Here is a 143651-nt window from a genome sequence, read left to right on the forward strand (position 1 = left end):
CAATAATAGAGGCAAAGCAGGAAGAGCTTAAGTAAGTTGCACTTAATTTGTTACACTACTCAGTCAAGTGAAAGAGTGCAGCCAAGGCAACCAAGTTGAGACCTTGAGACTTATAAACATTATTTCAAAATCATTTTAAAGTCTGATAGGGTTGTGCCCAGGCAAAAATTTTGATTCAAAATTGTCCTCATTTGCCAAAAAAAGAAATCTGGGACAACTCTTGTGCTGAAAGTCATCTTAGACTGGCCGTCAGATTTTGAAACATACCTGCAGTGGGGGAGGGTAGAACTCAGACAAGCCCAGAAATAGAGTGATCATTTGGGAAAATTAACATATTTACCCGTAATTACCCATGGCCACCTACCCCTGCTATGAACGATTTAAGAATTATTGGAACACATAGTTAAAAGAGACATGTTACTGAAAATACACTTATCTAATTTCTGGATAAAAATAGTTTTGTGTCTGGAGTGGCTGGCTATCCATCAAGTGTCATTCAATTACAAAGGTGAATCAGTAGTTATTTGCTTCTGAAAGTAACAATTTTCAAGCAACAATTTTCAAGGGTGTATGCACTGTTTGAAATAACTCCTGCCCAGACGCCCGGGGCATGCAACTTTTATGTCGTACAATTTACAAAACGTCTCCGCCCGGGTGGCCAACAACTTTTTCAAGAAAAAAAAAAACTATTTTTTTTTTTCAAACCAAACCTCTGCTTTATTCTGATTTCGAAATCTTCGTTTGGTTTGGAAATTTCGGAATTTTGGTTCGTTTGACAATTTGAATCCTCGGCAGCCAATCAGAAGCCTGCATCCGTGCTTCCGGACTTTCCCGAGCGTCATTGCCCCAGAAGAAAGATTCAAAACAAGCTAACAAAATTTATGAAGCCACAAAACGTAAACGTACATTAAAAGCATCGTGGAAAGAGGAGTTCACATGGCTTGTAGCAGACGACGCAACCCAAACATTGCATTGTGCAACATGCCGAACGGTGTATGGACAAACGACAGCTGGAGCAAAATCATCAGCACGGAATATTTACTGTAAATTAAGCAAGGGAGCATTTGTGGTAGGTACATCAATTACTTAATTTTAAAGTGTTGTTCTGTTATATATTCAGATTATCAATCCTTAATACTTTGCAACAATGTTTTTTTTTTGCGATTAGTCGTCTTATTGTGTTTCAAGTTGTGAAAAGCGGGGCAGGCAACTTTATGGCTGGGCAGGCAACTTTTCTGAGTTGTCTGCCCTGGTGTCCGGTAACTTTTTGTCATGAGTTTCAGACACTGCTGTATGTGTGTTATGTGTGCTCTGAAAATTAGAAGATAGCGCCAGTTTGATTTGTTTTAACCTGCTAATCCCAAAAAAACTAAATTTGTCAATAGGCTGCTTATGCAGTTGTTATTTTGAAAAACTGTGATATGACAGCTTTCTACCAAAGGTGATATATTTTTTAGGTTTTGTGTACCCGTGAATAGATCCATACTTCCACTGAACAGCAGCTGAATGCCATCTGTGCTTCCAAACAAACAGCAATCCTTACTCATCTGATTGTATTTCAGCGTTTTTCATTTGAGAAGCTCACAAATCAGAAAGTGAAAGGAAACATTTTGGTTTCTGAAGTGTTATGATCATCATACTCATACAGATCATGCCATACAATGTTTTGTCTTGTACTTAAACAACAAAGAGTATATGGGGAAAGGTGTTATGCTTGCACAACTGTCCATGTTTTTATGTTACTGTTATATTTATTATTTTGCTTTATGTTGACTATTATGTAAATCGGTTTGTTACAGCTGCAGAAATTGTGAACATGCGATATAAATTAGGATGTATTGTATTGTATTGTCGTTTTTCTCCAGTTAGCTGTGAATTGGCTGAACTGGAAAAGCTTTATTAATCGTGGTACTTAAATGCACTCTATTTTTTATCAATAAAATGTGCTGTGAACAAGCTCAAACAAAATTGATACTTGAGATGGAAAAATCCTCAAATTCTTCAACCCCAACTTCATCCAAGCTTACATTTTTAGACTTTACATTCAGCATCAGTCACAGTCAAGATATAACATCCCCCATATGTTGAATGCCTACACTTCTCAAAAATATCTCGAAAGGATGAAGTCTAAAATCAGAGGAAACTTAGGAGTCTCAATACTTTGTTTACAAAGTGCATCCTTGTTTCAGCACCAGTGAAAGGAATGTTAGCTCAACTCATAAATGCATTGTGAACCAATGAAAAAATCGCTGCACACCTCATAGAAAAGTCAAATTACATTTGTTTAAAAAGCTTAGGTGGGCCTTGATTTATTTTGTCATCATCTACTAAAATACTTCAAGTCCTCAATCTTCCCTGTTGGACTATCTCATGGTTCACTACAATTCTCATGATGAAAATATCTCTCTTCTCGAAGAGACTTGGCAAGAGAAAGATCTGTTTGGCCTTATTTGGGATTTATTTACAAACGTCCATGCAAAGTTTATTTTGACTCATGTACTTTGTCCCATTTGGAATCTCCTCCACAAAGATTCCGGGAGGGTTATTTTATGCTTTTAATACTCATCGAACTTTCAAACCAGGATGCTTCTCTACCTTAAAAATAAACTACAAATCAATAATATCTGATCCACTGGAGCACAGTTGGAGAATATGGGTGGTCCGTTGCCAGTTATTGATCTTCCACTGTAAGAACCCACTTCATATCTATGATTGCTGGAGGCCCAGGCATTGACATTTATCACAGGAGCCTAAAAATGAAGCTGCAACTACCTTTGGGAAGGTAAGGAGGACTTTCAGCTGAATGTCATCTCAATCACAGCAGTCTTCCTTGCTTAGCCCACAATATCAAACAATTGGTGCTTTTGGGTAATAATATTTGTAACACCTAACAAAAAAACAAAATGAAAAATAATTCCTGCTTATTAATTAACCAAAAAACTGCAAGTTTTCATTTATTTGAGTGATGCTTCGCCTACATAATGCACTTTAAAGGACAAACGATGTCTCCGGACAAGTTGTGTCCATAATTTGTAAAATGGCTTCAAATGACTTCTACTGAGCATATTTTACAAAGATTCCACCGTATATAGCTATGTTTTACGTTTTAAGACTCGTGCTGAATATTCCGGAAGTATTGTTTTTGAGTTGGTGACGAGTCCGTACGTGACGTCACTGAAGGAACGCCCCTGACCGAAAAAAAAGGACACATTGTAGCAGTCCTTCCATCACGTCAATGCTTGTTTGGTCTGAAAACCTCGTGTTGCGCCAGAAGAGGGCATCCAAGCTCCAAGTGAGGAATTTATCAGCCTGTGGAAATGGGCTGATTCATTCCTCACAACAGCTCGGTGGCCATCTTGTGTATTTTCTGGGACGCTACATTGCAGTCCTGACGGCTCGAATTGATACGCAAGTACTTCTTTAATCGATTGAAAACATGTACGCTTTCCTTTTCAGAACTATTTGAATCATATTTATACCTGGATGTGTAACAAGAAAGCATATTCTCCGAATCTGAAGCGGGACTTTCTGAAAATGCCCAATTCGCAGCTCAATTTTTTTGCAGATTTTGGACACTTTAAGTCATTTTTATTGGTGTTTTGCATTTCAATGAAAATATTATACTGCGTGTTTTGGGTATTTTAGATGCTATAAAACGTTTTTCTGATGTCAGTTAGGAAACAAAAAAGGGAGGTCGGTTGTCCTTTAAATGATAAACTTTTTAGAAAACCTCATCTGAATAAATCCATGCTATTTTAACTATGGGAAATGATCTTAGGGATACTAAATAATTTCAATAGATGTTTGTTGACGCATATATTCATTTTCTCACATCTCCAACGGCCAAAGTGCCACACTTGGAGCGCCATCATATCTCCTCGTTTATCTGGATAGTGCTGACCTGCAGCACTAAATGAAGATCACTGTATTCTCCTCTTCTAATTGTGACTCTTCCTCATCACAAATACCACAAATTATATATATATATATATATATATATATATATATATATATATATATATATATATATATATATATATATATATATATATATATATATATATATACAGTAAAGTCTCGTTATATCGATATTCAAGGGAGTCCGAAAAAATATCGATATAACCGGGACTATCGATATATCCGACCCTGTTTGCATGTAATTTTCTCCGCGCGTGCATAGAAATAGTATCGATATAACCGGGACTATCGATATATCCGATATCGATATAACGAGACTTTACTATATATATATATATATATATATATATATATATATATATATATATTTGTTTGTGGAATGGGTGAGGAAAGCAACGTATCTGGATAAAACCCATGCCAGAGAGAAATTGCAAACTCCAAACTGAAGGCCAGAGATCGAGACTGTCTATAATCTCATTTGCGTGTTAGTTTTAATTACTAGTATTTTTAAGGGGTGAGCAAAAATAATTGTCAGCTTCATGATATTCAGATTGAGTTCAGTTAAACGACACAGGATGTTCCAGCTCCTTGGAATTTGTTGGAAAGTTGTTGAGGGGCCAATGACCTCCCACTTGAACAAACATCAACCAAACCACAGCTGTTTATTTTTTTGTTGTTTTTTTTTTTTTTTGGTGAGGGGGGGGGGGGGGGGGGGGGGTAGGCCAACAAATAATTTTCTTTGTGAAAGTAAAATGAAACGTAGTTTATAATGAACACTTTGCCCTTACTGTTATCAAATAGTTTGGATGCAGCAACTGGAACGCTGTTATCAGCAAGCTGACTTGAATGATCCAAAATATACTCATGGAAAATGTTCAAGCATTGCACAATGTGTTTTGGCAGGTCGAGGCAAAAAGATTAAAAGCACAATGACGATCGACGAGGCTGTGTACATTTGAATATAAAGAAGGAACTCATCAATGAAACAGGTTGATTTTAACAGACTGCACAAGTGAAAAGCTTCACTTTTTTTGCCACGACAACATAGACAATCTCCTGGTATCTCCTTGCCCAAACAAATGTCATAAATGTCCTTGTGTAGTTGTGATCCAGTGAAAGACATACTACATCAAAACACAAGAATAAAAAGAACAGACATTTTCTGAAGAAAACAGAACTATTATACTAAAAACAGAACATTTACGCCACCAGTTTGTAATAAGTATTCAGATGGAACAATTCGAGTATTTTTGTTAATTAGCATTTTTTATGATTATGTTAATATTAATGTGTATTAATGTGTATTAATGTTTTAGCATTACATAACTAATACTGTAGAGTTTTCCTGCAACTTCAATGTCTCTGGCTGAATGAGATTATATTTCAAAGCAGTTACGGTCCTGACATACTTCTGTCTGCTTTATTAGTGGATGTTCAAGATGTTATATCACAAATATTACTTTTAAAGTGTGATGTTTGTGAAATTCTTTTTTTTGCAGGAGAGACGTTTTGACATCATTTTGCATGAATAAAAAATTGAATCTTGGATTGCATCCCTTGTATGCGTCAAACAGCCAGTACACACTGTTACTTGCTTTATATGATGCCTTTTACTATATTTGTGAATCCTTTATTTTCTTTATATGATAGTTATCCATTTTAAACGCTTTGTTCCAGCTTCCGCTGTTGTTAAAGACCTATAGAAATCATAATGTATTGTATTGTGTATTGTACTGTACTTTATTGTATTGTATTGTACTGTACTCTACTCTACTCTACTGTACTGTATTGTACTGTACTGTACTTCTTGGTCTGTATTTACAGTCATTCAATATGTCTGCCTCAACATTTTGAAAGAATAGTTTACATAAATGTACATATGTCACGACACTCGAGGCTCGAAGGCAGGACTCGAGTGACGAAGGAAGGTGGGAAGGTTGGATCCGAAATACACGGCGAGACAGATACTCAGGAGCAAAAGTCTTTACTGAGACACGCATGCAAAATAACAAACAGGGGGAGGCAAGTCAAGGCAACTAATAATGGCAGACCTGATGGCAAGGTAGTCGCGAGGGTAGCTTCCAGAATACTCCGACGGAGATGGTAATGTGCGATCGGCATTTATAGTCAGAAGGCACAATCAGTGAATGACAATCAGCTGTGGGAGCCCAGGTGAGAGATGACGGGAGGGGCCGTCTCCAGGGAGCAGCGGAGGAGGTGACGGGAGGGGCGGGGCGCGCCCAGGACAGCGACGAGATGTGACAACATAGGCCTTTTCAAAAAAAAAAAAAAAACGTGCGGGAAAATAAATTGAACATCTGCAAAAATCTAGTATTTAAAAAGTTGACCGAGGGCCATGCTTTACAAAATGAATGCAGATTAATCTTATTCATTAAAAAAAACTACCTCGAGTAATACAACTCCCAAATTTGAAAGCGGAAGCCGAAAACTTATAAAAACATGAGTCACTACTAAAACTATCATGGCGACACTGTTTTTTTCCACTGAGGTTTTCAAACTTGCTACACTCCAGTGAGGGAGCCAAAGTCCTCTCAGCCCTGACTCGCCCACTTGGGCTCCCATGCACTGTTTCCAGAGTTTGATATAAAAAATAATCATATCCAGTTCTAAAAATACAGGCTTGTGCTTCAATTTGCACATGATGATGATGAGACTGTACATTTCATTCAAGGTTTCTCCTTTAAATCTTCTTGAAGGTCAAGGACAAAGTCATGGAGCAGACTTTGTGTACTTTCACTCCAACTGCGCATAGCTGCCTATTGGCAGTTTTTTTTATGTCCCATCAAATGAACAAAATAACTACTTGAGGAACAAGGAAGCAAAAATGCTATAATTTATCTCAAGCGGTGTGACCTTTTATGTGCACATTTTCAGAAAATGTCAGTTGTTATCATCTGCCTTTTAGGGGTACGTTTGCCTCGGCTCAAAACTATTTGGGCAACTGACTTGCCATCATGGATTTGGCTAGGTTCATTCACTTGTTCCATCCATTTAACTTGTTATTACTTCTTTATTTGGCTTACCTAAATAATAAAGTCCTGACCAGAATGTTTTTTTACCAAAGCCTCTTTTTACTGACTAATTCGAACACAGATTCACTCCTGCTTTTAACTGTGTAAGAAGAATGCAGACGAACACATTTTATGACACACAATGGAGTACCGAAAACACACACTCCCAACCTAGATGTTGAAGTCACAAGTGTACCTGTCCTCGCATAGCCTCTGAGACAATTAACTAATGTTCAGCTGAGGAGTCTACTCAGCAGCATTGTCTTGAGCCCATTCGCCTCAAGCCAGAGGCCGCCGGCAGGCACAAAATCCACCTTCGCTGGACCCCCTGAGCTCATCAACCAACTACACTCTCCCACAGCCTCTTTGTCAAAACAAGCTGCTCCAACATATTGATCGTGCAGGAGTGATTATCTGAGGTAAGGTCAGCAAAAAGCCACATAAGAGTTTGATCAAATGTAAGTGATGACTCACAACCATTATTGGCTCCAAAACCCTTTTTGGCCAACATAAATACTGGTAATGAAAGAGCTGGACTTGCAGTTCTGTCAGGGGAGAAGGCACTGTATTGCCACTGGACTGCTTCCATTCAAGTCAAGTAATGTAACTACTTGACATGTTACACTTATATTAAACCAGTTATTCCTAATCAGGGTGCTGTGGTACACTGGTGTACAATGAGAAGGAAAAAGGAGACATTTCACTTCCTTTGTCTGAAAAAATAATCATGATTAATCGAAGTACAGTACATCTTTGTTCCTTTGAAATGAAAATGACATTAAGTTCCATGCAAAGCAACTAAATATGCGTCCATTCGACGGCACAATGTACAGTAAACTTGCACATCCATCAAATCACCTGAATTTTGCAAAATATATCAAACTTGAAAATTATCATGTTGAAAATATGCTTTATCAAGACAAAAAAGTGTTTTGCTTTTCAGAAGTGTGTGTTTTTTTACCATGTGCCCAGACTTTATGGACACTTTCTTATATGTAGACTCCACCATAAACCCACTCATCCAGGTGGGCTGCAATCTATTTGTGTGCACGCAGGCGATGTTACCAGCTGGCATTCAGATGGATATTCTATGGAGGAAAAAAATACTGCATACAGTATAAATGTGATGCAATCACTTCCTCCTGTAAAAGTTAAACAGAGAAATATGAAAGCAAATGTGTTTTCTTTTGCAGCTATTCATCCTTTGAATTGTTTTCTTACCGGATTGAAAGAATGTCTTCTCTTACCAAAGAATGAAGCCAAAAAGGGTCAATGAAAGGGATCTGGAAAGGACCTTACTTTATAACATGGCGATAAGTGGCTCAAATAATATACTTTCACAAATTACAAGAAATAAAAACATTTAAAAAAATAAAATATTGCTTGATCAATGTGATTAATGTTCCATGGTTTAAGCCAGGGGTCGGCAACCTTTACGACTCAAAGGGCCATTTGGACCCATTTCCCACAGAAAAGAAAACACTGGGAGCCACAAAATCCTTTTGACTTTTAAAATGAAGACAACACTGCATCTTTTCATCATCGTTTTTTACCTTTATATATGCATAAACAAACTAAAGTGTGTTGCATTTATGAATCAATGAACTGTTACAGAGAAGCGAAATTACATTTCTGCACGCAACAAAAACTTTTTAAATTCCGAAAAAAAAGACGTTGGGTTGAACATTACTTTCAAATATAATACTCGATGTCTATTTGAAAAAAAAAAAGAATATTTGCAAAATGGCAAATACAATATTTATCACCTGGTCACTGTGATTTCTGCTCCTGCACATCAGCGCACAGCCTCTGCACATCAGGGCAGTCTTCAAACAGGACTGTAAGCTGTCGGCTGCCAGGCGTGGGCGATGTCTGTTTTTAAGGCGAACGAATCTGCCCACGTATCATTAAACGTTCTGTTTTCTTCAGACACTTTTCTTTTCTGAGATTTATCCATAGTTGGCCGACCCGGGGGGCGAAAAATTCAATAAATCGTGCGCAATTTGGCGGTTGTGACCGAATATACGTCCACGGTCGATGGTTGTGACGTATATTATGAGCGACCAAAAAATTGAATACGTTTTATTTTGTATTATTTATAATCACCATAATCTTCAAATTTAGAATTACATTTTAAAAACGAACGAACTAAAATAATATACATTGAATTAAATACTCATTATTTATTTTCTAAAGCCGCAGGGAGCCGCAGCAGGGGGGTGAAAGAGCCACATGCGGCTCCGGAGCCGACGCCTGGTTTAAGCAAAAATGACAAACTACTGCGTACTTCATTCAGTGACAACATTGATATTTAAATGTGCATATGTGTTTGTTCCACTGAGAAATTCATTGTATAATTGAGACTTGACTTCATCATCCATCCCTCCATTTTCTGATCCGCTTATCCTCACAAGAGAGCCCTGCCTAGGCAGTTTTGGACAGTAGGCATTGGACACCTGGAAACAGTGTTTCCAGCCAATTGCAGAGAACACATACATGCAAATCTCAGAAAATGTAAATATTATTAATAATATAAAAGTTCATTCATTGAAGTAATTCAATTTAAAAGGTGAAATTAATACAGTAAAGTCTCGTTATATCGATATTCTCGGGAGTCTGAAAAAATATCGATATAACCGGACTATCGATATATCCAATCCTGCGCCATGTAAATTTTCTCCTTGCGTTCATAGAAATAGTATCGTAATAAGCAGTACTATCGATATAACCGATATCGATATAACGAGACTTTACTGTATATTATTTATACTCGTAACATGCATTGCAATATATTTCAAGCTTTTATTTGTTAGAATTTTGATTGTGACTTGCAGCTAATGAAAACCACAAAATCTGAGTCTCCGAGAATTAGAATATTACATGAAATAAACAGAAAAATTAACCAAGATTTTGTACTTTTATAGCCGAGTGAGCAGTCATGTTCAAAGTCATGTTCAAAAATGAAATCAGCATCTCCAAAGAGCTGATATGCCGAAGGAAACATGAATTGCTCTAAAATTTCTTTATAGACGGCTGTGTTGCCTCTGGACTTTATAAAACACAGTGGACCAACAGCAGATGATGACGGGGAACCCCAAACCATAACAGACTGGAGAAACTTCACACTAGACTTCAAGCATTTTATAATTCAGGCAAATGGGGGGTCAAGCAAGTACTGAGTATACAAAATGATGATACTTTTCTGATGACTGACATTTCATTGATTTAAACTAATTGTTCTGTATATTTTATGTGATATTCTAATTTTTTGAGACTCTGATTTTGCCATTGTCATAAGCTATAAGCCATAATAATCAAAATTCTAACAAAAAATTGACATATTTTTGCAATGCATGTTATGAGTTTTAAAAATATATTCATTTCACCTTTACAGTTGAATTCATTATATGAGTGAACTTTATCACAATATTCAAAGTCCGAGTATTACCTGTGGATCAACAACAATCCCTGCAAAGCCGTACTGTGCTGGACAAATATCAAAGATGTCACTAGACTTGACTTGCCTAATATTAGCGTTGACGACAACTAAACATTCAAGTGTGTGGCTGATCATCACTTAATTGTCTCATATGCATTTACTTTGTGGGCTAGGTGTGCCCATGACAGATAATAATAGTGAAAAATCTTAACTGCTGTTATATAGACGGCAATTAAACTAAAGTATGTATATTTTTGTGACATTTGTGTGGTTGGTGTGCAATATAATGCCATTTAAAATAGAATATACAGACGCTCCCCACCTTACGAACGAGATACGTTCTGACAGGTCGTTCGTCTGGTGATTTCCTCCCGCCCATATGCTCTACGCAGCCAATCGTAAGCGAGCTCGTCGGATCAGGGCTGAAATCGGTGGCAACAATGCAGCATAGCCGGGCTCTGATTGGTCAGCCTTGGTGTCAGTCGCGCAAACATCCAGCCATTGAAATCTCCCATTTTGTATGTAAGTGCGAGTGCGTGTGTGCGAGAACAGTAATCAGCCAATTACAAGCCAGCTCAGCAGGAAAAAAAGGCGCGCAATACAAAATCTAACTGACAACCTCTCTGTCCATACATTTTCGACATACAGTAACGCAATAGTGTTCGTATGTACCGCAACGTCGTAAATCGAATGTTCGTAAATGGGGGAGCGTCTAGATGTGGCTTTGCTAAATACAGATTAATAAAGGTTCATAATCTTATATTTGTGCTAACTCGGGTCAGAAACTGTTTGGACATCAGTTACATTTTTGTGCTATTTAAATGAAGCCCCCTCCCACAATCGGGATGCACAAATGTGTGGGGCACTTGACCAGACATCCTTGAAAGTTTCTTCGAACTTATTGTGTTCGGCATAATGCCCTCCCCCCTCCTTCCCTCCAAACCCCCTGCTTGTCTACCGAGCAGTCGGACTGCAGCAGAAGAGGAACGACGCTTCACGCGAGCATTTCAACTATGCAAGTTGGTTGAGTTGCAGCGAGCCACGTCGGACATGTGAAGTCTGCTATGGAGGAGCCGTTCGGTCAAAATGAGCACGAGCACTGACAATGTCACACATTTGTGGGGAAACGAGAGCTCGGGGGGCAACCGCACGGGACCCGCCGAAGTGGACCTTCGCCGGGCGATCCCGCTCGCCTTGGTGCTGGGAGCTTTCATCGTGTTCGCCATCGCAGGCAACATCCTCGTCATCCTCTCGGTGGTGTGCAACAGGCACCTGCGCACTCCGACCAACTACTTCATCATCAACTTGGCCATCGCCGACTTGCTGCTGGGTACTACGGTGCTGCCGGTGTCGGCCACCCTGGAGATCCTCGACTTCTGGGTGTTCGGTCGAATCTTTTGTGACATCTGGGCGGCGGTGGACGTGCTGTGCTGCACCGCGTCCATCATGAGCCTGTGCGTCATCTCCATCGACCGCTACATCGGCGTGAGTCACCCGCTGCAGTACCCGGGCATCGTGACGGAAAAGCGGGCGCTGCTTGCCATGCTCGGGGTGTGGGTGCTCTCAGTGGTTATCTCCATCGGGCCCCTGCTCGGATGGAAGCAGCCGCCATCGCCGGACGACACCGTCTGCCCCATCACCGAGGAGCCCTTTTACGCGCTCTTCTCCTCCCTCGGCTCCTTTTACATCCCCCTGGTCGTCATTCTGGCCATGTACTGTCGGGTGTATATCGTGGCCAAACGGACCACCAAAAACCTGGAGGCCGGGGTCATGCGCGAGAGGATGAACTCCGGCGAACTGACCCTGAGGATCCACAAGGGCTCTCAAGGGCACGACGAGCCCTCAGCTTGCGACGGTAAGGGTCGCGGACATCAGGCCAGAAGCTCCCTCACCGTCAAACTGCTGAAATTCTCCAGGGAGAAGAAAGCGGCCAAGACTTTGGGAGTTGTGGTGGGCATGTTTACACTTTGTTGGCTGCCCTTCTTCCTCGCCCTCCCCATAGGTGAGTTTCTTTCTTTTTTCCTGTTCGTAGTTCCGTGGAATCCAGATACTTTTTTTCTTGGTCTACATTTTTCAGTTCTATGCTTACGTTGTGCCACACCGAAAAAAATAACATTTGCATATTTTGCGCGCGCGCATGTGTGTATACGCGTGCTTGTGCGAGCTTACGTGTGTGTGATCGCGTGCGTGCGTCCGCGCGTGTGTGTGTGTGTGTGTGTGTGTGTGTGTGGGGGGGGCGTTCATTCAAAATGTGTATTTGCAATTTATTTCAGTTTTCCGAAGTAACTCACACATCCAGTGAACAAGGCAAATGTGTTGATTTTTTTGTCGTATTATAATGATAGATCAGAATGTTCAATTCGCCACATGGCAAATTATTAGAAATTCCTGTCGGTATGGTGCAATACAGTTGGACATTGGACCAGATGTATAAAGAAGCTGGGGTTTGGGAAAGGTGAATGTCCAATATATACAGCTCGTGCTTGTATTAGGCCTCATTCGTGTATTTTGGGGGACTTTTTGACATGGAGAAGTTCACTTTTAGACCATCACATGTGCTTTAGAATCCCATCTTGCAACAATCATTCTTTAGAACCGTTTGAGAAACTGCAGTTTGCCAGGACCATATTTGCACCACAGAGTATTCTTTGAGTTACTGAGTAAATTATTACATGAAAAACAATGTTCATTCAGTAAAACTTTGTGGACTCTGACTGTTTTTTTGTGCACACAGCGAAAGCTCTCTGATCCAATGATGTGTAAAAAAACAGTGTAATTCTACAATATTTGACATCATCTTAAATCAGAATTTTTGACATGGCAATTGACATTATGGGGATTTCATGTAAAAATAGTCCTTATTTATCTAAATTATAACAATGTATCAGGGATGAATAGATTATTCAAATAATTTTCAGAAATCTCAACCATTGTTCAATATGTGCACCACCAGGAGCACACTTTCTTTTTTGCATGTTCAAATGGGCTTTCGAATTGGTGTATTTATAATGACGTTTGTCAAAAATGCATGTTTCAGACTCTTGTTGTACTGCATTTAATCATTTTGTAACACACAAAATGTCATTCTTTTGCTTGTGAATATCATTTTTCAACAAAAAGAAAATATGAAAAGAACATTAAACTTTAACATTATGAACTTATTTTTAGTACATCCATCCGTTTTCTGATCCATGGATCCTCACAAAGGTCACAGGGCATGCTGGAGCCTATCCCAGCCGTCTTTACCCAGTCAAAACACCCTGAAGTGGTTGCCAGCCAATCGTTTTCTTTTCTTTTCGGCTTTTCCCTTTGGTTGCCAGCCAATCACATTTTAATACTGGTACCTTTTCTTAAAATGTGAGATTGTTTGAGCAAATTGAATAGGAGCAACATTTAATACTATAAAACAAAAATAAAGATCTTTTACAAAAAAAATGTGTATTTACAGTAAACATAAGACCAACAAAGAACAAATTACGTTACTGTAACACAGATCCGGGATAAATTGTAAATAACAGAAAGGGATTACAAATGGCAAGAAATAAACAACATATATAGTATCTTTGTCAAGAAAAGACAAGAAAACCCAATAAAGAAACAAAAATATGACACAATGAATACAAAACTGAATACTACTTAATATTTATAAAAACAAACTATAGTTTTAAAAAGAGCTGAAACAACATTTCATGAGTGTCTAGAAAATTGTACTTGGGTTATGAGTCGTGAAAGAGGCGCATAAATGTGAAGAAGCACAAGAAGTCGACAAACATATAGAAACAGATCAAAACCATGACCCTTGTCAAGATAAAAAGTTTTAAATCATTCTTATAGTTGGCTGCCATTTTTACCATTTCCAGCTATGTTTGTTCACTTAACTAATTCAAATTCACTTCATTCATGCAAAGGTTTGCAAGAGGATAAATCATTTTGGCCTTAAATGTGCTGTGTATCAAGTTGCTATTTAAAATATGCACAAGCAAGTGCACATTCAACAAAATAAGGGTAGCAAGGATTCCAAGACTGACATGTCCAAGATTATATCAAACCGGGTCATTGACCTAACGTAGAACTGTGTTATGCTTACGTCTGTACAACGAAGTACAGATGACGGCTGAAGAAACATTTTCATCGATGTGTTATGCTTGTAAACATGCAACTTCCACATGTGCTGTAATTCTCTGTGGTCATATAAGGACAGTGTAGCTTCCGCAGTTTGCCATAGCTATGTCCCAGAGGAGTGATTACTTTGCCTCCATTCATTGTCAAAAGCTTAACGTAAGAAACAAATACTCAAGTTGTGATTTCAAGATGGAAGTGGCTTCATGGAGCACATAGTCAGAGGACAAGAAGGGAGTTTACGTAACGCAGACCACCAACTGCCAAAAAAAATGTCCGAGAGCATTTCTCAGTACTATCTCCGGTGGAGCATACTGATTAATTTGGAGAAGGCATCACACGTTTTGACACCCTGACCACTTTTAACTTGGATGAAATTAAGGCTGTACAAATAACCTTGCAGCTCATTGACATATTGTGCCGTTAAGTCTCGAGTTACACACAAATGTTCCGTTTAAGTATGTCTGCACTTTGCTTTACAAGCCGAGGGATTTATTGGACAAAATGTTTGAAAGTTTGCTATGAACCATTGAACAAATATTTTGTTGTTGAACCATTGTTTGTGAGAATTGTTTCACATCACATTTGTTTTGGTTCAACCTGTCTTTTGGTTCGATTGCACTTTGTTTTGCAAATCCTTTTTCATCGCAGAAGTGATTGTGTTACTGTGCTGCAGATAAATGTGTCTTTTTATTCAAACTTCAGATACCACAAACCAGTACCCCTGTCTGACCGTTGAACTTCATATGAAAATATTGAAGATGGGGCGGTCTTTAATGAGTCATTCACTGTAATTGACTTAGCTGTCAAAAAAGCTGAAATATTTATATACATTCTAAACAAGTGAGCGTTACTACAGGCAAGTCTTGTGAAAATTACTGTATTTTCCGGTGTATAAGGCACACCCAAAAGCCTTTATTTTCTTTAAAAGATGACCCTGCGCCTTATACGCAGGTGCACCGTATATGTGAAGTAATATTGAGCAACAACAGGTCTCACAATTACTGTCAGTAGCTATCGTCTCCATTTTTCCCCTGTAGAAGAAGTAGTGCGTAACCACAGCCTGTCATGTAGTGCCTTATAATGTTGTGTACCTTATTTTTGGAAAACATTTATATATTTACATGTTATATTTGGAAAACTTTTTTAATTCAATGAAGGTGCGCCTTATACTCCCAGTGCGCCTTATATATGAAACAAAGTTTGAAAATACAGTGGGACCTTGGCTTACGCACTTAATTGGTTCCCAGACACAGTGTGTAAGGCAAAAAGTGTGTATCCCAAAAATTAATTTCCCATAGGAAACCATTAAAATGAGAATAATCCATTCCCAGGTCTCCATAAAATATAAATTTCTACTAAATAAGCCTTAAAATTACAAACAATATACCTTATTCTATGTATAATTCATGTGCTATTGTATTGGAATGAACGAAATACCCTGCACTAAATGATAAAGTCGTTTTATTTACCTTTGTGATGGTCGTTGATGGCTTGATGGAATGGGGTTCAGACTTCTTTTCCTGTGTTATGAAAGTCCGGTGAGGCACCTTTTTCCAAAAAAGGCCGGTCTCATCTGCATTAAATACTTGCTGAGGGACGTAACGTAATGATCCCTTGTAGGCTTCGGCAGCTTTACTCTCAGAACTGGCTGTCTCACCATGACGAGTAACGCAGTGAATCCCTGTACGGCGTTTAAAGTTCTTGAACCATCCGTTGCTAGCTTTAAAATCATCAATGAACGATGAACTTCCAGGTTACCGCATGATGATATCAGAGTGAATTTGCGGTGCTTTCTCTGATACAATTGCTTTATTCACGCTGTCGCCGGCCAGCTGCTTTTCGTTAATCCAAATTAACAGAAGTTTTTCAATCTCTTCTATAGCCCGAGACCGTTGCTTTGACAGCACGGAAACACCTTTAGCAACACACACACGTTTAATAGCTTCTTTGTTGCAAAGGATGGTAGCAATGGTGGACTTAGCATATTGATACTGGGTCGTTAAGTCAGACAAACGCACATCTCGTTCGTATTTCTCAATGATCTCCTTCTTCTCCTCGACTGTAATTTTGTTTTCTGTCTTCTTCGGCTGAACACAAGCCTATGGTGGGGTCTTTTTCGGTCCCATAACAGCAAAAGTATCCGTGATAAATCCTTGAAGACGAATGACGTATGCACTCAGAGAAAGGGGATGTGGAAAGGTAGGCCGGCTGTGACGCTGTTCGGTACTCCGCCAGCAGTGGTTTGTATCCCGAAAAGTAGTTTGTATGCCAAGGTTTAATTTTCATGAATTTAACGTTCGTAAACCGAGAAGTTCGTAAGGCAAGGTGTTCGTAAACCGAGGTCCCACTGTACACCATTCATTGGGGGTGCGCCTTCTACTCCTGTGCGCCTTACACACCACAAAATACGGTAACCTCACCTCAACATTAATGGATATTCGCAGACACAACCTGATTTTACAGAAACCCCATTTTTCCATTCATAATCAATATTATCCATGGCATAGCCATAGTCAATTGATTGCAACTGAGAATCGTTCATGTGTACTCAGCGGGGTACACCCACAACGTGTTGTCAGCTATTCGTAGGGTACACATCGACAAACACCGATACACACTCATGACCACGAGGGAAGATATAGAGTGTTCAATCAACCATTTTTTTGGGGGCATTTGGGAGGAAACTGGAGTACCAGGGAGAAAACTCCACAGTCGGGCCAGTGCTCTGAATTAAACACCGGACCTCTACTGTATATTGTGAGGCAGATGTGCTCATAAGTCACCCACTCCGTTCATCATCATTATATGATGACAAAAGCAAAACTTTGTATAAAAAATACTTTGATTTTTGTCGTTTGATTCAACTCCAAGTGGAAAACAGCACCGCTACTAAAGCATTGTGAACATATCATACAGAGAGAGGATATTTCTGTTTTTAAATTCAATGAGCTGTATAATTCTCAATAGTGGGAGAGGAATCATTAGTCCTTAGGGGGTAGCCTACATGTGTTATTTCACAATACTCCATCTCCACAATTCTTTAACACCCCAAACAGGCACTAATGTCCTGTGAAAGTCTTGAATTTAATGTGGCAAGCACTGCGCCTCAGAATGTGACAGAAACAGTTCAACGCGTGAATCCATTTGATCTGTACAAATGCATTTTTGGAAGAAAAAGTCTTTGCAGCTGTGTTCGTTTCTGTGTGCTCCAAAGTTAATAGAAACATTCCAGAGAAGGAGGAAACCTAATGAGTGTGTCACGAAGCAATGATGAGTAAAATTGTCCGCGGGTCACACGGCTACACGGTTGATAGGACAGGGTACAGGGACGTTAAAACCAATTTTCCATAAATGTCATCATATTGTGGTTTATTGAAGAGCCAACACAGTTCTGTCCGTTCCAATTAAAGTAGATTATTAAATGGATTGTTTGAAACCAAAGCATGTTTATGAAACCTATCTGCTAAGTTCTTGAGTCTCAGTTCGACAGTTTTGTGTGGAGAGTGTATAAAAATAGTGATCCTCGGGAAAGCAGGTTTTTTTTTTTTTAGTTTTTTTACTGCTCATTGTTGTCTAGAATATTGAGGGGACTTTTTGTTATCTGTATTTTGGTGTACGGCTGCATTGTAATAAAATGTAGAAAAAGTGAAGTACCCTATTTTTCGGATTATAAATTGCAGCTTTTTTCAGTTTGGTCGGGGGTGCGATTTATAAATCGGAGCGACTTATATATGCTTTTTTTTATTACTGTATATCATTTCACATGTTATTTTCACATTAAACCGCAAGAGCGCAGAGATGAGGAAGTGGCGCCTTGTCTACCTGCCGAGTTGGGGGAGTTATTTAAAAGTGACACAGAGAATGAAGATTTCCTTGGATTTGGTGATTTGGACTAAAACCTGATATTTTGATAAACTTGTTAGCATGTTCTTTGTGCTAGAGTTATCTGAATAAATCTTGTAAAAGACTGTTCTGGGTTACCAAAAAGGAGGTGTGTCCATCGGAGTTGCGTAGAGCGAGAGCTGCGGTGTTATGTTGGGAAAAAAAGAAGTGAAACGGAGCCTGATGTTCTCTATTTTATTTTAATTCAATTTATTTTATATTGCTTTTCAAGATGACATGTATGTTGTTTGGTGTTGGATTTTATCAAATAAATGTTCCCCAAAAATGTGACTTATCCTCCAGTGCGACTTATATGTTTTTTTCTTCTTAATTATGCATTTTTTGGCTGGTGTGACCTATAATCCGGAGCGACGTTTAATCCAAAAAATACGGTATATTGTATAATGGCCATTCAAATGTTTATTTGGATCAAATAGTTCTGTGTGTCACAGCAGCGTTATTAATGAGAAAATAGTGTATTTATTTATTTATTTATAGTTTTTGTCAAAAGAGAAAAGGTTACACTAAAAGAAGAAGAATACCTGTACTAACAGTGTCTGCTTAAGTTTTCTCTTCTGGGTCTTCCGGTTTCCTCCTATATAAAAAGGGGGGAAAAAAACAAAAATTCCCAAAACATGCATGACAGGCTGATCGAACACTCTAAATTGTCCTGATATGTGTGCCCTGCTTTTGGCTGACTACCGGTTCAGGGTGTCCCCCACCAACTGCCCAAAGACAGCTGGCGTAGACTGCACCGTCCACGACCCTCATGAGAAATAAGCGATTCATAAGATGAATGAATAAATAGAAACAAGATGGGGAAAAAGTCTTTGTAAAATGGCTAAAATTATGATTTGTAAGATTACAACTCAGTTCTCTTTTCTTAGTCTCACGTGAAAACATTGCTGTGTCCTAATTTTCATTCAAGTTGAATGCCTCATTGCGCCTGTTTGGAAAGTTCATTTATCTGCACCATGCTGTGCTTTCTGGGGAGAGTGGATCCTTTGAGATGTGCATGCACATCTGATAATCTGTTGGCAGAAAGACATTGAAACTACGCCTGTTGGAACACCGTACATGTGGGCTGAGAAGCTTGCTCAGGGACTGTCTTCGGTTGCATGACCATGGAGACATCGGGAAGGAAGAAGGCAGAGTTCGCAAACGTTAGCAGATAGGTGGCCAGTGGAGGGTCTGGAGAATATAGATATTTTTTTCACGGACCCAGAGTTAAGACTTGAGAACCACAGCAAAAGTGGCAGTGGGCATCAGACGAATGATATCACAGCAATCTGATGGAGCATAAAAATTAAATTCAGTGCAACACTCATGAAGGTGTGTAATTTTGTAATACTATATCACAAAAGTCAAATAATCTTTGAACCAAAAGATTAACTCTGCGTGTCTAATTTTTGTGCTGAGCGCAACTCGAGCACAATGGCCAGTCTTAATTGTGCTCATGGAGTTTACTTTTATTTGGTGTTTTGCCACATCTTGCATAGGACGATTTTAGAATCAGAAAGCCTTTAATACAATGGGGAAATTTGCAATGTACAGCAGCAAAATTGAAAGGTGTGAGGCGTGACAACAAAGTATTCTATGCACAGAAAAAAATGTCAGGAGACTAAATGTACAACTGCACAAAAAATGTGGGTCATATTTGGGTGTTTGCCTCTTTTTGCAGCCATGTGGGATGAAAGTAATCTTTTTGATCCTAGTAGCATCCTTCATTTGAATAAATAATGGGTTCAGAGTTGCACTGTACCTGAGTATGCCATGTTTGGCATTGTGGGAAATAAATTAACTCGGAGTGTGTGTATGACACAATTTGGTAAACGTCAAGACCTTCCCTTGAGGATATGACATGGGCAATTGGAGACTGCCCTACACCCTTGATCTGTGTCACCCTGATGGATGGATGGATGGATGGATGGATGGATGGATGGATGGATGGATGGATGGATGGATGGATGGATGGATGGATTACCAGCACATGTTCGCAGAGATCTATACTGTATTTGTCCACTTGACCAAAAACAACAAAATCGTGTTAGACCACCTGCATTATGAGTTGGATCTGCTATTTGCAAGACTGAAATCTAGTTTACTTTAAACCATTGCAGATGTGCTAGGTGCAAACTAGAAACGCACAATGAGGTGTGATATATCTACCAATTTCACAAATTTACGTTGAACTTGACCATTAGGCCTGCAAAAAAAATAATGATGTGCCCGCACCAGATCAGAGGTGAACATGTCTGCATTAGATTAAAAAGCAGGGAGGTGCTCCAAAGTGTCTTACTTGAAAGAACAACTCCCACTCTGTACATCTGTTTCAATTAATTAGCCTTGGGTTTACATTAATCCAGGCATTTGGTAACTACTCTACTGAGGTAAAGCATCTATTTCCATTTGACAGAAAAAGTGTGCAAAATTACCCAGACGGTTATTGTATCACGTTTCTATCAGGTCAAATGAAAGAATCCATTACATCTTGGGCCAGAGCCAGAAATGTTCATTCATTACTCAGCAAATGCCACACAAACTTTAGCAGGTTTGCATTTCCTCAGAGTTCAGATTTATTGATTCACTGTACAGTACTACTGTAGCCAACCCGGGTTATTGGTATGTTCTGCCATCTAGTGGTGTAACATTTTTCCGCAGGCTCTTCTTGTGGCACTTGTGGCAGAATTAACTGATTCGCTTTCTATGTCGACGCTCTCATCCAGTGGCTATACAAAAGTGACGTCAATTTGGCTGTTACATGGACGTAAACCTAAAACAGAAACTAAAACAGTTAATTTGTCCACGTGGAATGAGATAATCTCTGTAAAGCAGTTCCAACAGACATAAATAGTGAAATGTGGCCCATTACATAAACAGCCCACCACATTGAAATTAAACATTGCGCAAGTTGAGTCCACTGAGTTGTGTACTGAATTGACTTTTCATTTTGTCAAGTGGCTGCAATCAATGAAATTTATTATTATTATTATTATTATTATTATTATTATTATTATTATTATTATTATTATTATTATTATATTAATAATAACAAAATTATCTGGATCTAGGAAATCCAGATTCAATCCAATTATATTGTTTTTTAATGAATTAGAGTTTGTGTTTTTTTAATAAGCTGGCATCATAGATTTCATGTAAAAAAAATCAAAATGTCATTAACAAGCAGACTCTTTTTTTAATTACAAAGGTTCCAGAGACACAGTGTAATTTCCAAAGAATTACAGCAATTTCATAGCATACCGACAAACAAATGGTCCCACAAAATAGGTTAGTTTTGTACACTGCCACTTAATGGAAGAGCATTTTAATTGTCAACATGGGCAGTCATAAACAGGCTTAACTTCTGACAGCACATCAATATTCCACAGCACATGGGCTGAGTATTACACATTTAGTGTCATTCGGTGACTAATATTTGGCCTGTCATGTGCTTTTTGTATGAAATAATATGTTTCATATTGTTTTATTTTGCAGGCTCTTTCAATGTGAACCTGCGCCCTCCTGACCTACTCTTTAAGGTCATCTTCTGGTTGGGCTACTTCAACAGCTGCCTGAATCCTATCATCTATCCTTGCTATAACCGTGAGTTTAAACTGGCCTTCATTCGCATCCTCCGGTGCCAGTGTCAGCAGCGCAAACGCCCTACGTGGAGTTCATATAATTACCGGTCCTCAACGTTCACCTCCTCTGGACATTCACGCAAAGGATCCCATGACCACACTCCTGGCTGCTTGAACGGCAGCCAGCATACTCTGCCCTCCTCAGCCAGCCCTAGCCCCAGCTACTTTAGCAAGGGTCTGCCATCGTGCCCGGAGGGCGAGGCATTGTACATCTGGACGACAAGTCCCTCACCCTCTCCCAACATACTGCCTGGCACACACACAGAATGTCAGCAGGTTTGCCTCATCACAGGTGTGAAGGGAGGGGAAGTGAAGGAAGAGATGACTTCTGGATTTTTTTCTTTCTCTTTTGGAAAGGAAAAAGATAAAGGAGCGGTTGGAAAAGACTGTACGGAACCCTCTTGCAATGTGCGGCTCTGAAAAATAATGGTTCCGTGGTCAACACATCTAGCTGCTGAGACTTGTCTTTGTTTGGTGACAAAAATGATCTTTGTGACAGACATGATTAAGGATGAGGGAACAAAAGGGGAAAACGGAAAAATCCCCCAAAAATCCATATATTATCTGTTATGCCTGAATGTGAAGAGACTGGTGTACAGTAAAATGCATTAATTTTAATTTTAGTTCTTTGTTTTGTTAATGTAATGTTGTGAAATTAAAGTATAACATGGTTTGTGCAATTGTGTATCAGTTTCCTCATTTGGAAAATTGATTCTTGTAGTGTTGCAACACTGAAAACAACAGCCATAACACTATTACTGTGACAGAATTAGAAAGCCTTTAATCGTCCCACAATGGGGAAATTTGCATATATATAACAACATATATATATATATATATATATATATATATATATATATATATGTACAGCATACATGTATAGCATACATGTTTGCAATCGATTAAAGAATGTATTCCGTGTCATTTTGAGGCCAACGGGCAGGGGGGAATGTCGCAAACAAAAATGACGACCAGCTCCGTGAGGAATGAATCAGCCCGTTTCCACAGGCTGATAGATTCCTTTCATGGAGCTTCAGATAAACAGCAAAATACATTGACGTGATGAAGGACTGCTACAATGTGTCTTTTTGTCGGTCGGGGGGGGGGGGTCTTTTCATGACGTAACGTGAGGACTCGTCACCAACTCAAAAACAAGACTTCCTGAATGTTCAGCGCAAGTCGTAACCAAAACGTAAAATATAGCTATGTGCGGTGGAATCTTTGTAAAATACACTCAGTAGAAGTCATTTGAAGCCATTTTACAAATTATGGACACAACTTGTCCGGAGACGTCGATTGTCCTTTAAATGACAACCGATCAGAAAAACGTTTTATAGCATCTAAAATACCCAAAACACGCAGTATGTTATTTTTAGTCAAATGCAAAACATCAATAAAAATGACTTAGTGTGAAAAACGTACTTCAATTTGAAACCGGAAGTGGGCAGTTTCAGAAGGTCCCGCCCCCATGTTCGTGGTGTCACGGTAAGACATCTTGCCTTGCCCTAGAATTAAAACAATGGCTTCAGATTCGGAGAATATGCTTTCTTGTTACTCATCCAGTTATGAATATAATTCAAATAGTTCTGAAGAGGAAAGCATCCATGTTTGCAATCGATTAAAGAAGTCCTTCCGTCTCATTTTGAGGGGAGAAATGTAGCACCGAATGTGTGTCATTGGGGGGGGGGGGGGGGGGATGTAGCACCGAATAGAGGCAGAAGAGGGCGACAAAGCTCCGTGGAAAGCTCAGTGGAAACGGGCTGATTAATACCTTACAATTTTTGTCAGTGAATATCAAACAGATGCTCGGTGACACACACAAGGATTCACCATCACGTTATTCATGTGTTTTCCTTCTATTAGCAATTCATTTTACATATAATTTTACCTTATCTTTGGTCGTACATTAATTTAAGCGCCAAAAAAACTGAAGAGCCGTTTTGAGAGCCGAAAGAGCCGGCTGGCCCTTTTTGGTGAGCCGGTCCAAAAGAACCGGCTCTCTAAAAAAGAGTTTCCATCACTGTATCTAATAATGAGAAGTCCTCTGATTGGTTGTCCGGTGATTCAATAAGTAAAAGAAACCCTGATAGTCTGACTTCTAGTTTATTTTTATTCAAAACAACTCAACTTTATTTGTATAATGTCAGTTATGACAATGTCCTTATCACGCAATCTAGCAATAGTACCATGGAGATCGACTGGTCGATCACGATCGACGTATTGCCTTCGACGCAAAGTCTTGAACCATATGGATTTTTGTTATAGCAACCACAGAAGCAAAATTTGATAACTTGCCATACACTTCCAATTGTTTCCATCTACCTGGTCTGCACATGTAGTACACTAGGAGGTACTTGCTGGTGAGTGGGCAGGGGCCGTGCCCAAACACAGGGCCAAGGACATGCATTTGACAGGACGGTTGATCCTGACACTCTGACAACACCTTCTGCATCTGAAAAAAAAGAAAACCCCAGCATATAACGTCACAAAACACAATTTCTAATAACACTGAATGTCCCTCAGTGGCACAACAATCACCTTGATGGCGAGTGTAGATGAACATTCTGCATCTTTGTTTAGATTTGTCTTCTGGCTGGGACACAAATAGTGTTGAGTAACGCGCCGTCCAAAGAAGGGTGAGAAGATGGCTACGGACGTTGTGGCAGGACATTCGATGGTGAGTGTTTCTCCTTCGCAAGCATGGGCTGTGTGGTTTTTCAGAATATTGTTTAGATATACTGTAGTCAAAGAGTATTTGTGCTCACTCCATTCAAAATTTTCTACAGGTTTTAGTAAGAATGTTTGTCAATGATGTCAAGTGACTATATTGCATGAATCATTTACTGCGTTATGTATGAATAAAAACACCTTGAAATCTCAATTTCAAAATGGGTGGCGGTGTTTTTGGGTGGAGCTCTGAGACTTATTGGACTCTGATCAAGTATGCGTGTATGGAGATATGCACAACAATACACAAGTGTGTGAGTGTTTGTGTGTTTATTTTGGGCAGTACCAGTTACTAGCTCACAATGGACTAATATTAGTCCTAGAACTCACACACACACACACACACACACACACACACACACACACACACACACACACACACACACACACGCACACACACACACACACACACACACACACACACACACAGACACACACACAATGCAACCTTTTCAACAAATAGGCATATCGGAACAATATTCACAATACAGTCATATATAAATGAAACGATCGAGCCAAATCATGTTACTTTGAGAGCACAATGCATTTATTTCAACTTTTTAAACTCACAATTTGTAATTATGTGCACCTATGTTAAATTCTGTTGAAATAAATGATGCTAACAAGATGGCCAAGGATTTTTTTCCTTTTTTTTCCAGAAAGCAAAAACAATTTATCAACATTCATTGCTGTATTTATTCATCTTATTTCAAGCCAGAGTAGTGCTGAATGATCGCAAAAACATGAAGTATGTAGCCCAGGCATGGGCAAACTACGGCCCGCGGGCCACATACGGCCCGTTAGGCTTTTTAATCCGGCCCGCCGAACCTGCCCAAATTATAGTAAAAACAGCGTCTGAAACTCATGACAAAAAAGTCAGCGGACAACAGGGCAGATAACTGAAAAGTTGCCTGCCCCATCTTTCACAACCTGAAGCACAATGAGACAACTAATCACATTAAAAAACATTGTCACAAAGTATAACGTTTTCTTTTAAATCAAGAATGTACCTACTACAAATGCGACCTTGCATAATTTACGGTAAATATGCATGGCTAGATTTTGCTGCAGTAGTCGATTGTCATTGTGGTGCACAATGCAACGTTTGGATTGCTTCCTACAAGCCACTTAGCCCCTTTCATGAGTCTCACGTAGACTTTACAGTCACGGTTTAATGTAAATTTACGTTTTGTAGCGTCACATATGTTGTTAGCTTCTTTTGAATCTTTCTTCTGGGCTGAGGATCTGTGCATCTATTTCGGAAAATTATATGCAATTGGACGACTTTATAACGCTTGCGAAAGTCCGGAAGAAAGAAGCAGGCTTCTGATTGGCTGCCGTGCCGAGTATGCAAATTTCACTGCAGGTTGCCTATGTCTGTGTGCTCGGCGACGGTACACGTGTATTGATTGCGCGTGAAGGCGAGGGCGTCTGAGAGGAGTTTGTTGAGCGCGCGGTCAGGACAAACCATCTATGATATGGCGGAATTTAACACAAGTAGGTATTATTGAGCTTGAATATTTCGTTGTGGAATAATATGTTTTGAATGTTGAAAGTGATTCCATTTTTCAATAAATGTTGATTTCTTTAACTTTGCCCCTCCAATGAAAACTTATTAAAAACAGACGCAATCTTGATGAATCACAGTGCATATGTTATTTTAATCTATTTCCATTTCCTCCTCCAAGTATCTGCGAAATAGTATGTAAACGCCATATTCCTTGAGACAAATTTATTAACTGATCAGTGATATTTTTCACATTTGAAAGACAGTTAAAAAATTGGGTTCTTACTGTGCTATGAGGTTTGTACACACTACATTTAAAGGACAACCGGCACCATTTTTTCGTGTTTCCCACTGACATTATAAAAACGTTTTATAGCGTCTATAATACCCAAAACAGGCAGGCTGATATTTTTAGTTAAATGAAAAACACCAATAAAAATGACTTCAAAATGAATCTGGAAATGGCCAGTTTCAGAAGGTCCCACCCCCTTTGTTCGTGACGTCACGCCATGACGTCTTGCCTTGCTCGAGAATCAAAAGAATGGCTTCAGATTCGGAGAAGATGTTTTCTTGTTACTCATCCAGTTATGAATATGATTCAAATAGTTCTGAAGAGGAAAGCATAAATGTTTGCAATTGATTCAAGGAGTCCTCCCATATCAATTCGAGCCGCCAATGACAGCAATGTAGCACCCAGAAAATGCAGAAGATTGCGCCCAAGCTCCGTTGGAAATGGGCTGATTTGTCAGCTGGGAATTTGTGTCAGCGAATATCAAATAGTTGTCTTGGTGCAACACACAATGATTCACCATGGCGTTATTTATGTGTTGTGTTTTCCTTCTAATTTCACCATCAACACGAAGTTTTCAGACCAAACAAAGTACCCAAAATGCATTGTGTGTCGCTTTCTCGGTCAGGGGCGGTCCAAACGTGACGTCACATGGGGATCGTCATCAACTCGAAAACAAGACTTAGTGAATATTCAGCGCAAGTCTTAGAACGTAAACTATAGCTATATGCTGTGGAATCTTTGTAAAATACGCTCAGTCAAAGTCATTTGAAGTGATTTTATAAATTATGGACATAACTTGTCGGAAGGCGTCGGTTGTCCTTTAATGCTTTAGGCTTAGTATTTCCAGCCCAAACACTCCCTCTAAATGCTCCTGGCCCGGCCCCTCTGTCAAATTTTAGAACCCAATGCGGCCCGCGAGTCAAAAAGTTTGCCCACCCCTGATGTAGCCGATTCTAGCAGAGGTGCATCCCGAAGAGATGTTTCAGGCAAAAGAAGTACAGTAAAGTCTCGTTATATCGATATTCAAGGGAGTCCGAAAAAATATCGATATAACCGGGACTATCGATATATCCGACCCCGTTTGCATGTAATTTTCTCCGTGCGTGCATAGAAATAGTATCGATATAACCGGGACTATCGATATATCCGATATCGATATAACGAGACTTTACTGTATATGGTGAAAATGGGCCTTATACTATTCGTGACAAAATGTGAAATATAGTCAATGAATGAGTGTATTTTTGAGAGGAAAGCATTTTGATTAATTGAACATTTCTGCCCCCCTATATGTGTGCTAAGTGGCTTATGGGTTTATGCATCAAATCAATTTTGCTTTGAGGTATATTTCTAAATGAAAATGAAATTTAAAAATACATATTGAAATGAAAAGTGGGTCAAAAATAAAGCCAGAAAAACATACCTGTATACTATACATTGAATACAAATTAGGAAATATTTTTAATGTAGTTTCATCCTAAATATTTTTTATTCAAATTTAAGATTTTTCAGGGTTAACTTTAACATGAGTCGTTTGCACCCACAATATAAGCGGAACGGTAACTTGACACTGCATATCTCTGTGTGGGTTCCGTCCATTTTCTACTTTTGACTTGAAAAACAATTGATGACCATAAGAGTACTTACAAGAGAAATCGGGAGCTGAATGTATAGTGTTGATCCCCAGAGCCAAAAAAGAGAGAAACCAGCCAAACCTCCTCAGCTCTGTCATCGTGCTCTCTTTTGTTATCACATCTCAAATTGCTGTTAATGGCTCTGCAGAGAGATCCTTGGATCAATGACGCCATTGTTTTTAACCGTAAGGCCACATTTAACAGAATATTTGGAACTCGGAATGACTCATTTCGATCGGAATCCTGATTGGCTGTGATTTTATATTATCCTCCAAAACAGATGAACAAAAGTGTTCAGATTTATTTTCCTGGTCATCTGATTTGTTTGCTCACTTGTTGCCAGGCAGAGTTCAGACCCATCAGTTACAATTGGCCCATAAAACAAACATATAAAACAAACTATGCTCACTAAGGTACACCAAAATGGAAAATCCATCCTTTTTGTATTTGAACCGATTTATCCTCATGTGAATCATGGGCATTCTGGACAGATACAGCCCAAATTGGTTGCCAAACAATCGCACCATGTTTTTATGGTTCAATCAACATGATTTTCGCACAGCATCTTGTATGTGGATCCAAAACCTGGTCGACGTTTGCAGTTATCCCGTTGCAGTAAATTGGTCATTAACCACTTACCAGTGAATGATTCCATTTGCATATGTACATTGTACAATACTTTATTGTACTTTTTACACGAATATATTTTATTTCTGCCGAAAATTGTTTTCTGTTTACAGTGCAGTTTTTGATGCCAAGCAAAGTCAGGCTAAACTTACCTAACATCAACAGCTCTGTGCCCAATGCAGTTACGCCTTTCAAAACACTCAAGGACACTTTACACTCACAGGATAAGAACAAACATTTTTGCCTATGACCATTTCGCTACCATTGTTAAGGATATGTTGGAAACTGGAGTTTGTTTGAGCTGAGTTTTGGTGAGAAATGTATAATCCTGCTTCTGCAAGAATGTGTGATTTTACACTAACATTTCACAGTTCTGGTTTTATTTGACAGACAATTTAGTTTTATCTTGGTTGCAGGACTTTTTTTTTTCGTGGGAAAAATTTGCTTTCTTTTTTTTTTAACAAAGAAGGACCTGTTTGCTGAGATAAGGCATTTTTTTCAGGATGATCTTCCACTTACTCTGTGTGCGCAGAAGAGATATGTGTGTGCCTCTTAATCAGAGAGTGGCTTCCTATCTTTTTGTCTATGGTGAGGGGGGCGGGGGGTAGAGAGAGAGAGAGAGAGAAACCGGGGGGGGGGGGGTAAGTGAAAGGTCAATGGCAAGCTCCCATATTTCCCGTTTCTCTGCTGTTTCCAGGAAGAGTGGAAATTCCAAATAGAGGAATATCCGTCCAGCAATGCCAAAGTCAGCACTTTCTTTTTCTATTTGAACATTTGCTTTCATGTACATCCTCTCAAGTCTGCTGTTGTCACAGTGAGCAAGCACATCTAAATGTAACCCCTCCCCCACACACACACATATATTTCCTTTGCGGAATGCTGAATGGAATCATTTGTCACACAATAGCGAACAAACACTACTTGGCAGTGGAGTTGACTAAATAACAATGGCTTATCATTTCATTCAATATTTGAGGACACTCCTTTATTAGGAAGGTAAATCCCATTCTTCTCCGTTGAGAAGGGTCAAACCTGACAAGTCCAGCCTTCCTGTAATATAGTATGAGCTGTACAGTAGGTAGCCGGAACTGGATCATTACTTTTTCTTTGGAATTTCAATGTGATATGTCCATATTTCTCAGGCTCCCGTAAAATGATAAACACTCCTCAAAATTACCAAGGCAGCTAAAGAGAATTTCTTGCCACTTTGTGTTATTTAGTCTGTTTATTTCTTCAAATTCGTGGAAGGAGAGGCAGCACTGGGGAAAGGAGTTTTGCAATAAATGTCCAACTTAGTGTTGGACATTAGTGAAAAAATAATTTGTATGGATTGGATATTGGATTTATTTCAATTGAACATGTTAAAATGTGGTAACCTGGTGTAAATCTCTCAAAAATAAAGAATTGCTATGTGCTAGTTTGACAAATTTTAATTGTGTACAACCAAAAACCATGTGCTTTTTCGTATCTGATGGACGGATGCGCATTTGTTGAACATTTATTTTTTGTTTCAGGAAGTCGGTTTTCATCATAATTGCCTCTTCTTTTCCTTTCGGTTTTTCCCTTCAGGGTTCACCACAGCAAATCAGTGTCCTCCATCTTCAGAGGTTTGATTTGCATGTGTGTTTTGGCCAAGCTTTTATATCGGATGCCCTCCCTGACACAACGCTCTGTATTTATCCGACACAATAAGTCACTGGCTTGTGTCCCCTTGTGGCTCTAGAACAAGCAACGCTATGAACTTAATATAGATGAAGATGCTCTATAAAACGCCCCCCCAACCCCCAAATACAAAATGGTCATCATAATCACCTCTTGGCATTTTTAGCATGTTGTGTGAGAAGTAAAACAGCAAGGTCAGAATGTAGCCAAACATTGTAATTTCTTAATGGGCTGTTTCATCTCTACAGTATTTTTATAGCAACACCTCTACCTCGTTTACAGACATAGATAATAAAGTGCCTACGTATAAACCCTTTTCTCTAATGATCAATCCAGCTGGGACCCAGCCATCACACAGATGGCAAGAATGTAATGTTTTTTTATTATAATTTATCAAAATAACAAATTTTGTAAAAGACTAATGTTGATCTGCTTGTCCATAGATATTAAAAAATATTTAAAAAGACATGTCGTTTTTGTTTGATTGATGACCAGTCTTATCAGCAACAGCCGCAACAACGTGACTGAATAAAAGGTTCGGTATGCAAGTGTATACGTGATGAACAACCCAATGTTTGCAGGTGAGAGTGTTGCACATTTTTCCAAGTGTTACATTGTATAATGATGCGAAATATGTTGAGTGTTTTGTATTCTGAATGACGTTTCTCTTGGGAAGCTTTGTCGTGAATGCCTCTATGAAGAGGGAAACGACCTAAAATCTTTCATTCTTATATTTTCCGAGGTAGTTGAGAGCATAAATTAAAGATGTCAACATTAAGAAAAAGAGTTAAAGGACAACCGAAACCATTTTTTTGTTTCTTAACTGACATCAGAAAAACGTTTTATAGCATCTAAAATACCCAAAACACGCAGGCTGATATTTTTTAGTCAAATGCAAAACACCAATAAAATGATTTAAAGTGTCCCAAAACTGCCACAAATGAGCTAGAAACTGGAGAGATACGGAAAGTCCCGCCCCCTTGTTCGTGACATCACTTTGGGTCACAAACTGCCTTTCTCCAGAATCAAAACAATGGCTTCAGAGAGTTCAGATTCGTAGAAGATGCTTTCTTGTTATTCATCCAGTTATGAATATGATCAAATAGTTGTGAAGAGGAAAGCATAAATGGTTGCTTCCGTATCAATTCAAGCCGTCTGGACTCCGATGTAGCGCCCAGAAAATGCACAAGATGGCGCACCAGCGGCGTTTCGTCCAGTATATGAAGCCGCTTATCAGAACCGTAAAGCTGCCAGTGATTGGTTAAAATCCGTGGTAGAAGACAGAGGGGTGGGTTTTACGCACACACACAAAGGAGACCGCCACAATTCGAACAACCTCACCAGCATCAGATTTTGAGACAAGAGAGAAAGCTCCGACAGCGCTACAGAGTAAAAAATGACACGGTGGAAAGTGGATATTTGTCCGATCGGTTTGCTCCACTAATATGGCCATTGCTCTTTTCACCAGGTGAGCTCACAGTTAGCACGCAGTGTGACTAAATGAGTAAACATGCATCAAACTTCCGCTATCCAAGCGCCGAATCGCAAACTCTGGTTAGCTTCCTCGTTCCGCTCCGCTGGTGCTCGACTGCTCTGCTCCGTTGGAAATGGGTTGATGTGTCCGCGGGGAATTTGTGTAAACTTAAACCTTCTTTATACGTGTTACCACAATTGGCTGCGACACAACGATTCACAATCGCGTTATTTATGTAGTTTTCCTTCATCAATCGATCGCGATCAACACGGTGTTTTCAGACAAAAAAAGTACCCAAAATGCATTGTGTGTTGCTTTCTCGGTCAGGGGCGTACCAAATGTGACGTCACTTCGGGCAGTGTCATCAACTCAAAAACAAGACTTCATGAATATTCAGCGCGAGTCTTAAAGCATAATATATAACTATATGCAGTGGAATCTTTGTAAAATGCGCTCAGTCAAAGTCATTTGAAGTCATTTTACAAATTATGGACACAACTTGTCGGGAGGTGTCGGTTGTCCTATAAGAAAATGTGCACTGTGAGACTGCCTTTTGTGCTTGACTTGCGCTGGGAACAAATATGGGGCATTGGTTCTTCTGACAGACATTTTAGGGGTTTTCGAAAGAAAATGGCATTCCTCCAGCTTAGGAGGTAATGAAATGTTTTTTAGGAGTCAAACTCCTCTGTTATTTTTTTTATAAAGACTTTTTAGAAAGCCATTTAATCTATTCAGTGATATGGGAAGGGAAAGAAAAAATTGACAATTAAAATATTTGTTTAAGAAAACTAATAGAGTATAAGATTTGAAGACTCCTCCACATGTCCAATATGTGATTTGTGTTAAATGGTGAAAATATTTCCAGCGAATCTCACCCCACCTCTCTATTTGTCTCATAGTACTGGAATGCGAGTTGACCACATTAAAATGTGTGTTTTGAGTCATGGCTTTATCAGCTCCTGCATATTGCAATTTGTGCACACAGTGTCTATTTTAAGCTCTCCTCACAGATTTTATAAGAACGTGTACCCCGCCCCTTCTCTGGGTCCTCCCCCTCCACTGACTTGTCAAATGTGTTGAGGGTGATAGCAAGCAACCAGCAGACCTGAGGTGTCCCTCACTCTCGTGACGTTCTTCATTTGTTTATCGCTCTTTTGACTTATTTTTGAGGCTGTTTCGACTTTGACGTGAATTAAAACCCTCTATTTTGGGGACGGCATGGCATTGCCTCATTCAGACAAGGAGCCAAGCATCGAGTTATTTGTTAAGGTCAGTATTTTCATTTTATTTTAAAAATTTTTCATTTTTTTCACAATTTCATTTTCATTTTAAAAAATAAGTACTTTTCAACTGATTTTTTTCCATTTGGAGAAAGACTGTTTGCCCTGACGAAGACACTATTACTTAAAAATGTGAAAGGTCAAAGCCAGAATGCATATAATCAAGAAAATAACATGTCATTTTTATTTACTTGCATCCACTCCTGGTATTTTAATGTTTGTACCCATCAGATGAGCAGTTGTTTTGTTTTTATCGGAGCACAGGCACAACCTTATCACGGCCCAAGTGAGCAGCGCGCATGCTCTGTGATGACAGGCCCCCAAAGCAGGCACACCCGCCCACCCATGTACATGAGGTCAAGAAAATGGATCCTTGTCTCCCAACAAAACATTCATTTTCTATACCGGGTCACAGGACAGCTGAGTTTGGGTGGGGCATTTTCCTGGAAGGTTATTCCCAAAATCTCCCGAGCTGTAAAATACATAAGCGTTGTGAAATGTGCTTTCTTGGCTCTGTGAGAGGGAAGGGAGGGACTGAAGTTGTCTGGCTTTATTCAGCATTAAAAGTCGGGTTATGGTGTGTTTGACTTTTGGGCAATGCAGCTAGTTAAAACATGATACAGGAACACCCAATTTCAGACACATACATGTACAGTATAAGGGGCTCCCGGGTCAAAAATTGTTCTGAATATTTTTTAACAAGCTGTAAATAATAGCTTACCATATTTTAATTTGTAGGTAGTTTATGAATTGTTATAAAACCTGTCGGTGTGAAAAGAGGATAACCATTGATATTGATTTTTTTAACCAACATTAAAACACTGACCGAGGTATGACCGAGGTATTAATGATGACATCAAATATATTCAAACCCCTTGAGTCGAATGAGGGACATTCAAATCTAGTGGTTCCACTGTCCTAACAAATAGGAACGAACATCAACGTTACAGAACACAATAAGAAACAGCGGCGACGCACCAGAGGTTTTTCAAATTCGTCTTGCAGGTCTGACTGGAGCCTCTCACAGGCTTGTTTGCTCCACAGTCTCTACTTGAAATAGTCCATGTGGTCACAATGTGAGCAGTTTTGTTTATTCTGCTGCAATGTCTGAATCACATCCTCCAGCAAAGACCCCACCCTCCATGTGCCTAGTTAACATGCAAGAAAGAAAGTGATGTAGTTTCTCTTTGTATGACAGGCTGGCCATGACGGCGAGAACGTGGGCAACTGTCCCTTCTGCCAGGGGCTCTTCATGGTGCTGTGGTTGAAAGGAGTCAAGTTTACCGTGACCACTGTTGACACGAGGAAGTAAGCATGCCTCCATTTCCTGTTAGTGTCTTGTCCTCAAAGAACTTCTATTAGGAAATGAAGTGGGATATTATCCCCCCCCCCCCCCCCAACAAAAAAAAAAAAAAAATTCACACCAATAGTGTGTAATAAGAGGTCTGAATCGCCTCCAAACAAACCCACCCCCCCTCTCCTGCGTATTGTACGAACTTTGTTATTAGTGGTGGAAAAACAGGATCAGGAAGCCTATAATGGACGCTGTAATTGAGGGTTTTAAAATACAAAACAGGCCCCAGTAGTAAGGGGTGGGTGGGTTTACCTATGTTGTTTTTTTTTTCTTTTTTTCTTCTTTTGCTTTATTATATGTAAACAGAACAGACCAGCAAGTTATTTCTCCATCCTAATGTCTTAAATTCAGGAAACCCGCAGAGCTGAAGGATCTGGCCCCCGGCACAAACCCGCCTTTCCTGCTCTACAATGGCACCCTCAAAACAGACTTCATTAAAATCGAGGAGTTCCTCGAGCAAACACTGGCCCCTCCCAGGTAGTCGACACATATGCCTTTTGTACCATCTGAAGAGCTCCACTAGAACCGTTTGATCAAACGTAGCATGGGAATCAAAACAAACTCTCCGTTCAGATAATTTCATCATGACCCACAAAATGTTGTCAGTGCCTACATTTTAAAGATTAATTGAAAACTTTTTTCCCTTTTTTGTGGTTGTATGTTTACATGACAATTGACACCAAACGCAACGTTCGGTGAATTTGAGTACATATATGTTAAGTACAGTAGTTGTGTGACTGTATAACACTCACGGTTGAGTGTTTACCACGGTTCTATGATCACCAGTGACGGATCAAAATGCAAAACATCTGACTTTTTATTCTTCATGAACAAACACACACTTAATGAATATTGTTTGCAAGCTGGAAATAATAATACAAAGTATGCTGTATGTGCAGCATGCATATATCTGTACATTAACTACCAAGCACAGTGGCTTGGTAATAAAGTGCTGTCTCATGAGCACAAATGCTGTCACTACTATAACTGCATTTTCTGCACTCACATTTTTAGACTTGGGTTTCAACAATTAACCAATCCTAATAGTTTGAAATCACACCAGACTTATTATGACACAGTGATCTGAAAATGCACATGCGTCCTTTAAGTATTTCACAGGAAAACACAATTATGGATCAACCGTTTGTCCATTGACAAGACTATGAAGTGCAGTATTCATGAGTAACAATCCTTTAGATACGACACTGTCATATTTGGACCTGAGGGGCTTGTAGGACCTCATTCGGACCCAGGAGAATGAGGAAATACGATGATGACAAAGTACAAGGATAGGTAGCAAGGTTCTTGAAAAGGTTTGTGTTGTGGAAATACGACTATGGTTTGCCAGGTAACCCTGCTGCCATGTCCATATCCTTTTTAAAGACAACACTGTTGGGATTTCACTCAAATTACATTTTATCTAATAAAGTGTCCCACGAGATGAATTAGAAGCATGTTGAAAACGAACATCTCCTCCCTTTGCAGGTATCCTCACCTCAGCCCTCTGAACAAAGAGTCCTTTGAGGTGGGTGCTGACATTTTTGCAAAGTTTTCCGCCTTCATCAAGAACACACCGAATAATGCCTGTGAGTGGGCTTTCTTTTGAGGAATGTTGACGTTTTATCAAATTAAACAATCAGGACAAAATTCTCCGTCTGATCTTTCAGTTCAAGAGAAAAACCTGCTACGGGAGTTTAAACGTTTGGACAATTACCTGAACTCTCCCCTTCCCGAAGAAATCGACCACAATTCAAGTGAGACAGTCGGCATTTCCAAAAGGAAGTTCCTGGATGGGGATCGCTTCACTTTAGCCGATTGCAACCTTCTCCCCAAACTGCATGTCATCAGGGTGAGACAATCACAGATTGCAAGTCTGAAATGAAAACACACCATCCATTTTGTCGATGAACGACGAATCGTTTATTAATACCAGACCAGCTGTTAGTACATTATGTAAACATGTGTAATGTAAACAAGATTCTGTTGGTTTCGAGCACGCAACAGTTTATTGAATATCAAGCTCGAGCAGTCATGGTCTCGCATCCGGTCAGGCGCTTTCAGTATAAAAGCATTGCAGCTATTCCAATATGTAATGTATAATTAAAGATCGACTGCATTGTAGTTGATGGCCCAGTAGTCGCGTGGGTAGCAAGCTGACTTCATAGTGCAGATGTCGTAGCTCCTCCGGTTTCCTCCCACATTCCAAAAACATGCACTAATTGAACACTAAATTGTCCCTCAGTTTCAGTGTGAAGGGTTCTTTGTTTCTGTTTGTTTCTGTTTGGATGCATCATAGTCCCTTGTTGTACATTCCCACATACACCAGATGAAAATCACATCTATCAGAAATATTATCTGTAGATAATACCAATATAAAATATGCACGTGAGGTGCTAGTATTATTTCTGTACCGTGTGGTCACCATCCTCATGTTCTAGATTGAATTATCTGTAATTGTGAATGCATGTGGCTTCAAAAGATGTGGACTTGCCTGTTGAGTGATGTCAGTCAGCAAATGAGAATGTGCAACTCGACGTTTCGGCAGCATGTTGAATAATTCAAGTTTTTGACATTGGTAGCACGTGAGAGAATGTGCTTATTAAGTGTTTGTTTTCCCTACTATTTGTTCACTATAGCACTGGCAGTATTAATAATCATACATTTTATTTTCAAACTGGCTAACAATATTTACAGCATAATGGAGTTATGCAAGCTTTGCACTAAACACATTATATTTTATATATATTTTTTTCATTAAACATAAGATACAGTATTCCCAACTTTGGGCATCTTCTTTCCTTATTCTTTCCTGCAAATCTTGCTACGGGAGTCTATAATAACAATCAGTGAGGAAAACTCACTATAAATCACAACAATATAGCAAGAAATGTGCTACATAAAATTTCAGATGTACGACTACAGACAGTGAAGGATATGGCAAGGAACAAGTGTACATTAAGGATGACCATGACCTCAGTCAAAAGTGCATGATGAAAAATGGACTGTTTATGATTGTTAAAATGTGTACACCTTGGCTCAGAATGAAGATTCAGCGTGTCATATTTTTTAATGCTTCCGTTTCAATTCAGGTTGCCTCCAAGAAGTACTGCGGCTTTGACATCCCGGCCCAATTGACGGGCGTGTGGCGATACCTGCACAATGCCTATGAGCGGGAGGAGTTCAAAGAAACATGTCCGGCTGAAATCGAAATTGAGAAGGCTTACTTAGGAGTGGTCAGTAAGAGGAAATAAAATGTTTATTCACTGTCTGTACATGGTGCTGTGTGGTGCCAAAATTGTAAGAGCCATCAATCATCTTAACACAGGGATGGATTAACCTTTTTTGAGGGAGTTTAAAATACTTCAAATGTTTAATTTGGTTTTACAACAAATTAAACCTTCACAGTATATGGCCCACCAGCTACTGGTTTCCCACTACTACCTTTTGAACTCAAATCACAGAACATAGCGTTTTAATGATTTTGACTGTTTTAGTCACCGACAAGACCAATTGTGCAATTGACTTTTTATTTAATTTACAAGACTTGTGTTTATAGTGTACATACATACAGTATATTGTCAATGATTGTTAGTGACTAACAATCAGAACCCTTCAAAACTGTTTTTTTATAATGCCGAAAAATATATTATTGTCTGTCATATACTAACACAACTGACATGTCAGGAAATGTGCCACTTTCATACTAATACAACTTTGAAATGTGTTTGTGATTTTAAATCATATATTTTGCGACTATTGTGAAGACCTTGTGTTGTTTTTCCAAGACAATGGTTTGCTTTACGTATAAATTAGGCCACAGTCTTAATGAAATAAATCAACATTTGGACTTGTTCTTATTCCATCAGACAGATCATTTATTCCTACTCATACGGTCTGTGATTACTTCTGACTTTACTCATTTGTTTTTGTCAAACTGTGTTGTCTCCTTTAAGAAAATTGATGAGTTGCGGCGCATCTCATTTGTATTATTGTCTAATCTTAGATCCTTGCTACTCTGGTTACATCCTGACACTTTCCACCAAAAATTAAATCGAGATTGAAGGAGATTGACAAAATGGCACGGCTTTAGGAGGTGGAAAAGGTTTTAGTGTTATGAGACAATTGCTCCATTATGTCGTCATTTCATGGAGTCGTTAAGACAAAGTTTCTCAATGTCTGATTCTTGCAATCGAATGTTCATTGAAGATAATTTAGATGTTCCTTATAGTTGTTTTCAATGTTTTGAAGAGTCACAAGCAAGGAATGCTGCCATTAACAGAGATAAGATGAGTCTTTAGTACAAATTTAAATACAAAAGTATGCTCAATGGTTCCATAGAAACTGGACAGTGGGCAGCTATCCTACGTTTCAACTGTAAGTTTGTAGAAATATCCCCAAAAAATACACATCACTTGTCTAATAGTTTATTCAGTCACAAAAAACATATTTACAATTTTAAAAAATATATTTTCTTCATTCAGTGTTGAAAGGAGTCTTGTGGTGTTGCCAATGGTGTCTAATTGGTCACACAGTATTTCCAGAAACATGCTGTTAAAGACACAGAATTAGTCAAGACAATTAGAACCACAAAATGTAACGTGTTTGAACAAACATAATCAAACAAAAGTACTTGCTGCTCTAAACATAATTGTAGAGTTTTCTGTACTTTGAAAACTTTGTTCGATGGAAGATTTTAGACTGTGATGATGTTGATAATATGAGATATACAGTCATAAAAGCACTCAATCAAACTCTTTAAATTAACACTTAATGTCGATAATGCTAAAATGACATACGTTAATTAACTGACCACAACATTAGGTAGCCCTATGCAATCTCATAAAATCTAATGTAACTGCTGCATCCAAAATTCTCCCTTTACAAAGATAATAACATTCAGTTAAGAATCACCCTGTAACAGAGGAATTTGTTTAACAGTAGGTTTATGTTGTAGTTGTAGTATATCGTGGCTTAAAATGGCGCTGATAACAAATTCAGTCATTTTAGTTATGCCATGTTTAAAAAAATACTGCAATTGGTCTTTTCCCTCTGGTCTCTTTGTGTGGAGCTTGCATGTTCTCCGTGGCCCTGCATGACATTCCTCTGAGTCCTCAGTTGAATGGGACTGTTTGGTAAAAATTACAGTATACTGTAATGCCTTGTTAAAGAATGAACTGTATCACTCACGGAGGATATATTTCATGACATTAATATCTACCAAAAGCAATGCTGAGCCAGCTCATTGTAATTTATTGCATCAGTCATGGCTATTAAATATTTGAAAAAGTATGTTTGCTTCCTGTTGAAGCTGAAGCCCCATTATTTAATATTTGACCACTGAAAAGTGGAAGAAAACGGATGGGTGGCTGAAGGAAAGTAAGAGTGGGAAAAATATACTTGTGGGAGCATTGTGAGTAAAACATTAAAGTCCAAGTAGAGGAGAGTACAGAGAAGAACATTTTGTATTAAAACGTTCACATTTTTTCAGGGCCACATTGAGTTTGCATAAACGACAAATTTTCTTAAAACACAGTCCTCAAATTTTTTTTGTGCGCTGATTCCGAAACGACCCATGTTTTTTTTTCTCTCACACATTAAAGGACAACCGACGCCTCCGGACAAGTTGTGTCCATAATTTGTAAAATCGCTTCAAATGACTTCTACTGAGCGTATTTTACAAAAATTCCACCGCATATAGCTATATTTTACCTTTTAAGACTCTCGCTGAATATTCCCGGAAGTCTTGTTTTTGAGTTGGTGACGAGTCCTGACGTCACATCACGGAAGGGATGACCCTGACCTGACCAAGACTACTATTTGATATTCAATGACAAAAATTCCAAGGACAAAAATCAGCCCATTTCCACGGAGCTTGGTCGCCATCTTGTGGGTGCTACATTTCTCTCCAGATGCCTCAAAATGACACGGAATAAATTATTTAATTGATTGCAAACATGTATGCTTTCCTCTTCAGAACTATTTGAATTATATTCATAACTGGATGAGTAACAAGAAAGCATCTTCTCCGAATCTGAAGCCATTGTTTTGATTCTCGAGCAAGGCAAGACGTCTTGGCGTGACACCACGAACAAAGGGGCGGGACCTTCTGAAACTGGCCACTTCCGGTTTCAATTTGAAGTACTTTTTAAACACTTTAAGTCATTTTTATTGGTGTTTTGCATATACAGTAAAGTCTCGTTATATCGATATCGGATATATCGATAGTCCCGGTTATATCGATACTATTTCTATGCACGCACGGAGAAAATTACATGCAAACAGGGTCGGATATATCGATAGTCCCGGTTATATCGATATTTTTTCGGACTCCCTTGAATATCGACATAACGAGACTTTACTGTAACTAAAAATATCATCCTGCGTGTTTTGGGTATTTTAGATGCTATAAAACATTTTTCTGATGTCACTCAATAAACAAAAAAGTGATGTCGGTTGTCCTTTAAGCGTTCACAATAATAATAATAATAATAATAATAATAATAATAATAATAATAATAATAATAATAATGTCTCTTTCATCTAGAACTGCTTCATGTCACAAAGAGGGTACAGCAAGTACTGAAAAATGAATGACTTTGCGTCTTTGTGTTGTTATATTATTTGTTATTTAGTTTATTTTTGTTTTTTTGACTTCAAGATAGTGCCGTGAGAGTGGCTGCCTTACCAGCAGCTCCTGTATGTTGTTTTTCTACTTATTTCTTTCCTTTCCTCTTCCTTTCATAACTTTGCTGCTGTGAAATGTATATTTCTCCACTGCGAGACGAATAAAGGTACATCCAATCCGTCCATCCATCCATCCATCCATTTTCCGAACCGCTTATTCCTCATTAGGGTCGCGGGGGGTGTTGAAGCCAATCCCAGCTGTCTTCGGGCACGAGGCGGGGGACACCCTGAATTGGTTGCCAGCCAATCGCAGGGCACACAATGACAAACTACAGTCACTCTCACACTCACACCTAGGGACAATTTGGGGTGGTCAATCTGCCTGCCATGCATGTTTTTGGAGTGTGGGAGGAAACCGGAAGAAAACCCACGCGGGTCCGGGGAGAACATGCAAACTCCACAGAGGGAGGCCGGACCGGGACGCGAACCGGCGACTTCTGCACTGTGAAGCTGGTGTGCGAACCACTTGACTACCGGACCGCCTACATCCAATCCAATAATAATAATAATAATACGTAATAATGTATTACGACAATAACATATACGTTCAGAATATGTTTAGGACTATTCATGAATTAAGAGATAGGTTAAGACTTAGGCTGATATGCTTACACTGTGCTGCCACATTTTGACTAAGGGTCCGAAGTATCGTTCCCTGTCAGACAAAATACTACAACTAAATAAAATGGAACCTTAATTAATGTAATAGATAATATGCATCCTACAAATTACTGCTTGTGTTAAAATGACAAATGCGTTGTGTAGTTTTGACTTACCTCTTTTATTGGATTTGGGCACGCCTTGCTCTGACCTGACAAAAGCTTGAGAGCGAAGCTTGTCAGCTGCAGCCAGTTTAAGAACCACTGCCTTAAGACCCTTAATCTTCAAACAGAAACACAAAAGCATGATAGAAACATGCACAGGATTTTTTTTGCATTTAGGTTGATTGGCTCAGATTTACCATGGTTGCATAGTTATTCTGCTGTGCTGAATCTTCAGAACCTTTGACCACAAACGGAATATTCCACATAAATGTATCAGTTGCTGTTGTCTCCAGTTGAAATAAACCAAATGAATATCGGTTCAACTACCTTTGTTCCATGATTGACTTAGTCTGTTGTGTTGCATCAGTAGAGGATACAGATTATTCACCACCTTCTGTTCACCCTCTGTAGTGTAAGAGGCATCTTCTGACACCAGCTTCTGAAGAAAATCTGTGTAGATTAATAATCGTATTACCGTACGTAATTCGCTGACATTATGCAGTAGCCTCGTACCTGGAAAACTGTTACTTTTCAGGGGCGGCTCCGGACTGCATCGGTATTTTGGTTTTAATGTTTTTTTTTATTATTATGAACGCATCCCTTAATTCAATATTCAATATATATTAATAAAGATGTAACATTCAACTCAAAACAAGAGAGCAATTATAAAATAACATCAAAAACGATTATTAAAATAACTTATCCATCTTAATATAACAAAAAAGGACACACCTGTTTAGCTAAATGAAATGAAAAAGAAATTAATGACATGTACAATTCAATTGAAAACAAACCATAAAGGAAGGCAGAAATAGAAATCAAAACTCTCCATGCAGGGTCAAAAAAAAACAGCACACTTTAAAAGAACGTAATGTGAAAAATAAAAGACCTACATTTTGTTCCCGATGTAAAAAATGTCATAATTGTTTTTTTTACATTAAAAATAACCTTACTAGTTCATTTTAACTGTTGAGTATTTTCTTATAATAGCATTGAAAGTAAAATAAAATAAAATAAAATAAAAGCCAAGCATTTTCGAGATTTTAGCATCACTACAATTGTTTTTTAAAATGCAAAATTGATTTTACCTGACTGTGTTTCCAGGTTGTAGTCGGGATAGAGAGGTAGTGCATGTGTCCATCTTGCAGCGAGGAGGTAAAGTACAGCTAGAGACAGCATGTTGACTTTGCAGTTGGCCTAGTTGCTACAAGCTTGCCAAAGAACTTCACTTATATAAACGCACGCAGGCCGTCCATCACAAGCGATCAATACATTATCATCAGAGCCAGCATCACTCCTTAATGGATCGGGCGTCATAGACGCCATTTAGGGGACACTTGTCAAGCCGGGTGCCGCCTATCTGTGCTTGGACAGGAGAGCCTTACAAATGTTTACCCTTCCTCACGAATAACGCATGGCTCTCGGTGAGGCTGCCATGCTTTAATGTGCCGCGAGTCCAGGTCTGGTGTCCTCAAAAGCGTCATTGCTCACTCACGTCTGGATGCTTTGTGCCACAACGAACGTCAATGAAAGATCTGACGCCATTGTCGGTAAAATAACACCCCCAACATTTTTCTCATTTAGCAAACAGGTCTTAAAAAAAACAAGACAATATGGCATGAAAAAATGGTGTGGTGAATTCACTGAACAAATATTTTGTTCAGTGTGTGCACCAAGAGAATTCAACCGTCCCACAACTTCACAATATTATTTTTGTGAGTGTGTGATTACATGTCCTTGCAAAATTCCGGTTTTGAAAGAGTTGTCAATGTATGTAAGCGTACCGTATTTTTCAGTGTCTAAGGTGCACCCCCAATGAATGGTGTATTTTCAAACTTTTTTCATATATAAAGCGCAAGGGACTATCAGGCACACCTTCAATGAATGAAAAACGTTTTCCAAATACAATATATAAATATATAAGCCAAACCACATTATAAGGTGCTACAAAAGAGACTGGGGTTACGCATGACTTCTTGTTCAGGTGCAAATGGAGTTGGTGGCTGCTGACAGTCATTGCGAGACCTGTTGTGGTTCGATATTACTTCACATACAAAGCGTACCTGCATACAAGGCGCATGGTCATCTTTTGAAGAATATCAAGGCTTTTGGGTGTGCCTTATACACCGGAAAATACGGTCCTTAGCATATTTTTTTTCTACAACTGAATTTTAGTCGAAAAAAGAATTAAACCACTTGAGACAAACGACAGAGCAAAATGAAATGAAAATTAAATTCATAAAATTTGGCTCACAGCTTTATCATAGGTTAGGGTTTGCCAAAACGGGTTTGTAGTACAAATTAAGACATGGCAGTGTTACGCACGTGTAAACGACTTTGATCATTCAAAAAAATATATCTCGGGAGATTTGAAACCTCTGAAGATGGAGGACACTGATTCGCTGTGGCGACCCCTTGAAGGGAAAAGCCGAAAGGAAAAGATTTGAGAACGTTTTCAGGGCTGCGAGGGCCTTTTGTCAAGGTGAAGGCTTCCTATAATGACCCCCAGATGGTGTCAGATGATGTATTAGCTTGTCTCAGCGTCTCTGATGTTGTCAGAGAAAATGACATTTCATACATCTTGCGGCTGAGCTGGGTTGAACAGAAAATAAGTTTGGCCTGTCGAACCTCGAAGGGGGCATATTATGGATTCATAGTTCATCATAGAAATTGTATTATAATAAAGTCAACAGAAACAAAATCTAAAACGTTAAAATCATTTGAACAGAAAAATACTAAGTATCAAAAGAAACACTGAAGAGTAAAAGTCTGCCAAGGTGAAACAAATACATGCACAGCATACAATGCATACAATTGCATACAAAGCATACAACAATGACCCGACATCGAATGGTCGTGCCGGGAGTCCTTTTGAGTGTCACTGATTGGGAACGACCAGCACATGGGAGGCAGCAGGCAGGGCTGACAGCGCTACCCATTGGTCACCAATCCGAACGTGGCAGTCCGCCGCTGATCTGGACGACCAGATCCTGTGCGGGTGCAGGTGGGGAGGACAGCGCCACCCGTTGGTCGCCAACCAGATCATGACAGTACGGAAGAGGATTAGGGCCACTGAAGAAAAAAAAACTGTACTTTAAAGTCAGTATTCTGAGAATAAAGCGAGAATCTTGTCAACCATTTTTTTTTTCTTCAGTGGCCCTAATCCTCTTCTATAGGTATGTCTAGGTACTGATGTGACCATATGATATGAGATATGATATGATATGATATGATATGATATGATATGATATGATATGATATGATATGATATGATATGATATGATATGATATGGTATGATATGATATGATATGATATGATATGATATGATATGATATGATATGATATGATGTGATGTGATGTGATTTGATGTGATGTGATATGATTGATATGACTGATATGGTAGGGTAGGGTATTTATTGTATCGTATCGTAGTGTACTATGTACCATGGGGCTAGCCAATCGTCCAATGGGGTGCCCGTTACGACTTTACAACACTTTAAATAAAGATGTGAACAATCAATCATGAATTGCAGATATCTGAAGCTAATCTCGCAATGGTAACACATCTTTGCATCAGTGGAACGAATTGCAGATATCTGAAGCTTATCACGCAATGAAAACACATCTCTGCTATATATCAGTAGAATTATACACAAAAATTTGGATATCATTGAAGGTCATATATTAACGTTATTCACATAATAATTTGTTCAGAGAGAAATGCCCACAAGTATGAAACACGACCGAATAACATTGATACCTAAGCCTGATAACGATCACGCTAATGGAAAACTGGAATCATAAAAACTAGAGAGCAGAATTTTTCTTTTGTTGTTGTTGGGAAGAAACCCTTCCGCTCCTGACAAATCTGTCATAAAAATAAATCTATTTCCTCCTCTCTGATGAATATAGCAAAGGCAACATTATTTGTGTAGAAGTGACAATGAATGTGTCAGCCTTTAAAGAAGAGCTTGATGCTTTAACAGTTAACTCACACAAAATTTTCTCTCCCTGGTGAAATCCAGATCCAAGCTTTGCGCATGTTCATTATTAAAAAAAATCAACTCAAGTGACAATTTCTGAAATGAGGCAACCAGGTAAGGTCTGGGTTAATATGAGATTTGCTCTCACTTTGACGTCATAACGTGTTATTTATTTATTTATTTATTTATTTATTTATTTATTTATTTATTTATTTATTTATTTATTTATTTATTCGTTTACTTATTTATTTATTTATTTATTTATTTATTTATTATTTACTTATGAATGCATACATAAAATCCACATCGAGGTGTAAACGTTATAGCAGATCAAAGAGTTCTACGGCGTAGAACTAGTAATCCACATTAAAAGCGTAGAAAAAAACCCCTTTTGCTTTAGAACGGCCTTGACACTGCTGCTTTTGGAGCGACAGTACATTTTAAGCGTGACTTGTGTTTCATTTTGTGTGGTCTCTATGACTCTATCAAATTAATGACTGTCACTTTCCACACATAAAGCTTCTTCTGATGTGGAAAAGTCGGGAAAAAATGGATGAGTGAAAAAGTGAGTTTGAGAAGGAGTGTCACAGTTCTTCCAATTAAAACCATGTTATTCCTACAATGATAATGCTACAAAAGTTTTACTAGAGGCCGAAATGTATTGTGATGAACCAGAAAGAATAAACAATTCATCGGGATGAGCCATCTTTTTTCGTCTACATTTGCCTCGAGCGCTGAAAGGATGGAAGTAAAACAATTCGATTGTAATCAGTCCGATTTCCCCATAGAAATAGAAAGAAATCTATTTCTATGGATTTCCCACCTTCGTGTAATGTAGGATAAGACAGTGAGTAGACGAATGTTTGTGTATAAAGTAGTTCTCAATAAAGTTATTTAAAAAAAACGCGCACGTGACCCGAGAGGCAACGTGGGTAAAATGTAAACGGTCCATATAAATCGACAAGTGATCAAAACATTCCTTTCTCTTTTCGCTAATCTCGACAAACTGAACACGCGAGCGCTGATAGACTGCCTGAACAGAACATCGACACGAAAAACTGCGTCGTCAACTTCGCTTCACTGGACGACTGGTTGTAAGTCAGCTAAATTGTTTCTGATGTCTGTGTAAGCTCTCAGTCGTACATGAGTGGCCCATCGACGAAAAGGTTTCTTCAGCTGTCATCTGTACTTCTTTGAAGGTGTCGGACGAAGCTTCTAGCATGATAAGCGAAACGTCCGACATCTTCAAAGAAGTACAGATGACGGCTGAAGAAACCTTTTTATCGATTTGCTGATAATATTCTGCTCGCTGTTAGCTTCCCGGCTACGGTTAGTTATGTATGTATTTTTTCTTCAACCGTAAACATCAACTTTGGATACGCCTATACTTGAATGAATCTTGTTTTACCGGTGGTTGTGTAGCAGCTCTTGTAGAACAGAAATGTTTGTGTTGTTGGTTTTTGTAATTCAACGCCGAATGAGTCGAAAATGTAGGCTAAAGGCTACATTTAATATGCAGAAACTGATTGTTAACGACTTTGCTGTCAAGTCACTCAACACTGTTCTGTCAGTTCAACATTTTAATGAATTTTTATGACTGTAATTAAGACTGTCGTTCGAGGGATTTGCTCGAAGGTTAATTTATATATATATATATATATATATATATATATATATATATATATATATATATATATGTGACGGGTGTCAAAACAGTGACTATCTTCATCTCCACGATGCTGCCGTATTAATGAAGACGAGACGCGTGGATGTGTCTTTTTATTTCTTTTATTTCTGCAACACTGCAACACAGTATGGCAGAAGGGATGGGTGAAGTCGCATATATTTCGTCTTGTGATTAACCTGAATCTCCTCGAGATTGTTCTCAAATGCAAAACATTGTAGATAACAAAACAGAATTAACAACGTGTGATCGTATAGTGGTTATTTACAGAAAAAGAGAATACAACACAAGTTCACTGTTATTTACAAGATGTCCCTGAACGCTTCATGGGCGGAGACTCGGCAGAACACGCGGTGCGCTTGTAATGGCTGGCGCACAGTTCAACCAGCCACGGACACTCACGGGCAAATGAAACACGACACAAGAAACTAAATATTGTTCAATAAAAACGAAATGAAACAATTATTACCTGCAACACAGTATGGCAGAAGGGATGGGTGAAGTCGCATGGGTTTCGTCTTGTGATTAACTGCGCAATAGAAAAGCACTATGAAGCTAAGTTCCACTCGACAAAACGTGAAGTAAATAATGACACAAAAAGTAATCTGGACTCGAATGAATAAGGGAACTAATTAGATAACACTAGACAGTAAAAAAGGGGAAACAAAATAAGATATTGTCATGAAAATGCGCGTTAATCAAGACCAACAGAAAATTGCGACTCACCCTGAATCTCCTCGAGATTGTTCTGGAAACTATGGGCGGGACATAGTGCCACACTGTGCGCCGTTGCGTCACTTCCTTCATAATTTAATAATCTAAGCGCACAACTCCGTTACATACACCCCCCTTAAATTATGCAGAAGTGAGGCAACATACACACGGAAGACAACAGTGAAGATGCTGCCCATTACAGGCACAAAAAAAGCACAATGGCCCCTTTGGTGTCCAGCGATGGCAGTCGAATGGCACCGAAATTCCTCCCATTCAAAAACAGTACTGGCATAATCATGCTGCCGAAAAGGCGCAACCGCTCAGCACAGTCTCCTCCTTGATGAATGTCGTGGTCAAAAATGCTGAAAAACAATCCGTATCCGTTCCACACGACGCACAACAACACAAAGTGACAAAAGAAAACACACAGAACAAGACAAAAACAACAAAAAAAGCAAGGCTCATCAGAGCACTTGCTGACGGCTGCCTACTCGGGCGCCATCTTGGACTCCTTTATATGTGTATATGTATGTGTGTATATGTGTATATATGTATATATATGTGTATATATGTGTGTCTATATATATATATATATATATATATATATATATATATATATATATATATATATATATACAGTAAAGTCTCGTTATATCGATATCGGATATATCGATAGTCCCGGTTATATCGATACTATTTCTATGCACGCACGGAGAAAATTACATGCAAACAGGGTCGGATATATCGATAGTCCCGGTTATATCGATATTTTTTCGGACTCCCTTGAATATCGATATAACGAGACTTTACTGTATATGTGTGTGTGTTGGTGGGACTTTCTGAAAGTGCCCAATTTGCAGCTCAATTTTTTGCAGATTTTGGACACTTTAGGTCATTTTTATATTTTTATTGGTGTTTTGCATTTGAATAAAAATATCATACTACGTGTTTTGGGTATTTTAGATGCTATAAAACGTTTTTCTGAAACGACTTTCAATAAGACCTCTGATTTTTCTTGTTCTTCATTCACAGTCCTTTCAAGATGTGGTCCGAAGCAGGCTCTTTCGTCAAGGGAGTGGCCCTGGGAGGAGTCTTCTACCTCCTGCTTTCGCTCATGGGGAGTTTTAGCCCAAATGCCGAATCTGGCTCGGAGGACCTTCACCAACACCACCATGTCCAGGCGCAGAGTAACGATAAGCTGAAGCAGCTCTCGGAATCGCAGATGCAGGATTTAAAAGATCAAGTTCGCGTCTATTGCGTCATCATGGTCCAGCCAAAGATTCTGGTTTACTGGGCCGCTGCCGTGGGCACCTGGAGCAAACACTGCGACAAGGCCGTGTTTTACACCTCGGAGTCATCCAAGGCCCTCGAGGCAGTTGACCTGCGGGAAAGAGATGATTGGGCCAGGTTTTGTAAAGCTTTAAGGCATGCTTACGAGAACGCCGGGGACCTGCGCTGGTTCTTCGTGGCGCAGCCCATGACCTTTGCCATCATCGAAAATCTCAAGTACCTGCTGCTCACCAAGGATCCCAGTGAGCCCTTCTACATGGGCAATGCCGTGAAGTCCGGGGAGCTGGAGTATGTGGCGTACGAGAGTGGCATCGTCCTCAGCTACGAGGCTCTGAAAAGGTTTGTGCACGTGCTGGACGACGGCAACAACTGTCCCATACGAGCGAACCACCTGTGGAAGCTTAGCGAAGACAAGCAGCTGGCCATGTGCCTCAAGTACACAGGTGTGTTCGCTGAGAACGGCGAGGACACACACGGCATGGGTCTGTTCAACGGTCAGAGCATCGATGCTCTAATCAAGCAAAGTATGAAAAACAACCCCAAAAATGTGGTGGAGGGGTGCTGCTCTGACTTTGCTGTAACATTCAATGGCATGACCCCCAACCAGATGCAAGTGATGATGTATGGTGTCTACCGGCTTCGTCCATATGGCCACGATTTCCACGACTTGCTCATGTTTGACCCGCCAGAAGGTTCAGACAATGACTAGGATCATAGGTTGTACCAAGACTTTATACGAGCTCCTTCATAGTGTGGGAATGTTTTCCATCGGGATCCTCACTGGGGGAATTCCAGTTTTTACAATTTTTATACCTTTTGCACTTTTCGCCATGTTCCTGTGGCACCGATTTTAAAAATGCAGATGGTCCCTAACTGTCCAAGGAATTCTGTTAATGTGAAATAAATTACCAGAAATGTCAGATAGCTTTTTTTAAATCAGATTCTACTGTCTTGAAGCTGAATAACATCTTCTTCTTTTCCTTTCGGCAACCCTCTATTTTTCCGGGCTTGGACATGAACACACTAAATGCAGACACCTTACAAATCCTATTTCATGTCTGCTCTAATTTTATAATTTAATAAGAAGGGCATGCTGAAAAACATATTTAGGAGCAGGACTGAGGAACCTGTGGCATTTGAATCAGTCGGTCATGCATTTTGAAAAAAATGTGATTTATTTAATCCCTGTTTGTTTGATTATGTATGTTTTACTAGAGGTGTTTGTGTAAAAAAATGTAATGGCCCAACAGGTGAAGGCTTGAACGTTCACTGCACCAATTCAAGACAGAATTTGGGTGAATGTGTGTTGAATGATCCATTAACAACTTACACTTGACAAAGGTGAAATGTGTTTCAAATAAAATGTAAATAGGTCCCATGTACTGTTAATGATTAAGGCTGTTCATTGTAAACACACTGGTGGCCATTTTATCAACCCAATTGAAGATATTTGATAATTGAATTGACCTCAATTGAAGATATACATATTACTCCCGAGCTGAAAAAAAGTCCAAATAATGTAAATTTTACATCAAAGGTGTCAACAACCCTGTCAATTCAAAAAAGAAAAACAATTAACTGAAGTGGTGAAAAACAAACTATAACTAATTAATAATTATGGAGTTCAAGTCTTAGCACATTGTCAGCATTTACCTTGAAAAGCCCAAGGTATTTAGGGACAAACAACTCAATTCACTTTTACAGGGTCTTTCGGAACATGTTGATGCAGTTGACAAATCATTGGGCTTGCTTGCAGGGTTGGATCAAGCCTTGGCCATTGTGTAAACATCCTGTTTGACATTAACCAGGTGCAGTGTGAACAAAAGAGACAAAGAGAGCATTCAAAGGGAGATGTTTCTTTTAATTGGTGCACAATTTCGGCAGGGAGGTTGGGTGCCTCTTTTGTTATTTATACGTCTTCATGTGCCACAATCCATCGTTCAGATAGTGAACATTCTCGATGCCAATGCCCTTGTTGACTTTTTCTCTGTACAGAAAGACGAATGATTGTTATCACTAGTGTCATTATTCAGTCGATACTACTGATGAATGCAATTTAAATCTTACATGCTCTCTGCAGACAGCTTCATGACGCCAACGCACAGCGCATGCTGTTTACCCTCTGCCATAATGGCCTACAACTTGTTAAGGACAACATATGCTGCGAAAATGTCACTTCATATGCTGCGAAAATGTCACTTCATATGTGATTTATGAAAAGTACACTTTTGACTGATCAGGGTTCTTTAAGGAGGGAGGCATATTTGTACTTCTTTATAATAAACAATGTGACAATTTATCGCAGTAAAATGGAAGTTGTCATCAAACTACAACAATATTAGATATTGGCAGTACCAGTAATTATGTGCAGTTTGGCGGAAGGACGAACAGTTCTACAAAAAGAAGATAAGAGTGCTTGCTTTAAGCTTTATCAGTCCTTTAAAATGTATTTTCTTGTGGAAAGAACAAATGCTGGCAAGTGCATTGGAATAGGCTGCAGCACATTTCATTCAGCCTCCGACCACACATAAATATAACAAAAACCCTGTGGGAGGACACCGAAAGCATCTCTGGGAATTGAATACACATTACACCACTGCCCCCATTTGAGATTTACTTTCAAAAAGTGACATCTGAAACAGTATAAAACTTACCATAAATACCACAGATGAGCATATTAATATATGCTTGTATATATTAATAATAATATAGGCATATATGCTTATGCTGGGACAGATGCCCATTTTGGAAATTGAGGATGATAAGTGTTTTTTTTTGTTGGTTTTTGTTTAAAATAATATACAAAGCAAGGACGGAAAGTTTGTTTGTCCGTCCCTTTGAACATTCCTAACTAAGGCACATATTTCCAAAAGTAAAGTTTTAATTATTTTATTTCATCATAGTAGCCATTTTTGTGTTGTAAAGTTCAATGTTGAGTTGCTTATCACCGAGGCATTAAAATATAAAGAAACTGTGACGTCATTTTTGTTTGATTGATGGCCAGTCTTATCTTCAACATCCAATCATAGTGTCACTGACACTTAAGAAAACAGTACAGTATGTTTAATGAATTAGCATTTGCGCCTACTGCAACATCACTGTCAAAATGTTTCCATTAAGGCACAATAAAAACAGCCTAAATAGGTACATACCTACACAGCAAAAAGTCAAAATAACATATAATCCCACCACTTCTGATGTTTTGGGCTTTTTCCTGCAGTTTCTGCAGTTAATACCATTGACGTCCTAACTTCTAGTATTGTGACAACAATATATGTACAAATAAACACCTCCTCCCTTAATAGACACTTGGTGCTGTTGAGTAAATACATTCTGCCGGCCACCATGTTAGCTCTCATAGCAAACTATTAATGCAACATGCAGGTTGTTGAAAGGTTTGGCAACATCAGATAAACCAACAACAGATAAGGATACAACTACTGTGTCCGAATCGGCTGGGTACAGTTTGGCACCTGGTGACGTCAGTCCAGGACACATTATGTTGGCACCACTTAGGACAAATTTGATGGCACCTTTGTCTACTTGCTGGTGAGGAAGAATGAACGGATCTGTGAGGAAATAAAAACACTTCATATTACCGGAAATTAATTTACTACATTCGAGTTCTCACTCTTTTCATTAAATTATTATAGAGTACATTTTCAGATACCACAGTAAAAGTCAACAACTAAGAATAAGATTAAGAAAACGTCCCACAATGGGGACATTTGGAATCTCCAGCAGTGAAATTTGAAAAGGGGTGGGAGGAACAAAGTATTGCATGCACAACAATAAATGCTTCAGAAAAGAACTGTACCAACTACAGGATGCAGTATAAAATATAAAATCTAGATAGAAGCACATATGCTGCATAAGGTGGCTCTGATATTTAGATTGTATTGACGGTGTAAATCCAGGGTTTCAGAAGTGTTTATTCAGAAGCCTGACAGCAGTTGTCAGGAATGAGCAGTGGTAAAGTCTTCCAATTTTGGGTGGCCTAGTAAATATTTGCACATTAACTTGCATGTTATCCAGGTTTAAAATGCTTGGAATATCATTCAGACCCATGCAGTACACATGTGACACATGCCAACGGCATGGCCAATTTCCATATCAAATTGGCAAACATAAAATCAACAGCTCTGAATTAATCTCATATTCACCAAAAAGAGACATTAAAATGATGGGCTGGTTTGCAATGTTGATAATGTCTTATGTTAAGTATTTAATCCTCACACAAAAATGACAGGAAAGTGTGCTTTAAAGCATCCATACGCACATTTTGAGGACAATGACATTTCACGATTTTTCTATCCCTCTGTGAGCACAAACAGCCTCCATGGGTTGCAGTTGTAGCATCATACATTTTTGTTATTTAGCTACTCCTTTCAAATCCAACCAATTTCTTTTCCTACATTTCTGCCTGTCAATGTGAAGTATATAACACAAGTGAGGCAATTTGACCTCTGCAAAATATTGCTAATTTGGAAACATACCTCAACCCCAAAGTATTGAATAGTGCTGCTTGTATAACCTGTAATGCAGTACTCTAACTTTTGATATGTTTGACTGTTTGCCTTCCTCATTTTTTTGGTAAAACTGATTCCATTCCTCCCTGTGTGGAGTTTGTATGTTCTCCCCGGACCCACATGGGTTTTCTCCGGGTCCTCCGGGTTCCTCCCACACTCCAAAAACATGCATGGCAGGCAGAGTAACCACTCCAAATTGTCCCTAGGTGTGATGTGAGAGTGACTGTTGTACGTCTGCGTGTGCCCTGCAATTGGCTGGCAACCAATTCAGTGTCCCCCCCGCCTCGTGCCCGAAGACAGCTGAGATAGGCTCCAGCAACCCCCGTGACCCTAATGATGAATAAGCGGTATGGAAAATGGATGGATGATTCCATCCATGTTATTAAATTTCTTAGCAGGAAATGAAGATGTGCCAGTAACCGGAAACACGTAATAGCATGGTTTTCAAAGGTCTGTGAGATAAAACTTTCCATCAGTGCTTAGGGTCCCCCCCTTCCGATTGTTTACAAACATTACGGTGTATAACATCTTACATTTATGCAACAGTCTGAGGGTGGGATAAAAGGGGCCTTCCCGCTGTCTGAAGAAGAGCAACTCTCCGTTCACTGTCAAGATTTCAATGTGTTCATGACTGAAAGGTGAATAACAGAGAGGAGTTGTCAGGTTCAGTACTCAAGAGTATAAATGGTAGTAAATTATAAAAGTAGTACCATCGCACTATTTTAACAGGGTCCTTTTTTGGCATGATGTGGTTGAGCCATGACTCAATGTCTGGGAACTGATCCAATAGCTGGCTCTTTATCCCTTTGATGACGGACGTCTTTAACTGTATACAGTTTGATACGTTCTCTTTCTCGTCAAATCTAAAATGAAGGATGACAGGAAGTTTCAGCAATAAATGAGCACAAGACACGAATACAGCAATCGTGGATAGCAACATCCCCTGTTGTTTAGGCTACACGGCTGTTGTAGCGTCATCAAAACATTTTATCTAAATGAAATAGGAAGGGAACGGCAATGTTTAAGACTAACATTCAACAACGGAAAATCTCAAAAATTAGCTCGGTCGTTAGCCTTAGCTGCGGTATAAAAATAGGTCCGTACTTTTTAAACATCTTGTTGGTTGTCGTCCCTTGCGTTTTCTCAGTACTTCAAGGCCTGACTTTGCATTCACTGTAGCAGATGTGGTATTTAAAATGCGAAGAGGCAATGATATAGTCTACAAACGTCAAGTTTAGGCATTTGCACGCTGGTTTTGCGACACCGGAAAGCAGTACGACGCTACAGATAGTTTTACGACAGTTTCCCCACACACAGAAGCCAACACGGAGGGAAACAAACCGGCTCACCGCCTTTCCGCTGTTATCAGGCGAATACCAAAGAGAGCGAATGAACATTGAAAATAAGTAGTTTGTTTTTAGTTGTCTCCTAAACATATGCTATCAACATAAAATATTCAAATACACCCATTCAAATAAATGTAGATGTACATATTTAATGGAAAATATTTACGTTACTCCCGGATTTCTTGTAACTGTATGCTTTTGTTCACATCCATCCGTTCATCCCTCTAGTCAGCCGTCCAGGCAACTGAATAGAGTACAGTACAGTATAACGTTGAGTTGTGAACTTTGGCTGGGCGATGTACTGTATCAAAAGAATACTGTCGTAAACAGAGTACCCTCTGTTTTTACTGGAATCGTTGTATGGCGCCATCCCGTGGGCAAAATAACCCACTCAAAAAATCACGTTGGTGCAAAAAGTACTTTCGGACAAAGTACTTCCGGTGGGGTCACTGAGTAGTTTTTATGATCCATTTTCTCGTGGTGACTAGGACCCTCTTTACTCCCACGTGATCCCACTCATATCGTAACTTTAGTCGTTTAGGAAGAGTTATTTTCAACGGGATCCCTTTGTCAAGTGTTGTTCGCCGGACGATTTGACAACCCGGTTGAAGAAAAGCGGGTCGGGAAGAGGAAGCGATAGGCCACCATCTTTCTTTTGGATGCCAGTAGCAATAACAAGAAAGAGAGAAGGCTAGCTGCAAGTGGAGCTTGAACTTGGACAATTTACACTCTCATATCTTTGTCCTCCGTGGGATAAAAGAAGCAAGCCAGGGGAGGCTTCTCGTGGAGCCTCAGAAGCGCCCGTCAACGTTGAGCTCGTCCTCCACAATAGCTTTGGAAAGTTTCCGATCAGAAGACTGGCTGCGAAGAATTAGTATTCCCCGTTCTTTCATGTTTCCAACAGGTTTATCTTCCCCTAACCCCCCACCACCGCCAACCCAGGAGGCAAGAGCAACGGCTACTGATGTCAAAAACGACAGCGGCAACATTATATCTACGAAGAAGAGGAAAATAAACGGCTCAGAGAGGGAAGAAACCAACGACACCATCTCCTCTTCGCCTCCCAAAACCCTCACTTCCGCCGCGTCCTCGTCGCTGGTGCACATCCAGAAGAAGTTGCGGTTTGAGGACTCCGTGGACTTCATCGGGCTGGATGTGAAAATGGCCGAGGAGGCTGCTGCTGCTTCGTGCTCGAACAACAAAAGCAAAGCCGTGCTGCTGGCCGCCGGCGTGGGGGGCCACCATGCCAACGGACTGACCAAGAGCGCGGCGGGCTCAGGGACATTCTCCAACACTAAGCCCGGCGCCGCTAAGAAACTAGTCATCAAGAATTTCAAAGGTACACCATAACAATACTGTCACAATGCACACCATTTCACCACTTCAGTCCATCAGTCCATGGGTTCAGTCCTGAGCCTCGTTGATCTGTATTAATTGTGGGTCAGTAATGGCTCATATATGGCATATATTTTGCTCCTGAATGTGACACTAAAGTCAAGAGAAAAACAACGTATGCAAAGGAAATCGGGAATCTATCTATCTGTCTATCTATCTATCTATCTATCTATCTATCTATCTATCTATCTATCTATCTATCTATCTATCTATCTATCTATCTATCTATTTATCTGTCTGTCTGTCTCTCTCTCTCTCTCTCTCTCTCTCTCTCTCTCTCTCTCTCTCTCTCTCTCTCTCTCTCTCTCTCTCTCTCTCTCTCTCTCTCTCTCTCTCTCTGTCCACCTGTCTGTCCACCTGTCTGTCACCTCTCTCCACCTGTCTCTCTACATGTATATCTCTATCCAATGATCCGCCACAGGATGGTGGCAACACGCGTGTTTGTGTGTAAAGACTATTTTTTTGCCACAAAATGTCCCTTAATTTTGTAATTTTTAATTTATTAACATTTTCTGTATGCTTGAGTACAATTTTTTTTGCAACTACGCCCACGTCTGGCAATATGGCATCATCCCATATTCAGATAATTCAACGACAGCACCTGAATCTTGTGTGCAATATAAAAAAATGGCATGCCTCATGGCAGAGCGGATGTAATGTGTCTATAACTATTCATTTCTAGTTGTGTATACTTATTTTTACTCTTGTGTCAAATTAATATGGTAGAATATGAATTTCAGTACCCAGACTGTTCCTCGAAGACAGCTGGGATACACTCTATCTTGACCGCAACCCTCATGATACTTAGCAGTTCAGATATTGGATGGATGGATGGTATATGACTCTCTGGAAAAATGATACCTCTAGGCAGCAATATACTGTATTTTAAGCTAATAACACAGAATTCAAAATTTGAAGCAGAAATGACTCAGGATGACTCAGACTTGGTCTTGGTTTTATTCGTTGGTGCTTTCTATAGTTTTTTTTCTGACTGATTTATTGCTTTACTGTTGTGTATATGATAGTTGTTCCATGTACAGCACTTTGAATGCAGCGTGGCTTTTTGAAAGTGCGCTATAAATACAGTTAAGTTGAGAAATAATCTCCACCACTATCAGCCATTATTGAGCATTATGACTTTAAAAGGTAGAACAAAAATTGTCATTATGTTAAAGAGGCAGATGTAATGACAGAACACTACTGCATTGTTCTGCACCTAGATAAGCCCAAGTTACCAGAGAACTACACACAAGAAACATGGCAGAAGCTCAAAGAGGCAGTGGAGGCCATTCAGAACAGCACATCCATTAATTACAACCTGGAGGAGCTCTACCAGGTAGTGCATCCCATTTTACCACTGATCGCTCTTTACGCTTGTTCATATGCCTAAACCTCATATAATCATTTATCCCTTCTGCAGGCCGTCGAAAACCTGTGCTCCCACAAGATCTCTGCCAAGCTTTACAAACAGCTGAGGGCGGTGTGTGAAGATCACATCAAGGCCCAGATCAATCAGTTCAGAGAATATCCTTTTTTTAATGTATGTAAATCTTTGGGAACTATCACGATTTCTGCACAAAATGGACATACAATGTGTTCTGTTCATCTAATTTACAACAATAGACAAACACTGTCTACTTGAACTAATATCACAGATAGTTGTAGGTTCTCGTCTTGTCGCCTTCACAGTGTGAGGTGTAAAAGGTTTGTGAACCCGTAGGCTAATGAGTCAATCAGTGTCTGAAGTCAACAACCTGGAGTCCAATCAATAAGACGAGATTGACAGTGTTGGGTAAAGCTGCCTTGCCCTGTAAAAACATACCAGTGTGGAGTTTGCCACTCTCATGAGGATATGATGAAGTATGATTTGAACCATTGCTCACAAAAAGAAAGTCTGCCATTAAGGATTGTTGACATGCATACAAATGGGACTGGTTACAAGTGTCTCTCAAAGCCTTGTTGTCCATCAGTCCACGGTGAGACAAATTGTCTGTAAATTCAAAAATTTAAGTACAGTTGCTCATCTTAACTAAAAGTGGCTGTCTTGTAAAGATGACTGCAAGAGCACAGTGCGCAATGTTCGTACAGATTAAGAAGAATCCTACAGTGTCACTAAAATACTTGCCAAAAACAGAGTTATTTGTTAAGAATTTAGAAAACTACGTGTGGAGAAAAAAAGGCACAGCACACCAGCATCATCATCATCATCATCGCAGCAGTGAAGTTTGGATGATGGAGTATAATAGTTTGGGACTTATTTGCTACCTCAGCATCTGGACACTTTACCATCTTTCTAAAGAAAAAAAATAATAATTCCCAAGTTTACCAACAAACCTAAGGCTATCTCTCCACCAAGTAAAGGTCAACAGATGTTGAGTGATGCAACCGGCCAATTACCCAAAGCACAGTCGTAAATCAAGAACAGTGTGGCTTCAACCGAAGAAAATACGCCATCTGGATTGTCCCAGTTAGAGTCCTGACCTCAACTCGATAAAGATCCTGTGGCGTGACCTCAAGAGATTGATTCATACCCTACATCACAAGAACATTGTTGACAGTTATTGCTGCCAAAAGAGGGTCCACCAATTATTAAATCCAAAGGTTTACTTACATTTTCCATCATGCACCATTAATGTTTGTGTTATGTTCAATAAAAATAGTGTACACAGTTTGTGTGGAGTTAGTTGAAACAGACTGTCTATTGTTATGAATTTGATGAAGATCAGAACACGTATGACTAATTTATGCATGAACCCAGGTAATTCCAAAAGGTTCACATACTTTTTCTTGCAACTGTAAATTCGAGTGTATCATTAATGTGGTACTCATATGACATTTGCCTTAATGACAATTTCACGGGTGCCCTGGACAGTGTGCTTTTCCTGAAGAAAATTGACAAGTGCTGGCAGGATCACTGCAGACAAATGGTAGGTTTGAATGCATTTGGGTATCACAAAATGTGCACATTCTCTTTTCACTTCACTAAAAGCTGTTTCATACAGTATGTTTTCATTGTCTGTCATAGCATTCTGTTTTACACTCTGTCAGTGGTAAATATTTCGCGTTTAAAAAAAATCATCAATATCAGAGTCCGGATGTGTCCTGATCAATGTTCATGGCCATATGACCGAACCATTACGATTTGCGTTTTATGAAGAAAGGACTATGTGTGAGCATCTTCCCGGGTCTCTCCCAATTCTCCAATGCATGGGGCTATGCTAATTCATGCATTAGTGCAGATGGAATTATGGACACTGTTAGGCGCTGTTGTGAAAGACAATACAGTATATACAGGCTTGAACTTTGAAGTGATCACAACATTGAAATCTGCAATACTTAATCACGTGTGAAAGTGAGTTGATGGCTTTTGGATCGTGCCATCTGGCAGATGCCTGTAATTGAATATACTCAACCTTTGCGGTGCATCTCTGTCATTGTTTCTTAACTCTTATTGACCTTTATCACTAATGTCCAGTTTTGATTGATGCTCGCAGATTAATTGAGCAATTAACCTTATTTTTTCATGGTTATTAGAGGCATAAAATACTGACAAGTCTCTCCAATATTTTGCCCGCACCTAACTAAATATGACTGAGATAAAGTAAAAATTAGGAACACATCTTGTTGTGAATTGCTGTTGGATTGGATTGGATTGGATATGCCTTTACTAGTCTCACAGTGGAGAAATTTACAGTTATATTGGAGTTATATTGGTTTAATCATGATGTTGAGGGACTTGGCACATATGTCTCACAGTCAAGGGCTCCCAGGTTGCAATCTCACATATCCGCCTCCTGTGTGGAGTTTGTATCGTTTAGAAATTATTCCTGCATTCCAAAAGCATGACTGTGAGGTGTATTGAAAATAAATTTGGTCCCTGTGATTCACCATTGTCCAGAGTGAACAAAGTCTGTTGCTTACAACCCAAATGAGGATTGGAGCGATGGAAAATGCCTGGATTTGTTTTAATACATAGATGCTTTGCTCCACAGATCATGATCAGGGGTATATTTTTATTTTTGGACCGCACCTATGTTTTACAAAATTCTATGCTGCCATCCATTTGGTGAGTGATGAGCGACCAATTCCCTTCTGCGAAACTCCAATAAAGCATCTGCTCAAAAACCTGTTCATCTTGGGTAGGGACATGGGTCTGGAGCTCTTCAGGTTCTACATCATCAGTGACCTGAAGGTCCAGAGTAAGACCATCGATGGTATTCTGCTGCTCATCGAGAGGGAGCGCAACGGCGAGGCTATAGACCGCAGTCTGCTGAGGAGCCTGCTGAGCATGCTTTCGGACCTTCAGGTAATCCAACCGTCCAGTATCATTACACTATGGCACACGTCACCTTTCGGCAGCTTCTTTCCACCACCGTCTTTTTGACAGATAACTTTAGTGAAAGTGCTCTGACTCTGATAGATTTATCAAGATTCCTTTGAGCAGCGCTTTTTGGAGGAGACAAATCGCCTGTATGCTGCAGAGGGCCAAAGGCTTATGCAAGAGCGAGAGGTAAACTCTGACTGTATTCTTGTCTGCATGAAGAACTGGACAAACGTGACGCTAATCTGTATTCTTTCAAGTAGTTGAAAGGGTGTTTATTTACCCCACTTCAAAGAGTGTCCACTCTCATGAGGATATGATGAAGTATGATTTGAACCATTGCTCACAAAAAGAAAGTCTGCCATTAAGGATTGTTGACATGCATACAAATGGGACTGGTTACAAGTGTCTCTCAAAGCCTTGTTGTCCATCAGTCCACGGTGAGACAAATTGTCTGTAAATTCAAAAATTTAAGTACAGTTGCTCATCTTAACTAAAAGTGGCTGTCTTGTAAAGATGACTGCAAGAGCACAGTGCGCAATGTTCGTACAGATTAAGAAGAATCCTACAGTGTCAGTAAAATACTTGCCAAAAACAGAGTTATTTGTTAAGAATTTAGAAAACTACGTGTGGAGGAAAAAAAGGCACAGCACACCAGCATCATCATCATCGCAGCAGTGAAGTTTGGATGATGGAGTATAATAGTTTGGGACTTATTTGCTACCTCAGCATCTGGACACTTTACCATCTTTCTAAAGAAAAAAAAATATAATTCCCAAGTTTACCAACAAACCTAAGGCTATCTCTCCACCAAGTAAAGGTCAACAGATGTTGAGTGATGCAACCGGCCAATTACCCAAAGCACAGTCGTAAATCAAGAACAGTGTGGCTTCAACCGAAGAAAATACGCCATCTGGATTGTCCCAGTTAGAGTCCTGACCTCAACTCGATAAAGATCCTGTGGCGTGACCTCAAGAGATTGATTCATACCCTACATCACAAGAACATTGTTGACAGTTATTGCTGCCAAAAGAGGGTCCACCAATTATTAAATCCAAAGGTTTACTTACATTTTCCATCATGCACCATTAATGTTTGTGTTATGTTCAATAAAAATAGTGTACACAGTTTGTGTGGAGTTAGTTGAAACAGACTGTCTATTGTTATGAATTTGATGAAGATCAGAACACGTATGACTAATTTATGCATGAACCCAGGTAATTCCAAAAGGTTCACATACTTTTTCTTGCAACTGTAAATTCGAGTGTATCATTAATGTGGTACTCATATGACATTTGCCTTAATGACAATTTCACGGGTGCCCTGGACAGTGTGCTTTTCCTGAAGAAAATTGACAAGTGCTGGCAGGATCACTGCAGACAAATGGTAGGTTTGAATGCATTTGGGTATCACAAATAAATGTGCACATTCTCTTTTCACTTCACTAAAAGCTGTTTCATACAGTATGTTTTCATTGTCTGTCATAGCATTCTGTTTTACACTCTGTCAGTGGTAAATATTTCGCGTTTAAAAAAAATCATCAATATCAGAGTCCGGATGTGTCCTGATCAATGTTCATGGCCATATGACCGAACCATTACGATTTGCGTTTTATGAAGAAAGGACTATGTGTGAGCATCTTCCCGGGTCTCTCCCAATTCTCCAATGCATGGGGCTATGCTAATTCATGCATTAGTGCAGATGGAATTATGGACACTGTTAGGCGCTGTTGTGAAAGACAATACAGTATATACAGGCTTGAACTTTGAAGTGATCACAACATTGAAATCTGCAATACTTAATCACGTGTGAAAGTGAGTTGATGGCTTTTGGATCGTGCCATCTGGCAGATGCCTGTAATTGAATATTTGTCTCTGTGTGTAATCTACTCAACCTTTGCGGTGCATCTCTGTCATTGTTTCTTAACTCTTATTGACCTTTATCACTAATGTCCAGTTTTGATTGATGCTCGCAGATTAATTGAGCAATTAACCTTATTTTTTCATGGTTATTAGAGGCATAAAATACTGACAAGTCTCTCCAATATTTTGCCCGCACCTAACTAAATATGACTGAGATAAAGTAAAAATTAGGAACACATCTTGTTGTGAATTGCTGTTGGATTGGATTGGATATGCCTTTATTAGTCTCACAGTGGAGAAATTTACAGTTATATTGGAGTTATATTGGTTTAATCATGATGTTGAGGGACTTGGCACATATGTCTCACAGTCAAGGGCTCCCAGGTTGCAATCTCACATATCCGCCTCCTGTGTGGAGTTTGTATCGTTTAGAAATTATTCCTGCATTCCAAAAGCATGACTGAGGTGTATTGAAAATAAATTTGGTCCCTGTGATTCACCATTGTCCAGAGTGAACAAAGTCTGTTGCTTACAACCCAAATGAGGATTGGAGCGATGGAAAATGCCTGGATTTGTTTTAATACATAGATGCTTTGCTCCACAGATCATGATCAGGGGTATATTTTTATTTTTGGACCGCACCTATGTTTTACAAAATTCTATGCTGCCATCCATTTGGTGAGTGATGAGCGACCAATTCCCTTCTGCGAAACTCCAATAAAGCATCTGCTCAAAAACCTGTTCATCTTGGGTAGGGACATGGGTCTGGAGCTCTTCAGGTTCTACATCATCAGTGACCTGAAGGTCCAGAGTAAGACCATCGATGGTATTCTGCTGCTCATCGAGAGGGAGCGCAACGGCGAGGCTATAGACCGCAGTCTGCTGAGGAGCCTGCTGAGCATGCTTTCGGACCTTCAGGTAATCCAACCGTCCAGTATCATTACACTATGGCACACGTCACCTTTCGGCAGCTTCTTTCCACCACCGTCTTTTTGACAGATAACTTTAGTGAAAGTGCTCTGACTCTGATAGATTTATCAAGATTCCTTTGAGCAGCGCTTTTTGGAGGAGACAAATCGCCTGTATGCTGCAGAGGGCCAAAGGCTTATGCAAGAGCGAGAGGTAAACTACTGTACTGACTGTATTCTTGTCTGCATGAAGAACTGGACAAACGTGACGCTAATCTGTATTCTTTCAAGTAGTTGAAAGGGTGTTTATTTACCCCACTTCAAAGAGTGTTGGTGGCATCTACTGGGGCAGAATAATTTTGGAAATATAATACACACTCTTGGCATATGACAACTTCATGCAACAAAATAGAAAGGCTTACTCAATGCTATATGTAACTTTAATAATAACAAAAATAAAAATGTTTCATTTATAAGAGCCTTTCAAAACTCTTAAGGACATTTTACAGTCAAAGGATAATTTTTTTCTTCCATTATTGTAATTTAAATATCGTAATTTAAAAAATAATCTTTGTCATCATCATCATTAGTCTGCTGCCGGGATAGATGGAGGACATTGATTGGCTGTGGCGACCCCTGAGGGGAAAAGCCGAAAGGAAAAGAAGAAGATCATTAGTCTGCTTTCCTGAGTTATTTGAAAGAAATCACAACCAGTTCCTTCACGACAGTGATGCTTCTTTTTAATATGTATTAAACCCTCAGAATATTCAGCAAATTACCTAAAATTGTGTTTTACCACAGAAAATTACTGCACTACATAAGATATGATATTATGCTGTGCACTGTAATTGTAAAAATTGTATCCCAAATATATTTCATTGTTTTAAATTTGACCTTGTGTTATCACCATCATCCTTAGTTTTCTTTCTGAATTGGTTGAAATAAATCAGACAGTCCTGGAGTTACTTTCGACTGGCATCCCCAAATTTAATTCGCTGCCAATCAAAAGCTATTGTGCAGTAAATCTCATTGCTCGGCCATCGTATGCTTTCAGGTACCCGAGTATTTGCACCACGTCAACAAACGTTTGGAGGAGGAAGCGGACAGAGTCATTACCTATCTGGACCAGAGCACACAGTCAGTCTTCCACGTGATTTTTGCCAGTTGATTTTGATCAAATAAAAACATGTCTAATCATTCTTTCTTTGTATTGTAGAAAACCTCTTATTGCCACAGTGGAAAAGCAGCTTTTGGGTGAACATCTCACAGCAACTCTACAAAAAGGTAGGCGGTTGCTAAAATATGAAAACTTTGACTTGCTCCAATACGGAGATGAACAAAAACAAATATAAAAAAAAACTACTTGTGCACTAAATCTTTGAAAAAAAGGTTATCGAAGCAAAGCATCACAGTGTAAGTATGTTTGGCACAGAGGAGGTCCCAAACACGTTTTTTTTTGTCTCACCATGAGCAAATGCAAAAGAACAAGAAGCATACCAAAAGCAGGCACAGCCAAATATGCCAAGACATGTAAACGGTGGCCTAATGCACAACACCAACCGAAGTGTTTGTGTAGAATTTCATGCTTTCCCAGATTCTGCTTCGTTTTAGTTTGACTTGGGAATTTCCTCGGTGTGATCTAATGAAATTTATTGTTACTTTCCCAATTTCCACTGAGGCAAAATGCCACGAGTAAAATAATGTATACCCAAACCATGTATATAGGTAGGCAAATAATATATTTTTATTTTTAGGTCATATATGTCAGTGGTCCCCAACTTTTTTTTGCGCCACGGACCGGTTTAATGTCAGACAATATTTTCACGGACCGGCGGATGAAGAAACTTTACAAAGACGTTTGTTTTTTTACTCATTTTGCTATCTTACGGTAGGCTAATTTTAGCGGTATGTATCACGTGACCTCGACAAGTGTTTTGACATGCGTCAAGAGTAAGTCATAGTCGGATGTAATCTGATAATTTTTCATTTTATGTAAATTATTTATTGTTTCTGCGCGGCCTGGTGCCAAATGACCCACGGACCGATACCGGTCCGCGGCCCGGGGTTTGGGGCCCTCTGATATATGTGACCTCTACGATTCCAAGTTTCTGTGATATGACCCATCAGAGCAATCAGACTTAATGAAGTCTTTATTTTGACTACGTGTGGATTTTTGTTCAAGGCTTGACGCACCTGCTGGATGAAAATAGGATTCGGGATCTGTCGCTCCTCTATCAGCTTTTCAGCCGAGTGCGAGGTGGTGTTCAGGTCCTCCTACAACACTGGATCGAGTACATAAAGGTACATGTGGGTTCACATTTTCTGAATGATGTTATGATGTTTTTTTTCTAAAAGTTTGATTCTCACAACATACTTGGAATTCATCCTGCAGGCTTTTGGAAGCACAATAGTGATCAACCCGGAAAAAGACAAAACAATGGTGCAGGAGTTGCTCGACTTCAAAGACAAGGTGGATCACATCATCGATGTATGCTTCATAAAGAACGAGAAATTTGTGAATGCAATGAAGGAGGCTTTCGAAACATTCATCAACAAGCGGCCAAATAAGCCCGCTGAGCTCATAGGTGAGATTTTCTGAAATGTTGAAGTCCCATATGTTCACTTCTTATTTTTAAACGCTGTTTGATTTGCAGCCAAACATGTGGATTCTAAACTGCGAGCTGGAAACAAAGAAGCAACAGATGAAGAATTGGAAAAGATGCTGGACAAGATCATGATAATATTTAGATTTATCTATGGTAATAATTAAACCGGCATTGTAGTTTCCCCCCTTGTGGTCATTCATAATTACATTGTTGTATTTGATTTGATTTGATTTTCCTCCAGGAAAAGACGTTTTTGAGGCTTTCTACAAGAAAGATCTTGCCAAGAGGTTACTGGTCGGAAAAAGTGCTTCTGTGGATGCAGAGAAGTCAATGTTGTCCAAACTAAAACATGGTAAGACAAAAAGAAAGGCAGAAATGATGCTAAATGAACAATTCAATGCAGGGAGTTTGGAATGACATTGACTGTATGTTTTCATCCAAGAATGTGGGGCAGCATTCACCAGCAAACTGGAGGGGATGTTCAAAGATATGGAGCTTTCTAAAGACATCATGGTGCAGTTCAAACAGGTAAGAATGCACATCCAGGTCCGTTGCTCACTGCAGGTAATTTGCTGCAATGGCCCATTATAGAGAACAAAAGCATGTTTTTGATTGCCATGTCATTTTTTTCCTTCAGTACATGCAGTGCCAAAACATTCCTGGTAACATCGAATTGACTGTGAACATCCTCACGATGGGGTATTGGCCCACTTATATTCCCATGGAAGTGCACCTACCCCCTGAGGTGAGCAAATATTTAAGTAATGGCCGTTTTATAACCTGATGTGTAACAAAAGTGTTGCGCTGAATGCCTCTGTCCAGATGGTGCGCCTGCAAGAGATCTTCAAAACCTTCTACCTGGGCAAACACAGTGGCAGGAAGCTGCAGTGGCAGTCGACGCTTGGCCACTGTGTCTTAAAAGCAGAATTCAAAGAGGTTGGTCCTTTATTCAGGAACACCCTAGAATTCAGACAATAAGCCATGACTTTTTCTTCCTCAGCTTACAACTGCAGATTCTACAAACATTTGTCGACACTAATTAATGTTTGAATTTCTTAAAGTAATGGCTAAGACTAGAGATTGTGAGGAGAAGGCATTTCTCAATGTAATTGATGCCAGCTATGTGTAAGCACACTTGCCTCATGCTCTTAATCCAGGAAATGGGCATGTACAGTGGAATTTGAATGAAACGCTGACCATTTAGTTTGTCGGCCAATCGTATAGAAGTGACATCACAGCCTTGCTTGGCCTGTGTTTTAGAGCCACCTCGGAGGAGCTTTTCAAAAGCGGTTTCATTGTACCTGCATGGCCCCGAAAAAGCAACCACTCAAGGTGGAGCAGGGCTGTTTAAAGGACAACCGATATCTCCAGACAAGTTGTGTCCATAATTTGTAAAATGGCTTCAAATGACTTCTACTGAGCGTATTTTACAAAGATTCCACCGCATATAGCTATATTTTACGTTTTAAGACTCGCGCTGAATATTAAGGAAGTCTTGTTTTTGAGTTGGTGACGAGTCCTCACGTTACGTCATGAAAGGACCCCCCCCCCCCTGACCGACAAAAAGACATTGTAGCAGTCCTTCATCACGTCAATGTATTTTGCTGTACTGTTTGTCTGAAAACCTTGATGTTGCACCCAAAAGCCGCCAGAAGAGTGCGTCCAAGCTCCATGGAAGGAATTTATCAGCCTGTGGAAACGGGCTGATTCATTCCATACGGGAGCTGGTCGCCATTTTGGGGTGTGACATTCCCCCCGCCCGTTTGCCTCAAAATTACACGGAAAAAATTCTTTAATCGATTGCAAACATGTATGCTTTGCTCATCAGGACTATTTGAATCATATTCATAACTGGATGTGTAACAAGAAAGCATATTCTCCGAATCTGAAAACATTGTTGTGATTTTTCAGCAATGCAAGACGTCTTGGCGTGACGTCACGAACTAGGGGCGGGACTTTCTGAAAATTCCCAATTCGAAGCTCAATTTTTTGCAGATTTTGGACACTTTAAGTCATTTTTATTCGTGTTTTGCATTTTAATAAAAATATCATACTGCATGTTTTGGGTATTTTAGATGCTATAAAACGTTTTTCTGATTGTCAGTTAAGAAACAAAGTGACATCGGTTGTCCTTTAAGTGTACATAGTCTTACATAGATGAGACTTACCACTACTCTGATGAACTTCTTATGTCAACTCTAATGCTGTTTGTCACACCAGGGCAAGAAGGAGCTTCAGGTGTCACTTTTCCAAACACTAGTGCTGTTGATGTTCAACGAAGGAGAGGAGTTTAACTTGGAAGAGATCAAACTTGCCACAGGAATAGGTATGTTCAGTTGTTTGTTCCCTTCGATTGAGAGTGACTGATCTCAAGAGTCACTGTGTTTGCAGAGGACAGTGAGCTGCGTCGCACTCTCCAGTCACTGGCATGTGGAAAAGCGCGTGTCCTGACCAAAATCCCCAAAAGCAAAGATGTGGAGGACGGTGATAAGTTCTCCTGCAATGACGAATTCAAACACAGGCTCTTCCGCATCAAAATTAATCAGATCCAAATGAAAGAGACGGTACAGACTCATGGTCTCATGCTCACAGGGTCGCCAGCGGCGATGTCGGTAGTGAAGTCTGAATTTTGGTGTCACGACAGGTGGAGGAACAGGCCAGCACCACAGAGAGAGTCTTTCAGGATCGACAGTATCAGATTGACGCCGCTATTGTCCGCATCATGAAGATGAGAAAGACTCTGAGCCATAACCTTCTCATGTCCGAGGTGTACAACCAGCTCAAGTTCCCCGTCAAGGTGATTGGGCCTTTGGTTCTGGGAAGAATGCTGCAATGCAAACAGCAATGCTTTTGTGGTTTAGTTCCACAAAATGCTTTCCAGATTGTTTAGCTATCAGTGGCTTTCTGTTGGTCAATCCTGGACATTCCAAGTTTTGTTATTTCTTATCACTCAGTTTTTATACTGTGCTTTAGGTTAGTTCAGGCTACTTCAGATTTACGGGACACTTCTTGAGATGCATCTACACAAACAATTGAGATCCAACAATTGAGAGATTCTGGTTTGAAATTCTATCATTCCAACGGCAGCAACGCAATTCAAATTTGTACTCAACATGGATATGCTCACTCTGCATAGAGCAGTAACCTACTCCAAAATAGTAAATTGGTACATTCTGAATTGAATTTTATGAAAAAAAAACATTTTCTTCCCTAAACATAAATGTGAACTCAAGTCAACTGTATTTATAGAGCGCTTTCAAACAACAATTCCTGCATTAAAAAGTGTTGTGGAGCAACTATCACGTATTAAATAAATAAACCAATATATCAGTAACAGAGTTGGTAGAAAACTCAAAACACTAAAACTAAGATCATGTCTGGGTCATGTTGAGTCAAAATGAAGAGTCGAATGTACTGCAGTACTACAGCTGTACAGCAATGGATTTACATGGGACAGGTGAAGTGAACCAAACTTATTTTTCGTCATTTGTTGCTACAGCTTCTTGCTGATTTTAAAACTTAGCTTGTAGCCGAAGTGAGCTCATTTTGAGCATAACTTCTCTGATGCACTGGTCAAAGGACACTTTGATTCTCTCCTCTTTCATCTCAAACTGCTTTAAACAACGGAAAAGTGGTTAGAATTGCACAACTGTTCTTGTTTCATGTTGTTTTGTTTTCATTACTTTCCTTTATTTTAACTGTTTTGTTGTGCGATTTTTTGCAGCTGTTTAGAAAGCGTTATATAAATCAGGATGTGTTGTATCGCATAGCAGTAATTGAGCATGACAACCTGTACCATGCGAAACATTTTTAGCATGGAAACTCAACACTCGTTATAGATGAGCTAATATATATTGCCAAACATAAAGACAATTTCACTCTAATGTCTGTTTCAGTTAGGCCTGGCGCATACAAGCAATGCCACAAAAGATGACAACTATCACAGTTTGCAAGTTCTGAAACTAATTTAATGAATTGCTGACAGTCACCCCAAAATGTTGCTACAAAACTACCAAATATAATCACAGGTGAAAGGCCTCGCAGCGTTACAGATTTTGCAGCCAATCAAAAATGCCATGTTAGATTTCATAAGCTTACACAACACCCCAAAAAAACTGTGTGTGCGTGCGTGCGTGTGTGTGTGTGTGTGTGTGTGTGTGTGTGTGTGTGTGTGTGTGTGTGTGGGCACACACACATGTAGAAAGGTAAATACAGTAAAGTCTCGTTATATCGATATCGGATATATCGATAGTCCCGGTTATATCGATAGTATTTCTATGCACGCGCGGAGAAAATTACATGCAAACAGGGTCGGATATATCGATAGTCCCGGTTATATCGATATTTTTTCGGACTCCCTTTAATATCGATATAACGAGACTTTACTGTATGTTGACCTGTATTGGTTTGGGGAATTCTTCAATGCCAAATAGATATTGTATTCAACATTATAAAATGTGCCAAAATTGTGTCCCATACATTTTAAATTTGTGGAACACAATATTTACACATACTTTAACCATGTGGTTCAAATGCTATTCCTCTTCTTTGCTTCTACACAGCCTGCTGACCTGAAAAAGAGGATAGAGTCTCTAATTGACAGAGATTATATGGAGCGCGACAAGGAGAATCCCAACCAGTACAACTATGTGGCTTAGAGAACAAACTAATAAAGTGTGAGGAGAGAATGAGGTACAGATGGCCATGAGTGATCCACTTCTATGAACCTTTTTGCCCCAGTGGATGTTAACATTGTCATCATCAACCCAGCCACAGACCAGCTGAATGGATGCCGTTCCACAGGATGTTTGTCAGGAGGGTCGAAAGATTGTGTGGACTGTACCTACATCAAAAGAAACTTCTTTCCATACATCTCAGTGCCTCCAAGGTCATTGGACAAAGGATGTACACATACACGTTTTCTTTTTTTTCCCCTCCGAGTGACAGGGAATATTTATTTTCTAACTCAAGAGTCTTTGTCCACACTTTGAAAAACGTGCTCTTTGTTATCGAGTTACTTTTTTCATTTTATTTGGATTTGCCTTTATTAGTCTCGCGGTGGAGAAATTTACATTTCACAGCAGCAAAATTATGAAAGAAATGAAAGTAGAAAAGCATAATACATGAGTTATCTTCCCTCTTCCCCCATTCCAGACCATAGTAAATGCCAACAAACCTTCAAAAAACCTCCAAACACATTCAAAAGTTATTGTATCATCAACCCGAGCCAAATATGAAACTATTGTACTGCAGTCCACTGTGTTGTGTCGAATTAAGGTTGTCAAAAGTGAATGGCAACACTTGACATAAAAACGGAGCACTTCATTCTTCAAGATGTTATGATATAATGCTGCCATTGGCATTTTTTGTTTTGTACAGTCCTTACCTGTCAGACTTGATAACTGTCCACAGTTGTCAACTAAATTAAAATGCCAAAAGCACAACATTTCATCCCCCCGTCGCCCACCCTGCCGCCACATCACAGAATACTCAAGTTCTCTGGGGTTTGTGGAAAGTAATGAGTGTGCATTAATGTACAGCACTAAAGAATAAACACATCTTTGTACAGACTGTTCCCATCCTTGCTTAAGATGAAAGTAACTTTTAATTAGGGGCTAATTTTCTTTTCATCAATTATCTGGTTAAAATCAATTGGGGGGAAAAGAAGTCGATTTTTCAATGGGGGAAAAAAGAAGTCGATTTTATGTGTTTTGAGAGATGACTTATAAAATTGTCCTTTTCGTATTTTTTTAAGAAATAAATTAGTTTGTGAGCTTTAAAAATGACCAAAGTGCAGTGGAAAGTTCATCCGAGAGGCGGGTTATATGAATCCATACCTCTTGCCCCGTGATCACTGGGCCCGTCATATGACTTGATGTGACCTGCCTTTCTTCATACACTGCACTCCGGGCTCTGGTAACGTGTCGCTCGAGTCCGAAGATCACCGACTGCTGGGCACTTATTTCCCTCACTTCTCTACCACAGACAAACATCTGGGCATTATGTTTTCAAATGCTGTGTTTGCCTTTCTTTTCGCATTTGGATATGGTGAGTTTCATTATTTTGATGTGCCTTTATGTGTTTCGCCAACTCCCGAAACGAGCGGCCCTTATTTTAGTGGTACAGTGTTGTGTTAAATAGAAGCGTTTTTTTAGCCAAACACAAATTTTCATCACGTACTTTTCCAAACCCATAAACGAAGCCACAATCATCTGTCGAATGCTTAATCAACGCAGCTGATCTAGTTCGTTGTAACGCTAATTACAGTCTACGTCAACAACGTCGCATTTCGATTATCACAGAGTTTGCGAGTATCAAATTACACGCCCTGGTCTATTAATGTGGTTGTTTTTTTACAGGCAGCAGTAGTCAATAGCCACGCGATAGTGTCAGCTATTGTGAAAAGTAAGCTTTGCTGGTGCCAGTTCTGTGGCGTCATATTAGCGCAACGGCTGGCCAACGCTAGTTTTGAAAGCTCAAGTTTGAGTTAATGATTAAACTATATATTGTCCAACTTCCCTCCGCTTCTTAGTTTGTATTTTTTTGCAGTAATGCCAACCGCACAACGGTTTCTCATGACGACGTAAAATGAAATGCAGTGCCTCGCCCGCTTGTTAGCCATTAGCACAATATGAGTGCTAACAGCGAGACGACCTCACGGTGGGCTAACTGTCCTGAAAGTTAAGTTCATTCCAACAATACGGACTCTGAAAATAATGTATGCAGTTTCGCCCCGAAAAAAGATTCTAAATGGATGCCCTCATTCTTGAAAAGGTATTTTATTGTCGTGAAGCGAATGCATACAAGATTGGTTATTCTTCGGCTTCATAGCTGACAACGATTTTCTCACAATTGAGCGTTATTAATATTTAATCCTCATAGTATTTAAATGGATAAATAGGTGTGTTGTGCGATCTTCTGTCGGTGTTCTACGTATTGATAGGTCGTTTCTCCAAATACTGCACGCACCAAAGAATACTGTGTTGTGAATCATTTCAAGACTCAACCAAAGACCCGATTTTTTTTCTTTCGCCTAAACATTTTGTTAGTCTTTTCCCTTTCTTTATTGATCCGTTTTAGAATATGGTTTACTTTCACACACAACTGGTTTCTGACCAAAATGAGATTTTTTTTAATAAACATTATAGAACAGTGACTTTTATAAAAATATATTTTGTGGTTGGGTAAACCAAGGGTGTCAAATTCAGTTTTTGCTGCGGACCACATTGTAGTTATGGTTTCCTCTCGGAGGCTGTTATGAATTTGGGGAAGCCATTAGTGTTTAATACCCTCCACATTTTACATATAGAGAGCGCACAACAAATTGATGAATAACTAGCTTTCAAATTTGAAGTCAACAATAATGACTGTTAATGTGGTTTACATGCAACAAATCAAATGTTTCGGTTTTACTCAATATGATAATATGTATATTAACTGGGTGACTGATAGCTCTGGTGGAAATGATACTGTGTAAAATCCATCCCTCTTTCGACTCCCCAAAGCCACACTTGCTCTGATATCTACTCCCCCGACCATGTGGCTAACGATGATGATGCTGAGGATTGTTAAATGTTCCTTGAACATGGACTTTAAGTGGAGTTTTTATAAATGTTTCGTAACAATGATCAACATGCCATGTGTTATGAAAAACACCAACAATTTCACAAGGTCATTTTTCCCCCCTTCTTGGGGTGCATTGTCGTCCCCTCAGCAATGCCCCCTGAAGGCAAACCCAATGCCAGAATCCACCACTGACAACAGTGTGTTGGATTGGATTTGCCTTTATTAGTCTCGCAGTGGAGAAATGTGGAGACATTTGCATTTCTCCACTGTGTTATGAAAGGAAGGAATGAAAGTAGAAAAACAAAATACCTGTACATGAACCGCTTGAAAGGCAGCCTCTCATGGTGCCAGGTCAAAAGAACAAAAAAAAAACCTAAATAACATTTGACAACACAAAGACACAGAGTCATTTATTCTTAAGCATTTTATGTACCCTTTTTGTTACATGAAGCAGTTTGAGATGAAAGAGGAGAGGATCAAGGCGTCCTTTTCACTTGTGGATCAGGGACGTCATGGTTGAATGTGCACGTCTACTACAAGCTAAATGTTTAAATCAAACACGGAGCTGTAGCATCCATTGATGAAAAGAGTTGTTTAAAACCGAGGTTAATCTAAGTCCTACTCCCGGTGGGCTTTGTTTATCCTGCTATAGTTACATAGATCTAAAAATACCAGATTTTTTTTTCAAGTTGTAATCAAGGTATCGGTATCAACTCAACTGAGGACCACTCAAGGTCAACCTGAATATTTTGTTCAAGGTCTTTTTTTATAGATACAGATTCTGTGCTGACTCTTGTAGAGCATAACCACAGTGAAAGTGACGTACATTTTGGTAACACATCTTTACAGTGACACATCCGTCACATGGGGCTGAGGTCAAGGTCAAAGACAAAGATGACAAGTTGTGTCTTTACGCCAACGTCATGGTCAACTTCACTGTGTTGTATATGACATCAGAGAACAAGGTAAGATTCTTTTCTTAAAACAACTTTTGCTTCTCATGTGTCACACACCTACTCTGAACATAATGAGGTACGCTGCTCCCAAGATTCTTGCTAGTCAGCGTTTCACTTGTGTTTTCCTGGTGCACATCCTGTCACATGCCATAGTGAATTGTTGGGATGCAGCTTAAATAACTGTAGAATTGGTTGCATACTTAAACCTCCAAACTGGAACATAATCACTTTGAGACACTGATTGACTTCATAGACGTTCACAAACATTTGTTATTGTAAATATTGCACAGATTTAACAATTACAATGGTAGGCCCTGACAGTTATTTAAGCACACATCTAAGCACACATGGGAGGAAAAACAGTTACTTTTAACACACCACATCTGTCAATAATCGTTCATAATTGTGTTTTTCCAGAGGAAAAAATGCTCAAATTCAAATGTTAAGTTTGTACCCAGCTTTATTCTTTTTGCTGCTTATTTCTTCAGACTCAGCTTGCTGAATTTGAACTTCCTTCTGAAGTCATGTCAAGTGGAAGCAAATGCGACAACACCAGCTCTACCCTGAAGCTCAACTTTGGAGCGGGACACTCCTGGAGCATCAACTTCACCCTTGATGGGAACATATACCAGGCAGATTACATCACATTTTCCTACAACCTCAATGACTCCACCATCTTCCCTCAATCTTTATTGAATGGTAATAACTCCATGTCTCCACACATTATCCCCAAATATGTGTATTAAGACACCTTTAGCAGTAGGATGTGAGCAAACTATCAACATGCCTTGCTCCGGTTATCACCGACCTGTTAATTACATGGGAGCTGTTGGTGAGTGCAAATGAGACAAAGAAGGTACAAGAATCTAACAAACAGGTGTTGTGTGAAAAGTGAACACGCCAATGTTAAAATTGGGTTTTCTGAAATAAAACCAATGTTAATTCAAAACCAAATTTCTCAAGTTAAAAAATGGACTCACTAATGACTCCAAATTGTCCTTAAATCCGAATTAATTTAAATCCACTAGTAGATTGGCTGACTGTCCTGCATTGGCTTGGTTATTACTGAAGGGTGTGCACTCGCTCTTGCTCAAAGTTTACTGGGCTGTAGCACACCCACATCCCTGGTGAGGATTAAGGTATAAGGAAGATGTATGGATGTCATCAACAGATTGGATGGATGAACCACACAAGATCCAACTATGATATTTTTATTTCCATGCAGACACTTGTAAGATAGTGAAGACCGTCACATATCGATCAAACAAGTTCAAAAGCAAGTGAAGTTTCAGATGAACGTTTTTTTTGTTTAACAATTGAATGAAATACTACAAGGCTTCAACTGGTCATCAACCTCAGGTAGTTCTTATTTTTAAAATACACCCGTCCACCCCCCTGCTGACAGACCTCGTTGGCCAGAGAAAATGGTTATTAGTAATTGGTGGCATCAAGTATATACTCTCCTACAAAATGTGGTTACTTTTCCGCTTCTAGGAATGGTATTCTGTTGAACACCGAGGTTCCCTGTATTTGTGTACGTTCATCTATAAAGCAAATTATTGCAATTCCTCCCTCCTCCTCTACAGACACTCTCTCTGTGAACATGAGGCCTCACATCACCGACATAAGCATAAATACCTGCTACTCCTGCAAGAGTGAAGAAACCATCCAGTCCGACTCGGTCAACCAGACTCTGTGGAACGTTCTCATCCAGGCATTCATCAACAACGGCACACAGAGCGAAAACCGTAAGGGTGATCTCAGCCTCATATTAAAACATTCTCCTACTAAGCGCTTCCCTCTCTTCTCAGTGACCACCTGTTCCGCCGACATAAACCCCACCCCTACTGTCCCTCCCACCACCGTGGCTCCAGTGACAAACACCACTGCCAGTACGCTCGCTCCGACAACCAGCCCCACCCCCACCCTCCCCACCCCCGCCACTGGAAAGTTCACAATCAAACCGGATGACAACAGCACTGCCTGTCTTTTGGCAAACTTTGCCCTGCGGATCGGTGTCAAGCAAGGCGAGGTACGTGTGATTCCCGCCACACACTTAACTCTACAGATAGAATGAGGCCACGCTGATTGTTGTTTTTTGCTGCTTTAGAAATATCAGGAGATCAACTTGGAACCCAACATGACCACCGTTTCTGGATCGTGTGGAGTCAACAGTAGTGACCTGGTGTTGGTGTCTAACGCCATGACCATCGTGCTTACCTTCATCAATGTGAGTCCTCATCGACTCTTGTGAGAGCTTGTCTGGTTCCTCAGGCAATAACATGAGGGGCACTTGCATTTTCTCTTCATGAGACTTTGCTGCTTAGATAATCCCACTTTTGTTTGATGCTAAATTCTTAGTTGGCGTGGAAGGCATAAACCTTTGTTTAATTTCGATTTAATATAAGTCAGTTTGATTTCACCTTATAAATGAAAGCTGATGGTTCATTGGAACAAGCATTTTCATACAGGCAGTGTCTGAAACTCGTCACAAAAAACCGGACACCAGGGCAGACAACTCTGAAAAGTTGCCTGCCCAGCCATAAAGTTGCCTGCCCGGCCATAAAGTTGCCTGCCCGGCCATAAAGTTTCCTGCCCCATTTTTCACAACTTGAAACACAATAAGATGACTAATCGAAAAAAAATTAAACGTTGTTGCGAAGTTTAAAGGATTTTTTTAAATTAAGGAAGTACAGGTACTTAGCACAAATGCTCCCATGCTTAATTTATGGTAAATATCCCTTGCTGAAGATTTTGCTCCAGTTGTCGTTTGTCGTCATGGTGCACAATGCAATGTTTGCGTTGCAGTTTCTGCTAAAAGCCACGTGGTTCCTCTTTTTAAGCGAAACTTTCAAGTACACTTTACAGTCACGGTATAGTCCGAAGACACAAAACAGACTTCTGATTGGCTGTCATGCCGAGTATGCAAATTGCCAAATGAACGTTCGTTTCAGAAGCCTGGTTCGTGCTTCGCACTATACCATGACTGTAAAGTGTACTTGAGAGTTTGGAAAGGCGCTAAGAAAGAGGAGTCTACGTGGCTTACAGCAATTTGCTTGTAGCTTTTGTACCTTTTGCTTTATTGAATAAAACAAACGTTTGATTTGGATTTTTTTTTCCTCTCTCCTTGAAGAAGTTGTTGGCCACCTGGGCCGAGACGTTTTGAAAGTTGTACGCCCCGGGCCTCCGGGCAGACGTTATTTCAAACACTGGTACAGGTCATAAAGAAATTGTGGTTTTCTTGCAACTACACTTTTCTAGCTCAATACTATCTCTTGCCTATCATATCTAATTATACGGCGATCTTTGTTGTAAACTTTGGATGAAATGGTCAAGTGGATGAAGTAATAGTAACACTTGGAGCAACACAAATTCCAACCATAATGCCTTGTGTATTGTTAATCAATGAATACATCTCTACATTACCATGTTCAGTTCCAATTGACAGATGTATTTTTTTCCTGTGCCTATTTAAGTGTTTATTCAAGGATAATCCCACATTTTTTGGATGACTAAACCAACTTTTCCAATTGATGCATCAGTTTGTCAGAATTGTAAGAGTAAAGCAGTTTTGTCAAGCTCAACCACTGATAGAGCGACTTGTGTTTATCAACAGGGGTGCATTTATATTGGTAAAATGTGATTCCAAGACGATTAATCCTGTTTACACATGTGGTTACTTGTCTCTGATGTGAATATTCATGTTTCATGACAGGACACCAAAAAATTCCGCCTACAGGCTGTGAATGTCACCGCAAACCTCAGTTCAGGTAATATGATATAATATTTTTTCCCCCCCAAACACATACTCCAAACAAGTGTGGGCTAACGATTGCCCTGTGTGTTTGTCTAAAGGTGTGGCCTTCTCTGAGGGAAACAGCAGCTTGAGTCTGTGGGAAGCGGCGGTGGGCAGCTCGTACATGTGCAACAAGGAGCAGAACTACACCATTACCGGCCAGCTTAACCTCTTCACGTTTAACCTTCAAGTGCAGCCATTTGCTGTGAAGAAAGGCGTCTTCAGTACAGGTATTCACCTAATAGTTGTTTCTCAGCATTTACAGACACATTGTTGTTGAAGTCTGGGGGAATACAGGCACTTGCATTTCACCCTATTTCAATGGGAAATAGAGGTGATATGACTGAAAAGTGTATTTTGATAAAAAAATATTTCCTCCGTCTATGATTAAATTTGTATTCATTCCATTAATTTTATATCAGAATCTAAGAGTTTAGCACCTCAATGTTTATTTAGGTGCTCTGTCGAATACCCCGCCACCCCCGCCCACCTTAAACTACCATTACACACATCCTAATTATGCGACTTGAGAGGAAAACCTGGAGTTGTTGCCTGATCCTTGCAGTGTAATTCCAGCTGTCAAGTGTTGCTCTGTTACCCAGCGGGAATTTGATTAGATTTCATTAACCCTACAAGCAGATGAATACCTTTTAAAAATAGTCTAGGAATATCAACTGGATACGTCTGTGTAAGCTCTGCCGTACAGGAGTGGTCCATCGATGAAAAGGTGTCTTCAGCCCACATCTGTACTTCTTTGAAGGTGTCGGATGTTTTCGCTTTTCATCCAAGAGGCCTCGTCAGATAACTAAAATGTTGCTGGTAGTTCTGGCCATATATCGCTGACGAAGCCTCTTGGATAAGAAGGGAAACGTCCAACACCTTCAAAGAAGAACAGATGACGGCTGAAGAAACCTTTTCATCGATACTTCTTGGATAAGTTGATAACAGTATAGTGAGTACACACCGGGCAGAAATCCGTGTTTGACTGACTCTCTTTTCATCTGCAGCCCATGAGTGTCCGTTGGATGACACCAGCATCTTAATCCCAATCATTGTCGGCGCTGCCCTGGCTGGCTTGATTCTCATTGTTGTGATCGCATACGTGATTGGTCGAAGAAAGACCTATGTTGGATATCAGACCCTCTGAGAAGCCACAAATCAGTCACAACATATTACAGGGGTCCCCCAAGCCTGGTCCTTGGATTTATGTGCAATGAACTCAATTGGCTCCTAACAATTCAAATTCTTTCCATTGATATCAGAAAGTTGTTTTGTGTGTTACACATGCACACGGAACGTTTCTGAGAGTTTGCAGGGACAATTAATGTGGTAGGTTTTCCTTCAAGGACCAAACTTGTCTGCTCCCCATGTTTGTGTTCCTTTTTTCATTTTTGTTTGGTTTTTGTGAATGAGCAAATGCAATATCCACGTGTTGACCCCAATCACATGTAAACATAATGTCAGACTGCAGACATATAGAAATATCTTAACAATTTGAATGTTGGGGAAAATAAAATCATTATTTTAGGAGTTAGTTTGAAAAGTGAAACTCCAATGTTTATCACACAAAATAATTTTGAGTGCCAATTTCTGTCTTCAATCATTTTTCCCCTTTATTGAATTTTGGGCTACTTTCTGGAAAAGGTTTTCCACAGTATTATTTTTTTGGGGGCACACCTGGGTAATATATCACACTGTTGGGTGCCTTTCTTCATCTATACACCTTGGTAATTTTGCATTTGCTCTGCCCACACTCCATGTTGTTTGCCTGATGATTTCATCCCTTGCACGTTATATACATTTACTTTGATTTGGTTTGATTTGTATTTTTCCATCATCTCAATAATCCAAGGGTGGGGAAACCAATGTCTGGGGGTCTGCCATGCAAGTCAACAAATGAACCCTCAGAGGAACTGTTTGAAAAAGGTCCAATACGTTTAACCAGCTAATTTTCAAAATGTAGTTACTTTCTAATACTTTGAAAGAAAATGCTCCCCACCCCTGCTATGATTGAATTTCTTGATGCAGAAAAAATTCTCAGGATTCAGATGCAAATTTTTCACCAAGGCACAGAAAATGAACATTGTTAAACCTAAACATTCACTACAGAGTGAAGGTGAGCACCACCCGGAATGCATATAGAAGCAGCTTTAGCCAGGCGTTTCCCCTGTAGAGCGGGAGGAATGCTCGATACCACAATTGTGAAAGATAGTTTTTTTTTTATCCCCACCCACAATACAGTTTTGGTCCCACATGGCGACACATAGCGTTTTCTGTTCAAAAGGGTCTTTAACACTTTGCACGAGTCAGAAACATTAATCCGAAGAGGGTTTCTTTCGTAATAGGTTGAGATAAAAGTTCTAAAAAGGGATGGTATTTTTTCATATGAGGATGTTTTCATGTCAGTGCACTAAAATGTCAAACTTTTTTTTTTTTTTTTTGGGGGGGGGGGGGGGGGGTATTTGGCAATTGTGTCACATAATTGTGTTGTTATTCAGGCTCTGAAGGCTGCAGGTGCTCCTCAAATCAAATTTGTAACATGGTTATGTTGGTGGTACCTGACAAATCCTAATTGAGGGTACAGACATGCAAGAAGTTATGTGGGCAGTGTTCTGATTGGGCATTTCCTCTTGGCTTGCTCACACTTGCTGTCACTGTGCCTCAGTTCTTGCATCACTTCCTGGGTAACTTCAAATTCGCAGGAGATGCTTTCAACTGGCTCTCCTTGCGCAGTTCCACCATTTTGCTGTGGAAAGTGCTCATTGCTACACCCTCGTTGATTTCCTGTTGGAAGTGAGTTTTCTTCAACATGCACTGCAGCCATGTCAGAGCCTAAGTATTAAGTGTGTGTGTGTGTGTGTGTGTGTGTGTGTGTGTGTGTGTGTGTGTGTGTGTGTGTGTGTGTGTGTGTGTGTGTGTGTGTGTGTGTGTGTGTGTGTGTGTGTGTGTGTGTGTGTGTGTGTGTGTGTGTGTGTGTGTTTCCACCCCCATTTCCTATCTTTTTGCAACAAGCCAGTGTGACACGTGTATACAAAAGGAGTATTTTGGCCATGCTGAAAAGAAAGATCAAAAACTAGAATACATTCAAAAAGCCGTAATTCTATCAGAATGAAGTAAAATGTTACAATGCAAAATTATATATATTTTATAATGTAATTCTGGCAAATTTACATCCTTTTTCACATGACAACCTTCATAAATTACTGTTCTCTGTTTTACAGTTTTATTGCAGTTACCCCGCAATGTTTTTACCATAAAAGTTTAGTCTCATAAAATGACAATTTCACAAAGTATTGGGATTTGATAGTCAAATTACCCTTTTTTGTTTTGTATGACTAATGTAAAATTTCTTTTTTTTTTTTCTTGCATGTGCTTATTTCTTACAAAATAATTATACTCATTTCATTAAGTTTCCCCTGGCATTACAAATTATCCCCGCCCCACCTCCAATAACTGTAAGACTATATTCTCATTGGATTGTCATCTTTTTGGTGTTCCCCGAATATTCCTTTGTATGTTTCAACTGGCGCTGTGTCAGATTATTTGTTATTGTTTTATTTTTTTGTTTTCTGTACCCGTATTAAAATGTGCTCCTTTATGCTGCTTCGCCCCACCCCCTGGACTTTGTGTGTGTGAGTGTTTGAATAATTGCAGTGTTGTTACTCTCCAGCTTTCTGCCACATCAACCGATAGAGAATAGTGCCTTGCTCTGTACAAGTATTAACTTCCATTGACAAAGCCTACGTAAGTTTATTATTTCTCCACCCAACAACAAAAGGGATTCTGTGTGTGTCTGTGCGCATGTGTGTAAAACCTTGCTTTATTTTGCTCTCACAAACTGGATTGTAAAGTGTGTTGGTTTTAGCGATGTGGAGGTTTATGGAAATAAAAGTGTGCTGCTGTCCTGGCTCTTCTGAGTTAATGTTTAATTTTTTTTAGACTGTAGAGCCTACCTTAGTACTAACCTGTTCTTGAACCCCCCCCTACACCTCACTTTATTCCATGAAGACGTTGACCTTTTGTCTGTTCACTTTCATCTAGCTGAGGAATGCCAGACGGACTCGGAGAGCTTCCTTGTTCCTGTAGCTGTCGGCGTTGCCCTGCTTGTTCTCATTCTTATCGTTCTGCTGGCCTACTTCATCGGGAGAAAAAGAAACATGGCCATTGGTTACGAGTCTTTCTAGAGTTGTCCTTTTTCGGGGGTGGCTGGTGTTTGTAATCAAGAGAATCACCTGTGCCTCTCTCTGTTCACCTCCATTAGCATCATTGTTTGATATTTGCTTTTATTCTTCACACATGCTTTTCTTTCTTGCTTCTTAATGGCCCATTTGAAATGTGGCCAATCATACCACTTGTGATAAACTAAAAACGAAGAAAGCATTTTTGCTTCGAATAGTCATTAACTCTTTTTGTGTAATTGAAGGATGAAGTACTTGTGGCCTCCTTGACTTGATTAAGGTCTCATTGGGTTTCCTCTAAAATTTCAAATCATTTTAAGTCCCAGTTTTGCTGAGAATTTGACTGACGACATATTCTCACAGTGTTGAAACAAAAACATTAAAATGATTTAGGTTAGTATGTTTGTATTATTGCTAATTCAAAGTATTAAGAGCCGCTTTATGTGTGCCACTTGGTTGCAATTTGTACTCTTGACACATTTGTGTGGTTTTCATTTTTTTACATGTAGCTTAGCCTAACAAAAGTATACTTTTTCTTAAATCGGGGATGCTAGCTTTTTTGTATGAATAATTTTTGCACTGATTCCGACACTACCCTCACTTTTTCTGAAACGTCATTTTTTCCTAATAGTAATATAATTGTATGATATACAGTACAATATAGTTATATTTGATAATGTCCATTAATTAGGGGATTATGTTCAGCAACCATTGGAATGTTGTCTCAGATTGTCATTAAATTGCACATGGTAAAATCTAAATGGAAATATTTCAAATTCCTGTTGTGAGAAAATGTGTGTTTTTGAAAATCTTAAATATGTAATTGAAATGCACTGTCATTAGTATACTAGCGATTCACTGTTGTGTGGCAAGACTGATATGTCTGATTTTACAATAAGCATCCATTCGCTTCATTGACATTCACAAGTGGCACTTAAAAACATATAAAACAAGTTCTCAAATGCACGTGTGAACAGTATTAAGTTTAATTCTCTTGATTGTGAATTATCACATTGTTGATTCCCTCTGTAAAAACCTGATCATCTTCCAGGCTTGGATCTGTGCTTCTTCAAACCATACTGAGGATTTTTAACATCCCTACTTCCCTCTTTTTCTTCCCAAGATCTTTTCCCACCACTAATCCACAGCGCTAACGTTACGATCTTGTTTGTGTTTGTTTCTTTGTGCGTTACTCAGCCCAGGAGTGCTTCCTGGACTCTGATTTGAGCTTTTTGGTGCCCATAGCGGTGGGCGTGGCCCTCAGCTTCCTTATCGTCCTTGTCCTTCTCTCTTACCTGATCGGCCGGAGGAAGAGTCGCACTGGCTACCAGTCTGTGTAAAGCTCTGCTTCTTCTCCCAAAGAAGACCCAAATGTTCTTTTTTTTCCAACCTTTGCCCTGAAAAAGTAACATGCAGCTAATGCCCCATATATCCCGGCAATCTCTTCCTCCTCCTCCTCCCCCTCCTCCTTCCATTTCAAATGAAAATTGCATTATTTGACTGCATGTCTACTTTCATTCCTGCTACATCCATGGTGGGCTTTTCCCTCTGCCGATTTCATTATACATATGAATGAATCATGTCTTGAATAGAATGAAATGTCTTTTGTTCTTGAATGTAAAAGAAAATTATAGCACGTTGACTTGAATGCCTGGAAATGTTTATTTTCTTTCTAAATACACACAATATTGAAATGAAAAGGGACACAAAGCACTGACCGGCATCGCAAGCACATTTTGGGGATGGTGGTGAAAAAAAAGATGTGATCATGGATGGATACTTTTTTTTCATCAAGAAAAAAAGTCATCGTAGAATTTACTTCATTTATTACCTAAGCCTTTTCATCAACTATAGACACTGCATTGCACAGCAGTCCACCAATAACCTGTCATCACAGTTTTGTGCCTTTCCGTTAGACACCGTTTGGTTGCTTTGCTGGAGAAGAAATTTAAGTGATGGTGACCTTGTCTTAACGTGTGTGGTGAGGGATAACTGGTCTGAATTAAATAAATTTTGATTCTTGTTTTGTAACGCTGTTTGTTTCTTTCTTGGCCTGAGATCTTGTGACTGACACCAAAGGTTGCCATACTGCCCATTTTGACAAGCTGGTTTACAACCGGATCCATGTTTATGAGCCATGTGACAGTGTTGTGCCCAAGTGGCCATACACATTAAAATGTAAGAAAAATATAGATTAGGTCTGCCCTTTGCACCTGCATGGTTTTCTACAAACAGACAAACAATAAGCCAAATACTGTTAGGATTGCACAGAAGAACAACTAGATGATTAGATAACAACTGATAATGACAGTGGGCAAAATCCATTTGGGATATTTTCAAGTGGAATGTAGAAATTACTCAGAAAGAAATATATAGTTTTATACTATCCATTATATTGCTTTTTTGGGTGGTAGTGTATCTCTGTGTGAGTGAATTGTACTGAACACCATTCACTGAAAATGTCCAGGTTTTTCAAATGTTTGGATTTGGCTCTCTATTGCATTACAACTTTAAAAGGAGTCATTTTCAAATCACTCCAGAATTTCAGAAACGCAGTTATCCGAGTCTAACCTGAAATTGATTATCAAAAGTAACTAACACAGAAGATTTTTTTATATATCAAAAAAGAAAAAATGTTTGCTTCTTTAGGATCAGATTCTTTTATCAGACTCCAGTAGTAATGTCTCACCAGTCACCAGAACCCAAACGAACCTCACTGCACGATTGGCTGGAGGTCCACAATTTACTAAAACCTATTCAAAATAACAATTGAAGTGGTTGGACAAGTATCCACACCATCATTCGGACAATGAGAATCCGTATCTATTTCTCTGTCTCTAGATCTGTGGATACAGGCTGTATATGTAGATACTGCACGTGTATTTATGTACTATGTATAACTGTTGCACAATTTGTACAACAATAATGGCTGCTGTACCTTAATTCTTACCTCATGGTGTAGTGTTTGCCCAGCAACTACAATGTTTGCTCTCCACACCCACACACCCTGCCTTAATGACTGACCTGAAGGCTTAATTAAAGACAGTGACACATACAGACAGGTGGGCATTAAAACAACACACACTTTCCAGCAATGTGAGCCTGTGTTTCTGACTGAACAATAGAGCAAAATTGAATAAAGTTATATGAGCCCGTAACCTTATTCTCACCATTATGCTTTTATTGAATCTGAAGGGACCACTGCAAGTGTGTTTCAATGCCTTCGGGCCACAAGATTGCCAGAAGAAATATGGATTTCCATCTACTTGCTATAAAAATCCCATTTATGTTCTTTCCCTTCTGTAATAAACGTCCCTCAAGGCATCACAGCTAATCTGAATTCATTTAACATTATATACAATATGCAATTTCAGTCATAGTCATAGTCACTATAAAGTTGAGTCAAGAAAGAACAAAATGCAGCAAAATCAATGCCAAAAAATTATACTACAGCAAACTATAGTGCTCTGAGATACAAATTTAATTATTTCCGTAAGCATGCTTCGCACTCAAATCTCTTGTATCTCTAATCATCATTCTTCATTTAAATAAAATTGTTTCAATATGTTGCAGGCACACACGGAAAAAAATAAAGGAAGAAAAATAGTAGTCTACTACACTTCATAAAAACATACAAAAATGACAGAATCTTGAAAACCCAAATGAACAGATTTTATCACATATTTATTACATTAGCTGATAAATGAAATGTATTATTATTATTATTATTATTATTATTATTATTATCCGAAGAGCAATTTTGATGCGCCTTCTCGTGTACCCACCTTGACCACCACCACAATATTGGATTGGATATGCCAATATTGGATATGCCTTTATTAGTCTCACAGTGGAGAAATTTACATTTCACAGCAGCAAAGTGATGAAAGGAATATAAGACACAAAGTGATCGTTTGGACTTCTTTTCCCCCCTTTGACTTGCAAGTAAAAACGTAAATGTGTGCACTGCCTTTATTATGCTGTCCCCTAATGGCAAATTCATACACACAACAAAAGGAGCAGCACAATATACATTCAACAGAATAAAAATAATCAAAAACTCTTTAGTTCCATTACATTTTATTTGTGGCAGTGCCATATATTATAATAAATCACAAAACCTCTCACAATCTATATATATTATATAGTTAACAATATAATAGTGTTAAAAAAGTATTTGAGATGTAGATTATAAGCATGGTCCCTGAACAAACTAACCTCCTATCTCACGAAACTGTTGTAATCAAATCATGTTTTCAAAGTGCTGATGTGCCCTTATATTTTTAAACTGCAATGTGGTGACACAGCAATAAGTGAGATGAAAACCCTTCAACGTGACACAAGCAAGGTGGGTGATTATCGGTCAACCTTTGTATGTGTGAGCATGAGGTGGGAGGGCGGGGCTGGGTGGCTGCACAAGTGCACAGAGAGGAAAGATAGGGAATTCTGACCAGGTTTACGAGGACCATGCTGCTTCATATATTCCTCTCTCTGGATTGCGGTCATGTCTCCTCTTATCGCCACCAACATGGATTTATTTTCCACTGAGACTACCTAACCCGTCATGTGTATTTCTGGAACAAGTTAGACTCCGTCAAGAATCAGAATGCCGGACTATCCACTCCATCCCATGATTCGGTGCCTTTTGCTGTCCTTGTGGTTGGTGAACAGTTGGCACCGAGTGGTTAGCTTTATGGCCGATGGCAGACAGATATGGCAGAAACCCACGCCGGTTCCTATCAGTCTAGAACAATCCCTTCTTCATGATACTTTCCCCCCAGGATTCCTCTGGGGTGCTGGGACGTCCGCCTTTCAGACTGAAGGATCCTGGGATCAGGATGGAAAGGGTGCATCCATCTGGGACCATTTCACCCAATCCAAGGTGGACAATGTGGCCAGCGACAGCTATGCTCACTGGGAAGATGATGTACAGGCGCTCGAGTATCTCGGGGTGAAATCCTACTCTTTCTCGCTTTCATGGCCCCGACTGTTCCCGGATGGGGATGCTCAAAATCTCCCCATTGAAGGAGCTGTGGAGCACTATAATCGCCTCATAAATAGGCTGGTGGAAAAGCACATTGAACCCATCGTTACCATCCATCATTGGGATCTGCCGCTGATCCTCCAAGAGACGTATGGAGGATGGAAAAACGATACACTTATCGGATTTTTTGGAGACTATGCTGCCTTTTGCTTCCGCACATTTGGGGACCGTGTTAAGTACTGGTTAACGATGCATAACCCCTATCTGGTAGCTGTGCAGGGCTATGGCATGGGGGTGCATGCTCCTGGGGAAACAGGGGGGCTTGCTGCCTCTCTTGGCGTGGCCCATAACTTGATCAAGGTAACTCGATCTATACTTGGATGTCAATGAACTATTTTAATCTTTTGTTCTCAGTAAAAATATAAAAGTGTTAATCTATATTCTGATTTATTTTATATTTTCTTTTCTCAATAATCAGGACATTTTATGAGGCATGGGCGGTCTAAAGTCCACCATGTTCATATATTGCGTGACAGGAAGTCACAGAGTCATCATTTGTGTTTTTGCTGTTTAGTGCGCTGCACAGCTGGTGTATGTTGACGCACATATGAGAAAAAGATCATTATCGTGTACCTGTTAGGTCGAATATCCGATTACCACATCTGTGACTCAGGTCCTCACCAATGGCAGTCCTAGCTTGAATTGCACTTTAGCGAAAACAACCCCCCCCCCCCCCCCGACCCCCTCTCCACACACCTTCTCTGACAATCACAAACAACCTGTACACCAGCATCCAAAAAAAGAAAAAATCTTAGATTTTCCAAAATATATACAAATATAATCATAAAAATAAAGTCGTCTGTCACCATATCATAGTTAGCATTTTGCAGAGTCAGTATCAGTTATTATTTGCAATTTTGAGGTCAGGTTTTTTTATATGAAAAGTGTAAAAGACACAGCGACTGTCCAGAATTTGTGATCATTTCACTATTTCCCTTCATGTACCTTGTCACGTGATAACATGATAACCTGTCCACTGCAGTAACTGCTGTACATGAAAGATTAACTCAAAAGTGCATTTTGCCTTTGCAAAGTACAACGAGTACAACTGGACTTCTGCGGCAAGAATCGTTTGCGAATTGAATATGATTGATTGACAACATGACTTTACACACAGAGGGGCTCATTCTATACCCGGTTACTGTACATACCGATTCGTTTGCTTCTACGGCACTAAAAAAACAGGCCTGTCGTAATTTGAATGTAGTCAATGGCTTAAATTTGGGTTCCAAGGCACCACTTTATTTGGATCTGATTACTTCCTATTGCTGAACATTGTAGATTACCAATATGTATTTCTGCGATTTCCAGGCACATGCCAACGCCTGGCACACCTACGATACGCACTACCGCTCAGTGCAGAAGGGTAAAGTGTCCATTGTTTTGGGCTCCCACTGGGTTGAGCCTCAAAAAGGCCAATCCACAGCCCCCAACATCCGTCTTTGTCAGGAGTCGATGGAAGCTGTCCTTGGCTGGTTTGCTAATCCCATTTTAGGTGATGGAGATTATCCATCTTCTTTGAAAATCAAGCACAGTGTCCTCCTACCTGCGTTCTCTCACGAGGAGAAGCTATGGGTGAAGAAGACCGCCGACTTTTTTTCTCTGTCCTTTGGGCCGAACAATCTCCGTTTGGGGCGCAACATTCCCCATTTTGGCCAGAATGTGTCTCCGGATCTGAGGCGCATCCTGGGTTGGATTAAGATGGAGTATGGGGACTTGCAAATTCTTGTGGCTGAGGGTGGATGGTTCTCTGAAGCGAGTGTGGGAACGGAAGACACAGTGGCCATTTACTTGTTGAAGAGATTTATCAACAATGTATTACAAGGTAAGTGGTGAAGCATCTATGATTCATTCATTCATCTTCTGAACCGCTTATTCCTCATTAGGGTTGCTGGTTGTTCTGGAGCCTATCTCAGCTGTCATCGGGCAATATGTGGGGGACACCTGGCTTGAACCAGTTAGATTTCTCTGTACTCCTACACAGCAGATTCAATTGATTGTGATTGTCTAAGCTGCTACAGATCTTAAAGATGAGCTGATCGTCTGAATTAGCCACCTCCTTGCAACTACACAACATCCATATTCTTACCACTACTCCCTTCTACAAACATTTCCCCACAATCAAAACAACTAGCAACTGAGTTTTTTCAAATGCCCCCGCAAATGCCCCCCTCGGCATAGTTGTGACACCTTACTCTACAATCAACCCACGTGTAGCTTCATCTTGTGAGTGCTGTGTTTTGTGTTCCAGCTGTTCGTTTGGATGGGATTCGGTTGCTAGGCTACACTGCATGGTCACTGGTAGACGGCTTCGAATGGAACTACAACTACTCAGTTCGCCGGGGCCTTTTCTATGTTGATTTTACGCATCCTAATCGAACCAGGACTCCTAAAACCAGTGCTCAGTATTACAGACAGGTTATTGCTGATAATGGCTTTCCCCAAGTGGAACCCTCCAGCAAGGTTAAAGGTCAATTCCCCTGTGATTTTCAATGGGGTATTGCTGACTCCACCCTGCAGGTAACTGCATACAGACTAAACGGACTTAACAAATTCAACCAATCTCATCTATTCCCCCCCCCCTCTCCTTCCCTTGTTAGGTCCGATTTTATCCCTTCTCCCCCCAATTCACAGATCCCAATGTGTATAGTTGGAACTGGACAGGCAATGGATCATTGCATGCAATCCCAGGAGTAAAGCTTCCCACAAAGCGTTCCCAGTGCACAGACTATCTGGCCATCCGGAGTCATCTTAACCTGTTTGCATCCACTGGGGCAACGCACTACCGCTTTGCTCTAAACTGGTCTGTGATTTTACCACATGGAGACCTTTCTAGTGTGAACGTGGAGGCACTAAGGTAAAAATGCAGAATACAGAATACAATACATGCCTTTCCAAATGTTAAAATAGGCAGACGAGGCAGTACTTCTAGTAAACAACACTTTTTCATATACAAAGCAACTGAATGTGCTTCCCACAAGCAAAGACCCAGCCCCCAAAAGCATTGACAAACACAACAGCTATCAACATTCAGAAGCAAACATAGCTGACCATCATGACTAAAAAAAACAAAAGCAATCATTTTTTGGCATTTGCACAATACTTTGTCAAACACTTAAAAATATGTTAAAGGAAAAAATAGGTTTCTAAAGCATATTGGGAGGAAAGGACTTACTATTCAGTCAGCCTGTACATTATAAAGACAGTATATGTTGTCATTAAAGCATTCCCGAAAATAATCTTAAAATGGCCTTCTTGCATTATACTATGCAGTTTGCAGAGCAAATGTTCGCAATATTTGACTTTGGGGTGAAATTTCAGGATGAACCTTAACCTCAGTATGACCTAAGGTGAAGTTTAATTTGACCACCTCGAATAGACTTTAAATGAACAATTCTCACAAGGAAACTGATGGCAATATTTCTAACAAAAATCTACATTTCCCGTTTCAATTCGAATTGGAATTTTAACACCTCATCTCATCTCATCTCATTTTCCGTACCGCTTCTTCCTCATTAGGGTCGCGGGGGTTGCTGGAGCCTATCTTAGCTGTCTTCGGGCACGAGGCGGGGGAGACCCTGAATTGGTTGCCAGCCAATCGCAGGGCACACAAAGACATACAACAGTCACTCTCACACTCACACCGAGGGACAATTTGGAGTGGTCAATCTGCCTGCCATGCATGTTTTTGGAGTGTGGGAGGAAACCGGAGGACCCGGAGAAAACCGACGCGGGTCCGGGGAGAACATGCAAACTCCACACAGGGAGGCCGGACCGGGACGGGAACCGGCGACCTCTGCACTGTGAAACCGGTGTGCTAACCACTTGGCTACCGGGCCGCCCAATTTTAACACCTGTTCATGCCCATTTTGACTGAATGAATGAAGTGGCCAATGAGATTAGAGTGTCAGCAGGTTACCATAAAGGACAATGTAATGGCTGTAAGAGTCGCTGTAAAGGCACAGAAGTGGACGTTGTTGGATTTTTATTTTATTTTTTACAGTGGACCTTTGGCTTACCCAGTTAGGAGTCACCGATTAGAGTTGATTGCCCGTCAAATAAAGTAAAATTTCCATTGACTAAAAAACACACAATAAGATACAATTCACTATTTTCTGTCTGTTGATTCTGGAGTCAGTTGTACTATAAAGATGGCGTTTTGCTGTACCTGTTGTGAATGTTATCAATGAGCTCCTTCTTAGTGAACAGCAATTTGTTAAAAAAGCACTAAACCATTACACAGTTGGTCATATGCCTTCTAGTCCTTGAGGTCAAATTAAGTCTGGGTGTAAAGCTTATAGTGCATGTTAAATGCATCCAGAAATTACACTGTAAAATTAAATATCACCCACTTTTTGCTAGTACAATTTTCTTTGTCTATAACTTTCATTTGTGAAAAATGAACACTTAACTACATTGTACCACTTATGTTTAAAAGGTACTACCGGTGTGTCCTCGCCGAGCTTAAGAAACGGAACCTTGAGGCTCTCGTTATCCTCTACTACCCGACACACAAAGCTCCACATCTGGGTTTGCCTTCTGTCCTGCACGCTTCTGGAGGTTGGCTCAATTACAGCACAGTGGAGGCCTTCCAGGGATATGCATCACTATGCTACAAAGAGCTGGGCTCCTTGGTCCGGTACTGGATCACGGTGAATGAGCCGAACAGACTGACCGATATTTATTCGGATGCGAATGAGCAGCACCGGGCTGCCCATAATCTCCTGTTGGCTCATGCAAAAGCCTGGCGACTCCATGAGCGGGTGTCCTCCCCTCATCAAGGAGCTATGGTGTCGCTGGCGCTCCACGCTGACTGGGCTGAACCTGCAAACCCCTTCCTTCTCGAGTCTCATGGAGCGGCGGTAAAGCGATTGCTTGTTTTTGAACTTGCTCGCTTCCTGGACCCGTTATTGACTACTGGATATGAGGAGAAGGACAACAAAGGGGACTGCCCCCAAGAAATGAAGGCTTACCTGAATGAGAAAGCCCGATGTATGGGCCAGCAGAGCACTCCTCTTCCTACTTTTAATAAAACCGAAAGAGAGGAGCTCAAAGGCGCATTGAGTTTCATTGCGTTGAATCATTTCACCACCCGCCTCGTCTCCCCAAATACTGGACAGCAAAACCATCCTGCCAATCATGACTGTCTTATCCTCTCCGACCCCACCTGGCCCTCCTCCAATATGGGCCAAGCTCTAGTACCCTGGGGGCTGCGAAAGATCCTGAGTTGGGTGAACGAACGATATGGAGGGGCTCGGCCTATCATTATCACAGCAAGTGGGGTTGATGACCAAGCTCCTGTAGAGGATACCGTGAGACAACACTATCTAAAAACATATCTGCAGGAGGCTCTTAAAGGTCAGCCTATTTTTAATATACTATACAGTGAAACCCTGTTTATCTTTGAGCCCCCCCCCCCCCAACTCCCATAAAGTTTTCCCATCTCACACGGTTTAAACACATTATTATTACAACACACATTTTGAAGGGTTACTCTGTAATTAGTAATACAATACAATACAATACAATACAATACATACTTATTCTTATAGCACTTTCACAACAGCTGAAGCTGTAACAAAGCGCTTAACAAAATTGTGCAATATGTAGTACAATATAACCAATTATCCTAGGCCTGCTAATGAAATGTGCAAATAAGAAGCAAAACGCGACAGGCAGTGGCTAATGGAAATGAGCATAGGTTTTACCATAATTATGGAGGTCACCCAAATTGTCTCAAATTAATCATAAAATATATATCCATACATACAATATGCATAATTATTTACAGGATATAGTCCATTTCAGTTGTGCTGATTTCTTTGCATGACTCACTCAAAAACAATCTTAAATCATCCATTGCCATTTCTGAATTTATTCGGGAATTGAAAAGCATGACGTGGAGTGCCATTCCTGTATTTGTTTGAGTTTTGTTTTTCCTTTTGGGGAGGTGCAAATCAAGCTGTGGTCAGACCACCGGCAATATTTTTCCCTCCCACGAGGGGCCAGCATTTGCCTTTTGTACAGCTGCCCCCATTCCCATTGCAGATAACTCTAGATCCAAATAAAATCGACAAACTCAGATTTCTCACGCTCTATTGAATGTTTGATGTAGTCCTAAAACTCAATATTCGTGGGTCCTGTAATTTGAGTGAAAATGACAAAAACCCTAGCACTTGATTGGCCACATTTTTGCACATTGTCTGGCCACATTTTTGCACGTTGTCTTTGCTTTGGACTATTCGGTCACAAACCAACCTTTGGTTTGTGAGCAAAATGTTTTGCTCCCGATTCTTGATCTACTGAAAATCATGTCAACAACCACAGTTTCTGATCTTGTTATTGAATTTAAGCATCCCAAATTCAAAATTGTCCAAAATGTACTCTGTCGAGTACTGAAAAAAAGGGGCAGGGGTACTTGGTTATGGTAAAAAGTTATAGAGGAACTGCTTTTTCAGATATGAAATGTGTTTTCCTCTGCCAGAATTAATGTTCATCTTCATGTAAATTGCTTCCAGCTTGGATTAGAATGATGTTGACACCAAGGCAAAGCTCAACGAGCAATATATATTTTATGGCTATATTGCCGCCTCCTATTATCTCCCAAGGCCCATAAAGGTGATAAAAAAAGTGGGAGGGAAGAGAAACAATTGAGAAAGGAATGAGATTACCGTAGTTTTCATACCTTGCCCTTTATGGCCATTTGCTCACCTACATTGCACCAGCAAACACTCATAGAGTTCCATCAAACAGACAAAACAGATGTAGGAGTAAATTGACAATTGATTAATATTTCTGTTTCACTTCATTTTTTTTATCCAGCACGACAGTTGGATGGAGTCAACCTGCAGGGCTTCTATGTATGGAAACTACAGGATGATCATATACCTCAGTATGGTCTCTTCACCTCAACCCACCACCAGTCCAAAGCAAAGGCCTCCATTGATGTCTACAAACAAATCATGACTGATAGAGGTTTCACCAAAGACATTACTTTGTACACGTGTCGCTCCAGTGAAGTCAGATCAGCATGTTCCTTCTGCGTGTGGGTGTCCAAGAACAAGGCACTGACGGTCTTTGGCTGCTGCCTCTTGATCACGGCTGTCATCTTCACTGCACTGGTCATCTCCACCGTCATCACCAGGAGAAATTACACAAAAGGGCGAAAGAGGAGTAGAGTGAACATTGTGAGCAGGAGAAGAAGAGGAAGGTGGCAGTAGTTTGCTCATGTAGAGTTGCTGTCAAGCATTAAACACAGGGCAAACTTATACCGTACATTAATGTAGAGGCCTTAGCCGTCAGCAAAATAAACGAAGAAATATTTCTTCAATGAAAGGCACAATAGTCCAAGAAAAACATTATATATTTAAAATTCACATGAATGTTGAAATTTCTTCTCTTGATAAATGTTAACTTAAATATCATTCCGGTTAAAAAAATGGACATTTTCATCCCATTAAAATATGTCTTTGATCACCACCTACCACACCCACAAAAATTGGAAACTTTTTTTAATTCGAGTGGAATTTAGGGGTGACTACAAATACAGTTTAATACAGTTAGGGTTATGATGATGTCCTTGGAAAAATTACGGCCCTGTAAGCAGTTACTGGACCCAAAAAAGTTGCAAAACCTTGTATGAGTGTATGCGTAGACTATAGAGCAAATAATTGCAATTGTAACAAGAATTGTTCTATAATCGTGAAATCCTCCAATTTCCACTCTTTCAAAAATTACTGCTAGCCATTCAAAAATTCAGGATGGTGGTTATAAAATCCAGGATTTCTACCCTAAAATGTTTATATAATAATAATAATAATAATAATAATAATAATAATAATAATAATAATAATAATAATAATAATAATACATTTAATTTCTAAGCGCCTTTCAAAACTCTCAAGGACACTTTACAAGACCTTTTTTTTGTGCGGGTGAGCAGGGGCAGGCATCCGCGCCAGCGTTCACTCTACTCGGAAGTAACACAGCAGCAAAGTTAGGAAAGGAAGAGCAAAGGAAAGAAAGAAGTAGGAAAACAAAATACCTGAGCTGTTGGAATGGCAGAACTTGCATTGAAGATAAAAAGTGTGGAATTGTGGATACTTAACCAAGTGCTTGAGCTACAACACATCGGTACATTTGAAGACTCAGGAAAGCAAAACATTAGCATCAATGATTGATGTTAATTTGGTAATATGAAAAAGTCATTTAGATAAACCTTTTCACCCCAATAAGATTAATCAAAATTAGAATCAGAAAGCCTTTAATAGTCCCACAATGGGGAAATTTGCAATCTGCTGCAGCAAAATTGACAGGGGAAAGATAAAAACAAAGTACAGTAATCTATGCATAATAATAACATAACATTCGAAGACTGAGATGGCATCTAAGGTAAACTTGTGCTTATTAAATATTCGCTGGTTAAGGATAGCCCTTGTGCCTTATTCAAATACCCAAATCACAAAATCATACTGCATGTTTGTGGAAAAAAAAGTAACTGAGTGGTGTGGCTGGCGTCTTCGAGTAACAATGTCGCCTTCGTGTGGACATAATGCAAACAGATCTTTTTTAAGGTTGAAAATTAAATAAATAGGGTTTTGTTGCAATTGCAATGTAGAGAAAGACCATTGGAGTTAGATCAGAACTGCATTTATGGAGGAATATTAGAAAACCAAGGGCTTCTTTAATAACAACAAAAAAGTAAATTACTTTTATTAAACTATAAGAGGAGAATTCCTAGCTACATACTAATATTTCAGAGATTTTGTCAGAAAGCTTTTCTCTGTTGTTTCCAGAAACAACAGTTTTTCAAGTTCAGCGTCAACATGACAATTGAAGAATAATAACTTGTTTTGAATAAAATACCAGACAGGAATAAGAATAGCAGACAACAAGTTTCTTTAATTTTCTGTACAGAGGGGAGGCCAGTTTCCCCAACCGAGGTTGTTGGAAAAAAGTCAGCGTCCCGCCCACTTACTTGAGGATTTTTTTTTACTTTGAGAAGTCAGGGCGTGGTATGTAAGAGTCGATCAAATACGTACCGTACAGGTTACCATATATCGAAAGTCACTGTTCGAATACCGCGTAGGTTCAAGATGGGAAGTAGAAAGGTTTCACTTAAGTTAAGATGTTTTAGCTGTGTCCATGATTGATTCTTCTGTCACTTGCTTCATATAGATCAGCAGGATGCACATCTCATTCCATCTCCTGTATTTTAGAAAATTATGATTATTTGGAATGAACTGAATAATACTCAACTCATCTGTTCACCATGAGCCCTTTAAAACAACTACCACTTCAAAGTAATGTACACACAGCAAACACAATTAATACAACAACAAACAATAAAACAATTGATGAACAATAAAGACACGATAAAGCACAAAAACTGTAAATCTAAAAAACAAGTCACCCACTGAGAGAAGGCCAAAAAGGGCATTTTAAGGTTAAAATGTTCATGATAGCAGCTAGAAGGAGTTTCTTAACGTACAGTGGGAGGTTATTGCAAGGAGAGGGACTAACAATAGAAAAGCCTCCATCAGCCCTATGCCTCCATTTCATCCTCGGTACCTCTAATAATGTCCAGTTCGCAGACCTGAGGCAACGGGCTCGGGCATGGTGGCTCAGGAGCTCAGAGAGGTGGGTTTTAAAAAGTAAACAATGCAAGATTTTGTTGTTATTCTGTCAGGATGTCCTTGTCGTGGTTTTAGTCATGATGTGGTACCTTTCATCAACTGTGTTGATAATGTTCTAGTACTTTGTTACCTTATTTGAGTAACCCCAAAATACAAAATAACAACCACAAACTCCTGAAATCATCATTCGACAGACTATTAACACCCCTTTTATATTGAATCTCATCAGGTGTTTCAATGTATGTTTGCTGTACCACATTTTTGGGTTGATATGTGTATGTGTAAATACATTTTAAAACAAAACGTTTAAAGCAGTGATTTCCTCCCATTGTGCAGCGGCATGTTAGTGTGTATTTTTTTCACGGACGTGTATTTATTCACATACTCAAAATGATGTATATTTGTATATTTGTCTATATATAATGATATGCAGGCACAATGCCATGCTATTCAGGTTGCCATTTATACTCGGTAATAATAGTTACATGGTTGACTAATGAGGTCGACAACTGAGTGAGAAACTTAGTGAGAAAATTGATATTTGCCTGTGATCTATTGCTGTGATTTTCAATCGCATCACCGCAGTACATTCGTGTATCACAAAAGATCTTTCCAGGCTTGCTACAGGAAATTGCCCAATTTCACTCGATTGGGACGAAAAGTAATATTTATTTATTGATGATGAATCATTTTTTTTTTGCTTATCTCTGTGTGCCAGTGACATCGGTTATCATGGCAGGCAGAATAATTAAATGCTCTTTAGGTAGACCTATGTATCTATCAATATTTCAGTCTATACTACTGTATATGGGCCATTCCAAAAATGAAGGGCACTTTAGGTATCATTGTTTTTTTTTAAGGCCCAGGTTAATTAAATAATTAAAATATAAAACATCACATGGTTTTGTTCACCATCTCAAACAAGATTGGTGCACTTTTTATGAAATATTTCCTTCTGTATTTTGTACATGTATGGTCAGATATAGAATGTTTTTCCCTCAGATATTAGACTAGTGACAACCTTGATGAGTAGATGTAAACAATATGGCATATGCCAAAGCAACTTTCTGGAAGGGAAAATCCAAAAGGAAAAGTACATAATTATTATTATTATTATTATTATTATTATTATTATTATTATTATTATTATTATTATTATACTTTGTTAACTGTTTGTTTAAGTGCTTTGTTACAGCTTCATGTGTTGTGAAAGTGTTACACAAATCAAGATGTATTGTATTGTATTGTATTATTATTTTATTAGTATTACAGTAAAACAAAACACTGAACACTAAAACAACTACTAAAACAAAAACACGTCACGCAGTAATGAACCAATGACAGAAGACGTTGAGGATGCCAGTGTGCGTCACGTTGCTCGCTCGCAGACAGACTTGATCCAGTTTGCCATTAAAATGTTTTTGGTGCTTTCTACCTTGCAAGTCTTCCCTTATTGATGGTAGCACACACACACCCATAGAGAGACACGGTTTAACGCATTAAAACGCCACGCCGAAATACTGACCGCCAGCCCGGTGCGCTACAGGAGCACAACGAAGCAGCGGTTACTTTGGAGGTTGTTTCCTAAAACGCTGTGTGTTTCTCTGGGCACGCCAAGCAAGCTAACGTTCCTTCGTCAGGCCCGGACAGACAGCGGCGAGGAGGCCCCAACCCGCACTGGGAAACCGGGTGGAACACCATGGCTAATATCGCTGTCCAGAGGATAAAACGGGAATTCAGGGAGGTGCTCAAAAGCGAAGAGGTCAGTCGAAGCGTTTGATTCTGCCGGTTTTTCTTTGTCCTGGTCGGCTATGATAGGAAGAACGCCACTGACGCGTCGTTGGCTCAGCTGTCAGCTAACCGCCGGTTGGCGAGCTGAGCTAACTTTCGAGTCGCTTTTCAGCTTCAGAAAAGCATATCTTCGTCGCTGCTATTGAGCTCACGCGGACAGCTTGACGACTTGCAGGCTGCTGTGTAGCACAACCAAGCAGGCGTCAAGCGTCAAATTAAACCCAATGTTACATGGCGTGTCAGAGCTAGCGCACTGTTGCCGTATGGTAACTGTTAGCTCGGTTAGCCATCAAAGATAGTTCGTTTAAGTCTTGTGTCATCGACTCGGTCGATTTCGTGTGTTTCTCAGTACGCCAAACTTGGCCAGGGTTCTCAACAAGTTGGGTGGGGGGCAGTTGAATTAGCTGTTGCTCGTAGTGTGGGGTGTCATTTTTATGCTGCATAGGCAGGTTTGTGTTTTGACAGCACGCTCAATTAACGCTTGCAGTCCTGCTCACTGCTTCTTTGCTTCTTCGCCGTTTCAGACGAGCAAAAACCAGATTAAGGTGGAACTGGTGGACGAGAACTTCACAGAACTTAAAGGGGAGATAGCAGGGCCACCTGACACACCATATGAAGGTGAGAGGCCTCTGGAGACTTCACGGAGACTGCTTCCATTGTAGCCACTTAATTCTTCAGCAGGCCTCGCAAAATATCACTTCACTTCAAAGTAGCCCCGTATGATCAATAAAGTATCATATTCATTACTATTCCCACCATGTCCGAACAGCAAGGCCCAGAAAATATAAAAAAAGCCAGCAAAACAATCATGCTGAACTGCCCATGTACATTAATCCATATTTAATTCGAGTGGAGCAAGTGGGGCAAAGTCATAATAGATATTCATAGACGTACAACATTTTTAGTTGGAAATGCTTGGATTTCATTGTGGCTGTCTGAAATTGGTTCCGCTTTGAGAACATCAAACCTGATGCCGCAAGGTGCAAGCCTTTGTTGGAAAAAGCACTCTTTCTTCAATTCCAGCCATGAACATCAGTTCTGTATGTTAACAAACATCATCTGGATCTCTACAAACTATAGCCAGACGTGTGTCTGCCAAGCTTTAACCATTGACAATATGTCTTGTTTTCAAATGACCCTTTCTCATTCTGCATACACACTACCTGTGATGTTTGAATCAGCTTTGATATTATGTTCAGCCCCATTAGGTTTGACACTACAGTGTCTGATCTTGTATGCATATCAATTTCACTCAAATTAGATCATATCTGGGAGACATTTTTTTAAACTGTAGCATCACCTTGATTTTCTTTTTTATTACATTCCATGGCCACGCTTGTCGCTTAATTTAGGCAGACAGAGAGAGAGTGAGAAAGCACACACACGAAAGGGAGATGACAAGACTTGAAACAAAACAAAAAACTAAAGTGTAAGTGTGTGAGAAAATGGATAGAAAACAGTTAAAATACCCCATCAATCAGGCTCCACAAATAACCCGCACAAGTCATCTTTACACTTGATGCAAAAAGCTATCAACCCAGCTAAACAGATCACAATTGATGAAGAACTCGATACAATTATCACAGAGAAAGCACCTACAAGGGATCATTCCTCAAGATGGTGAAAGAAGCCTATGTTCCTCATCAAGTGTTTAATGCTGAGGAAACCAGACACTCCATTCCATCAAGCCATTAACGACCATCACAAAGGTAAATAAAATGACTTAATTGTACAGTACAGTTTATTTCTTTAATCATAATACTATAGCACATTTATTATACATAAAATAAGGTATATTTTGTGTAGTTTTAAGGCTTAGAAAATTAGAAAGTAGAAAATTATGTTATTATGGGGACCTGGGAACGGATTATTCTCATTTTAATGGTTTCCTATGGGAAATTATTTTTTGGGATGCACACTTTTCGCCTTACACACTCTGTCTGGGAACCAATTAAGTTCGTAAGCCAAGGTCCCTCTGTATGTCTTTGTTGTCCCTATTGAAATACCATTAATCTGTTCCAGCCCTTAAAAACGACCATAATGCTTTAGTATATGCTTTAGTATAACACTAGATTACACAATAAATCAAAATACAGTGGACTGTGTGGACATTTACCCGTATTATAATGTCATATAATAATAATAATAGTAATAATAATAATAATAATAATAATAATAATAATACATCAGATTTATATGCCACTTTTTTTGGACACCCAAAGCAGTACAAAATTCATGCCCTCGAAGGTTCACACTGTGCGCTGGTAAACATTGTATGTAACCATTGCCACCTCGGGGCAGGCTGACAGTCGGCTAATAATATAAAAAAGAAAATATAAGCTTTGTTTGTTGAACTGAGTAAATCAACTTTACCGCTGTGAAGTGTTGATTGGAGCTTGAAAATGATTAATTGCGCATTGCATGCGTCAGGATTAAGACAGACTCCTTGCTGAAATCAACAGGTGGTTGACGCAGCAAATGAGCAATGCTGCTTCAATTGTGTGGAACATTGTTACAAACAAAGAGGCAAAAAGCGAACACTTGATTGGCGATCAGGGTTTCATAACCAGGAATACTCAAAGCACTTTATAAGGGTTTATGTGGTAACATTATTTACATTTATTTCAAAGGGCTGTTGTGGTTTACGATTATCTAGCCAATCACATCTATCTTTAAAAAGCCCGATCTAAAATGTAGGCTATCCTGAAATGTTCCCTCTTCATAATCCAACAGTATACACCTTTGATGTGCCAATCTTGTTTTATCATAAAATATTGAATAATATAAATCCGTCTTTTTTTGGGGGGTCTGGCCACAACATAAACAACACTCATGCACATGATGCCCCCTTTGACATGAATTTGGCAACAGCTTGCTCTGCTTAGCTGACAAATTTTTGCCAATGAACTGAATTTTGACGAAAGCATGCACTGATTAGGTGGGGTCAAATGATAAGGCTTACAATGTAATGCCCCGCCCGGTTCAAGACACAAAACGGAATGCGACTCCCATAAATGACATAAACATTGTCTCTTTTGAGATGACACCTACATACTACTACTATGATATCAAGTAGATAAGTAGAGATCCTGGTGTTGAATAAGGCTAATTTGCGTTTAATTACCAGTGTCAGCTGTCAGAAAGGCCTGTAAGGAATTTGCATGAAAACGCGAAAGTGTGCAGAGCAAGTTGACAACTGAAAAAGATGACATTCACTCAACTATCATATTCTTATCATTGACTACAAGAAATCTGGTGTCGCTGGACTTCAAAATGAATGTTCGGACAAGTCTTTCTTGTTTGCATATTATTGACTGAAGGAGTGGCAGGGTGGGTCCTGTCCAACTGTGAACGTGTTGGAACTAGTCTTTCAGCATAAACAGAGATTATGTGCCATTAACTGGCATGGCATCAGGAACTTAGCCGGTTAGACTGAGTCCAAGTGTCTTGACATCAGCCAATTGTTGCTCCTTTTTTTCATGTTTATTATGTTTGTTAAAGTCATTATAAGTGTCTTGCATGCTGGGTCAGAGAGGACAGTAATTTCATCTGTGCTGTATGTCATACATATTAGCATATTTGACATATATATCCTTTCCCAAAATATCCTTTTTATCTGTGAATGATCTTTTTTCCTTTCTTTCAGGGGGTCGATACCAACTAGAAATTAAAATTCCAGAGACATATCCTTTCAACCCACCCAAGGTAGATTGGTGTTTTATTATGTTATGTTACGGATGCTTTTTGAATAATTGCCAGATGTGCAAATGATCTGTAGCAGTCCATTTGTCTGTCTTTTGATTACACAGGTACGGTTCATCACAAAGATTTGGCATCCCAACATTAGTTCAGTCACAGGTGCAATATGTTTGGACATTCTCAAAGATCAGTGGTGAGTCTGCTTTCTTAACAATGTCGTTTGTACTTTGCCCACACCAATCATACACCTCACATTATTTAGCCATATGCGGACAGCATAGCATGTTTATTCACACCTGCCATTTTCTAAAAGAAACTATATCCACCATATCTACCCAATTGAAACCCACAACAGCTCCATTTAGGTATAAAAATGAATATGTCCATGCATTGACTAATTGATAAATACATCGGCGGCTTGATACTCATCAGTAAAAATTCCTAAACCGTACCGCATTGCAAAGCGACGAAAAGGAACATGTTATATTCTGGAAAATATGGTATGTTAATTCATATAGGTTCAAATTAATATATGAGGCAGCTTGTATGTATTTTTCAAGGTTTGAAAAGGTTTTCATGTTGCTATACTTTCCATTTTAGCATTTTCTTATCAGGGAAGAGCACCACAAGCATAAACGTGCAAACATGTGTTCTCATGTCATTATTTTCTGACTACAGATCTAATGGGAAATTTTAAGCTACGTGAACTTGTAAATAACGTTTCAAGTGGATCATTGAATTTCTTCACTTAAATCACTGGAAAACGTTTGGGGAGGAAGAAAAATGATGATTCTAAGATTTGTTTGCGGGTTTGTTTTTTAGGGTGACCCAAAAGGATGCGTACCCGGGAAAAAACATTGCTGCAGTGAGGGACTCTGTAGGATGAGTCTTTTTGGGTCACCCTCCCGGAAGAGGAGTGTGTAAAAGTGATTGACAACTTTGTCAGACGAGTACAGGTTTGCTTGCAATGAAATGGTGGACATTTGGAACACATCTTGGGAAAGCCATAAATTGACTAAAAATTCAGAAATAACTGAAACTCTGGTGAATGGTCTTCCATAAACTGAATAATATATGCTTGTAATTTGAAATAAATAGCTTTTTAATCAAAGCCACAATTGAAATTTTCATGGATACGCAACCTTTTTGGTCACCCTGTAAAATAGTCAGTCAATCCATTTTTATTCATTATCCAGACACATTTGGACAGCACCTACACACATGCAGACACACACATGAACAGTATCTAAAGATTCAGGCTTTTTATTGGTCACAAACTGTTAGTCAACATGGGCATCGTGTGTCAGGTGATCTAAACAATGATCTGCATTTTTATCTTTCAGGGCTGCGGCCATGACGCTCAGGACAGTCCTCTTGTCACTACAAGCTTTACTGGCAGCAGCAGAGCCAGATGATCCACAGGATGCAGTCGTAGCCAATCAGGTCAGGCAACTATGCATGTTTCCACAATTTGTTGGCCCTTATGTATGTTTGGTACTGTAAGTACTTTTAAAGGAATGACATGCATCAAAGTATCATAAGAATATTTCCATATTACTTCTGTTTATTTGTGAGACTATTTTAGCCAAGCACTGTTTGACACTGAGCGAGGCTGTTTGGGTTGAAGACCCTTTGAAGTGCCTGGGTTCAGAGGTCGGCAGTCCCTTAAAGGTGTTTCGAAGGCATCTCTGAGCCCGTTTGTTCGCCAACTAAGCTTCTATTCTAATAGGGACACACAAAACTCTCCACCGCGTTAGGGTATCCGTTCATGGGAGGGCCCAGAGTAATTTTCCACTTATAACAGGTCATTTGTACCCATTTTTAAACTGATTCTCTTTGTATGAAGGTAGTGAAGCTATTCATGTCGAAATAAGTCAATAATATGAATTAATATAGAGTACCACGACATTCAACAATCTCTTGCGAACAAAGGGATGGGTGAGCCATCGTTGCTTATTTATTGCACAATACAGGAAAGTTTTGATTTAAATTATAATTTTACCTCGTTTTGAAAAAGAAATTGGCCTCTCATGTCACACTCCTGGACCATACTTCCTGAGGACCACTCCCAAATATGTTAGAGGTAGTCTCAAAAGTCTTCCCATCCCATAGGGCACTGTCATTTTTGAAATGCATAAACAATGAAAGTCGGCATGCGGTTATGTAAAGACTAGACAGTGTTCAATGATTAAATGGGTGTCTAGTGTGTAATTAGTCATGTTCGACCTTGTTTTGCAAGCAGTAAAACCATTTCTGGTGTAGAAGATATTAATTTTTTTTTAATTCATCAATATATCTCCAGATTTTTTTCGTGTAGAAATTTCACTGTTGCGACTTTTAATCAGTCTTTGCAATTTCGAAATTGTTTCCCCAGTTTAAATGGGTTTCACTTCTTTTAACTGCAATACATCTGCATTTAATGACTTGATTTGACATGATGCTAGCACCTGGAAAGCAAAATATTTTAGCGAGTGATTCTTGATGTAAAGAGTTTTAGAACAACTTGTTTCAACAACAACATAACATTCTGCCGGCCCCACGCTTGATCCCCATTCATACACATGCTCGTTTGTTTCACAGTACAAGCAGAACCCAGAGATGTTCAAACAGACGGCGAGGCTCTGGTCACATGTCTACGCTGGCGCTCCGGTCTCCAGCCCAGAGTACACGCGCAAAATAGACGAACTTTGTGCCATGGGCTTTGAAAAAGTGAGCATCACTCTGTCATATTTTGAACATCCCAGGAAATTTTCTGTCCGATTTCCCATGTGCATTTCTTCTACAGAATGCAGTAATAGTGGCCTTGTCATCAAAATCCTGGGACGTGGAAACGGCGACGGAGCTACTAATCAGTAACTGAATCTTGACGACAGCTTTTACATCATCCTCATGCCGCCCGCCCCATCCCTCGCACACCCTTGTATGATCGCCATCTCTCAGCGTCTATTTCCGCAATACACCTTCTGTTTCACAGTGGACTCTGCCCCACCCGCACTTCCCTTTCTCCTCTGGTGTGTCACACACTCCAATCAGTTGCTTGGCAAGTACAGATCGCTGACCCACTTGAAGTGCATTCAACATTCCGGTCAGTGCTGCAATCAGTGCGACCGCTAAACTCCCCGCCCTGTGACCCGGCCGCCTCAGCTCTCTCTGACCCTCTACGACAGGCATTCATCACCTATGCAGGCATTCACGTTCAGTTTTGCGAATGCATTTTATAAGCCAGAATCAAACCATTCAGACAGACTCTTTTAGACTTCCATGGAATCCTAAAGCAAATGTCACAACAACGCATATACATTATCATGTGCCACTCATGGCATGAGTGAGGGTAGCCTAGTGTAAATAAATTCCACAAGTCAAGTGTCATTATTTAGGCCAAGAAGACAGGACACATGGACATAATTCTTGTACACACACAATGAAAGCGTATTCCTTCTTTTAGAAACCACATCAGATACAAGCAACACCCGGATTGCTTGTATCTGATCCGGGTGCAGCGTCACATTCATGTGACGCTGACTCAATACACGGTGAGAACCAGGTTGATGTCATTCTCCCCAAAATACATTTAACGTGTAATTATACTCTTTACTCTCTTCAGTGGTCTGACATGCTCCCAACTGGTTCATTACTTGAATAAAACCACCTGTCTCTTCTAGGAACATTTCAAACAGGTATATTATTTGGTTTTGACCTTCTACAGGAATAGATTTGGATTCTTGTTTTAAAAAAAACCTTGAAGAAACTAATTAAATGCAACTTCCAAAGCAAAAGAAAACGCCCAAGTATTGCGTCACTTTGACAATGCCAGCAGATATGTCAAAAGATTCATCTGTAAATAAAGATAAAGTCTGTGTAAATTAATATTGTCTTTTTGTTTGTATGTCCTGCCAATGGTGTCTATAGTACAACACAAACCAACACAACAGGTATTACATCTTTAGTCACAGCCAAAATTAGTCTTAAGTAGCTATATGAGCTGACAAAAAAATTGTAGATGATTTGAATCAGCTCTTGAAATAAAAAGGAAGTGCTTCGTGTATTAAGGTTTATTAGTGTATCTCAGCGATACTGCATATACATATTTACTTCTGCCATTGTTTTACACACTTCTTGATACTTCATGCAACGTTACAATGATCTTTCATAAAATACACATCGCCGCACATACATGGGCGGGTAATGAACAGGAGAACAGATGGTATTCCATATTGCATGTTGTGCCTCTTAAATCGACTCCAACAAAACCTGGCAATGGGCACTATATTTCAAGACAAAAGCAGCACAGGACTGCCAATGACTTATTGGCTACAAAACAACCCATATGATAAAAGAATGATGAATATGACCCATGTTCCCAGTTCCCATGAGACAAAATCCTTTCTGTCTCAACAAGCACTCTTATGTACTCAACAGGCATGAAGGTACACATGTACAATTTAATAAGTGTAAATATTACATGAAACATCCTGCCTTAAAAAGAACAAGATCCTCAATTACGTTAATTTGACCTTTATCCCACAGGGATAATGTTGTGATCATTTATGATCAATTCTAAATTAATCACATAAACTCAACATACAACAGTTCAACGGCATTCAAAAGGTGATTTATTCAGACCAAATATTTGGTTGTAAAATGTCTTGATTTTTTTTCCCTCATTCGTCAAAACACATTGGGCTTGTGCAAAACCAATTTCCCATTCAGCAAAAAGAAAACAAAAGGATGGAGAAAAAAAGGTACGATCACTTCAGCCCCAGGTCACTGTAAGTAAGCATTGTGGTAGAAACACATTACAAGACATATTAAACATGTACAATTGTCTTTAGGTGGCCGGCTGGTGAAGTAGTTAGCACGTTGACCTCACAATGCAGAGTTTGTGGGTTCAATCCTGGCTCTGGGCTTCTTATGTGGACTTTGCATGTTCTCCACGTGTCTGCTTTGGTTTTCTTGGAGTATGTACTCCAGTTTTCTTGGCAGGCTGTTTGAACACACTAAATTGGCTCTGGGTATGACTGACGGTGGATGTTTTTTCACCTCTATGTGCCCTGCGATTGGATGGTTACCGGTTCAGAGGTCCCCCCCCCCCCCCCCTTGCCTACTGCCTGACGACATCTGGGATAGGCTCCACCGTGCCCGAGACCCTCGTGAGGATAAAACAGATCAGAAAATAGAATAATGGATGGATGGACGTATTGGTTTATAGTAAATAATTTAAATAAATTTGTGGCCCAGTAGTTAATTGGTTAGCACATTGACTTTACAGTGCAGAGGTCCCAGGATACCATTCCAGGTCAGGTCTTCCTGCATGGAGTTTGTGTGTTCTTCCCGTGCCTCCGGTTTCCCCCAACATTCTAAAAACATGCATGGCAGGCTGATTGAACACTCTAAAGTGTCCCTAGGTTTGAGTGTGAGCACGAATGGTTGTTCATTTCTGTTTGACCTGCAATTGGCTGACAACCAGTTTACGGTGTCCCACACCTACGGCCCTAAGACAGCTGGGATAGACTTCAGCGCCCGCTGCAACCCTAGTGAAGATAAAGCGGTTAAGAAAATGAATACATTTAAAGGCATTAAAAGCATGCATTTGTAGTTGGTAACCTACCCAACCATGTTAACCTACCTATAAGGTTACAGGGTCTTGGCCGCTGCCCACCAAACAGCAATTAGCCAATGCCTTCCTGGTTTCATTATCCTCATAGTTGCCTTACATGAATCTATCTGTTAAATGGTTGTACATCTGCGCTAAGTATCCTAAGTTTCTATGTTTTCGACATTGTGGTGCGAAGATGCCCTCTCGGTGAATCAGCCATGCAGGGGAAGGCGGTGACTGGTGAGCATCCTGTTTCCCTCAGTCTTCTGCTGCTGAGTTATGTGATAGCAGCTCCGGTGTCATGATCAGTGTCCACCCCCTGCCGAACACCGTGCCAGCTCTGATCCTACTTAAGGTCCCGAGGTGGGATTATGACCCAATATTGGGACATTGTTATGTGAGCTATCATGTGCTACAGGTTATTTGTTTCATGTGTTATATTTTTTCTCCCACATCACACCTGGACAAGATGATCCAAATACTTTGCCTGGCCATGCTGCTACCTTCGGGTAAGACATCGGACAATAATTGGGTAGCATTTTATTTTATGTTTTATTTTTGCTAATTTCTAATCAAAACATTAGAATTACTGCACCTCAGAGTGGGATGCAATGCAGCACCATCTCAAACATGTTTGAACAAATTCTATGCAAGAAGTGTGTTGGTTTTTGGTCTATCCAAGACATTCAAGATCAACTTTTTTTCTGCAGTGGTTCATTCAGCTGAAGGTCACTATGCCCAGAAGCTGCTCCATGATTTGATGGAAAACTATACTAGTGCCCTGCGGCCGGTGGAGGACACAGACCGAGCTCTTAATGTGACTTTACAAATCACACTCTCGCAGATCAAAGATATGGTGAGTTCTGCTGCTCTCAAATTCTATTGTTACATCGTCTACTTAAAACTTAAATACGAATAACCTTAAAAAATTGATCTATATTTTATTTAATTAGCCACCGAGAGCTGGAATTATTGCAAACCAGACAATTTTAAAACACTGTAAAGTGAATACAGTACATATATTTGCTATGAAAGGCCCTCTCCATGTTCTTCACCATTTCACCTTCCTGATTTTTTGGGGCATGACTGAAAAACAGCCCACTGACACACTTCAACATAACGTATAATTTGCCTGCACTATTAGTTTGCTTCAATGGTTGCCTGGCGCAATTGCAAGTTCCTGAGTTATTATGAATAGGGCTACACCTGGTAGAAAGATGGAGGCCAGCAGCTTTTTGTGTATTAAAAGCTCTGAAATGACCTGGGAGGATATTTTTCAGCTTCTGGAGGCTTTAAACGTGTAATTTTGTGGCAAAAAAAATTGTTGTTGTGTGGGGAGGGCAGAAGAAAAATGCTTGACAAATGACATCCATTTTTCAAGAGGGCTGTGGTCTAACACTGCACTTGAAAGCAGGAAAATGGCTTGATTTTTACACAATGAAGCAGATTTTTTTTAAAGATTGACGATTTTTGTATTTTATTTTATTATTTTTCATCATTCACAGTTTGAAGTTTAACAAAAGTGTTCATTATGGTGTGTAAAATGTCAAAGACATACTGAATGTCACCTTACAGACTTTAAAGACCATAAATTGGAGATTAAAAACTTAACCACGCTTAGGGATTTTTATTTCACTTACATTAACATGGTTGAAATTGCTACATAAAAGGAAACTAAATGGCTATCACAGAGCCCAGAGGCTTAATGTAGTGAAATGAAAAGGTTGTCTTTTAAAGTACAAAGCCAGACCTACTGTGACTGAGCTGTATCAGGTTCCCATTCAGGTCCACTAAAGTTTCAATTTGCACTCAACAACTACTTTGTTGTGTATATTTAGGTGAGAGTGTGTGTGTGAATGTGTGTGTGTGTGTGTGTGTGTGTGTGTGTGTGTGTGTGTGTGTGTGTGTGTGTGTGTGTGTGTGTGTGTGTGTGTGTGTGTGTGCGCGCGCGCGCATGTGGAGAAGTGAAAAGAGTAAAGTGATGCTATAATTATTAATATACACATTTGAGAAGACTGATAGCAAAAGTGTGTTTGTGCGCTGGTCAATCTTTCAGGATGAGAGGAACCAGGTGTTGATTGCCTATCTGTGGATAAGACAGAGGTGGCATGATGCTTTCCTAAAGTGGAATAAGGAAGACTATGACGGATTGGAGATCATCCACATCCCCAGCAACCTTGTGTGGAGACCTGATCTTGTCCTCTATAACAAGTATGCCAACTAAAATATTGACCTCTTCAAAGGATTACATTTTTCAGTCGAGGAAAAGGATGTTACAATGGGTAACTAGATGCTCTCAAGATGTTTTGCTGCTTTTTCTCTCCTCGTCCAGGGCCGATGATGCCTTGTCCGGGCCCATGGATACAAACGTGAAGTTACGCTACAATGGAGAGATCACCTGGGACTCTCCCGCCATCACCAAGAGCTCCTGTGTGGTAGACGTCTCTTACTTTCCCTTCGACAGCCAGGAATGTAACCTGACCTTTGGATCCTGGACATACAATGGAAACCAGGTGATGGAGAATAAGAAGTCATCATGTTTAAAAGTCCCGTGCTTAGCTGGCCAACAAAACAATAGGCACACAGTCAAGGCGCAGATGGCCACAGTAAATCTGAGTGAAACAGACACAGCCCAGTTAAACAGTCACCTTCATCTAGAACAGGGGTGCTCACACTTTTCCAGTTTACGAGCTACTTATACAAACAAGCAAGTCAAAATGATCTACCCACTACAAAAATGCAAAACATAATTATTTTCAAATGTATTAATGATTCTTTGTATGTACAATGTATGTTGATGTACCTTGCATAACTGAATAAGCAAATATTGCACAACACACATAATAACTACACATACATAACATAATAAATAACTAATTTAAAGCAGATTCTTTACTTACAGACAGTGTATTGTAAGTGTTCAAATACCTGATACTACAATATACTGTCTGTAAGTAAAGAATATGCTTTAAATTAGATATCAAGTAGACAGGATGAACTTAATACAGCGAATAATAAATAACTATTAACATCTTTTGTAATTAGCTTACTTTGATGACTTGCACTGGATTGAATAAGACAGGTTTGCATAGTCCGGACAGTAGCTGTTGACAGCCAGCCTCAAGCACATTTCCAAATGTTCATCAGTCATGGTGGAACGGTATTTGGATTTAATGATCTTCATGTAGGAAAAGGCTGACTCACATAAATAAGTGGAGCCGAATAATGCAGTCAAGGAGGTAGCACATTTCCTCATGTTGAGCATTTTAGCGTATAACGCTTGTTGGTGGATTATGCAATGATAATTCAAGAAGTCTGGGAACGCATCATGCCTGCACTTGGCAATACACATTTTGAAAAAGACATCGTGAAGAAAAAGTCCACCTCCCATTCCGTATGAAAGTAACATGTTTTTGCCTTCTTGGTCCAGCTTTCTCACTCATTTTGATCACCATATGTTTTAGCAAGGTCTTAAAATCTGAGGTAATCCGCTGACTAGCTTGTAAATTTTGCTGCGCTTAGCCCCGTTGTTTACGCGTGCGTTGTCATCTGAATGGTTGCCCTGTATGTCAATAAAGTGATGGGACGTTTGATAGGCTGACAAATGTTTTTTTTTTTTACTGTCACGCTGCGATCGACCAGTACTACCTCTGCGATTGACCAGTAGATCGCGATCGACGTAATGAGCACCCCTGATCTAGAAGATCTGGCCTTGGAACTCCCTCACAGGAAGGAGCTCATTAGCCAGTTTACAAATTTGACAACTGCTTTGACATTTATCAGTTCATGGAAGACAACCAATTAAAAGACAATGTTTTATTGGTTACAGCTGTTGGTGCTCAGAACGTCCAGATGCATGGTATTGTAATCAAGAAAACTATGTCTCAATAAATAGCTTGGCAGAGGGACGCAGAATTCAGACGTATGTCATGAATGACTGCGTTTCCTGCTGGCAGTAGGGAAAATATTTCTGGTTCCGAATCTCTGTCCACAGTGTCTGACTGTCATATCTCTGACACCAGGTATGAATAGAATAGAATAGAATAGAATAGAATAGAATAGATGAGCCTTTATTTGTCTCACAGTGGAGACATTTACATTTCACAGCAGCAAAAACAAAACACAGGAGCTGCTGTAAAGGCAGCCACTCACGCAGCGCCATCTTGAAGTAGAAAAAAAATCTAATAGAATAGCTTTTTATCACTGTATCACAAAGTGGAACAAAATGGGTCCATCACAACTGGTTCAAGAGAAAACAATAAACACAATGACCAACTATGAAAATGTCCGGAAACCCCAGCATATATTGTTGAAAATGTGCTTCCTTTTCACCAACTGATCCCTCCCCCACATCACAGGTGGACATCTTCATGGGAATGGACAGTGGCGACCTATCCGACTTTGTCGAAAATGTGGAGTGGGAGTGCCATGGCATGCCGGCCACCAAGAACGTCATCATGTACGGCTGTTGCTCCGACCCGTACCCTGACATCACCTACACGGTGCTGCTGCAGCGCCGCTCTTCCTTCTACATTTTCAACCTTCTCCTCCCATGCTTCCTCATCTCTTTCTTGGCTCCTCTTGGATTCTACCTGCCTGCAGACTCTGGGGAGAAAGTTTCTCTGGGGGTGACTGTGCTTCTGGCTCTCACCGTGTTCCAGCTCATGGTGGCCGAGAGCATGCCTCCCTCAGAGAGTGTGCCTCTTATAGGTAAGAGTTGTCTCACTTTGGGTTTTGCGTTTTCATAAAATGATTTCAACAGTCAGTAATAGACTTCAACCGAAGATTTTTTCATTCGTTCATTCATGCTGATTGGTTGAGATGGTATACATCCACACAGAGAAGCATGTGATTGGCGGATAGATGGATGGGTGGATAGTGTACCTTGACTTATAATAAGACACAGAAAATAGATTTTAATCAATTACTGGAATTTATGTCACCAAGTAGAAAGCTGTGCAAATCACCTGTGTGTTTGTGTGTGTGTGTCATTCAGGCAAGTACTATATCGCCACTATGACAATGGTCACAGCCTCCACAGCTCTCACCATCTTCATCATGAATATCCACTTCTGTGGTCCAGAGGCCAAACCAGTTCCCCACTGGGCAAAAGTCCTCATCATTGATTACATGTCCAAGATCTTCTGTGTGTATGAAGTTGGCGAAAACTGCGCCTCCTCCTCCTCCTCCTCCTCCTCCTCCTCGTTCTCTTCATCGACTCACTTTGCTCAGAACGATGTCAGTCGCCAGTACCTCACCTCCCATATTGGTGCAAACGGCCAAGCAGGATGTCACAATAGTCAAGAAAAGCGACAGGGTCAAAAGAACCCCAAGCCACAGACTCCAACGCCGCAAGAACGTCCCAAAATGAAAACTCAGCACCACATCACCAGGGCAGAGAGGAGCCTCTACTCTACTTTTCCGCTTGGGAAATATGAATGCTCTAAGATCACAACAGAGGATTGTAAAGATGAGCAAAAGTTGTCATTTTGCCCCAAAGACAAAAACCCACCCTGCTGCCCTGAAGACAAAAAAACAGCAGTAACATTTAGTCCCTGCGTGTTCTGTCAGAATGGCAACGGCATCCCTGGTGCGGACACTAAATTGGTGTGCAATGTTGAGTACATCGCAAATTGTTTCAGAGAACAGAGGGCCACATGCGCCAAGGGGGCTGAGTGGAAGAAGATTGCTAAAGTGATGGACAGGTTCTTCATGTGGATCTTCTTTACAATGGTCTTTCTGATGAGCATCCTTGTCATTGGGAAGGCCTCGTGACCAATATAGTCAATCTGGGTTTACATTGCTGAGCACCGACTGGCCTAAATAATATCTCTACAGTGAGGCGCCATTATTTCCAGGCGATTCCGGGTCTGAACCCTCTCACTAAAAGCAAAAATCTGCGATTAAATTATTGCCACCAAAAAAATCATCGATACGATGGTCCCTAGAGATCCGTGATACTTTAACATGACCTTTTTTCTTGCATGTTAATGTTCCAGCGATAAAATTAAAATGATGTATCACAGTCACAATGAGAAACTATTATGGCAAGAATGGGTTGCCCAAGAGTCAATGGTTATAAAACAAATCACCATATTTTCCAGTCTATAAGACGCACCCGAAAGCCTTGATTTTCTTAAAAATGACCCTGCGCCTTTTATGCAGGTGTGTAAAGTAGTATTGAGCCACAACAGGTCTCGCAATGACTGTCAGCAACCACCGACTCCATTTCCCCCTGTAAAAGAAGTAGTGCATAACCCCAATCTCTTTTGTAGCACCTTATAATGTGGTTTGCCTTATATTTGGAAAACTCTTATGTGTTTATAAATAATATTTAGAAAACTTTTTTTTCATTTATTGAAGGTGCGCCTTATACTCCTGTGCACCTTATATGTACACCTGAAAATACGGTAAGTCCCATACAGCCTGTAGATGGCACCAGAGCTCACAATTACTTCAACAGAGACCTGGCACAGAGGTGCCATAGCGTGGCACCAAAGGAATATTTTAATGTACATTTGGCCTGAGCACAAAAACGATTTTAGTCAATTTTTGAGCAAATAAGTATAACTTTAACACCTCCCACCTTCTAGAAAAAGACACAATAACTTTGCTATAAACAACAATGACAATGATGACTTGTGCACAGAAGTGTATTTTTTCCATCTTCTGCCATATTTTGGTAAAAAAAAAACATATTGTTCTAAACTTCAGAGTGTATTTTAAAATGTTTGATCAAAGCACAACATTGAACAATGTTCTGTATTCACATTTTGCATACTTCTTGACACATGTATGATTGTTGCCTACATTGAAAGTGCTCATGGTCAAGCACAACTTTACAGCTACAATACTTCCCCGACCATTGAATACACTTTAAGAAACAGGACCTGCTGTTCAATTGCATTCAGCACAGTGAAATCAGAAACCCAGACCACTCGAGACACTTAATATTTTCTTTTTCCATTTCAAAGTCACCCAGTGAGTGACAAATGAGCACACTTTGTTTGCAGCACAGCCTGTGCGCTGGAGAATGAAAGTTAATATGGAGCATTAATTATGGAACACAGTCTGACACATAAACAACATGCAATTTAATAGGAGTACAATACCGTAATGTTGGCTGCATGTCGATCAGGGTGGGTTGTTTGTAGATGTGTCGTTTGTGAGCGAACCGGCTTTAAGAGCCGACTGTTTTTAGGGAACGACTGGAGCCAATCTTAATAGGGAGCCGACTTTTTACCCTTTGGTTAAAGCCGCACGCTATTGGTCATAATCCGTGTTAGAAGAGTAACGACAAGCTAAAACTTTTACCTGGATGCTGCCTTTTCCCTTTTTTCTTTTTACTAATTTGTTGTCTGGCAATCAAAGCTTACTTATGTTGTTTTACTGTCAATGGTTAAACGTTTATAAACATCCACAATCAGATTGGGAATTTTTGTTGACCTTGTCTTGAGATTGGTCTTTGTTTTTCTACTTTATATTGTATTTTTTGTAGCACTCAATGTGGTACTCTATGTTCAGTATGATCAGAAGAATATACATTTAAACATGATGCATTGTATATTTTTTTACATTAGTCATTCGTTTTACATATGATTATATATTTTTTGTTGTAAATTAATTTAAGAAGAAAAAAAAAAAACAAAAGAACAGCCGAAAGATCCCGGATTCCCATCACGAAATAGAAATACGTAATACGGATGCATCCAGGGCCTTGAGGAACTCCAGGCAGATCTTATCCACCCCCGAGGTCACTGTAATTTTTTTTCCAAACAATTCAATTCAATTCGAAAGTAATTGGCGACCCGAAAAAAGTAACTCTTGTAGCAGAGGGTGCTTTAAATCCCTCGACTTCTGGGTGATAGGCCCAGCACTCTTCCACCGGTCACTCTACTGTGCATGGCATCACTATATGTATATTTAAGGTATACACTGAAGAAGCTGTCATTTCATTGCTACTCAACTGCAAAGGCGTTCAAATCCTGTCATGTTTCCTTCTCGCGTTTACTTCAACAGCAGAGGGCACTCAAATGCCGTGTACGGCGTCCGGTGGAAGTGGCGCATATTGCGGGCCATTTGAGCATCTATTCCACACCCATGATATAAAAAAAAGTGCGTTATTATACCGTGACTGTGTGTCCATTTAGTGCTGAAAAACACCGAGTTAGTGTGACGCACCAATATTTTCGATCAGGGATGTGAAATAAATGCTCAAACAGTTTGCCATGGATGCATCAATACGTACCACATAAAATCACAGGTGTTAAACTCCGGCTCTCGAGAACGCCGTTCTTCATTTTCCCCCCAGGTCTTCTTGTTGCAACACACCTGATTGATTCAAATGAACACGATCGATATCAAGCTTCTGCAGAGCTTAACGATGAGCTGATCACACTCCCCCCGAATATTTTACTATATATGTACTATCAAACAGCACAAACATGATCAAATTATGTTTCAAAGTTTTTAACGCAACTTTAAATAGTCAATTGTATAAAAGAGACTAATAGAAAGTGCCCCCAAAGAAATCTAGTGCGGTGCAAGGTGATTACGAGGGTGCGCCTATTCTGCTGCGTCCCCTTACACGATCCGCCTTCCCTACAGAAGTTTGGGGGAAAAGCTTGTGGACGCCACCTGCTGCATTCGATTAAGGTTTGAGCTATTTTCGATCACGTATCAATTGCCAGCACGTACAGGTTAAACGCTAAAGAGTGACAGCGCCTTCACTACGGGCAACGATCATTCTTGATCCTCGACAAACGCGACTTTGAAATGAGTTTGCGGTTGCCTTGGAGATGGTGGCGCGTCGTTTTTGGAAATGAAAACTTTGCTTTTCATGTTCAGATCTGAATACATTCTGTCAACGCGCGTAAAACAGAAACAGCGCCAAGGAAAGGACGTTACGTTTAATTTCTGGGATAACCGTCAATTTTTAAAGTTTGGTATCACTTATTGAAGACCGGAAATACGAGTTCGTGTACTGTACTCTGTTACCCAATTTCACTTCGACTGAAATACGTAATATTTTTGCTGTTTTTTCATCAAATAATCAAAAGGGGAAAGAGTGCATGAAGACGTAATTCAGAGAAAATGAAATCGAATGTAAGAAATTAGCAGCAAAAATCTTATTGCATGTTCAAACGGTCATGAAAGCTTTTGCCTAATTTTGCTCCGTAATATTTGTACACAAAGTTGCAAGTACTATATGATGACAACAATACTGTGTAAATTCATACAATTAAGAATCGTACACCCAATAATTAATTTGGGTGTATATATATTATATATATTAATTGCAGTAATTCCTAATCACTGTTTTGTGGTGCATTGTTGTGCCACAGGAAATGGTCCAATTTAACCTAAATGGGCTCAACGTTAGTGTAAATAATGTATCTTTGTTCATCTCTTTATGTTAGCAACACAATGTGAAAGAAAGACTAAACGTTTAATTGGACAGCCACAAGATATCCAAAACACTTATTTTTCATGTGTAAATATGATGCCTTAATAGAAGGGTTTCAGCTAGGATGAAATGAAAAGTGTATAAAACAGTGGTGAGACCAGCCATGATTTTTGGACTGGAGACAGTGCCACTGAAGAAAATACAGGAAGCAGAGCTGGAGGTAGCAGAGCTGAAGATGTTGAGGTTGTCTTTGGGAGTGACCAGGTTGGATAGGATCAGGAATGAGTACATTAGAGGGACAACTCATATTAGAGGCTTTGGAGAGAAAGTCAGAGAGGCCAGACTGAGATGGAGAGAGACCGACTATATCGGGAGAAGGATGCTGAGCCTTGAACTGCCAGGCAGGAGTCCGAGAGGAAGACCAAAGAGGACATGAAGGTAGCTGGTGTGAGAGAAGAAGATGCACAACACCGGGTTAGATGGAGGACATTGATTCGCTGTGGCGACCCCTGAAGTGAAAAGCCGAAAGGAAAAGAAGAAAGAAGAAAAAAGAAGAAATGTGATGCCTTAATGAAACCCTACTGTGTTCTGATTTCAGATGTACAAGCAAAAAGAGACAACAGTGACAAAAGTAAACAGTGAGAGATGCCGTATCGTTTCCAAATGGAAAACGAAGGAACCTATTTCCCAACACGAGAGTGAAGCAGACGTCCACACCGGTGCCTCTCAAGTTCCGTTGGACCTCCTGAGCACCAGTCAAGGCCAAGCTGCTTTCCCAGACAGTGTTTACCTGCTAGCTTCCGTCATTTTTCAGAACAACCACCAGGAGAAGCCTGCGGGTCACCAGCTGGTGAGGTATGGTGAAAGGAAGGGGCTGCCTTTGCCACGAGTTCAAGATGAGATGCTACGTCCAGCTTATGAGCTGGCCTTCAATACACTGACATGTAAGAAACTACTAATGCCATTTTTTCGCTTATAAATGCACATTTCTTATGGGGGTGTTTAGGTGGTTAATATGCCCTTAGTAGTTGTTCTGGTGGCCAATCAACTTTACGAACGTCCAAGTATGTTCATACATTGATGTTTGACAACACAAGCAACAAAGTGTAACTATATAGCTAAAAAACTGGAGCATACAGTACATGCATGTTAACACACATATTCCATCATAATTCGAGAGGGTTGCTTTAGTTGGCGCGACTGCGGGATTCCTGATGACTTCCGTAACTTTTGTTGTTTTAAATTGATAATGTAATATAGTAATAGAATGTTTAATGCATCAGTTTGTTTGCTTATTTGTTTGTTTTTATCCATGTTCGGGAATTCCCGTTTGACAAAGGGCTGTAAATGGTGGATAAGGATTATTCCTCTATCACTCTCTGTCTCTCTTCGTCTCCCCCTCACCCCCTTGTGCTCTACAACTTAAAGGACAACCGACGTCTCCGGACAATTTGTGTCCATAATTTGTAAAATGGCTTCACATGATTTCGACTGGCCGTATTTTAATAAGATTCCACCGCATATAGCTATATTTTACGTTTTAAGGCGCGCTGATCATTCAGGAAGTCTTGTTTTTGAGTTGGTGACGAGTCCGTACGTGACGTCAGAAAAGGACCGCCTCCTCACCGTAAAAAAGACGCATTGTCGCGTCTTTTCATCACATCAATGTATTTTGCTGCACTGTTTTTTTTAAAACCATGCCATACACCCAAAAGCCGCCAGCAGAGTGAGGCAAACTCCATGGAAAGAATGTATCAGAGCTGTGGAAACAAGCTGATTCATTCCTCACCGGAGCTGCTCGCCATTTTTCTGCCTCTTTTTGAGACATCCCCCGCCCGCCCGTTTGCCTCAAAATGGCCTAAATAAATTCTTTAATCGATTGCAAACATGTATGCTTTGCTCATCAGGACTATTTGAATAATATTCATAACTGAATGTGTAACAAGAAAGCATATTCTCCGAATCTGAAGCCATTGCTTTGATTCACCAGCAATGCAAGACGTCTTGGCGCGACGTCACGAAAGGGGGGCGGGACTTTCTGAAAATGCCCAATTCGCAGCTCAATTTTTTTGCAGATTTTGGACACTTTAAGTCATTTTAGTGGTGTTTTGCATTTGACTAAAAATATCATACTGCATGTTTTGGGTATTTTAGATGCTATAAAACGTTTTTCTGGTGTCAGTTAAAAAACAAAAAAGTGACGTTGGTTGTCCTTTAAAGTAACTGTGAACGCTGGCATTGAAATGTCTGTCATTACCAACCTTCGGCAGGCCAGATTAAAAAGACCAACGGGCCAGATCTGACCGGTGGGCCGTAGTTTGCCCACCTCTGCTCTGATTAAATGTAAACATGCATGACTTTTATGTCATAATGTCAGTGTTTGCAATGTTTATTTTAATTGTTTTTTTAATGTTGCTTTCGTTAGCAGAACATGTGTCAGTATGTGAATAGTAGAATTGGATGCATGAAATCATACCTTTTCTAGCATTTAGGTCAGTGAGTCTGATAGTGTTGAGATTACAAAGAGGCAAGTCCGGTGGGTTGGACATGTCATCTGGATGCCGAGCTGCTGCTTGCCTCGACAGGTGCTTTATGGACAACCTTGTCAGCGAATAGGAAGCCTGGTGGTCCTATGCTGCGATACAAAGACCAGTTTAAACAGACTCTAAAGAAATGCAACATCAAGCCCAGCGATCTGGAGTCTGCTGCAGCTAACAGGCCACTCTGGCGTTCCTTATGCCACGAAGAGGTGACACAACTTGAAGACAATCGCACCCAGGGGAGGATCGTGCGGCCCCAGCAAAGACACCTTTGTGCTGCTCCAGTACCGCTCCGGCAGCCCGGTCCGGGCCTCACATGTCCTGAATGTGGCAGGATTTGTGGCTCCAGAATCGGGCTTCATAGTCACCTACAGTGGCATCGCCGCCAGCGACAATAACCACTGTCCAATACCCCACATAAGAATGGAAGCTATGTCATCTTCGACTTTGATGGACTGCCAAGAGAGAGATTACAATGAAAAGCCCCCAATGCCTCATATTTTCATGACTTTTCGGAAAGTCGCCCAAAATTACTCAATATTTCAAAAAAGGTCTTTCTTTGTTTATCGATGCTGTAAAGTTTAACCTGTATCTGCTATCTAATGGTTTTTAGTGCGTAAAATTTGTGTGTAAAATTTAAGAAACCGCCGCTGGAGGTTGAAATTGTCAAACTGAGAATGGCAGAGATGTGTATTTTTATGGGATAGTGGTCTACACTGCTCCACATAAAGTTTGAAACAGTCCCAAGAATTGTCTGTGGTACCACCACATCTTCACAGGTTGCCACTGACATATGCATTGACCTGTCTGAGTTCCCAACACATTTGCATTGCTTGTGACAGAAACATGCCCTTGTGGGCCTGTGAACCTCTTAGGGGTACCCGGAAAGAATAAAAGAGCAAAGAATAATTATACATACTGAAGTAGGGAACAGAAGCCATGGAGTTCCAATGCCGCCTTGAAACAGACAAAACACCTGCTTTACTGTCCATTTGTAGGGGCTAAAAGGTTTCACAGCGACTGATATAATGTTGAAAGAAAGGCCAAACTATGGCATGTGCATCAATTATAATTCTTTAAAGGTTTATACATTTTGCATTTGTTTTTGTACAGATCAAGAACTACTGGAAGACGTCATCAGTGATGGCTGCTCTTTTATCTCTCACCCAATTGTAAGTGAGCTCTTCCAGTGCAAACTTTTAAACAACAAAATGCAGTTGACAGCTGCAGGAACAAACAAACAACGTTAACCTTTCATATACGATGAAAAATCCATCCATTTGACTTGACTGTAGTTTGGCCTATTTTTTTGTGCGTGTGTGTATGTCGCATTCATAATTTCTGACTTTCACTCCGAGGCTCTCTACCGTAGCTTTACACAGCTCTGTCCAATATTCATGTTCTGCTGTTCACACTGCACACGCTCTTTGTTCTAATCTCTAGCCTGTAATCACGAACAGTGATGCTGATGGATTGTATTCACACAATCCTCTTTTCATCCACAAAGGACTGTGTGTCTTTTAATGTCCTTTGTCACTACTGAATGACAACCCAGTCTTGGTATAATGTTCAGGGAAAGATCTCATTTGTAAATGACTTGCACTTCTTGAAGATAATGTCATATTTGGGATGGAAGACGACTTGGGTAGAGAAGGCCGCAATAGATTTATTTTGGACTTTTCATTTTTACTTAGTTTCCAGGTGTTTAGCCACTAGACAAGTTACCCGATGACGCTAATCTATGTAAAGTAAAGAATTGTCCGAAGAAGAGCTATGCTATTAACAATGATGTAGTGATGTAATCAAACAATTTTCACATGCCGTGGTCTGTTTGTACTGAATAGCATCGGTCCAAAAGCAACCGGTTGAATGTTCATGTGCGTGCACATGAACATCCTGCCGCTAGGAGCCGGCCCGTCGCTATCTGTGCTGTAATCTGAGCAAATATCTATAGCCTGGAGGAGATTGTCATCAAGTTACTTTTTACACTACTCATAAAAGATACCCAAGGAAGATGAATCCAAAAACTTGGATTGTCATAAAACACACACGGATGTGTCGTGAGCCAAAAAAGGGCTATCTTGACAAGTCGTCTTAGATGATGGAACCGTCATGAATCTTGAATGATGGTCTCGTTAAGAAGCAAGCGTTCACCCGTGTGGGTCATTACAGATTTGGAGGACTGTCCTCCTTCATGAAATTCCAAACCCTCAAAAAAAATGCAGTAACATACTGTGCTTATGTAAACATTGGATGTCATGAGACAAAAGGAATCTATAGAGAAAGTAAAAGAAGCTTTCAATACATTTTATATTGTCTCTCTGTCTCCATGAGCAGCTCACATCTCAAATATGACAGATAAAAGTTTTCAAGTTGACTTGGAAGGATGTTTTCATGTCTCCCTTGTAATTTTTAAAACACTTTGTTTTATTACAGACCTATTTGGAAGAGTCATAATTATTCCCAGAAATTGTCTCTGACAAAAAACAGGATGTTTTTAAAACCAAGAGAGGAAGTGATGAAAAAAGAGCTAAATAACTCAGTGGAAATGACATCATAAAACTGATTGTGCTGACCATAGGCAGACAGACCTAACATCTGTGACGTCCTTTTGGATCTCATCTCATCTCATCTCATTTTCCGTACCGCTTATTACTCATTAGGGTCGCGGGGGTTGCTGGAGCCTATCTCAGCTGTCTTCGGGCACGAGGCGGGGGACACCCTGAATTGGTTGCCAGCCAATCGCAGGGCACACAAAGACATACAACAGTCACTCTCACACTCACACCTATGGACAATTTGGAGTGGTCAATCTGCCTGCCATGCATGTTTTTGGAGTGTGGGAGGAAACCGGAGGACCCGGAGAAAACCCACGCGGGAGGCCGGACCGGGACGCGGACCGGCGACCTCTGCACTGTGAAGCCGGTGTGCTAACCACTCGACTACCGGGCCGCCCTCCTTTTGGATCAAATGACAAAAAATACTTTTTATCGTTACAGTTACAGAATTTTATTCCACTTTTCACATTCTGTAGGGTAACATCAGACGATCTGAATACTTTTAACTCATTCACGACCAGACGTGCAAAAATGTGTCCACTCCAGTGCCAGGGTTTTTGTCATTGTCACTCTCGAATTCCAGGACCCGCAGAATATTGAGTTTTAGGACTACATCAACATGTAATACAGCATTCGAAACATTAGACTCTCTTCTTTCATCAGAAAAAAAGAGTTAACTCCTAAATTATATGGGTCTGGGCTTATATGACCTTTAAATGAGGGTTGCTGTACAAAATGCGATGTAATACAGACATATTGGTTTATATAGGGCTTTAACAACAGATGAAACTGGAACAAAGCCCTAACATGCAAAAGGGGAAATGCTACCTCCTTGTGGAAAGGAAAAACATTGCCAGAGACAATGGCCAGCACTTTATTGGCACCCAAACAAGAAGAAACAAAACCCAAACAAATTCGGAAATGGCGCTCAAAGGTCATTTTTTCAATTCTCGAATAAATATATGAATGGTATTGAATGAGTTAACTATATACATAGCTTACTGTGATCCATGAATATCCAATCCCATAAACACTCACTCACACACACCTCGTGACACCTTCGTGTATATTGTGGTGCTGCTTGTTACTCTGCATCTTTCAAGTAAGACAGCCAGAATTAGACACATTTTAGAAATAGTGGCCAGCTTTTTTTATTTATTTGTTTAATTTTATACGCACTGTTAGTGTCTATAAAGTTCAACCTTGATGGCGCGGTGGGAGCCGACTGGCAGATGAAAGTGACGTACATCAGGGTACGCGGGGTGGGGGTAGAAAACGGGAATAAAGGCGATATAGATATGTCGAGTTTGAGTTGTAAAAAAAGGCTCTGGCACTTCGGATCACAACGGAGTGAGAAAATTAACCCTAAATCCCGGGGAGAATTGTAAGTCTGAAGGACAATGGGGAATTGTGGAACTAAGCAGGAATAGCCTAACGCTCGGTGTGAAATGAGCCACGTGAAACATTCATCTAATACGCTGTTCCATTTTATGTCCTTGAACTGGTGTGAATTTTTTTAATTTTAATTTTTAATTATCTTCCCAAATTTAGACAGAGATGGAACTTTGGGTTTATAGTGCTATCTTATGTTATTAAACTAGCGACATTGTAATGCACTTCTACACTTGAAGCTCTCCTATTCAAATATATATGAATACTTCACAGGAACACCCTGCTGTACAAGGGTGTCAAACGCAAGGGTCCTGCCTCCCGGATCATTTCATGAGGCCCACGAAAGCCTTGAGAATGTAATGAGACAATAAGGCGAATCTGCTTCTTTTTCTTTCTTTCCGAATGCAACTGGAGAGACTGAGAACAGGAGTGGAAAGGGTCTATTTCTCATGACTTTTATCTTCAGATCATTTGATGAAAAACAAAAAAACATTTTGTTATTAAACGGCCATTTAAAACTCTACAATAAAATACTGCATCGTAGTTTATTTTCACCGACCTCACAGTTTAAAACAGTCCGTCAATATGATGTTAGAAGCGAAGACCAAATGCTTCTATGACAGATTTCCCTTTATTTTGGCAATTATGATGGTTGAGTGGATTCAAGATTGTCGCATCAGAACTTAATACAGACTTTCGCAATACAAGGTAAAACAAAGAAAAAACATGTTCTGAATCAAATGAAAGAGATTTTTGTGTTGTACGTTTTAGACATGATTTGAAGGAATGATTCATTGAGTCCTTTCGTAAATTATAATTGGCAAAAGTTCCTTTTTAGATAACTTGTTCATGCCTAGTTGTGAGTGTGATGACCATTGTTCTGGATGTTGTTGTCACGGTTTGAAAGGTGGTGATGGCGGGTGCGGATCCCAAAAAGCAGGCAGGAGGGAGCAGGAGGTTGTTTGACAAATTGTATTAAAATAAAGGTCAGCAGGAACAAAATGTAAAACATCAAAATCGTCTGAACAGAAAAATACAAAGTATCAAAAGAAGACCAAAAGTAAAAGTCCGCCAAGGTTAAACAAACACATGCACAGCATACACATGCATGCGATTGCAGACAAAGCAGCAAACAATAAACCGACACCGGATTGTCGTGCCGGGTGTCCTTTTAAGTGTCAGTGATTAAACGACCAGCACCTGCAAGGCTGCAGGCAGGGCTGACGTCGCTACCCGTTGGTCGCCAATCTGATCGGGACGACCAGCACCTGTGCAGGTGCAGGCGGGGCCGACAGCGCCCCCCGTTGGTCGCCAACCAGATCATGACAGTTGTTAAATAATGCATTCCTCACTATGACTTTTAGCCCCTATCTCTTCAAACGCTTTCAAGAAAAAAGGTACTCTGCTGTTGAGGGTATTTCCTGCCGACTGTGATTGCAATCACCTTTAGCGCCCCCTCAGACCTACCACTTTTAGGACCCTTCTAGACGACATGTTTCACATCAAAAGAGGAACTGTTATCTCAAGTATCTGTCTTGCTACAATCACAAAGCTTAGACCAAAGAGAATGGTGTGTAGTGGTGGTCTCGTCTTACCTCACCAATCGCAACTCTTTCCAGCCACACCGAGTCAGATGACATGTTCATTTCTTTGTTTCCAGAATTTGCACAGCGGCGTAACTCCGGGCTTCATTATCACATTGTTTCTATACTCATGACTGTATAATCTGAAACTCTCAGGTGCAAAAAATCGATTCGTAAACTGCAGAAAAGAAAAGAAAAAATCATTTGAAGGTGCTGTTCATCCTCTCCAGCCTGTATTTATAGAACCAACATGCTCATTGTAATAAATTAACAAACACGTGGAGGAAGAGTAAGGCTGACCCACTCCCCCAACATTATGCTTCAATTGAATTTCCTGAAACTTTGACAGTGGCTAGTATGATAAAGAATGATGCAAGTATTTACAGGCACATGTGGCCACTCCTAACATAGTTTGGATTGGATTGGATTGGATTGGATTTGCCTTTATCAGTCTCGCAGTGGAGAAATTTACATTTCACAGCAGCAAAGTTATGAAAGAAATGAAAGTAGAAAAAGCAAAAAAAAAATTGTCTAAAATTTCAAGCAAGTGTATGAAAGGACAAAAATAAACACAACAATTAAGATATACTTGTGATAGACTTTGATAATAATGCAAAATGTCTTCAGACAATTTGGTGTCATTTTTCTGAGTCACAAAAAAAATGGCCTTTGAACAAAAATAGACTTGACAACTGCATTGTGGCCCTCAATTAAAAAAACTGGACGGACATTACAGTAGGATGACACGTTCTTCAAATAAAAGCATGTTATAATTCTCAACCCAGAAAAAAAACACGATCAAACTGACTGAAATGACCCATCTTGGTTTTGTTTCGTATCTGAGGTTACCAAACACGGCCAACGTGCTTAATGGTCACTTTCACATGAGCGGGATGTTGTTGTCCAGCAACGTAATCACTTTCCCACAGCCAGAGATTTCAACTCGGTGAAGGCCAAGTGGTATTGGATGGACAAAGAAGGTCCTTATTTTTCTTTTATTGCTTGTTGCTTTGGATAAATGCATTGGGAGATTTTTCTTTAATGTACAATCTATGACTGTGCAATGGATTACATAAATTGTCTGTCAACTTGCATCGATTCTCTGTTATGTTTATAAATCAAAGTCGTGAATTCTGACATCGTATTAGCTAAATCGTGAGGCTACAGTAGACTACTGTCTGCTTGTAATCCAGAGGTCACAATTTCAAGTGTGACATTGTAACTTGTTCACACAGTCACGCTCAGCTGAGCGCAAAGTACTGATATGGAAAAGTACAAGGCCCTGCAAACTTTTGTGATAAATTGTTGACACACACAGTAGATGGAAAGATATTTTCCATTGAAATTCATCCTTTTATGGATTCAATACTTCATGGATGGTGAGTATGGGACCATCTTGCCAGTTGTGCTCCCGTTTCTTGGGAAATGCATACACACAGTGAAATTCACTGTTATGATCCCACGTTTGGTGAGTTTAAGCTTGTAGCATATACAAACACGATATTGTACCCCTAATGGGGCCAGAAGTCTTCAGACATAGTCATGCTTTATTCATTTCTTCCCCTCAGCAAATCACTGTGTTGCTTTTGTCCTCCAGCCAGATGATCAAATGAGCCTTTTTGCTGTCATGCTCTATGACTTCAAGGACAGGAAGTTTTTCCCGCAAGACCACACAATGAAGGAATCTATACGGGAAGTCAGAGATGTACAGAAGTATCTTTTCAGGTAGGAAAAGAATACTTATATCTTACACCGGTGTAAATTTTGTGCGGTGTTCACACATATACTAAAGAGAAGCGTGTTAGCCCCGGGCGCAGCCCCACTTGCATTCTCACGGCAATTTCTGCGGCTGTGCAATACGGTAGGATTAACACGGAAATAAAACATGCTCGTGCGTAAAGCATATTTCATTTTCCTCGCCTTGTTTGTATCGCAAACCATGATTGATACTTCTCCCGACAAATCAATGCAGTAGTCTATCAGACACCGTAAAAGGATGAGAGGGAGAGAGAACAGAAAGATAGTGGAAGGACAACAGTGCACGAAATACCGGTGCTGCACCAGAGTAAAAGTTGCCGTGTGAACACCCCTTTAGTCAAATACGCACTGACCTTGACATTCATGCCTATAGACAACTAACAAGCCTTTATTTTTACCCAAAATTGCAACCTTTGCATTTTGAAAATACATATCATCTCGACAACTTTACAATCTCGATTTGACTTCAATTATGTGTTCCATAAGAAAAAAAAAAAACAAAACAAACAGCCGACTCTATACTGTATGTTGCTTTCAGGTTCAAGACAAAGTTGGAGGCCTCACTGGCCCGATATAGAATCAAACATGACCTTTCATCTCTTGACTGTATTCTGCCCGAGAGTGTGAAGGTGAAAAAGGAAAGATCCAACAGGCTGCCACTCTACACATGGGTCAACACACTGAGGGGGAGGTCAGCACACACATGCGGCAAACAAGCCTACGATACAATTACACGCTGATGCACATACACTGAGAAAATGAGTAGTTGTGCACTATGTAACTCCCCTTTTGCTACTGCATGCAGACTTGGTACTGCTTCCTTATATTTTACAGCCTAGCTGACACTCAAACTGTGTGTGTATGTGTGTGCATGGTGGGTGCATGTGCTTGTTTTACGATATACAACCGTGTCTTCTGGACAGGGCCGATTCACTCAGGTGTAAATCGTGCCACTGAGGCCAGATTCAATCAGCAATTACCCACATTCCGCTCTGGGATCAGAAAGGTCATACATACCTGGGATCTGTGCGTGTGTGTGTGTGTGTGTGTGTGTGTGTGTGTGTGTGTGTGTGTGTGTGTGTAGTCTTTTTAAAAGGCCATTTCGATTGTCATGAGCTCTCTTTCTCTCTCTCTCTCTCTCTCTCTCTCTCTCTCTCTCTCTCTCTCTCTCTCTCTCTCTCTCTCTCTCTCTCTCTCTCTCTCTCTCTATATATATATCTATATATATATATATATATATATATATATATAAAATATATATATATATATATATATATATATATATATATATATATATATATATATATATAAATATAAAGGGCTATATATATATATATATATATATAGAGAATATCTTGTAAAAAGTTTCTCTATTCTGGAATCACCCATGCAGTATATTTTCTCTTTCCACCTATTCTTTTCTCCCAGATTGGATGAGGTCCAAAGTGTGCTGACGGATACAGGCCTCTCCCAAGTAAATTCCGTCAGTCAGTTGAAGGAGCAGACTTTCTGCCAGGATGCCGACTGTGAGGATTTGCTGGTGTTCCCTGCTCAAATGAAATCTAGGCTGGATTCCACCAAACTGCTTCACAACCGCAAACTCGTCATGCAGGTTCAATCTTCGCACGACACACATACACACTGATACACACACACGCACGCACGCACGCACGCACGCACACACACACACACACACACACACACACACACACACACACACACACACACACACACACACACACACACACACACACACACACACACACACACAAGACTGGCACCAGTGTCCTGTGATATTTATAGCTTATGTCTCAAACTGATTACAAAGCGGCGTGCTATCCCTCATGCCAACCAAGATGAGTTTGCCCAGAAACGACTGTAATATTTCACATCACTTCCTCACATCATAGCATACTTCAATTTGAGACATAACAAATCTGCTGTCACAAGCTTGTGCTTCACGACAATACAGTTGGTTCATTCCCAGCATTTATCAATTTCTTAACTCAGAAAAAATATTCATCGCAAACCCCTTGTTGATATTTGTTCTGTGCTCATTATCTTCTTTCTCATAACTTTTTATGCCACTTGAGGATTAAAAAAGTCGAACATGAACATGACACAACAGAAATGACACCATCAAGCTAATTTCTCCGACCCAGGGTGGATTTTTCATTTTGGTTTCAGTTTTTGACTTAACCCCGTTACTCAAAACTGACATGGATATAATTTGTTTCCTTTATTTACTCTATATATAGCTAAGGTTATTGTTGATGAGTGAGCATAGCAATTGCCACAGGTAATGTTTACCCCTGACTGTACACTTAACAACAACCATCTTACTGTATTCCAGTGACGTGCAGTCAGTGGAGGCAGGTGAGGCAGTGCCTCACCTGTCATCATGGAAAGCTGTCATGGAAATATCAAATGAAAAAGTAAATTAAACAGTTAGATGTATTTAGTGATTTGTACTTTAAAGTTCTTGTCCATTTAACTTCACCGTTTTAGGATTTTTTTCAAAATCGCTGAATTTTCACATTTACCGTTCAAATACTAAGTAGAGACGAGCAGTGACGTCATTGATGACGTCAATGCCTCACCAGCCATGAACCTCACCGCACGTCACTGCTGTATTCTAAAGGTTTATCCTGCAATATTTTTGGAATACATGCTTTTCAAGTCTTTGTGTATCTATGCCAAACCAATCAAAATACAGATATGTGATATTGTGAATAAACCATAGAAAGTGTGCAGTTAGATTAGATTCGATGAGCCTTTATTTGTCTCCCAGTGGAAAAAAAATCACAGCAGCAAAAACAAAATACAGGAGCTGCCGTAAAGGCAGCCAAAAAATAACAAATACTGAAGGTAAAATTGGGTCAAACAATTTACACAATGTTTTTTTTGACAAAAAAAAAATAACAAAATAGAGAATTACTTTCCCAAAACTGTTTGTGATGCGGCCAAAAAGCAGGCTGTGTTGAAAAAGAATTACCAGTCAATTCAGCCAGGATCCAAGAAGAAGAACTTTCCATTTTATTTATTTCAAGTGGAAGCAACTTACCAGGAAAACACTTGTCAGGGCTGCAATTGGCCATTCGTAACAATTTGTGTATTACAAAATTAAGCATCACACAATGACATCACACAGGAGCAGTTTTGGATGTGCACATTTCTCCCCATCCAAAATAAAATACATAATAAGTTAATTTGTGTCATTTGGCATGGTGCCAAAGTTGATGCCAAAATTGTCCTCCAATTCTCAAAGTCTCGCTTGACAGTAATTTCATCTGTGCTGTATGTCATGCATATTAGCATATTTGACAATAAAGCTGACTTTGACATTTTGACTTTGACTTTTCTCTGATTCGTCACAATTACAGTTATGTGTTTCATATTTTCAATCCTATGCCTGCAAATCCGTTTTCTCGCTCATGTGTCCGTGGTTCTCTGTTTTATTGCAGGACAAGTCTTGCTGCCTAGCCCCAAAGGTGGCGATATCCTTTCTACCAGATGACGGGGATGTGCTCCTTGTGGGTGCTTTCTCCAGCCTTACTGTCTCCCACGCAGCCTCATTGATTAAGGAGAAACGTAAAGCCAATGACAACAAACCCAGTGTCCTTGCTTGTATCGGCAGTCTTCCAGATGCTCAGAGGGAAGCGATGCAGCAAGTCATCATCCAAATGGGCTGCAAGAGTAGGCATGACAATCGACATCTTGCAAGGAGTTGGCGGCTAATTTTTAATTTTGCCTGATCAAATTGTTCTCACCAACAGAATCTTAATTTTGAGACTTGCTTTGCCTCGTTATTCCAATGCTCGTAGAATCTATCTGTATTTATTGAGTGCTTTCACAACAGCCACCGCTGTGCAAAAGCACTTGTAGCATTAAAATAATAAAACGTTGAGTCCATTCAGATCATTCTTGAACTCTGTGGACTTTCATTGTACACTTACTGACAAAATGAGAACAATTTAATTTAAAGACTTAAAATACATATTTTCCGAGTTCGAAATATTTGTAATAACGTTGTTATAAGCACATTTTTATTTTTATACCTGCTGTGTCACTGTGCAACAAATATTAAATGGAAACAAACAATCAGACTTATCTCACACAAATTGAGTCTGAAGAAACGAAGCACAATTTAACGAATTGAAAAAACATCCTAATCATTTGCCTTCTGTAAATATTACATGTTGGTAGTCAATATACATGTACTGTGTATTTTAAAATATTGCTTTGTTTTGTCATGCAATTTTGATTGTAATATACAAAATATTTTTAAATGTAATTGTTTTAGCCTTTAATATCTGAATTTACTAACAACACAAATAGCAGGAAAATTGTGTGTTACCTCTGCCAAATGTCATGTTTATGTCAAATATTGCAGCACAAGAGCCAACAAGTGTGAAATTGGTCAAGCCCACCCGTTTTTGTTTTTTTTGGTACTGAAAGAACGTCTGTTGGTTAGTGAAGTCTGCTTCTCTGATCATCTTAGGGAAGCCATGGACCACATAAAGCCAGGTTTTCTTTTGATTTCATTTCTCCAGAGTGTGCGGGAATTGGACATATTTGTACATTCTGTGTCACTGCATTTCAAATTTGGGGCAGCATTCCTGAAAACAATGGAGGAAAAGCAGAATCAAAATGGTCTTTGTTGTAGGTGGTATGGCATGACTTCTTCTTGTGACATGCCCTACATAAAACAAAATAATGCAATGCGTTTAGCAGAATTGATCCTGGGTGTTAGAGATGCATTGATCGGCTTCCACACAACTCCTACACTTTTAGTAAATGAGTCTGTTCTCTGTTGCTTAGATGTGGAGCTGATAAACGAGGCGTTCCAGTCTCTCACCAGTGGTGACAAGCGTCTTGCCAAAGTCCGTCTCATCCTGTTGACTCCCAACTGCTCTCTGTCTGCAGTCAGCAATCCGCTCGAGTTCATACTGCAAGAGAACAGAGGTACGTTTGAGCGTGCAGGTGTGTTATTGGCAAACCAGATGACGCTGAAACGAAAAAGCAATTATGTGCATTTGTTCTATTCAGATGCCAGCTTGCTCCAGGACTTATCCCAGGGTTCTCTGCCTCAGAGCAAGCTGGAAGCTCTGATAGCACAGCAAAGGGAAGATATTGATCATGCATTGAAGTGTGAGTGTCGTAAAACGCTCGTTATCCTGCTGAGACACACACACTGACATAATGGCAGCACACGCATGAGATCTGTGAGGATCCTTGCTCACCTCTCTGACTGAGTGCCTAATTATCTAATCTCGTGCTAATAGAGCAACCATATGCTGTCCCCGGGAGATTGTCTGTCCTTAATTAAATATGCTAATGTTGGTCTGTTCGCATGTTTCACAGGAACTGGCCATTACGTAGTCTCATGCCAACAACAGAGCTGTATCCAAAAACTGCCGCTTTGTGTAAGGTTTGGTTGTCGGGCATTTTTATCTCAGAGTTTATTCAGCTTTCACGCAGCAAAGGAAATCAAAATAGACTTGGGGTAATATTTCATTCATGATCTTCTGATTCATGAAGAAGCGGGAATTCCGTCAGTGACGGGCTCCCCTTTTGCTGCTGAATGATGAAAACTTGGAAACACTAAACACAGACGGAAGCAAGTTTTCATCCATGAACCGAATTATCGCTTACTCACCTGGTGCGTTACCTTTGTCAATACCGGTATAATAATAACAATAATAAAAATAATAATAATAATAATAATAATAATAATAATAATAATAATAATAATAATAATAATAATAATAATAATAATAATACAATTAATAATAATAACATGAATATTAATGAATTAATAATAATTAACAATAATACATTTTATTTATAAGTGCCTTTCAATGCTTTCAAGGACATTTTACAATCACCAAACAATCTTATAAATAAAACCACAGATAAAATTATAAAGATAAATTAGAGAGAAAACTACACAGATTTTAAATAGGTGGCACAGTGTATCGTTTTGCTGACGACTGACAGAAACGGGAGTGACTAGTTGTTTTGAACGTAGGGTCTCCTCGTCCTTCAACCGGAAGAAAAAAAAGACCCTTGACCATCGCTATTTCATTGGATGACTTGTGGTTGCATTAGCTGTCAAATCATGGTTCCCATTCTCCAAGCCTGCTTATTTTTGAGGTTATTCTTGCCAGTAAAAGAAGTGGGCAGTGTTGTCTACTGCCCTTTCTGTCTCACAAGACGCAACAAGACTGTCCTGTATTGTTTTTACTTTAGCAAACAGTGTAGTTAATGTAATCAGGAAAAGCAGTGAAAATAATGATGATGGAGTGACGGACTGGTGGGTCAATGGCAAATGACAAATGATGTACCAGTAGGACTTCTCTGATATGCCCACCACTGCTGCTAACCTTGCAAACCATTATTTTCTGACGTTACTAAAAAATGTAGACAAACTGCAATTTAGCGAGAACAGATCAAATAACATAAAGTGATTGTCCGTGTTGGTGTGAAATACTGATAGACCAGCAACATTTATTATTACGCCCACCTCTAGATGCTATCCTTCAAAGCACATCACTCTGCAATGTTTTCGCCAACCCCAAAAAAAACAAAGTTAAATTAACTGTTTATCGCTATTTTGCCACACCTTGTTTTCAGGAATTATTGTCAGGCGTGTGTAATGTTTTCAATAATAAAGCAGGTGGGGATTTTTGCTTTTACGGCAATGAAAGCAGCTGTTCTCATCCTGCTGCCATCAATCGGCCCAGCCCGACATTTCTGCGTGTGCTGATATTTTTTTTAATGGGATTGTTAATTAGTGCTCAGTGTTTATTGAATGACTCAGTCCAGTTGAGTCAGTGGTCTCATTTCAGTGTTTTGTGCTCAAACATCTTTCTGAACACCAATGCCCAAATGTTTCCATTGCGCATTTGAGGTTCGCAAAAACTTTCAAATATGGAAAATGGAATCAGAAACACAATCAGAATCATTTTTATTGGCCAAGTATGTAGAACGCACAAGGAATTTGTCACCGGTAGTACAGGCTGCATCATCATAAACAAGGACATGACAAATAACTATGGAAGACCATTCCGTAATGTAAATGTAACTCAATGACAGTTATGAGACAAATTACAAAGTATCGAGCAGAGCTAACATAATCACTGGTAGAATAAAATACGATAACGGCTGTACAGTTGGTGCAGAAAATCATTGAAACATTATAAAGTGACCGGTACCAATATTTGTAATAGAACAGGTGTGCAATTATGCAGATATCCTTGAGGGCTTCAAAATGGTTGCAAAAAAAGGAGTATAAGTTAAAGAACTTACATAGTTGGTGGAGCCATTTTTACATTCACATTTTTCCTCCCTAAATGAATTGTGTTTAAATATTTAGAAGAATTATTGCCTCCCTAAAATGAGAAGAATTCTTCACAATTGATCAAAATCGCTTCACCCAGAGTACATGAGGCAGCGTAAAATTTGAACGAGTCAGTTATCCATTCTTCCGATTTGTAATCCGCATATCCTCAGGAGGTTCTCAGAGAGTGCTGGAGACTACCAGCAGTGTGAGTAGGTTATATGTTCATGAAATGAAAGTTGGTCTTTGGAATTGTTCAGAGTACAATTTGCAGCTTGAGTGAAATTTACTCTCAATATTTGTCTCGCCTTCTTGGGCAAGTGTGGCCAATTTCAGACTGACAGCATATATAGTATTTTTCAAAGTATAATTTAATTTAAAATTATTGCTCTAGAAAGACATTTTCACTCTGTGAGAATTACTGGGTATGATGACAAATAATATACTAGTTTCGCTAAATGGAGGCTTTGGTCTTCAACCTCACATCCATCCGTTGGGCTAAGGTGCCAAACTAATATACACCGCTGTTGTATTTTTGGAGTTCCTCAAGTTTTGGCGGTTGTTTACACAACCTGCTCGTCACACCCAGAGGAGAATGAAGAGGTGGTGACCAGAGCCATCGAGAGGGCCAGTGTGATGCAGCAGCAGGAATGGCGGCTACAAAAAAACGAGTTGAGGTCAGTCGCAGTTCGCAAGCAGAATCTCTGCATGTGTTGCCACCACTCTCCTTCCGCTCTGCTGTCAAGCTGCTGAGGTTTTTCTCTCCCTGCAGGTAGACTTCTGTTAAAAAATTTAACACCTCCTACTTGAACTTCATGCTTTTTGAATGCTATGAAGAAGGAGGAGTACACATCTCCAGTCAAGTTTACAAGTAATAAGCAAACTAACTGAGTAGTGAAGTTAACCTACTAGAAGGCGTTTTGTGACTACGTGTCGACTTGTTTGTAACTAGTACAGCAGACACAATAGTTTATTTAAAAATTGTAATTGAATTATAGTAGGCCAAAAGTGTCAGTGGTTATTTGAAAAAGGGACGTCACAGTCATTCAAAGAGTGCACTGAATTTTCTTGCTGATGGTGATAAAGATCATGCACCTTAAGATGATATCAAGGATATCGACTCGATGCTCAGAACACCTTCAATTCCACCGTCTATTTAAAACAACCTCAATGTGTCTATTCAGTCATAAGTGTTGGTAGTCAGGATTTCTTTTGAGAATTTGTTTTCAAGCATTTTGGTCAGTGTCATGTTAGTGTTGTATAAAACTCCCACTTTCAACATTTAACTACTCCTCCTGTCTTTGTGTTTACTTCCTCAAGACGAAGCCAAGCCTTTTATAATCCTCCGGACCGTGCAGAAGGCCGTGAAAGGCAAAGTGAAAACAACTCCTTCTTCTGGGTTGAACCCTCTGAGCTGAGTAATGGCTGCTTCATTGCTGTTCTCATCAGAGAGGTGAATGTGAAGGTAAAAGGTCCTTTACAACACAATGAGAATGAATGCATGCAGGTCCCTCTATAGTGGAAACATATTAATAAAAGAGTCAAATTAAATAGATTAAAAATACAACATTTATAGAACATATTAGATGTTTAGTATAAAAGTGTGAAATGTCTGTATTTTCTGACGGGCAACCGTGCCACGCCTAGTGATCGAATCCAGACTTTGTGCCAATTAATGGCCTCAAATTGACCTTTGAATGAAGGAGGAATTAGCAATAACCCACCATGTAAATGTGCATATATGAAAGAGGGTGGAGTCAATGCAAAAGCAGCGGGAATAATTTTATTGAACCTAGGCAACGAATTAATCTTTTCATAGTTTTTACACAAGTGCGACGATAAAATTAACTTTTTCCCAAGTGACGCAAAATACAGATCGTGAATAAAAAAGATTAATGTGAAAGAATGACAGTGAATTAGTTAAGCGAGCCCACAAATGGTGCAGAAACGCATGCACACAAACAATATAACAGTACTCACAGGCATGTATTCTTTATCTTCCTAAGAAAAAAAACAACCAATGTGACTGCAGCTTCCTTAGTTGGAAACACTTCTTTGAGGGGTGGGGCAACGTGGGCATCACGGAGTCAGCACAATGTGTGTCTGAACAGATCAACAGCATTCCTTTTCATTTTAAGATGACAAGTCATTTGGAGAGATGAGTGTTTTGAGTTACTGTACAAGCGTGGTCACGAAATGAATTCAAGTCAGGGCATTAATCAATATTTTATGGGATGGAGATAAGTGTTCAACCAGGAGTCTGAAATAGTCCCAGAACAGTCTGCGTTTTCAACACAATGTCAAAAGTTCCACTGAAACATGCATGTTGGTCTCCTGCAGGTATGTCTGAAGAGTGCAAAAAAAATGCATATTTTTCCAGATCTGAATGTGTTTTGCTGTGGGCATGAAGAGGGCATCATTTGTCATTCTGAGGTTAAATTCAGTTTTTCAAGTCCAATCAGAGAGAAGAGGTGGATGTGTGAAGGTGGGTGATTTTTGCTGAGGCGGGAGGGGGGGAAAATGCATCACGTATCCTGGGATTGGAGGAGGTAATGAGACAAGTGGGAGTGAGGAAGGCTGAAGCATGTCTTTGAGTTGATAGTTTGAGACATTCATGCGGGCTGTTGTAAAGAGTGCTGTGATTCATAATGAGTTTCAGAGTCAAATGAAGCTTTCATTTGATTAACACCACTAACTGACTTTATTGATACTCTTAATGCTTCATAAAGTCGCTGTCAACAATCCTGTTTAAGACACAATCCATTTCTGCCTATACACTTTTTATTAGGAGATGACTGAGTGCACGCTGGGCAGCATTATTTTGTTTTGATGCTTATCGGCAGAAAAATCTCAACACCTCAGACCCACCTCAGACCGTACTTGTGTTTAGATGGCAGTCCTTTTTTTGTCTTCCATTGCGTCTGCAAAAAGTCAGGGCCTGAATGAAACTATTTGGATCCTAAACCGTTGCCATTTTGACAAGAGGTGTTGTTCAGATTTGCATTTGCTTGTTTGTATTCAAACGTTGGAGCAAATATGGATACTGTACAGCAGGGGTCAGGAACCTTTTTGACTAAGAGCCATAAAAGTAAAATATTTAGAAATGTTTTTCAGGGAGAGCCACACGCACGCGCGCGCACATACAAATGCTCGCGTGCACGCGCACACACACACGCGCACGCGCGGCTACTTTTCAACAAAATATTATTTAAAATAACTTTGTGATAGTACTCACCGTTAACATGGATGGTTTTCCGTTCCTCGTGTTTGGTAAAAATCCAGGAAAACGATCGGAATTAAATTCAATTTGCCAGAGGCGAAGTTACTGCTAGCTAGCCTGCACACGGCTCATAAGCTTCCACACTTGCTATCTGCAATCTACTTCTCGCAGAAGTATGTCGATGCTAACGTTAACATGGGGCTTGTTAAAATGTCACTGACATTCGACTGTTTCATCGATGGTATTGTTTCATTGCAAATTAGAATCAGAACATTTTCTCTCCTCTAATGCTCCGGTGCATTCACGCTGAAGTGCACAAGTTGGGCTCATTTAAAGGGGCGTTTACCTATTTCAACATGACGGCCACTGTCATCCAATCAACATGGCGCTTTCGGCCATTCTAGGTCAGTGTCATCCAATCAAAATTGCGCTTTCCGCCAACTGCAGCCCCAACGGGAAATGAACGACGAAAAAAACGACAATATGTATTATAATATGTAATATTTATCGGCGAGCCATATGCAATCATCAAAAGAGCCATATATGGCTCGCGAGCCATAGGTTCCCGACCCCTGCTGTACAGCAATAAATAAAATAATTTAATTCTTATTTGGGGGATAATAGAACCACCTTGCCCCATGAACGTTGAAGCCTTGTCAAATCAACAGTAAAGGAAAACTTTCATCAGAAAAAATAGTTACTTGTATTTCTTAAATGATATGGGTCTGGAGTTATTTGAGCTTGAAATGAGTGCGGCTGTCCAAAATACAATGCAATACATACATATTGGTTTATATAGCGCTTTAACAACAGTTGAAGCTGGAACAAAGCGCGAACATGGAAAAAAAGGAGGTGCTGCCCCCTTATAGAAGGTAAAAAAAACCCATTGCCAGAGGCCTGGCCAGCGCTTTATCGGCACCCAAGCAAGAAAAACACAAAACCTGAACTAATTCGGGAATGGCGCTCTACGTCATATTTTGAATTCCCAAATAAATTTGCAGAATTGAATGGTAGTGAATGAGTCGATATATTATTTAGGGTATTTCATTTATTTTCCCCTACAAGCGAGAGAAGTGTAGTAGTAGCTGGCTGAAACATAATATATGCTCATTAAAAATACAGTGGTCTCAAAAATGGTTTGATCCACTCAATCTTCACCACCTCTTTGTGCTGTGAGCCAAGCACCAGGAGTGAGCAGTCTTTCAGTTACATGGAGGAGATTGAGTTGCCACCACTTTATCCAAATTAAGGCCATTTGGCAATTGTCTCCACTTCTACCTCTCACTGTCAACACGTTATCATTACCAAACCTCATTTTTGCTTTATTTAACCATAGATGACTGTTTATGTTATTCGGTAGGCAGTAGTTGGCTGTATTTTTTTTTTGTATTATTATTGTTTACCAAGCTTGGAAATGTTACACTTTAATAAACATGTGACCCTTCCCTTCCTAATCTGCAACACACATTTATTCTTCCTCATGGGTAAATGCACTTTGGCTTCTGTAGGCTGCTTTACCCCACTGGCTTCCACTGTAGCACAATCTCCCTCTGGGCCGTCCATCACGTTTTATTCCTCCATAGGTAGGAATGAAAAGATAATCAAACCGTTGCAGGGGTGCCTCCTACAGAGGAGCCCCCCACACCCACACACCTGCAATAAAGGCAGCTAATCAAAAGTCATTGTGGCCCTCTGAAAAATGCCATTAAAAACAGCAATTATCGAAATGTTTGACTGCTGTCTGGCTTAGGTGTGCTGTCATGGATGCGCACGTTTAAATTCTTTATTGGCCTTCCATGCAGAAACATTCGGGAACATTAAAGACAATGAGATTTTCTTGAGAATGTGGAGCGGATCTTAACCTAAAGCTGTCTCCGAACGGTGTGAATTTCCTTGTTTTTCCCCCTTAGTTAGTTCCTCCGTAATTTGCACCGGAACATTCTACATTTTACGTTCGGGGTGAGCTCAGGCCGTGCTTGGAGGAAGTGAGCGATTTATTGAGGATAGTGGGTGGAGATGGAGAGGGAAGAGAAATTGATGGGGGTGAGGAGGGAGAAGAAAGTAAGACGAAGGAGAGCATCTTCTGAATAATTCAATGTTCCCCATCTGAATGAGTTAACGTCAATGAAATTAAGGACAGCTAACACGGTGGTACTTCTGAAACCTGCTTTACCTGCGCGATTTCAGTTACAAGGTCACACCTCCACATATATGCATACGGTATGTCGCATGCTCGTGCGTGTTGGAAGCAAACAGAGCGTTACCCACGTTTCCAACATCTTGCAGACACTCTGCATGTTTGCGTGTCAGCTCAAGCACTTAAAAATAAAAAGGAGCGAGTCTCTGTGGTGCAGGCGGTGAATTATTCAAGTGTTGAGGGAAGCGCTGTGGGCAGCTGATGAGACTGCAGGTGACCCTGCAGACAGCAGCAAGGACATGGCGCCATACACCTCCCACTGCTGCCATTTTGGGGAGGATCTCTTTTGAAACTGGATGTTTTGTGTGACACTTCCGCGCTTCTTTTGGTTTCAAATGCTACTTGAAACTGTTTCAAGATATTGTCAAACAAAATCATTCTCCCTGGATACATTACCTCGTGTGATGAATAAATATCAATAATCAATATTGTCACCATCCGAGCGGTATTAATTGCACAATGTTAATTATTTAGTGTCTGTTAGAGTGGCTGAAAACTACAATTGCAACAAGAAACCTCCTTTGTGATACAAATAAAAGTTTGCTTTGTTTCCAGGAATTGTTTACGTTTTTTGTGTGTGTGTGAGCATGTTATTCCTTGCTCATGGTTCAACAATTGACTCTTTCTTTGCCTCCCGCTGTCTCTCTCTCTCTCTGTGTGTCTCTCTCTCTCTGTGTCTCTCTCTCAGTCACTCTGTCTTTCTCTGTCTCTCTCTGTCTGTCTCTCTCTCTCTCTCTCTCTCTCTCTCTCTCTCTCTCTCTCTCTCTCTCTCTCTCTCTCTCTCTCTCTCTCTCTCTCTCTCTCTCTCTCTCTCTCTCTCTTTCTCTCTCTTATTTATTTATTTTTTAATGTCAAATTGTTAGTTGAAATTCAGTTTGAAAAGCCATCAAAATGTTGTATCCATGGCAAGTGTGTCAAAAGAAAACCACAGCGGAGGGCCTCTTACTAACACCATTGGTGCTCGCAAGACATTTGAGAATTTATAATTCACCAGAAAAATAATTTAACACTCTACAAATATCAATCTATAACTGTGCAACATTTTGTAACTATTGAGGCAGTATAAAATACAATTTGCATTTTGAGGCACGGCAATTCGGATCAAGTTAAAATTATAAATAACTTACACCTATGACAACAGCTCCAAAACAATTTGCTGAATTTTTTTTTGTTTACGTTACAATGGCTGGGACAAAAGTAACCAATGGCAACCAAATTGATCGATTTTAATTGTTCAATATCTTTTTCTTGACATTTTTATTTTGAATAGTCTTCACAACACAAGCATGAGGCAAGAGAGCCATCGCAGTCTGCGCAGGCCAAGGTGTATGCCGACTGCAAACCTGAGCGTATCAGGCCAAAGCAGCCAACCAGAAAGAAGCAACGAGGACAAACCATCAGGCCAACCAAAGTGACCTTCGCTAAGCTAGCCAAGCCCCAAATCTCTGAAAAAATGCATCAGGTACCCCAGGGTAAGATTTGTGATCATACTTACCTGTTAATTTATTGAGGGTACCCACAGTTAGTGAGTGCTCTCCTGATATGTTTAGACTCCTTTCTCTGCCTTCGACGCTTGTTGGTATTAGTTTAGCCCTATTCTGGAGGGTTCTGATAACTCCTAGTTTGTGTTGTAAAGGGTGGTTAGAATCGAAAAGTAAGTATTGGTCAGTGTGCGTAGCCAATACTTACTTTTCGATAACATCGCAGGGATAATACGAGTGGGCCTCAATCGGCAGTACATATGCACCTAAAAGCCAGCAACCACTTATTTGACGACAATCAGGGTAAAATCTTAGCGAAAGAACATAGATGGTTTGAAAGGAGAGTAAAAGAAGACATGTTCATAAAACAGCTGAATCCTTTAAACCGATATGGTGGGGTGAGGTTCAATTTGGATCGTTCGTACAACAGCCTACTTAGGCAAAATAGGATTAGTAATACTGATTAGGTGATACTGGTGGAAGTGGGGCATTCAGGCCAGTCGTTAGTCAGAACGATAGGAATAATCAATGGAGTGGCAGGGAGCAGATATATATATATATATATATATAGGGCCTAAACTACCAGTAAGACTTTAGTTTGCTGACGAAGTTTCTTGGATATGAAGCGAAACGTCCGACACCTTCAAAGAAGTACAGATGACGGCTGAAGTACCCTTTCATCGTTGCTGTGTTAATAATTAAGCAATCACATTCAAACCCATGTTAAATGGGAGTCCTCTTAACTGCCAACATTTCAAGCGCTTCTGCTTTACCCCCAATAAATTTTGCCCGTTTTAGAAGAGTTTGACTTTTTCCCAGTGTGTTGTCCAGAGTGTTTTGCCCATTTTTGAAAGCAAGGTTATACTTTTTGGATACAGTTTCAAAAGATATGTGAGGGACAACACATTACAGCTAACTGTCAAAAGAATACTTGACTTTTAATGAAGCATGGTTGTGGCAGAACAAGGCTTATTCAGCTGGCACTGAGTCATGGGCGAGGGAACTATGAACATTTCAAAGTAGCAGTCAGCGACAGGTCAGAACCTTCAGGTTTCTGCTCGAGGAAAAAAAATGTCGGGAAAAGATTACTGGAATTTATGTGTACGCCGTCAATCAGGGGTACCTGAAATGATGGCAACTTTGTGTTGGCGACCATTTCACATGACTGAGCTTTCTTTTTCTTTCTTTCTTTCTTTCTTTCTTTCTTTCTTTCTTTCTTTCTTTCTCTTTCTTTC

The 143651-nt window shown here is 39.9% G+C and overlaps 11 protein-coding genes and 1 long non-coding RNA gene across 15 annotated transcripts in view; 9 read left to right on the forward strand and 3 right to left on the reverse strand.

Annotated features, from left to right (window-relative positions):
- The first annotated feature begins 7899 nt into the window (after positions 1 to 7899).
- LOC148901417 (alpha-1A adrenergic receptor-like) lies at positions 7900 to 22788 on the forward strand. The gene is made up of 2 exons (XM_089023439.1): positions 7900 to 12391; positions 21889 to 22788. The coding sequence occupies exons 1-2, from the start codon at positions 11476 to 11478 to the stop codon at positions 22452 to 22454; spliced, it is 1482 nt and encodes a 493-aa protein (XP_088879565.1). The 5' UTR covers positions 7900 to 11475; the 3' UTR covers positions 22455 to 22788.
- A 167-nt stretch (positions 22789 to 22955) lies between these two features.
- LOC148901418 (uncharacterized) lies at positions 22956 to 25296 on the reverse strand. Its single transcript, XR_016117838.1, has 3 exons — positions 24573 to 25296; positions 24357 to 24486; positions 22956 to 23539 (listed from the first exon to the last, which is right to left on the reverse strand). It is a non-coding gene; the product is annotated as an uncharacterized LOC148901418 (long non-coding RNA).
- A 7735-nt stretch (positions 25297 to 33031) lies between these two features.
- On the forward strand, positions 33032 to 38453 carry clic2 (CLIC family member 2). The gene is made up of 6 exons (XM_089023451.1): positions 33032 to 33226; positions 34436 to 34545; positions 34943 to 35068; positions 36077 to 36177; positions 36259 to 36440; positions 37681 to 38453. The coding sequence occupies exons 1-6, from the start codon at positions 33176 to 33178 to the stop codon at positions 37840 to 37842; spliced, it is 732 nt and encodes a 243-aa protein (XP_088879577.1). The 5' UTR covers positions 33032 to 33175; the 3' UTR covers positions 37843 to 38453.
- A 141-nt stretch (positions 38454 to 38594) lies between these two features.
- urp1 (urotensin-related peptide 1) lies at positions 38595 to 43299 on the reverse strand. The gene is made up of 5 exons (XM_089023461.1): positions 43128 to 43299; positions 42367 to 42489; positions 42237 to 42277; positions 42052 to 42157; positions 38595 to 39139 (listed from the first exon to the last, which is right to left on the reverse strand). Exons 1-5 carry the CDS (start codon positions 43216 to 43218, stop codon positions 39108 to 39110), a joined length of 393 nt encoding a protein of 130 aa, XP_088879587.1. The 5' UTR covers positions 43219 to 43299; the 3' UTR covers positions 38595 to 39107.
- Positions 43300 to 46942: 3643 nt separating this feature from the next.
- c1galt1c1 (C1GALT1 specific chaperone 1) lies at positions 46943 to 51085 on the forward strand. The gene is made up of 2 exons (XM_089023473.1): positions 46943 to 47117; positions 49454 to 51085. The coding sequence occupies exon 2, from the start codon at positions 49464 to 49466 to the stop codon at positions 50418 to 50420; it is 957 nt and encodes a 318-aa protein (XP_088879599.1). The 5' UTR covers positions 46943 to 47117; positions 49454 to 49463; the 3' UTR covers positions 50421 to 51085.
- Positions 51086 to 51551: 466 nt separating this feature from the next.
- Positions 51552 to 55521, reverse strand: mcts1 (MCTS1 re-initiation and release factor). The gene is made up of 6 exons (XM_089023483.1): positions 55345 to 55521; positions 54951 to 55103; positions 54774 to 54871; positions 53147 to 53280; positions 51779 to 51846; positions 51552 to 51698 (listed from the first exon to the last, which is right to left on the reverse strand). Exons 1-6 carry the CDS (start codon positions 55353 to 55355, stop codon positions 51617 to 51619), a joined length of 546 nt encoding a protein of 181 aa, XP_088879609.1. The 5' UTR covers positions 55356 to 55521; the 3' UTR covers positions 51552 to 51616.
- A 490-nt stretch (positions 55522 to 56011) lies between these two features.
- On the forward strand, positions 56012 to 72445 carry cul4b (cullin 4B). The gene is made up of 20 exons (XM_089023524.1): positions 56012 to 56925; positions 58202 to 58317; positions 58402 to 58505; positions 59839 to 59908; positions 60974 to 61047; positions 61125 to 61287; positions 61402 to 61491; positions 65127 to 65209; positions 65289 to 65356; positions 66255 to 66373; positions 66465 to 66657; positions 66727 to 66831; positions 66920 to 67030; positions 67121 to 67206; positions 67316 to 67423; positions 67501 to 67614; positions 68899 to 69004; positions 69070 to 69242; positions 69323 to 69475; positions 71241 to 72445. Exons 1-20 carry the CDS (start codon positions 56478 to 56480, stop codon positions 71334 to 71336), a joined length of 2580 nt encoding a protein of 859 aa, XP_088879650.1. The 5' UTR covers positions 56012 to 56477; the 3' UTR covers positions 71337 to 72445.
- A 114-nt stretch (positions 72446 to 72559) lies between these two features.
- Positions 72560 to 85205, forward strand: lamp2 (lysosomal-associated membrane protein 2). 3 transcript variants are annotated; one of them, XM_089023505.1, is made up of 9 exons: positions 72560 to 72726; positions 75094 to 75209; positions 75689 to 75899; positions 76787 to 76948; positions 77012 to 77232; positions 77311 to 77430; positions 78916 to 78970; positions 79056 to 79226; positions 84372 to 85205. In XM_089023505.1, exons 1-9 carry the CDS (start codon positions 72681 to 72683, stop codon positions 84512 to 84514), a joined length of 1245 nt encoding a protein of 414 aa, XP_088879631.1. In that variant the 5' UTR covers positions 72560 to 72680; the 3' UTR covers positions 84515 to 85205. The 3 variants fall into 3 exon arrangements, with proteins under 3 accessions (XP_088879631.1, XP_088879620.1, XP_088879638.1); XM_089023494.1 differs by lacking the exon at positions 84372 to 85205 and adding an exon at positions 83038 to 83574 and having other exon boundaries at positions 72563 to 72726; XM_089023512.1 differs by lacking the exon at positions 84372 to 85205 and adding an exon at positions 80004 to 82906 and having other exon boundaries at positions 72563 to 72726.
- Positions 85206 to 87620: 2415 nt separating this feature from the next.
- On the forward strand, positions 87621 to 98993 carry klb (klotho beta). The gene is given in 7 exon segments (XM_089023538.1): positions 87621 to 88518; positions 89530 to 90043; positions 90470 to 90738; positions 90819 to 91075; positions 92657 to 93576; positions 95041 to 95429; positions 95431 to 98993. Coding segments are annotated over 7 exon segments (3108 nt in total). The 5' UTR covers positions 87621 to 87780; the 3' UTR covers positions 95452 to 98993.
- A 263-nt stretch (positions 98994 to 99256) lies between these two features.
- On the forward strand, positions 99257 to 107210 carry ube2ka (ubiquitin-conjugating enzyme E2Ka (UBC1 homolog, yeast)). The gene is made up of 8 exons (XM_089023549.1): positions 99257 to 99429; positions 99494 to 99615; positions 100169 to 100262; positions 103291 to 103349; positions 103454 to 103536; positions 104687 to 104786; positions 105924 to 106052; positions 106129 to 107210. The coding sequence occupies exons 2-8, from the start codon at positions 99553 to 99555 to the stop codon at positions 106201 to 106203; spliced, it is 603 nt and encodes a 200-aa protein (XP_088879675.1). The 5' UTR covers positions 99257 to 99429; positions 99494 to 99552; the 3' UTR covers positions 106204 to 107210.
- A 1952-nt stretch (positions 107211 to 109162) lies between these two features.
- On the forward strand, positions 109163 to 116425 carry LOC148901427 (neuronal acetylcholine receptor subunit alpha-9-II). 2 transcript variants are annotated; one of them, XM_089016952.1, is made up of 7 exons: positions 109163 to 109302; positions 109409 to 109448; positions 109650 to 109795; positions 110996 to 111150; positions 111272 to 111452; positions 113298 to 113649; positions 113936 to 116425. In XM_089016952.1, exons 2-7 carry the CDS (start codon positions 109409 to 109411, stop codon positions 114712 to 114714), a joined length of 1653 nt encoding a protein of 550 aa, XP_088873078.1. In that variant the 5' UTR covers positions 109163 to 109302; the 3' UTR covers positions 114715 to 116425. The 2 variants fall into 2 exon arrangements, with proteins under 2 accessions (XP_088873078.1, XP_088873070.1); XM_089016944.1 differs by having other exon boundaries at positions 109241 to 109448.
- Positions 116426 to 128009: 11584 nt separating this feature from the next.
- LOC148901428 (protein NSUN7) overlaps positions 128010 to 143651 on the forward strand; it is an 18283-nt gene continuing 2641 nt past the window's right edge. The window contains exons 1-9 of the mRNA XM_089023603.1: positions 128010 to 128143; positions 128715 to 128867; positions 129605 to 129788; positions 131641 to 131872; positions 132998 to 133141; positions 133226 to 133327; positions 136060 to 136195; positions 136839 to 136983; positions 142206 to 142407. Coding sequence (XP_088879729.1) covers positions 128028 to 128143; positions 128715 to 128867; positions 129605 to 129788; positions 131641 to 131872; positions 132998 to 133141; positions 133226 to 133327; positions 136060 to 136195; positions 136839 to 136983; positions 142206 to 142407 — 1414 coding nt within the window. The 5' untranslated portion in view covers positions 128010 to 128027. The remainder of the gene's footprint in view (positions 128144 to 128714; positions 128868 to 129604; positions 129789 to 131640; positions 131873 to 132997; positions 133142 to 133225; positions 133328 to 136059; positions 136196 to 136838; positions 136984 to 142205; positions 142408 to 143651) is intronic.

This window comes from Hippocampus bargibanti, linkage group LG02, assembly GCF_051943395.1.
Source record: "Hippocampus bargibanti isolate YZ-2025 linkage group LG02, ASM5194339v1, whole genome shotgun sequence".
Lineage (NCBI taxonomy): Eukaryota > Metazoa > Chordata > Actinopteri > Syngnathiformes > Syngnathidae > Hippocampus > Hippocampus bargibanti.

Bases quoted from the DNA above. Each gene is read 5' to 3' on its own strand.
- c1galt1c1 (XM_089023473.1), top strand. From the start codon at position 49,464: ATGTGGTCCGAAGCAGGCTCTTTCGTCAAGGGAGTGGCCCTGGGAGGA.
- cul4b (XM_089023524.1), top strand. From the start codon at position 56,478: ATGTTTCCAACAGGTTTATCTTCCCCTAACCCCCCACCACCGCCAACC. The intron at 56,926-58,201 runs GTACACCATAAC...TTCTGCACCTAG, and splicing joins AGTCATCAAGAATTTCAAAG to ATAAGCCCAAGTTACCAGAG. The intron at 61,288-61,401 runs GTAATCCAACCG...TGACTCTGATAG, and splicing joins GCATGCTTTCGGACCTTCAG to ATTTATCAAGATTCCTTTGA.
- urp1 (XM_089023461.1), bottom strand. From the start codon at position 43,218: ATGCTGTCTCTAGCTGTACTTTACCTCCTCGCTGCAAGATGGACACAT. The intron at 42,158-42,236 runs GTAAATCTGAGC...TTCTGTTTGAAG, and splicing joins AGAATAACTATGCAACCATG to ATTAAGGGTCTTAAGGCAGT. The intron at 39,140-42,051 runs GTAAGTCAAAAC...TGTCTTTAACAG, and splicing joins GCCCAAATCCAATAAAAGAG to CATGTTTCTGGAAATACTGT.
- ube2ka (XM_089023549.1), top strand. From the start codon at position 99,553: ATGGCTAATATCGCTGTCCAGAGGATAAAACGGGAATTCAGGGAGGTG. The intron at 99,616-100,168 runs GTCAGTCGAAGC...TCGCCGTTTCAG, and splicing joins AGGTGCTCAAAAGCGAAGAG to ACGAGCAAAAACCAGATTAA. The intron at 103,350-103,453 runs GTAGATTGGTGT...TTGATTACACAG, and splicing joins ATCCTTTCAACCCACCCAAG to GTACGGTTCATCACAAAGAT.
- lamp2 (XM_089023505.1), top strand. From the start codon at position 72,681: ATGTTTTCAAATGCTGTGTTTGCCTTTCTTTTCGCATTTGGATATG. The intron at 76,949-77,011 runs GTAAGGGTGATC...CTCTCTTCTCAG, and splicing joins CGGCACACAGAGCGAAAACC to TGACCACCTGTTCCGCCGAC. The intron at 78,971-79,055 runs GTAATATGATAT...GTTTGTCTAAAG, and splicing joins CACCGCAAACCTCAGTTCAG to GTGTGGCCTTCTCTGAGGGA.
- clic2 (XM_089023451.1), top strand. From the start codon at position 33,176: ATGGCATTGCCTCATTCAGACAAGGAGCCAAGCATCGAGTTATTTGTT. The intron at 33,227-34,435 runs GTCAGTATTTTC...TTTGTATGACAG, and splicing joins GCATCGAGTTATTTGTTAAG to GCTGGCCATGACGGCGAGAA. The intron at 35,069-36,076 runs GTAGTCGACACA...CTCCCTTTGCAG, and splicing joins CAAACACTGGCCCCTCCCAG to GTATCCTCACCTCAGCCCTC.
- LOC148901427 (XM_089016944.1), top strand. From the start codon at position 109,241: ATGATCAGTGTCCACCCCCTGCCGAACACCGTGCCAGCTCTGATCCTA. The intron at 109,449-109,649 runs GTAAGACATCGG...TTTTTTCTGCAG, and splicing joins GGCCATGCTGCTACCTTCGG to TGGTTCATTCAGCTGAAGGT. The intron at 109,796-110,995 runs GTGAGTTCTGCT...TCAATCTTTCAG, and splicing joins TCTCGCAGATCAAAGATATG to GATGAGAGGAACCAGGTGTT.
- LOC148901417 (XM_089023439.1), top strand. From the start codon at position 11,476: ATGAGCACGAGCACTGACAATGTCACACATTTGTGGGGAAACGAGAGC. The intron at 12,392-21,888 runs GTGAGTTTCTTT...TTTATTTTGCAG, and splicing joins CTTCCTCGCCCTCCCCATAG to GCTCTTTCAATGTGAACCTG.
- mcts1 (XM_089023483.1), bottom strand. The intron at 54,872-54,950 runs GTACTACTTTTA...TTCACCTTTCAG, and splicing joins CCTGTTAAAATAGTGCGATG to TCATGAACACATTGAAATCT. The intron at 51,699-51,778 runs GTAAGATTTAAA...CTTTCTGTACAG, and splicing joins AAGCTGTCTGCAGAGAGCAT to AGAAAAAGTCAACAAGGGCA.